This window comes from Medicago sativa, chromosome 3 (assembly GCF_051527215.1).
Source record: "Medicago sativa cultivar Bolivia chromosome 3, Bolivia_mono, whole genome shotgun sequence".
In the NCBI taxonomy this organism is placed as follows: Eukaryota; Viridiplantae; Streptophyta; class Magnoliopsida; order Fabales; family Fabaceae; genus Medicago; species Medicago sativa.
Window position 1 is genome coordinate 92,012,527 of NC_140751.1, and position 144,179 is coordinate 92,156,705.

Here is a 144,179-nt window from a genome sequence, read left to right on the forward strand (position 1 = left end):
GCCGTATTAAATTGTAAAATTTGCAGAATACATTCCACAATTTGTACCCAAACAACAAGAGTAGTTTACAAAATACATTCTACAATTCGTACCAAAAAATCAAGAGTAACGTATCAAACCGTATATATGATAAATTATTGATATTTTTGCTTACAGACCGTTTGCATTGCAACAGTCACTGATTACAAAATTTCAGAAAAAAGTCACCAGATATTTCTCTCTCAAATGTTAAAACTCTTTCATCTCCTGGATTGATTATTATTATAGAAACTGTAGCCCCATTACAAAAGCTTGATGCGGAAAGCAAAAGCAACTGGGTAGATGAATCCCGCTGCTGAATAGTATACTTAATTTATAATAGTCCTCAGAATCTATACTGGTCCTTTTACAGTAGAGTACATCACATTAGCGAGGATATATTTTTGTTGTAAGATAAGGCATTCAAGCCCGTCTGTACAAATATACTTCTGTTATGCTAACCAAAAAACAATAAAAATAGTAGTACCTCAAAGCTACAATTTTAGTGCACATGAATCCCCAAAATCCCATTGAAGAGTTAACATAATGTACATTTATAAACAAATCCCCCAGTCTGTAGCTCCCGGTAATCTAAAACACAAACCGATTTGGGGAATTAATGTCTCACGATGCTCAGGAAGTAGAAGATAAGCAACTTGGTTCCTATAATCCAGTATGAAAGATGTCAAACTATGTTTTCTATATTCAGAAAAAGCTGGTGCTCTCACGTCTCATTTCTGTATGCCACAGGCCGAGCACTTTGTGGGATAACATCCAGAACTCAATAAAATGGCAAGATCAATTAACCCAACATGTAGTCAGTGGGTGTACCTGTAATAGATAACGGAAGAATATTCATTAATATGCAATCATGAAACATCATACTCCGTACTTAATTAATTACAAATATCATATACTACTATACTAGATTATATACATAATACAAAGATTAGCAAATACAAATCACAGGACTTTATGGGGGAAAGAAATTTGGTACTACATTTTCAAATGGAGTGGGACCAGAAGATAAACAGTCTCAACTAATTTTATCTTATTTAATGTCATTAATAAAATATTCTTCAATTAATATGCTTTTATTTTTCAAAGCATATTAATTAGTATAGATAGAGATGCACAATCAACCACAAATCCTGATATTGGAGAAGAAAGAAGGAATCAAGTATTCATAAATGAATGATTACCTGGGACAGTTATCACGGAACAGCTCTAACTGTTAAGATTCCACATGCTTCTTCCGCATGCATTGTTATTCTATTCTATTAAGTTTTTGATTTCGTACTTTTGCTGTGGCTCGTTTTCCGTAGCTGAGGATTTTCTATCGAATACACAAGGAGGCTTCCATCTTTTGTGCCTGCTAAGAAGCATTCTTCTGGGGTTACTGTCAAAGATGTTAAAACCTTTCCAACCCCCTGATATTTCTTAACAACTTCTAGTGTGTTTATAGAGCGGACAACGATCTGGCCCTGGTCACCTGCAGCTACCAAAAACTCACCACATCTGCTCAATTGAATAGTATTGAGACGTCCATTGGATTCGGAGGTAGCAAGGTGTTTTCCATTTATTGAATACAGGTGCAAACTAAGATCATCATCAGCATAAATCACAATCTGACCATGCTGAGAGACAACAAGCTTTGATATAGGACTGCCTGATGGATGCCGTATGGATCTGACATATCTACCTTCTCGCAAGGTATGGAATACACATGTACCATCTTTTGATCCACTAATTATGATATCAAGCTCATGACTAACATGTAAGCAAGTTATTATATCATCGTGCCCACAGAGGATATGACATGGAGTTTCAATTATGACATAGTTCTTACGAGGTAACTCAGACTGACTGTTCCGAATTCTCTTTTCTGTTTTACCACGAAAAACTTCCCAAACCATTACCGTGGTATCATAACTTCCAGTTGCAAGGATACTCCCATCAGATGTAACTGCATCACAATTAACATTCTTTAGCCAGACACAAGAAACTAGAAGGTTGAAAATCACCAATTCAAATAAGATCAACAAAAATCTCACAACAAGCTGTTAAATGAAAGTTATGTCTGTGAAAAGTATTAGGAGCAATCTTCAGATATTAAAACATCCCAATTCAATTCATTCAACAAACAGGAATAAAACATATTGGGAAAAACTCATCATAATGACTGCAAACTTGTGACTTAAGGAGCTGGAACATTCATTTCTCTTTATTGAACAGGCAAGATCACATAAGAAACAAGAGTTAAGGGACACATGCCCCTATTCAACAATCAAGACAGTGCACTCAAGTACATCAAATGGTATGGTATATTCATGGTTATCATACCAGGAATCAATCTTAACCAGGAAAGTACCTGCAATACAGCTCACCACATCCTTATGCTGTCGAATACTTTGCACCATTCTGCCATCGCTTAATGATATGACCTGGAAACTATTTTCCCAATTGCCACATGATATTAAGAAATTCTCTGAGGGCGCCTGCATTGTTGCAAAGCATTGTTCTCCAAGTTCAACATGTTCAGGCACAGGAATACCAATTTTACGTGGTGAAAGCATTTCGGAACCAACTCCAAAGAAATGGTCCTGAAAAAGTTGGAGGTTGTTTCAACATTCATCATACAAAACAATTCTAATCAAAAAGTAAAACACGCTACACAGTAAATCCAAATGCATTAATGTCTGATCAAACCAAAGCCTGACCTGTGAACCAGAAAATGTAAAGTTTCCACCAGATTGCAGTTGAGTTGATACCCACGTCTTAACAGACAAGTTGAGACCCTCATTCACAAGGATAACATTTGAGTCCATTAGACCAACATACAGTATAGCTGATGAAGATTGACTTGTATTAGAAACAATGGAAGTCAAACTAATTGAATCAGGAGCAAAGTACAGAGGACGTGCAATTGGAATAGGTGGCCCTCTTCTTGGGTGTTTCTTGCGAAACATCTGAATTGGGGTCTGACCAAAGTTGGCTATTTGGTCTTCTATAGCAGCTCTTTGCAAATCATCTTCCGTTGTTTCCAGATCAACAGCTCCTTCGTAAGTTAAGTAGTAGAATATGTTCGCTGCCTACAATTAAAATTTTAACAACTTAACGAACCTTAACACTTACAGTATAGCCAATTCTGATTTGCATGAATTACTGAAAAACAAACAACTGCGGATCTTGATGTATACCTCTACAGCAGGTTTACCACGTTGCTTGTATCCAAATACCAAATCTATCCAGTGATGAAGATTTGAACTGACATATTCACTTTCAAGGGCCTCCCGGTTTCTCCTAATGAATTCTTCAGGGGAACCCTGTGCAAATCACGATTTGAAACTAAGTACTGTCTGTTCGCTAAATTAGAATGTTATTAAAAGAAATTTCTGTTTGACTTTCTCTACCTCATGTAAATATTTCAAAATTGAAATATATAATGAGATACACGCACTAACTGAGTTAATATTTGCCGTATCTTGTAGTGTATGTGAGAAGAGAATAAAATAAAAACATAAAAACCTCAAGAATCAATTAACTTTTATCAACTGATATACAATTTAGTCCACAAAAGATGTTATTTGTGTTTGCTTTGATCAAAGTTTCTATTACACGCATTGGTCCCCGAACTCGGACAAAATTGTGGAAAAATATCATATAATATAATTGCCAGCATTATTTATGTATGCTGCTCTATTTGCATGTTTGCATAGTTGATTTTAGGGTATTCACATACCTTCGACCATGGAGGGAGGAAAACATCCCCAATAGGTTCACCATCCTGTCTAACTCCTAGATGATAGGAGTTTGAATTCAAGAGAAACTCAGGCATGTAAAAGAACTCGGGTATTAACTCCTTCACATCACTGGTATTTGTAAGGCAATTTTTGAACGTGCCCTCGATGCTTTGAAACAGTCTGTCAGCGTGATCAAATTTACCACCCTGACAAAAAAAGCATTACAAAAATGAATCATGAATTGATGCAATGAGAGGAAGGAAGAAAACTAGCATAAAACAAGAGAAAACACACAGAAAACAAAGAGGTAATGTCTTTGGCTCGTCATTCCCTTGGATCCCAAAACAAGGTTTGATTTAAAGTGAAAAAAAAAAAAAGGTTTGATTTAACATGGATCAAACCATGATTTGTAAACTAAAACCGGAAAAAACTACTATTCACAAAGGCTCTATTATCATTTAAACAACCAATTCCCCTAAAAGCTTAAGCTGATGGATCACCCGAAGATGGTTTATTAATCCAGAAATAACAATTCCTTATAAAGTCACTGGTTGGTGGAGTACATACAAACAATGACCACACATCATTAAAAAAAGCACAATAAAACACCAATTGCCTGTTACCAGCCCAGTAATGGTGCAATAAAAATGGCCTATCAGATCTAAAATAGTCTCTGATAGACTGATGCCACCTTAGAATTTGGTTTGAGCCTAAATCAATCCACAAAACATGCCTGTAAAGTGAGAATTGTCCCCTCATTTTATATATCACTACTATCCAGGCCACCACTCTCCACTGTGGAACTCTCAAATCTCAATAGTAAACTTTAGCTTGAAAGAGACTGTTACAATATCTACAAAATTACTTAAGGAAATGAATGATGCATAATAACATGTTATGGTGTTTTTAAAAGGCAAAATAGATATATATTATTAAACAAATGATGAGGCAAGGCACAAGAAATACCAAAGCCAACATAATGATATAGTACGATAACAAGTTATGTTGTCTAGGGATAACCATGTTTCTTATTTTTATGGATACTAACTTTAAGAACCTTATCTTAAACTAAGTGATTTTATTTTATCTCTAGAAAGTCATTTACTCAACATTATCCCTAGTGTTTATTTGGCGAAACAATTAGAAATTACAGGTAGTTCAGAATTCTAGATGCTTCGATTGAATTCCCTTCGTTTGTAAATTTTTTGTTTCGATAGAGTAACTAATTAACAATTTTTATAAACTTGTGTGTGTGTGTGTGAGTGGGTTAAAAAATAAAAATTGGGGTAAAATTTATAAAAGTTGAGAAACCAATCTGCAAATTTCTATAAATATGTAGGCACCAACCTACGAGTTTAGGAAAAAAAGTAGATAGGGGCAAATCTGTAAAATTTGAATACACGCACACACAACATACAGGGACCAATAAGCATACAACAACAACAACCAAGCCTTATCCCACTAAGTGGGACAGGGACCAATAAGCATAATTAAAAAAATTATATGGACCAATTTGTGAGTCACAATTTATAGGGTAAGGAAAGAATTTCAAACTTAGTTTTTAGGTGATAATAATTTTTTTTTTATATATATCAATTATAAATTATAATTTTTTTAGGTGATATTTGAAATTCCCTTATTAAGTTTTTAGATTGGGTCTAACTCATCCTTACAAAACCAGCTTGTAAGGTGAGGGATGCATCTCTTGATAAACTCTTATCAGGCCTAAAATCTCTTTTCTATGTGGGACTTGAGTTTTTTCCAATACACCACCTCACACCCAGCACTATTGGACTCGGTGTGTGGATATATATGGTGGATGATAGGGTCTGATACCATGTTAGGTTTTTATATTGGTCATAACTCATCCTTACAAAACCGGCTTGTAAGGTGAGAGACGCATTTCTTTATAAACTCTTATCAAATCTTATATCTTCTCTATGTGGGTTATGGGTTTTTCCCAAAAGCCCAAACTTAGTTTTAAAGAAAATATGTCATAAAATCCCTTCATTTTGAAAATTCTCTGAATTTATTATCCAAACAAATTTACATTGAAGTCTTTGAATTACCCTCGAAAATTATATTACCTCATAAAATTCAATCATCCAAACACAAAGTGATATAACCAATTAATTTAATAATGGATTGTTCTGAATCTTTATTTTATCTCTCTCTCTCTCTCTCTCTCTCTCTCTCTCTCGTTATTCTCTCTCTCCTTATTCCTTCCTAACCTAAACTTAACAATTTCAACAATGATTAGTTTCATAAAAATTATTTACTAAAAACAGGGGGAAGGGATGATGATAGTTTCTATTCCTTGCTTCTAAATAATGAATTCTAACGTTTCATGCTAGTGCAATTTTGTCATGCAAATTGAAGTTGAACATGAGAAAAATTAGTTAATGCTTAAAATATGTCACGTGACAAGATACCTGCAGATTACGGTGAAGAGAGGTAAAGGGCTCCAATCTAAGAAGGTAATAAAGCACAATGCCCATACTTGAGTAATGAGATCCATAGTAGAAGCTGCATCAGTAAACAAGCATAGGCACATAAGAGAGAGTTCTGTGTGTAGAGTTAGAAGAAAAAGGAGTTTGACCATTTGTATGTTGCATTGCAGGTCCAGATTTGTTCCTCTCACAAGGACATGCTCTCACCCAATATGCCGTGTGTGTGTGTATTAGAGGATAACAAGTGAATGTGTGATAGGAGCTAATCATAACTATTCGAGCCTAAATGGACAGCAAGATTAAACTTAAACATAGCTGCAGTACCAGTAATGACTAATTATATGGTTGTATGATCAACATTAACTCCTCACTCTCACATAACGTGTATGTGTCGGAGAGAGAGAGCTAAATAAATAAAAAATAAAGGATTAAAGTAAATCATAAAACCAAGCCTGATAATTACCTGGGTATATCAGGGTCACAGAAGTTACGGTATCTATCTTCAAACACCTAAATGTAAGAAGCATACACTAAGAATAGATACTAGTAAAAAAATCGAGATCATTCCAATCAATATTTGAAGCAACTAAATCAGACTAACCTCAAATCTTTTGGTATCAAGCGCTCCAACAGGCTTTGACAGATCTCGAAATGTAGATGACCTATTATAATCAAGAACCTCTGACGTGTAATCAGCCAAGACCCAGGGAAATACAGGATATTGGGTCAAATCATTAAATGATCTTCCAGCAAGTGTGTTGAGAATCATCAAATATTCAAAGTTTGTTATATCCCTTCTCCTCCAGCTTTCTCTGGCCGTTTCTGCCATTTCCTGTGCCACTCGTCGATCAACAAAATTTATAGGTCCATTCTTGTCTCTTCCACTTCCTTTGGGAAATAAATATTCATTTCTGGTAGCAACTATCAAGTTTCCTATATCTTTTGCATCTTTCTGTGAGGCAAAGTTCAGAAATACTGGGGAAATTGAATCACTGAAGAAAATCTCTATTGCAGTATATCTGAGCAAATATCGGGTCCAATGAACAGCTTTTATCTAAAACATTAATCAGTCAAAGAATCAACTCCCCCAAAACAAAACAAAAAAGGTATCAATTAGTAAAACTACAAAATTTGAGAAGATAATGAAACCAAAAAACCAACCTTAGCCAAGCTCCACCTTCGATGGCGTTTAACACACCTCATAAGTTTAACAGGCCCATTTCCATTTATTACCTCTACATTACCAACTGTAATTCCCTTCTGAAGATCCATATCAGAAGCAGGCCACTTCATTGATCTTTGCTTCTGAACGGACTTGGTCAGATCAGAATTATTCAAGGCATCAAAGTTTCTAAAAACAGATGATCCACCGGTACCTTCTACTAAGAATTGGGCAAAGAAATGCAAAACATTTTTCATGACTGCCAAATGACCAGCTAATTTTCTCTTTGGAGTCACAAGAACACATGGAATTGACACAAGCACCTGCAATGGAAATTACACGTGACAATCACAATTGTAATACAGTTTCAGATTCCCTTTAAATACCAAAGGAGCATATTCCTTGATACCACATACCTTGCTGGCTTCTGTCTCAGGTGAAGAGGGAGTGTCTCTTCGTTCATGCACAACATCCTTTCTGTCACTGTTATCCTTTAGTAAGTCAGAAGAATGGGAGTCTGAATGGTCAGGGGGAATTGATGTATTAGGTCCACTTATTTCAGTATTGGTTTCATTGGAGTCAAAGGTTCCCTCATCAGTTATTTTTCTTATCCCTTTCAGCAAGAGCTGCTTCATTTGTTCTGGTATATTACCCACAAATCCGGGATTACTTTCATTAACAGGACTAGCAATTCCGCTAGCAGTGGCCGAAGGAGGATTACAGAGATTTTCATCAAAATGATAATTTTGCCTTAGTTTTGGCCTCCTACGCCATGTGTCTTCTGTCTTGTCAAGTTTCCAGTGTGTTGCAATACAATTTGGAAAAGGTTTAGTAGACCATGGACCTCTCTCATCAATTAATGATCGAAACATGTGTATCCATTTTTCCTGTAAAAGCAAACCTAATTGTTTATACGTATATTAAAATTAAATCAAACACCTTTTATGAAAAGAAAGCATGGCCAAAGGAAAAATATTAACAGTGAAACAAGGATGTTTTGCATACAGCAACGTTTTGCTGCTCCTCCTCATAGGTAAGCTGGAATTCAGCTCTTCTGCTATCATCTGAAGAAAGAATGGAGTTCAAGCTATTCTGGATCTCATCTTCAAGAGCTTGCTTACTAGAAGATTCTGCCAAGGTGTTTTCATCTATTCTAATATGAAGTTCCTGTACCTGCTGGGCGCGGTCAATTTTTGATATCTGTGTATAATTAGCTTCATCGCTGATCTGAAAAGTGATAGAAGTTAGTTAAAAACATGAAATAGCACTGGTAGACAGAGAAAAACCAGGATCGAAAAGGATGTATGGCAAAAACAATGCCATACACAGAAATGAATTAGTCAATTAGGTAATAAATAATAATTTCATATTTCCTATTGATACCTGATCACGTTATAACTCGAATTCTAGGTATGGTAAGCATAGACTGCTATTTACATGAACTCATCAGATAAATTTCTTGCAAAATCATAGTTGGAGATTTCATATTAACCCAAAATAAATTTTAATACGTTGTTTGAAGATGTCTTGAAATTTATCGTATATGATATTTTTCAAATTAAAAATATCAACAATTTGATCATCAACTTATTCTTTATTAAATTTTTTTAAAATAGCATTACATCCCTTCCCTGCCCCCACAAAAGCGTGTGTAACACATATCGACAACAATATATCTTGTTCAGGAAAGCATTTTAAGACATACTGCTGCCAGAACTCGATCCTTTTGAATTAAATTTTGAATGGATCCTGCATCTTTCAAATTGTAATTAGGATCCAAGGTGTCATCACGGCTCACAAGGCTAGTAGCAAGCATTGATTTTCCAATATTGACAGTCTCGCGGATCAAATGTGATAAAAGATGAAAACGAGCTCCATCATCCAACATTCCATACTGTGACCTAACAAAAAGCAGTACCCTACCAAGTGCAAACATAAAGTTAGCTTGTGATAGGTCAATCTTAGAAATTGAGAACTGACTCTCAAAAAAAGAAAATAATAATATAATCCATGATAAGTAAACTTGTAAAATCGTATACTTGCTTTATGTACTTGCTCGCAATATTACCAGATGATAAGTTGCAGCCTAATCTTGCTTTGCTCATCATCAGCAGTTAAAAGACAAGGTAAAAGTGAGGTGAACTGTTGGACACATCGCGATGCCTTTTCTAGAGAAGATTTACACAGATAAAGAATAACAAGGTGATAAATAATTCTAGGGCATCTCTCTCCTCGTAAAATCATTGCTTTATCAACATTTTTATTAGGTTTTGGGGTCAAAGCATTGCCTATCATCCCTCCTGATACAACAACTGCAGCCACCTCCGCAGCAGGAATGTTTAACGACTCAACTAAACCACGAGCCCTTTGACCAAGAGATGGTCCTGCAAATGATGATGATTTGGGTAACACGCTGCTGGGTCCCTTGCCATTCATCTTGCTAATAACGACCCACAAATTGTCATAGAGATTCCACCATTTCTCTTCAATTGTATCGTCACATGGTACTGGCTGCTTCAAAGTTTGTGATTTTCTGAAAGAATTCAGGACCAAATTGTAAACAATGATATCCCAAGCATCAAATAACTATGTTTTTCTAGTGCATGTAGTGCCATGAGGGGTAGAGCAGGGTTCAGTGTTTTAATACCTAGACGTTTGCTCGTCAACTTCTCCTATCAACACATCTTTTAAGGCAGAACTGTACTCTTTATGACATTCCATTTCCAAATCAAGGTGAAAATCAGATTCACTTCCAAGGAGCTGCAAGGGAAAAATATTAGCATATCTTTGATAAAATACTATCAATTTTGAATATTGTAATAGGTTCTAAACATAATTATACAAAGAAATCAAAACATGATATAAGACCTAAATATTTCATAAATGCTGTTATTGACATGACATTATCCTATTGCAGGCTTAGGGGGCTCGTATATAAGAATGAAGTTTGGAGAAAGTTTATTTGTACGCTGTTTCACAGTTTGGAACATTCAGAGTAAGACACGTTGGAAATCCACTTCAACTGTGATGGGTGTGAGTGGGTGTGTTTAGTCCCACATCACCTAGTGAAATTGTCTAATTAGTGTTTATAAAGCTTGGCCATTTCTCACCAAACAAACAAATTTTGAAGGTTTGGGTTAGGACCTAAGCCCAATTTATAAGCTTTGTTTTTGGTTTTGGAACAAAAGTGTTAAGAATATAATAGAGCAGTTCAATGCTGCAGAGGTGCACTTGTGGCTCTGTTGTTGTATGGTTTAGTAGAGTTCCAATACATCAAGCAGAAGTTGTCCTGGCCCACCTAACTATGTGATTCAGTTGCCATGGTGGCGACTATACAATGCTGAGACCACGACTGTTTCAATAAAATTTGAGTATTCTGTTGCAGTAATGTCCACCTTTGATCTTTTGGATGTTTTTTATGAAGTATATCTCATCCTCCACACATTTAATTTACTCTTATCGAGAGCGAAAACTGAATAATTCATGCACTAAAATTGTAGGTTAGCCAAGTACCGGAAGTTCTTTATCAATTTCGGAGATCAGCATCTCATCTACTAATTTCAAAAGGTACAGTGTATTGTCTCGACAGGGTTGTGAAATGAAAATATTATCCGAAGCTGACAAATCGACCAAATTCTGAATCACATCTTCATATATATCACGGAGAAAGAACCGATATGAATTGCCGCCCTACAAAGAGAGTTTCAAACAAAACCGTCACTTGAATAAATAAGTATATGAGCCAGACCATAATAACGAAACTAGAACAGCATTCTAAAAACATTATAGCATCATTAAAGGATAAAATGCCAACAAGTGGCTTGATTCCAATCATACCTCCTCAGAGTGCATGACCAGGAAATTGACTGTTTCTTCCAACTGCTGCCAGCCGCCTTTTACAGAATGCAGATAGTGACACAGAACTAGAGAAAACAAATTTCTCACCACAAGCAGCTCATCCATTGTACTGTTACCATGATTAGGCAACTTGACATTTTTGTCCGTTAACACACCAAGCTTTAGAGAAGATGTTAGCCAGGCATTCCACCCATATTCCTATTAACAATATCATGAATCAAAAAATAATTCACCAAGTCAACAACTGTTGGCGAAAAAAGAACTTACAATGGCCATACCATAAAAGCTTCGATGTTTGAAGCATTTGAATCAAGAAGGTCAAGTATATCTCTGATTATTTTTATTCTTGCATCTGTATCCTCACAACCCGACAAATATCTAAAAATCAGAGGCAACATCTGAGGAAGTAAAAAATGAGAGCTACTTCCCTTGCTTTTCACCCTCTCAAGGTGGCTGTGTCTTTGTAAAACCTGGAAACCACAATTTACTTAAGCGATTGTTACCAAGTGACCACCAAATAAAGTAGCACAGAGATAATAACTAATTCACTCAGTCTTGTCAAACACATCAATGTTGTTCGAGAACTCTCGTAAGAATGAATATTGAACTAATAGGAGGAAAACACGAGATTTCAGGGAGAGGGGTCCATATGACACATTACCTGTTTGGGGCTAGCACCTCCAAGAAGAACATCAAATAAAGTAGCACAGAGATTTTCTGTCTGCGGAAAGCTGAAAAGTCTATCAGATATAGCTAAGAAAATTGGTTGCATTCTAATTTTCCTATAGTTTTCTGAAATAGATTTGGATCTTCCCATTGGGAGATTGAAGAATCTTGACCCCTTCTTTTCAGACGGTAGGCCAACTAAAAGCCTTCCAAGGAACTGTAAACTCAGCAAGCGGATAGACTCGTACTCCCTTACAAGACAGAAGAATGCAAGAAGGCATAAGAACCAAATATATAATGTGCATGCTTTATCAGAAAAACAATGAAGATGGTGGACTAAAACAGCATATATTGTTGACGAGGAAAAAGAGAATTCAAAATAGATTGGCCCGTAAATAAGTGAACATCAAAAGGTTCAAAGTTGATTTATCAATAATCATTCATTATTCCTATCTGTTATTAAAATGCATAAAAAAGAATGTTAGGCGTGATATACCTCTGGAGAAGGTTGACAAAAACCTGACTACCATTGATGATATTAACTTGTTCGAGGAAAGAAGCAAGTAGAGATTTCTGAGAAACAGCGCGAATAATCATGTGCAAGACATCTTCAATACAGGTCATATCCTGACTTGTCTCAAAAAACGCTATGAGAGCTTTCATGTCTCCAGCAGCAATATTCTGCCTGTATATCCCAAAAATTTGGTTGAACAAAAAATGTGTAGGGTTGAAAAATTACAGTGGTGAATGTTCACTGAAGGAGAGACGAGAATGTAAACACAGTTCATATCGAGCAGAATAAACCTTACCTGAGACTCATTTCACCAAGACTCAACAAAAGAAGACGGATCTTGTGCATTTCTTCTTTACTAGGCCTTTCCCCGATAACTTTTTTGCTCACGGGATGTTGAAGAAGGTTATTTCCAATAAATAATCGAGACTTTACATTATCACAATAGAATTGGTGAATTATATCAAGAACACGTGGAAGCCGGCATAAACTTTTCAGTAATCTAGGATCATTGTCAAACTGCTGGATCAGAAACATGTATAATTCACGTTGCACCTTGTAAACAGTACAGACCCAGATAAGAGGATTAAGAAATATGCTCGATATAGCCTCCTCCACAAGCAACTCTGCCAGCCCTGAGGAGCATTCCAATAGAAATATAAAGACAAAATAGTGGCAAAAGAAAATATCATTAGATGAAAACTATCTGTGCAAGGAACGGGAACAAACTGTATACCAGAATTAGAGACGACATTAAAAAGATGCTTCAAAGCAGAAAGAGTTTCTAGATTCAGTTGTTGTGGAGGAACTGATTGTAACAAGAATCCCAGGACTGAAAATCCAGACACAATGTGCATCTGCTGTTGATTTGCTACATTTTCATCTAATAGAGAGGCAATAAGCTCAATAACTTCACCCATCACGCACTCCCTCGTTGACTGCATTAGCGGTGTCTTTTCAGATTCCCCAACTTCATTTTCAAAATTGCACCACTGGGTGATAAGAGGAAAAAGCACAGATACACCACCAACGCAATACATTATTTGCTGCAGCATGCGTCTAGAGCATAATTGAGTCCCACCAATTACAGTTGCTTCAAAAGAATTCTTATCTACTGCATGACTCATTATCGGTGAAACATTAAACAACATTCTGCCAACACTTGCCTGAAGAAAAAATAATAAAGAAACATGCTTGAGTATAGATATAGATGAAATATGTCTCAAAAGTAACTCTTCTATTGAAAAAGAAACAAATAATAAATGAATATGCATGCGTAGGCATGTATAAAGGGAAAAGAAATGGGTACAGGACCTGAGCATTGAGTCCAAAGATAATTCTTGATGCAAGACCATCTTTGGCATCAAGAATCCCACTAGGCATTTTATCACCAGAAACTGGTAAAGCTTCGTTATCAAGGAAAGAGTACATGTAACTTGGACCTAAAGAGTAGATACTCTGTACTTGTTCAGAAGAAATGGCATCATTGAATAAATAAACAGGACCAATTTGGCCAAAAAATGGGCATGAGTCACGGATGGATTCAAACGTGAGTGTACTGTCTTCATAGTTAGGCATCTTAAGTTTAGCACCAACCATGCAACTAGTTAACGGTTCACTGATTTTTGCATACCTGAATAAATAAAGCATGTAAATCTAGTCAGAATGCCGCAAGAAACAATTTCGCAACAGCCCACAAAAAAAAAACTCAATTGAAAATATATTGGGGTTTGAACCTGCATCTTTCTGATGAGACAAGACCACCATCCAAGTAACATCTTAACAGGCTACCCCCAGAAAATGCTCTTCCAATGCTATGAGTTATGCAAAGAAAATGCCATCTCCTCCTGACTAAATTAACGTGCAGGTCTGAACGCTGTCTCTTCAGGTTGATTGACTAACAAACATGAAAGGCAGAATCAAGTCAACAACAACAGGCACAGAAATTAGCAACAAAGGGTGACATAAATGAACGAATTGCACTTGTATAATCTGAATGTTGTGAAATTATTTTACAATGAAATTACCAACTGATTGTTTTTTCTTTGTAATTTTCATTCTTAAAAAAAATCACATTTAATCGATTGTTTTTGTTTTTGGGCACAAACCCATAATTGTTAAATGTGGTCAGATTATTCATACAGTAAGATAATAATTGTTAAATGGCTTAGTAAAAAAAACATGGAAGGGTTATTGGGGTTAGAGTAACAGCGAAAGTGAGAAGTAGAATTGGAATCAGAACGGACTCAAGGCCATTGAAGAGGAGAGGTTGGTTTATGGAAGAAAGGAATTTAGATGCGTTTATGAGAAGCAATAGGATAGGAAAAGTCACATATGTTCTTTAAATTGGACTTTTTAATCTCAACCATTTATTTTTTTATCCAAGTGTTGATAAATATTCCTGCCAATTTTCACATATAAAAGGCATTATATTCTCACTATATATATATATATATATATATATATATATATATATATATATATATATATATATAGACACACAAACAACAAACAAGCCTTATCCCATATATATAATGGAAACGTAATTGGAACCTCTCAAGATTAGAAGCAAAAAAAAAAAAAAAGACAAACTATCTAAAGAAAAAATATATCAAATAGTAAAGAATAAATGATTATTGAAATTACAGTCAACATGAACAAAATTTTCAGAAGATTTAATTCCAACCTCATATGTGAGCTTCTCCTTTGAGATCACAGCCAAGGACCCCCTTCCATTTTCTGTAAGAAAACCGAAAAGACCCATTGTTCCATTTCTAGGGAAGTTCTCAATCCTGAGCCAACAGGAAAACGAAAAGCCCTTATTGAGAGGCCACTGCAAAGGTGTTTTCAGAATAATACCCTACAAGGATTTGAAAGAAATGAGATGATAAATCACTTACAAGTAAGAATGAAGCAAACAGACAAGAAAAGGAAAAAAAAATGTAATTTTACAAACACAACATACATCATCTACCAACAATTAACAAAAACGATGTATCCTACATCCAAGAGTAATTGATATTTAACTTAAAGCAAATCACGAACCTTCCAATTATTTTTCAAAATGCATGACTAAATGCAGATCCATAGTCCACAATAAGTCAAAATATAAAGAGAAGTAGATTCTGTCGAGACATGCACATAATTTGCAGATAGTTGGAGTCTTAAGGGTAAAACGTAATGCCAGGTCAGTGTTTGGGGCATCAATATGACTAAATCTCCATTGAAAAATGGGAGAAGGGTAGATTAGATTTCCAATTTCCCCTATCATCTAAACAAAGGGATTGGACAGCTCTACTGAGGTAACCATTCAATTGTTTATCAAATTGAAGCTGTTATAGGGTATTACATCCTCTTTAAATCTTCTCTCTTTTAATATCATCATGAATAGAAAGGTGTTCATTATTCAAACACGGATTTTCTTTCAAAGATGTCAGCAAATGACACCATATAGAATTACTCCCTCCGTCCCTATATCTAACCACCCATTTGACTTTATTTTTGTCCCTAAATCTAAACCCCTTTTCAAATTACTAGATGCATTTATTATTTTTTTCCTAAACATACCCCTAATTAATACTACTAACTTGTTTTGAAATGTAAAAAGTCAAATTTAATACATATACAAACAAAGGACAATATGGTAATATTAACACACAAAACAGACATAATAATTACATTGTCAGCTTTTCTTAAGAATTGTGAAAAAAAGCAAAGGGAGGTTACATTAAGGGACGGAGGGAGTATAAGATACACCTTTTATTAGCATCTACCCAGGATGGAAGAAAAAGTACCGTAGATACAAAATACTTCGAAATAGTATATAGAAGAATCAGGACTTATAGACAAGTTTACAATGGCTTCAGGACTTACAGAATCAATCCCATTGAGATCAAAAAAGGCAGTTGGTCCTTTCTCGTGTAGCATCGACAAGAGACTTGTTAACAGAACAGAGCCGTAGTGCCTCCTCATCCCAACTTTCTCACTTCGGAGTAAAGCAAAAATTTTACGGATGTCCTTCCCTGATATACTATGCCCACCAATGGCTTGAATTAACTGGGCAATCTGAAATATCACACTATCATTATCTTCTTGGCAAAACCAATTCAAAAGAAAATCAAGCATCCCTGCTCTGACACAGGAAGCTCTATTGGAAATTGAATCTCTTAGTAGTTGCTGAAACACTTCCAGCCCATTATGCTTCAACGACTCACTGCTCTGCCCAATCACAAAATAACAAGCAATAAAACACATGTTACTATTTTCTCAAAGTTTGGCAACCACTATATCACCATGATGAAAAAATAATAATAAATGAAAAAGGAAATTAATTGCAAACCTTTTGCAACACAGTCAGATATAATATGATCACATCTTCATTCTGAAATCAAAAACAGAAAAATAAGATAACACTAAACTAAGATTTATAAAGGAAGATTTAACAGAACTAAATAAGATGCAAAAATGATGTTTTTGACACACAATTAAGGAAACCATATTCCTGACACAGTATACTGCTGTTCACTCTATGTTTGGTGATCAATGAAGTGCAAATACTTGAATAATTCAGTTTAGTACGTCCTATTAAAAAAAAAAAGAATAGTCTATCATGCGATTGATCGATTAACTATTTTTGCTTTCATAATTAATTTCTTTTTTCACAACAGAGTAAAACATACATGGTTAACGAATCTACAAATATTCGGTTAACTAAGTTCATTTTGAGGTTGATGGGTTATCAATTTGTTTTTGACATAATTAATTTAATTTTCCACAACAACTAAAACGCACATGGTTAATGACTATTCGACTAACTCAGTTAATTATGTGGTTAATGGGTTATCAATTTATTTTTGACATAATCAATTTCATTTTTCAGAACCACTAAAACGTACATGGTTACTGACGTACAAATATTTGGTCAAACCAATCCTTTATGTGGTTATTGTTAGCCACTAATAACCACTTTCAACATTGTATTTTTATAACTATATCAACCCAATAAACTAAGTGTGGTTCATGATCTTTTATAACTATTTCACAAGTGGTTAATGTAGAATCAAAGTAACCCATTAACTATAAAATGAACTGAACTAACCAAGTCTTTACAAATCATTAACCAGGCACTTTTTAGTAAGTTGTGGAAAATGTAGTATCAAAATAACTCATTAACCATGTAATCAACTAAATCAAACAAGAATTTGCAAGTCATTAACCATTACTCTTTAGTAGTCGTAAAAAATAGAAATTAATTATGATGAAAAATTGATTAACTCATTAACCACAATGAACTGAATTAGTCAAGTATTTGCATGTCATTAACCATGTAATTTTTAGTGGTTGTCAAAAAATAAAATATTTGTCAAAAAAATGATAACCCATAAACCACTTTAATAAACTGAATTGACCAAGTATTGGCACACATTAACCACATTTGATGATTTGAATAGCATACCGTGTCATCATATTATGTCATTGGATTTTTGTCAAGATATCATCACTGAAATAAGATATAGCATTTGGATGCAACAAATGCAACTTTTTTCAGTTTCTTGCTATAGAACATGAAACCATGCAAGTGGATTAAAAAATGTACTAGCATATCACCTTAATTATAGGACTGATCTTGATATCAAATTTACCATCAACAAGCATATCAAGCAAAGCATCTAAAAGACATTCACTTGAATGCCACTGGCAAAAATCCAACAGCAGGCTCTGCAGCGTCTGGTACCCCTTTCCAGCTAGAGCTCTAAACGCGGCCTGGCAGAGATAGTGATACAGTAAGGGGACAGTTGAAGGCCATTGATACAAAACCAAGTACAAGAACACAATAACTATATAATAAATATCAAACCATGTGAAGTAATGCAAAACAGACTACAGTCTTCAAATAAATTGAAGAAAAGAAAATGCTATCAGTAGGAAATTAGTCGAAACTCAGATCTGTATGCCAATAAGCAACTGTGACTTATAATGCTCAACTAGAATCTTTTACAGTATAGGATAAGGTTTACTTCATAATACAAACACCCCAAGCTACGAAACAAATATGACAATAAGGACTCTTGCTAGATTAAAGCAAGGATGTCCCGAATCCCGAGGCACCATTGTAAGGGGAGGTTCATTAACAATAACTAGGAAGATGTCATTCATGAAAAGCATACATTAAAGCACCAGTTCTTGGATCAAGGGCAATTGGATGGTCATTTAGACATGCTTCATTTAAGCCTACATATTTTTGTTGCTATAGAGGTCACATGCCTCTGAAGCATCCAGGCTCTAACCTAATTTTTCATGCATTGCCCATGAGAGAGAGAACGCTCAACTCTTTAAAATCTAGGATAGAAGATAACCAAAATAAGTTGAGAATGGACAACCATAGGTTCTATAGTACAGGTGTGTCTGGATTAGTTTATTTAGTGTTAAAAGAAGCTTTTAAAGAACTTCAGAGAGATTTAAAAAGAAACAGTTATTTCCCAAGAATTAATCGTATTACCAAACAAGCATTGGAACCATCACTTTCAGGTTAACAACACAGACAATCAAATCCATGAAAGAGCATCGACCAAGAGCATAATTTAACCTTTTTTTTAATTTCACAAAAAAATCAATTTATCAAAAGAGCAAAGAAGATTGAATCACAAAAGAGAACAGTGAATCATCTTATATTATTTGTTTGCCTAAGCCTTTCAGGGGAATTAATTCTTATGGTGGTATGATAGGTCCTTGACCAAGTAGTCAGAAGTTCTATTCTTCTAAATAAAAAAATAATTTCAGCTCATACGATTAAAACAGAGCTGCTGCATGGGGGGCATTATAGAGATGTAATGACATGTGTGTCTTTACCAGCACAACAGTAAAAAACAGCCCAAAGGATAACTTCAGAAAGAACTTTCCGACCAGACATAACAGTACAATCCATTAACATATGCACTTCATCAAAACAAAATGGAAAAAAAGAATAGTAATGTGGTGCCTACAACTATTAAACACAAGGGAAGAAAAAAAAGGAGAAACATAAGACAGCAATGATGAAAGTACCTTTGAGGTATCATTATTTGCAAGCAGATGAGTAAGTGTTTGGAGCACATTTAAAACTAATCTCTCCCCCTTTCCCTCGTCTAGATCACTGTTAAGTAATGATACAACATGCAAAAAGCATTCCCCATCACGAAATAGAGCCTGGTAGTACTGAAACATTAGAACATAAAAAAAAAAAAACACTCAGTAAAATTGTAAAATGCATATTCATTTAAGCTAATAAAATTGAGAGATAAATCAACATCAGATGCATACTGCTTGATTAGCCAGAAGCATTTCTCTCATTCCGGCCAACATGTCAACAGACAGATCAACAAAAAATTTCTCCCGTTCTTTTATTTGCGTAAACATTTCCAAATACTTAGAGCATAACTGTAACTTTGCTTTTTTATCTTCCTCCGAAATTGGTATAATCTGAAAATTAACAATAATAAATATAGCAACATATATATTATACTTGCAAGATAATTAAAACTTAGATTATGAATTCCAAAGTTACGTTATAGCTCAAGCCAAAATCAAGTAAAACTAATTTTTCACCTTCATGAGATCAAGTATGTGCCTAAGTACATCATCTCTCAAACCTTCTATCCAAAATAAATCAAACAAGCAATCAATGCTTGCAAAACTATGCAATATAAAACTCTTCGTATCTTCAGCTGATGCAAAAAACTTGGTAAAGAACTCCATGCACATTTTCATGCAACCAAACCAATTTTGCACGGTCTCAGGTGAATTGCATTTTGGTTGATCAGGCACTGATTCCAAAACTTCCAAGCCACTATTTACACTGGAGGGGTCCATACTTCCAGATCTTTTGCACTCTTGTGCTTGAACACAAGCAACTTGTAGAACCCGAGAGACTGCATTCAAGGTTTTACAGGAAGTAATAGTTTTCTCAGGGGAGAGCTGCAAAATACGAACCAAACTCCTCACAAGAAGACCAGCAATTTCAGGATTACAAGCAGAATGTTCAAGTGCATCCAGCAAAGCGGACAATTCAGTCTATAATCAAAATAACAAATAGATATTAGATACAAATGAGTAACACACGCATGCGAAATGATATGCACACGGTAAATATTACATTAGCAAAATAATAAGGCATAAAGCCAATTAACAAGACAGGTAGTACATAATTTAAAACAAATATCCAACACGTGCAGCTTAGGAAAAACTTTTGACAAGTCACAGCACTTCTGTTCTGTAAAATGATTTTGTAATCTATTATCTATTAAGAACAAAGTTCTACATACTTAAAAAATATTTTTTGCAGATCACTGCTCTCCGCTGCATAGCTTCACATACATTTTTCACCATATAGCTGTATTTTATCTCTCTTACAACAGATATGAAATCTGTGTTTAAGTCTCAATTTCACAAAATAAAAGAAATTTTAGAAAGATGCATCCTGGGGGGAGGGGGGACCCACCATGTTGTGTGTATTTCCATTAGAAGTTGCAGCAAATTCCACAAATGACATTATTTCCATCTGCAGACTTCTAACCCCATTGAGTTCTGGTGTGTCAACTGTGCTACTTGAGGCAGACAATAATTCAGACTTCTCATTGTATGCAAATACCTGTCGAGCAGTTTCTTCTAAACCTGATTCGAAGTAAAAGAAATTTTCTGAAAAGATAAGATCCCATATTCCCTCTTCACGAAAATTTTCAAGTGACGTGGGAGAAGTAGAAAGAAGATTTCTAAATGCATTGAGAACTGTGTTCTGTAAAATAGTGACAAAGACCCTGCAGAAAATGGGAAGAAAAGCAACAACAAAAATTAGTTCAGCATATGAAGTTTTTACTACATAACTATAGTAAGAAAGTAATTTGCAATAACTGTTTTTTTATAGTTAATTACAATTTTTAAGCAAACAGCACAAGTAAAGACAATGGAAACCATTTATAAAATTCACCTTAAATAGCTTGGCAAATCATTCTGATTTGAGCAAGCTTTGATGCAGGGAAACAATGTAAAAAGAACCCTTGTGACCCATTTGATTGACAATTCACAATATGATGAGGAAACAGGCAATGCAAGTCGACCAGAAGATAATTGGATATTAAGAGATTTTGAAGCTCCGGGAACTATAAGAAATGAACAGAGACTTCTGCTCAGCATAAGGACATAATCATTCCAAAAATGAGAAAAAGAAGTGTCGGGTGTAAGGCCAGCAGAAGCAATCACTGGATCAAATTTCATATTGTTTTTATTTTCATGAACATCAAGACCAGGCACACTGACAGCTTGCTGTCCAGCAAAATCCTCCCCCTGTCTCAAATCTTGAAGAACAAAAGCCGGCGAACAAAAACTATTTGCAAATTTATGTATCCTACCGTTTTCACAAAGAAATTGCAAGTTGTTCATGTTCCCAAAGCTGTATCAATGTCAAGGTCTCAAGCATCAATAATGTAATGTTAAATTTTAATGACATTCAAGAAGAAACAAGTTTCCAAAAAGTAAAAGGCCAAACAAATGCAAAATGGATGATGTTAGCATATATTCCATGGGAATGAAATTCAGAGAGGAATAATCAAGAATGACAAACATATATAACTTGTATGCTATGAAGCACCGATACGCCTAAAAGGCTACTGAATCCAATACGCACCAATATGCCGTCGATATGTATCAAAGGAGTATCGGAATTTTTTTAATTAAAAAAAAAAACGATACGTCGCCGACACGCTGCGATACGCCTCAGATACATCTCATGACTGTTCAGTTTTCAGCTTTCCCACCTTAATTACTATTCTCTAACTTTTAATTATCTCCTCTCTCAACTTTAATTGATGCATGTAAATTTTGATGCACCCATTTAATTTATTAGCATTTTTCAATATTTGTTTATTTTTCAAGATTGTGCTCTGACTTATGAGTTTGGTTTATGTAAGACAATGATTTGCAATTTCCATTTTATTTTAATTAGCCAAAGTTTTCTCTTGAGTTTGGTTTGAAATTCACCACTTCTCGAGTTTGTGTTCAGATTTTAGTTAAAATATTTTAACTAATGTTTACAACTTTATTTTAATTTTTATATATGTAACTTTAAACGTATCGTATCCAATATTTTTCAATGATAGACGTATCGCCGTGTCGGATAGGTATCGTATCCGATACCCCGTATTGTGTCCATGCTTCATAGCTTGTATGATACAGACTTTAAATGTTTCAGAACTTTAGTATGCAATGGTGCTGATGCAAGGTTTTAAATTCATCAAAATGATGGTAAATGAAAAGTGAAATTCATCCAAAATTAGCAAAGAACGAAGGATACACAGCTTCCCTTAAAACTTCCAGAGCAAGAATATGAAGCTGAAATATTTTTTGCAACGGTTGATCATCCCTGCGAAAAACCAAGCAAATCAATTTCTCAAAGACTATACAACAAGTTGTATGATATAATAATGTAAATATAATACCGACATATTGTGCTCAAAGAGTGACAGAAGTAGCAAAATACCAGATAAATTTACCTAAATACTTGATACAAGTCAATACAAGTAGCAGAGATAACATGTGAGTGTAATAGTATTTATAGAACAGACAAAAACTCAGAATGTGATGCATAATCTCAGACACTTCACCAGAATCAAGCTAGTCATTCACTTATCAAACTCAAACTTTAAAAGTTGCAGTAATCCCTTAAGAATAATGCATGTACAATTTGCTCAAGAGAACCACACCATCTCCTACCACTAAACCAACCAAAGAATAATTGGCTTGAAATACATGTAACAATACCTGAATCCATTAGTCAAAACATATTTACGGTAAGTTGTTGCATAATTTGATGGAAAGCCAAGACCATCCAACAGCACTTCCAACCCTCCAATACTTTTAAAATGATTCTGACCCCGGGGATTTGCAGATAAGGCCAACGAAAGGATTTTCAAGCTCAAGTACTGAAGTGAATCATCCATCAACAGTTCTTTCAAGCTGAATCTTCTACAAAGGCGCAATAGTTCTGTGGCAAATTTAAGTTTGGTGAATACAAAACAAGTCCAACATGTCCTTATCTCTAGCACGTCACCACACACAAATACATTATGGTGATAAAGGGTCTACAGAAACCTACACCCATGCCAAGAAACACTTTGGCCTAAAAGCATAAGTTATTTGAAAGAGCTTCGATAATGTGCTTTATCTTTTAATTCTAGTTGGTAAGAAAAAAGGTCTTTGTCCCTTCTTTATTTTTAAGTTAAAAAGAGTCAATATATATGTAGTTATCTTGTACACACACTTCAATGTGATAAGGAGAACTATGAGCAATACATGCCCTGGCCCCAATCTCAATGACACGGTTTAAGCATAAATGGATTTATCGCACAAACAGTGAATGCATTAAAATTTAAGGTTAAACTACTTTTGAAGTCCCTACAGTTTAAATAAATTTCAAAAGCTCCCCAATAGTTTAAAAGTTTTTAACAAGAAATTGATAAAAATATCAAAAGCTCCCCTTTAGTTTAAACGTATTTAACAAGAACCTTATAAAAAATTGATAAAAATTCCAAAAGCTCCCCTTTAGTTTAAAGGTATTTAACAAGAACCTTATAAAAAAATATCGAATAGACATCAATGATTTTACTGTTCTAAAATTTCAATTAGATCCTAACAAACTATGAACGTTTATAATTAAGTCCTCGAGACCTGTAACAGTAACCTAGAACCTACTGATAACTGTACATATATTATGGCTGTCGGCCAATCTACCTATTTTAATATATATATATATATATATATATATATATATATATATATATGGACCCCATCAGAAACAACAAAAGAATAGGGACCTGCTCAAAAGTTTAGCTGGAACTACAGCAACCTATAGGTTAGTTTAACCAACATTTAATAATGCATTAGTCGAATTAATTGAACCTTTCATGTATATATATTTACCTAGTGCAGAACTGAATATAATTTCCCAAGTTGGAAAGTCAACCAGTGAAACAACAAATGCCTAATAACCTCAAATATCTAAATATAACAGATGCCTACCTTACCTACTAACCAATTTAGACCACCAGCTTCCATCACAGAAACAATTGCTTTCTGACGCCAATGTAACCTTGCTTCAGTAGACAAAACCTTTGAACTATTTGAAGAGCTGATTGCAGCATCAACACGTGAAATAAAGCCTACAAGACTGCAGAACAGCTCATCCTTTTTGTCTATATTTGAACCCAAGTCAATGAAAACATAAAATATTGACACGACGTATATCAGAATTTGTTGGAGCAGCTTAATTTTCTCTAGAACAAAGTCAGACAAACTTTCATCAGCAGAAAGGGCACCACTTATGGTTTTAAGTTGGACCACAGCCCCTGCAACCAATTAACCCAGAGTAAGAATAGACTTCACTGTTTTTGCCTTATAAAAGAAAGATATTTGAATCAATAAATCATAGGACCATAGTCAATTTTGAAAGTATAGACTTAGTATAATGAATGGAAGAGTGGAAAGTAGTATTTGGGGATTAATACTTGTCAAATATCAGAAAATTATTTTATTTGTATGCAAAATTGAACAAAATGTATAAGAGCGCAACATCCATTAAGGAAAGAAAATGTTAAAGAGAATTAAATTGAGGAAAGTAAACTTCATATTGCATAAAATGGTTGAATGTTTGTTACAATGAATAGATTCAACTGAATCTAAGACTTCATACGAGGCCTAATCCTACACCCAAGGGCGGTTTATCCTACACTTAGCTGTAACTAACACGAAGTTAGTTAGGCTCATGTGGCAGTTTGGATTTAGCCATGGGTCAAATTATTATTAACATGTGCTCATTTGTTTGCATAAAGGATAAAAGAAAATTACTAGAACCCTCTTGAAACTTTTTACCTCAAACAGAAAACAAATAAAAAACCATGAAGCACCTGTTAAATTATAACAATGGAACACATAGATCTTAGCCTTAACATTAACAGCCTAAAAAATGCTAAAGGGTTATAGAAAAGAAATAGGCGAACATGAAACTTACACCAATTTTCAGGAGGAAAAAAATATCTACACTTGTACCTAAAAGATGCACACAAAGTAATCAAAATTAGGAACCCAAAAAAATTATTATACCTTTCATTAGTGCTGTAAGTTTTTGAATTCCACCATAGTATCCAAATACTCTACAATTGTATAATGAACGAGCAATAATTTTCAATGCATCCAAAATTAAAAACCCTTCAGATGTAATATATGACTTGGTTGCAGCCCCAGACAATTCTGTCGATTGCAAAATGCTGGTGCTCACTGAAAAAACAAGAGTAGACAAAAATTGCATCAAATTACATGTCAGCAGTAACAGTACCACAACGAGTAACAAAAATTACCCTCTCTAAACATTTAGGTCAAAAACACTTTGTCATGACCCTAGCATATTGGGTTGCCCTTTATAGATGGTATTAGGCCCAACCTCTAATTTGTATTGCATGTACAAAACCAGTTGGACTTACTTATAATGAATGTTAATTAAGAAAGAGGAAGGTGAAGATAATACGAGGATGGCAATATGCATCTTACACTCAGTGACTAGTGAGCTTAACTGTGTGACCTCATCAACTAATACCCGAATGACTTCAACAGGATGTCCAGCTGAGCAGCCAACGACGACATCATCAGCAGATGAAAATTTCTCAACAGAAGCAGACTCTAATAATATTCCTGAATTTATAGGTTCCCAATCCTTGTAGACAACTACAAATTGCTTGATGAAAACATGAAGCAACCTTTTTTTCTCCACCTAAAACATTAAAGACTTTTTGTGAGGAAAAATTACTAAATAAATGACTAGTGTCGTGAGGAGAAGAAAGCGTGAATTTAGCATCGTTCTCAACTGCAGCAATCCAAAAAATATTGAACAGAGATAATATATAGATAGATAGAAAATAGAGCCAACAGATTGCATATCTTACAAGACTTAAATTTAAATGAAGTTTGTCAAGCTTTGGAATTATATATTTGACAAATAAAAATGTAGGAAGCATAAATCCAATCATACCTTATCATCATTTTTCTGATATCGCTCCCAAAGAGTATTTACTATTGCCTCATCCCCAGCATCACTGGAAGAAGTCAATTCAAATGAAATCATGTACGATTAAATGTATTTTAGCAATATAATCACAAATTATTTTTTAAGTTATTTCTTTGGTGAATCTCTCTCAGTTTCTAACCAAATCCCCCCCCCCCCCCCCCCCCCCCCCCCCCACCCACCCACCCACACACACACACACACAAAGTCATTGTTCAAAATCTATTCATATCTAAAGCTCCATCCAAGCTGAGCGTTTTATATGGATAGCAGTTATTAACAGCATTAACAAAAATTGTTTTCAGCATGCAAGGCAACCACCTCTGGAACAATCGTTGTGTCCTTTTACAAAAGATCTGTTTTTTTCTGGTTCACTTAAAATGAATTGGCAAGAGTAAAATGCCAAAATTATGTATCGATATGCTATTTGGCTATTTGTGTGTCAAAAACCCATTGGCTTTCAACCCCAAGTAAATCAAATGTCATAACATTTAGGTGGTGTTTGGAATTGGAAGAGTTTAATTGGTTTTATTTGATGACATGAACATGTATGTAAGTGTTTGGGAGAGTTTATAAAAAAAGCTTATGATGTGCCCGTGAGTTATTTTCAACTTATTTTAATCAACCTTTTAAAAACTGGACCGAACTGGACAGGTCAACAGGTTGAATCGGGAACTGGCCAGTTCATCGGTTGGTTTGGTCCCAGTTGTACAGCAGCCTAGTTGAACCAAGATTGAATTGGTTTGAACTGTGGTTCAACCGGTTTTGTTTTTAGCGCTTATTTATTTTTATTTTGTCATTCAATAATCAATTCAACTGTGGTTCAACCAATTAAACCATGGCCTGGAGGTGTCACCCGTTTGATCTCCGGTCCGGTTTTTAAAATATTGATTTTGATAAACTTCGTAAGATAGGTAAGGAAACAGTTAATGTGAAGCCTATACCCCCATCCCGTCGTTGATTTCCATCCACCTCAAATTCTATTTTTATAGTGTAAACAAATGACAAATAGTTTTTTACGTGCATATCAAACACAAATAGCTCATTGAATTAAAGTGAAAAGCTCTTATATGATAAGAGCTCAATTAAGTACCCAAGCTTCCCCTTGATAATTGAGAATAGTATTAATCCAAGACAAATAATCATTCTAAAATTTAGGGTAAACCTAACTCAATTCCACAATACGTCAAGACCCACTTGTAATGTGGGTGTTGCCTCCCACTTGTGAACACTCTTTCACGCCATAACACTTCCAGCCAGGACTCTGAACAACTACTACGCGAGTTTCCTTCTTTAGTAAAAACTTAACTGGATTTTTCATTTATTCTCAAAATGCAGTAATGAAGAATCCCTGTTAAACAGCAATTCACTCCCGATCTCACGAGGGATAACACTTGCAAGCCCAACACTGCGGGTTACAATCCCTGTTAATGATATGATATTAACTATGAAGAATACGCAAGTGATCGTCCAACGCAATTTATTCCCATTTCATTGGAACACTCAATGAAAATTGTATAAACGATAAAATTCTCTTTCCTAAAACACTACTCAATCGTAAAAGAATCCAGCCTTGATAATCACCTAAACACTCCATACGTCAAAAGACATAAATATCTAACAGAATAACTTAATCTTCTATCACGTCCCAGTGAAACAGCAAGCATTACACATTAAATAATTTCAAGAAACTTGTAATTCAATTCTGTGGTATTAACGCGAGCATGGAGCTTTTTATTTAATACTTTACCTGAAACGAATCTTAGGCCCAGGAGGAGAGAACTTCTGAGCATGAAAACCTGATGATTCACCACTATGCCCAGAGGAAGTTCTTCGTATAAGGTCAGCAACACCCTTAACGATATTCATCCTTCCTCACCGCAATCTATTTGCGAGACGTCATTCCAAAAACAACAGTTCCAGCTATCACTTCACGCGTGAAACTAATTTCAAAATGTGATATAACACAATCTAGTTCAGTGTTGCACAGTGTTCCAAATTCACAACAAACACTGTTCAAACCTAATGACAAAAAATCAAAGCGAATTTAGTTGAAAAAAATATCAGAAAATCAGTATCAATTTCTCAGTTCTTACTCTAACTTCAACCGTTGAATTTTCTTAGCTCAATCAAGCTCGAACAAAGACATAATTGAATAATTTCGAAAATATCACAAAAATTAACGAATTCAATTGCACTCGATTGAACGGAAAAAGAAGGTTGAATGATCGAAAATGAGCATATACCTGATTAGAAGATGGAAGAATCGATGAATGTTAGGGTTTGAGGATTGAGAATATGAGATCGGAGACGGTGATTCTACAGTAATAACGATGCAAATTGATAAAGGAATAGAATTAGGAGAAATCTTTTATTACCGTAAGAATTGAACAATGCGTGCGTAAGAGAAAGAAAGGAAAGTGTTGTAAACCAAAACTGGTATAATTTCGGTTTTACCCTCGCTTCGGTTTTGTGTTAGTATTATTTTCCTTTTCGTTTCACTCTTACATGTTGCGGAAATGGTGAAACTGTATTCAGAGGCTGTAAGATGAACTTACTTTACCAAAAAAAAAAATATGTTAAATATCAAATACTATAATATATTTACTATTTTAAAATCAGAAATTATTCACTTTTTAATCTATCAAAAAGAGAAAATTTTCACTTTCTATAGATGAATATTTTTATTACTTTAACGATTATAGATGATTCTTTTTATTACTATCAGGGCCGACTCAACATGACAAGAGGCCTAAAGCAAATTTTATAATGAGGCCTCTTGAAATTAATAAAAATAACAAAATGTTTATTAAAAGCATAATAAATCAAGTTTTTATTGAATCCAAAATTTGAACTTAGAACCAAAAGGATATTTGAGGCCATAAAATTAACCAACTTAGTTAGACAAATATTGTTTATTAGTATGTTATAGTATATGCTTATAGCTAAATTAACTTATTTTGAGGCTTTTTTTTAACCTAAAATCTTGAGGCCTAAAGTCCTTGTTTGGGTGGCTTGGCCCTTGAGCCGACCCTGATTACTATGATAATTACATCTTATTATATTACTTTTTCTACTCAATGTTATATTCCTTAAAATATTATATTATATATGTTTTTCTATATTAATTATATTACTTGCTTTTTCTACTTAAATTATAGTACTTTCACTCATATCATATTACATTATCTTTACTTGCTCATAAGTGCTTTCGGCGGCAAAACACATTGACATAAGCTCAATATCACCTTTCCATCTCTTATAATTTTTGGATGTTGACGTGGATACTTCTGAAACTGAGTGTGTGTTTGGTTCAGCGGTGGAGAGAATTGATTTTGATAGAATTGAGTTTGACAAAATTGATTTTGGGAAAAGTGAGTTGAATGTGAATTGATTTATGTTTGGATACATTCACTTAGAATTGATTCTTAAAAATTCTTGTTGTTTGGATAGTTTGGCTCAAAATTGATTTTGAATGCATAATTACCAAAATGGGTATTAATATCTTTTTAAAATTAGATTTTGTTTCTATTTTATATAATTATTCAAATTTATGTTGCATTATCAATTTAATTATTTGTAGATTAGAAAAACTTCTAAAATAAAATGCAGATTAATTTGATAGTTTAATTTGAATTAGGTATATTATATAAATATTTTTACACATATTAATTAACAAATTTTGTCTCTTTGTAAAAAAATAACAAATGTTGTCAAACGGTTTTTTCTCAAAAAAAAAATCTGTAAAAAATTTAAGGCTTAATAGCAGTTTTGGCCCCTTATGTTTCAAGAAGCTGCGATTTGGCCCCCTAACTAAAATAATTTGATTTTGGCCCCCTATGTTTTGCCCCCTTTGCACTTTTGGCCCCCTAGGCCAATTTTGACAAAGTCAATGCTGACGTGGCGCCACATGTGTAATTTTTTTATTTTTTATTTATATTTTTTTAATTAAAATTTTTTTAATTAAAAAAAATTTATAAAGTTTTTTTAAAAAAATTAAAAATAAAAGAATTTGCACACGTCGCGCCACGTCAGCATTGACTTGGTCAAAATTGATCTAGGGGGCCAAAAGTGCAAAGGGGGCAAAACATAGGGGGCCAAAATCAAATTATTTTAGTTAGGGGGCCAAAATCGCAACTTCTTAAAACATAGGGGACCAAAACTGCTATTAAGCCAAAATTTAATGGGCTTGCATAAGAGGAGAAATTAACTAACGGGCCTTTAGAACCCAATTTCATTTTGTGAAAATTGAAAGAAATTGCTTTTCTGACAATGAAAACTTCATATTGACACAAGTAAAATACTAAAATGCCCCCAGCGGCAGTTAACAACCGTTGGGTAAAGCGCCGGCAGTTAACAACCGTTGGCCACCAGCGGCAGTTAACTGCCGCTACGTGCGTTCTTGGATGCACCGTCCTTTTCATCATTCAACCTCTTTTTTCATCATTCATTCAACCTATTTTTTCTACATTCAACCTCTTTTTCCATCATTCAGCCTCTTTTTCCATCATTCATTCAACCTATTTTTTCAACATTCAACCTATTTTTTCTACATTTTTCCCCTATAAAAACCCTCACATTTCCTCACATTCTCTCATTTCCTCACATTATTTTCTCCTTACTCTCATTTCCTATCATTCTCTCCTCTTTACTCTCATTCTTACTCTTTCTTTCTTCTACAAAATGTTGGTTTGTCATCATTCGCCTTTCATTGAAAATTTGAAAATTTCAAGAGGTTTCTTTGAATTGGTTTTACCCCAGGATTTAGGGTTTAGGGTTTATGGTTTGTGGTTTTTTGCCTTTGTTTTAACCCAAGCGGTAGTTAAATGTATTATTAAACAACAAGAGTGCAAAGGCGAGGAACAATTTTGGGTCATTTTGGTGTTGTCTTGTATGAGTATCTTGGAAAAGGGTAATAAAGATGACTCCACCTATTAAGGATTTAGGGTTTATGGTTTGTGTTATTTTGTCTTTAGAGTTAAATGTATTATTAAACAACAAGAGTGCAAAGATGAGGAACAATTTTGGGTCATCTTGGTGTTGTCTTGTATGAGTATCTTGAAGAAGAGTATCCAGAAGATGACTCCACCTATTAAGGAACTAATGTACGACGAAGATGACTCCACCTATTAAGGAATAAATGTACGATGAAGATGACTTAAGGAATAAATGTACGATGAAGATGACTCAACCTATTAAGGAATAAATGTACGACGAAGATGACTCCACCTATTAAGGAATAAAATTACGACGAAGATGACTCCACCTATTAAGGAATAAATGTACGACGAAGATGTTATTTTTAATGTTATTGGTACGACGAAGCAGATTTAGTTTTACCCCATTGTAAAAATATTATTATATTAATAAAATGTGATTTTATATCTATTACTTGTGTTCCTTTATTTTAGTTTTTATTTGCATTTATTTATATGAAATACAAAAATTCAAATAAAAAATGTGTATTAAAGAAATATAATGTGAATTTGAATAAAAACTAATCAAATCTAACGTGAATTCAAATAATTAAAATTCCATATTCTAATACAAACTATTGAAATCTAACGTGAATTCAAATAATTAAAATTCCGTAATGAATAAATAAATTCGAAAAAGGAATAAATAAGATAATTATCACATTACATTCCGGAATGTACCTTCCAACTGCAACAATTATCTTGCCCCTGAATGTGGCAAATTCAAACTGGCTAAGCAGTAGGACTCCAACATACGATCATCATCTTGAATGATTGTATTCAAGTGCCAACGAATTGAGGTCCATTCCTTGACACTTAATACCTTCATCTAAACCAGTCTAACAAAACTTTAATCTTTTCAAAGGAAAAACATGAATGCCGAGTGAAATGCTTGAGTCCTCGCCGTTTGGCGAGTTTGAATTACCCCATTTTAGAGGTAAGACAATTGTTGTAGTTGGAATGCACCTTACCCTAACTAATGACGATCTTCTGGCGGAATCAAGTAGTTGATGATATCTTCAGTTGATCTCAGCAACGTTACCCGCATATCGATCCACTATAACATGTTGTGCTCCCAAAGCATGCTTGTCACGTTTCCGTCGTTCTTTAACTCCACCTAAGTGAATGATTTTCTCCCCTCGTCGAGCTTTGGACGTTTATACCGAACTTTTTGCACCCTCCTTATGTCTCTGGGGTTGAGTGCTTGGTTGAATTCATTCAGTTGATCCTTGAGACCTCTTAATGTTACGTCAAGACACTGAATCTTTAACCTATGAGGTTCTCCGCCGTTGAATTCTGCATGAACGTCGATCCACCCGTCCATAGCTTCAAATATACACAATTAGAAATTAAAAATAATCAATGAAAAACTCATTCAAACACTTGTAGTGAAAATTTGACATAAACCCTAAAAATCTTAAACAAACCCTAAAAAATTTATAAAAATCGAAAAAAATTATAATTTCAAGCAGTATAACTTCATTATAACAAGTATTCATAATATATGTTAATAACATTTCAGATCTACAGCATAACTATATTAAAAACAAATATTCAAACTCTAAAAAATTTATAAAATTCAAAAAAAAATTATAAATTTAAGCAATATAACTTCATTATAACAGGTATTCATAATATATGTTAATAACATTTCAGATCTACAACTTAAATATATTAAAAACAAAAATTCAAAAATTAAAAATTAAACAACAACTAAAATTATAAACATATAAACACATATACTAACTAAAATGTATGACAATAGCATAAGTGATAACTTGTGATTTAGTGGAAGAAATTTTGGATGATTTGGTAGAGTTTTTTAGAGAGAGTGAAAATTTGAGAGAAAGATGGTGATGGTGATGATGGAGTGAGTGTCTGGATTATGACTACTGACTTGAACATATCACGAACACAACGGTTGTTAACTGCCGCTGGAATCCAGCGGTTGTTAACTGTCGGCGCTTAGACCAACGGTTGTTAACTGCCGTTGTGGGTAAAAACGTCATTTACTCGTGTCAATAGGAAGTATTCATCGTCAATAAAGCAATTTTCAAATTTAAATAAAATAAATAAATAAATAAATACTAATCCAATTCCATCTTCTTTCTCAAAGAAAGAGAGAGAATGTTGAAGTTTGCAGGGTAACATGAAGGCAGAAACAGGGTCGAGAAAGAATTTGAGCAACGCAAAATTCATCACTTTGACTGTGTTTTATACAACTTTGTCGAAAAATGAAAAAAGAATATCATGGGTAATTTGGGAAAGTACGATGTTGTTTGGGTTTCAACAATAAAATTGATTCTTATGCTCCAGACTCACGTTCATCGGAAGCAAGTAATAGTAGCTTTTCCAGCTGGTGAAATCTATTTTACAAACTCAATGTTACCAAATAATATAATATAAGTTCCGCAATTACTCCTTATATTATATTTAGATTATTATTATGATTTTGCTGAAAATATTGTCCGTCAGAAAGAAAACGTAAATTATAGTTATATTTATAATTTATGAATACGAAATAGAACATGCACATTTATTTTACATACTTTATTCCTCAAAAAAATTCTTTATATTTATAATATAACATGCACATTTTATTGAATAATTTTTTTTATTCAAAAGAAATATATAACATGCACATTTTATTGAATAATTTTTCTTTACTAATTTTTTTTTACAGTATTATCAAATTCAACAATGCAATACTATAAATTTTGTCAAAAAAAAAAACAATGCAATACTATAAATAAAATATATAATTGTCTCTGTGAGCTTAGCTCAGTTGTTAGGGACAATGCATAATTTACGAAGGGGCAGAGGTTCGATGTAACACCCTGTTTTCCCGACATAAAAATTCGTAATAAATCAGAGTTTTTCCTCACAAAACGGAATGTCACATTTCTTAAAAGTCATAAAGTGGATAATTAACATTTATCCTTCAAAATTCAACATCATAAAATCTGAACTCCGCAGTGGAAAATAGTTCAACATAATAAAAGTCTTTGGCACGCAGACCTCATCAGAAAAATCTCATAAGTTCTGATTCAATATTTATTCATAAAAAGTTCATAAATGACACGTAAGGAATAAAAGTAAAAGTAAGCCCCATCCTGTTACGTATCAGAGCACCTAGACACAATGTGAGGAGTCCACTCACGACCGCAACTAATCTTGGTTACCTGCAAGTTACCCATACGAAGAGCAACATTTTCAAGCAAAGGGGTGAGATGTCACAGTCGACAAATTAAACATATAATTCATCAAAATGCATTTAACAACATAAAACATCATTAACAATATCAAACATTTATCACTTAGCATCATATCAAATCATAATCAAATATCATATTTAATTCATAAGCAAATATCATCTTAAAATCATCAGACATTTTATTCAACTCAACATTTGACTCGACGATGCGACTCAACTTGACAATGCAACTCTTAACATCTTAAACCTTTGTAAAAACTTCTTGATATGCAAATGCATGTGGTACCATTCAGGGCATCAAGCCCCCAACATATATGAGTGTAAATAGGCTCTTCGACAAAATGAGCAAAAGCTGTCGGGCCTCAAGCCCCCAACGTAGTTTGAGCATTAAGCTGCCGGGCCTCAAGCCCCCAACGTAGTTTGAGCATTAAGCTGCCGGGCCTCAAGCCCCCATCTTTAATGAGTATGCAATGGACTCAATCTTCCTACAACTTAGACAACATCATGAACATCTCTTATAACTCCGTTAACATGGACCACTTCTTAGATATTTACAACTTGAACCGACTCATACAACTTTGTAACATTAAATGGTCAACAACAGCAAACAACGACAAATGCAGCATATAACAGTGCTTGAATAACATATCATCATTAAAGGAATGAATCATATCAACTTAACATCATAAAACATCATAATATCATGTATCATACAATACTCACATAATGTATTCCAACATATCAACAACAATAACCACATATACATTAATCAATTACATTCATATCAAAGTCCAAAACATTCTTCAAAAGCAAATCAAGTTTGATCAATGAGACATAAGCTAAATACTCATAAAACACCTCAACTAAATCCTTAATACTTAAGTTGAAGTTGGGAAACCAACCATAAGTTTTTGGACTAACTTAGGATTAATTATGCTAAGTTTTCTTAAAGTTTTCTGAAGACCCACTTGGACTATTTTCTTCATAACTCAAAATCTACACATAATTTTTCTAGTCACTCCAAATCCATTAGAAAGCTAACTCAATTATCTACAACTTTCATGTTTACACCAAAAGCTAATTCAACACGGAAACAGGTGAAAAAGACACAAGAACATAAAAATCAAAGTTCTGACAGCACGCAACGAAAACACAACAAGCAGTCACCCATGAGGGGCTGCCTTGCTGCGCTCAAGCGTGGAAAGCTGCGCCCAGGCGTGGGAAGGCAGTAGCCAGTGACCTGCGCAGCAGCTCTGTGCAGTCCTGGTTTTTCCCGGTTTTACCGTTTCGTCCGTAAAAACCTAACCGTTACCCCGATTCCAATTTCGTTTTCGCCTACGCGTTCTATTCGACAAATCCTATCATATTTTACTGAAAAATCATATTTTTAAATCACCAAAACAGCTTATCCTAGAATCACTTATTTCTCAAAAACACTTAAAATCACTTTTTCTCAGAATCTCAATTTTCATCAAATCTCATGGTTCTATCATCCAAACAGCATCTAATTATCCCCCTATGGAATATCTAAGGTCTGTACACAAGTTCCACATCAATCTAACAAGTTCTTATGGTTCAATCATCAAAATCGGTCATAAACCCTAATCCATAATTCTCACAAAACTCATCCTAATTCATGCTAAATCCATTTTTCAGAATCATACACTTAATAATGTTGAAAGTTAGTCTCACCTTTACCTTAGATTGTTTTTCTGAAATCAAAAGCAGCGTTCTTTGTTCCCAGGGTTCTCTCTCTGAGTTCTCCTCTTTCTCCTCTTTCTCCAAAAAGCGGTTTAACGTAAAAACTCTTTCTAACCTAAGCTTCCTTGTTTATATCACTCTTCCTAAATCTATTTAGGCCCAATAACTTATTCTTCTTTCTATTCTAACCTCCAATTCTACTTACACTAATAATTCTCATATTCTAATAAATAATAGAATAATGCCACATAATAAAATACTAACACTTCATATATATAAATAAATCACATAAATAGATTATAACTTAAAAATATATAAATAAAAGGAGGGCGTTACATTCGAACCCCTGACACCCCACTTATCCACGTTTAAAATGTGTGAGCTTCAACCAACAGACTACTTGACAATATATATATATATATATATATATATATATATATATATATATATATATATATATATATATATATATATATGGGGTTTGCTACAATAAACCCACCTTGTTTTATGAAGGTCTATTTTAGCAAGCAACACCTTTTCATTTGGACCAAAAAACCCAACTTTTTCTTTTTTGAAGTCATCAAAACTCAGGGGTACATCTGTAATTGGCATTGTATCATTAATGATTTTTATTTCCAATTTATTTCTTCTTCTCTGCCTTTCACGCTCTCTCTCCTGCGTTTCCCATTTTCCATTCTTTCTCCATCATTGTAGCTTTTTTAATCCAACTCTTTGGTTCAAACTAAACACCAAATCACAAGTGAAATACTTCAAGGAAACATCATTAAGGAAGAAATCAAAAGTTAATTTTTATGCTTATTTCAATCTGAGCTTTAGTTTTCGACCTGGGTTTAAGGTTGTCCGAGGAAGTATAATCCAGCTGATGGGTTCCAACGGTGGTGATTTTTGTTAAAGAATGAATGAAGAACAAAGGTCACCATTAACAAAGAAGCTCTGAAGCAACAGTGAGGGTAAAAACTACCTTTAATCATTATCTTGTTTTTGTGCTAATTGAAAAGTAAATTTACCATGGTGGTGTATAATAAATTTAAGGTTACAAAAGATTATGATTCAATTCCTCAACAAAAATTCCCATGGAAGTTCCTTTCATCTCTATTGGTACATTGAAATTGAAACAAAATGGGAATCGCAGGAGAAAGGGTGAAAGGCAGAGAAGAAGAAATAAATTGGAAATAAAAAACATTAATGATACAAGGTCAATTACAGTTGTACCCCTGAGTTTTGATGATTTCAAAAAAGAAAAGGTTGGGTTTTTTTGTCCAAATGAAAAGGTGTTGCTTGCTAAAATAGACCTTCATAAAACAAGGTGGGTCTATTGTAGCAAACCCCTATATATATATATATATATATATATATATATATATATATATATATATATATATATATATATATATATGGGGGCTGTTAACTTGCACCCACCTAAAAACACTAAGGTGCAAGTTAACAAGCTGCACCTACTTGTACTTTACTAAAACACCATTTTGTCTCTATTAAACTTTATTTTAATTAAAAGGACATTTTTGTAAATAGCATAAATAATATTTGTTTATAATAGAAAAACATGGGTGTTTTGGTAAATAACTAGTAGGTGCAGCTTGTTAACTTGCACATTAGTGTTTTTAGGTGGGTGCAAGTTAACAGTGGGGCTGTTAACTTGCACCCACCTAAAAACACTAAGGTGCAAGTTAACAAGCTGCACCTACTTGTACTTTACTAAAAACCCATTTTGGTAAAACCCAAATTATATATAATTCGAAACAACACATGTAAAACCCATTTTGTTAACAAGCTGCACCTAATTATATATAATTCGAAATACAACTAAAACCCATTTTGGTAACTACACATGTAAAAGCAACTTTCATCCCATTATCCAAACAACACAATCTTATTGGAATCACTTTCGCATGAAGGCATCCAAACATAAATTAACTTACACCCAACTAACTCATTTTTGATCGAAATAAATTCTATCAAACTCAATTTTTACCACCGCAGAACCATACATACACTATATTACTTTTTATAGATGATTTTTATTAATGATAATTTTATAACGAGTTAAATATGTTTTTAGTCCTACAAAATTATCAAATTTCATTGTTTTTTGGCCAAGTAAAAAGTGGCAATTTGTTGTACCTACAAAATCTTCTTGCATGCAGTCTCAATCCCTACTAAAACCAAAATTTGTTTGAATATCTTTAAATTATTAAATTTTTGAATGATTTTTTGCATGCATGTTTAGAACATTATAACTTTCTTTTACAAAAATTTAATTTTCTTATTTAACATGGAATAAATTACATATAAACATTTTAAATATGAAAAGTTTAAGATAAAAATTATAAAAATATGAATCGTTCCAAATATGTTTGCAAAAATATCATTAAAAAGTGCATGTTGATTTAACACTACGGGATAAAAATTTATGCAGGAAAATTTTATAAAAACGATAATGTGCCACTTTTTTGTATGATGATGAAAAACAAAAGTTATGTAATTTTGTAGAGACGAAAATAAATAATTATCCTTCATTTGATTGATTTTGATAAATAAATATTTTTTTAAGAAGTTTGTAACACCCCGTTCTTCCAACAGCGTAATATTAGTTAATTTAATCAGAGTAACCACACAACGGAGTGTCACACTGCTAATCAAAATTTCATAAATAGGAAATATCTATTTATTTAAATACCAACATTTAAATTATCTTACAAACTGCAGCAGAATAATTCTTTAAAATATAAATTTAACCAAATTCAACATCAATAAAAATCTTGGCACAAAGGCCACAACATAATTCAACTTTATTCTAATAGCAAGTCCTTTCCAAAATATGTGATACATAAAAGAAATGAGAAGACACTCGCGACGATCCCCATCCTAATATGTATCAGAGCCCTAGACACTTGAGCCAATCAACCTACAAGCCATCATTACCTGCACATTACCCACGGTCGAGGCAACATATACGCAGAAGGGGTGAGAAACTTATCCAATAATAATAATATATAATTCATCGAATTAATGAAAACAACAACATATCACAACATGCATCATTAATAAAGTATATAAATAAATACATAAGCAACAACATAATTAATTTCAGCAACAAGGTACAACAACAACAACAACAACATTATCCACAACGACACCGAAACTCGACAATGCTACAACGACAACAACGACTCAACAATGCTACGACAACAACAACGACTCAACAATGCTACGACAACAACAACTACTCAACAATGCTACGACAACAACAACTATGCATCATGCAGGTGATACCAATCTACGCGCGTTGAATGCTAAGCATTCCAGGGCATAAGCCCCCAACAATTTGGATGGTTAAAGCATCCCAGGGCATAAGCCCCCAACAGGTGAATGATAAACATTCCAGGGCATAAGCCCCCAACGGGTTGAATGATGAACATTCCAGGGCATAAGCCCCCAACAGATGTGAGTATGCAAATGGACTCAACTTGTGTATATCAACATACAACTTCAACAGCGACTACAACAACAACATATGTGCCTAAAACAATTATGACACACTCCCCAACTTTGACATTAGATGATACAACAACGTCAACAACGGAATCAACAACATAACATATATTTATAAATCAATTACATTCAGCTCAAGTCTAAAACATCCCCCAAAAGCAATTAAGTTTTGATCAATAGAACATAAGTCAAATATCCATAAAACACCTCAACTAAAGCCCTAACGCTTAAGTTTGAAGTTGGGAAACCAACCATAAGTTTTTGGACTAACTTGGGATTAGTTATGCTAAGTTTTCTTAAATTTTGCTAAAGACCCACTTGGACTATTTTTATCATAACTCAAAATCTACAAATCTTTTCCACTCCAAACCAAGGCCATTAGAAAGCTAACTCAATTATCTACAACTTTTATGTTTACACCGAAAGCTAATTCAAAACAGAAACGGGCGAAAAAGTGAGTGTTTTCCAGTTTTGACTGACAGGAAATCGGGGCCCGATTTCGGCAGTTCGGGGCCCGATTTTTGTCGAACCAAAGCTGAAAAATCAGCTCAGAATTCGGGGCCCGATTTTGGCAGTTCGGGGCCCAATTTTGGCCATTCACAGCTTACGGGAAAGACCAGTTTTCACTCCAAAAACCCAATTTTTGATCCCCCAATCACCCAAAATGAATTAGAACAATGTTTACAGGTTTAGTATACATCATAGGGGTAAAACAACCTATATTCATACAATTAAACAACATGTTTTATCATAAATTATCATCTAACATAACCTCTCAAACCCTAAACTCAAGAACAACAATTTCATCAATTTTCAAATTATATATCAAGATTATTGAAAGGAATCCCACCCTTACCTTAATTCAGCAACACCAAACGACAAGCTACCGCAATCGATTCCTTCCTAGCTCTCTCTTTGCCTCTTCTAGGTTTTCTCTCCAAAAGCAGGTTTTCTTCTAATGTTTTCACGTGAAAATGTTTCTCTCCCTTTTTCTTTCTTTTTACTTCAAAAATATCTCTCTTTTCTTTTCTCACCCAACTCCCTTAATTTCTATTAATTTCCACTTAATTCCCATTAACCAAAAATAAATACTATTTCTATAATATTTCTATTTCTCATATTATTTCTATCAAATAATAACAACATTCATTTAAATAATACACAACCCCAATATTCATATAATAAAATTGCATCATAACATATTTCATATAAAAATCATATAAAACATATATTTCACATAAAATCATTTATATAGCAATTAAAGTCATATATAAAATATTCACACATCTACTAAAATATTAGAATAAAAATGGGGCGTTACAAAGTTAAACTAACTCACTTAAATTGACACCGCAGAAAATCGAACATAAGACTTTGAGAATGAACATGTTTCAATGTCCTAGGGCAACACCATCAAGATAACCCAACCGAGTTAGAGTTATAGATAAATAAATAAATTTAAAAAAAAAACTATGTTATGATATAAAGTACATAAAAAAACTCACATCCAAAAATTGAGGCAAGAACATCCCTAGCCCCAAATTAATTAGAAGGGAGTGAAAAATATATGAAGAGCGGGAGCTATGAAACACCACATCAACAAAGAAGAATAGATCAGTTGAACGTAGAGGCATCGAGAATATTAAAGACAACTTTGGAAAGATTTGAAGAATCAAAATTATGTTAAAATTGTCGTATTTTTAATGAAGATAATGGCTCATGGGATCTTCTACCTTATAGGCATGAGAAAAGGACACCATGTATTTGCATGTAGATAAAGTGATTTTTTATTCACAGTAAGATGTTGTGATTTTTTGTACCACAATGATCCATCTTTGATTATACGTATATACATTTAATTTTTTTTACAACATCACATTTTTTGTCAGTGTAATGTTCTTTTATCTAGCAAACTAGTCGATATACCCGTGCTATAGCACGGGTAGCGCGGCTTCGCCACGCTGTATGGCCGCGGCTCCGCCGCGTGTCGTGGGTCGGTTGTGTTTGGTATAGTGTTTTTTTGTCCATAGTGAAAATATGTAAAGTATGTCAATTAATAATGTATCTATTGATCTTTAGTAATAAAAATTTATAAAATAATTAAATTTTAATATGAAAAAATATATATTAAATTTTAGTATTGACGATATTAAAAACCTAATAAATAAAAATAATCATAGTTTTTATTTACTAATATGTTTTAGTGTGAAAAATATTAATAAGCATCTAGTGAAAAATCATAATTAAAATATTATATAATATTGATATCGTAAAATACATTTCATAAATAAATATATAGTAACATATTCCCGTAAAAAAAATATAGTGAGATATATTTTTGTTAATATATAGTTCATATACTCATTTGTATTCTATCAATATATATTTCCCATAAAACAAACATATACTCATATATATTTTTATTAATATATAGTCAATACACCCACATATATTTTATTAATATATTAATAAAACTTAGGTAATCGTAGTGTTTAATTAGAGATATTTAAAAAGTACTAATAAAAATTGATCACTCGTTTTAGTTATTAAAATGGATATCGTGTTACAATTGTACACTCCAAATTATAATAATGTTCTTGTTTTAGTATTGACGCATGGGTACAGTGAAAATATTAATCATATAATTTTTTTGTAAATATATTAATTAGGATATATGGAATATGTGATATATATATATATATATATATATATATATATATATATATATATATATCATTCACAAATATTGGTTCAATAATTTTTTATATTTATCATTTACGGATATTGGTCTTGTAATTTTATATTCTCCATTCACAAATCTTAGATCCCGTGTTTTTTTAATTTATAAGTCAAAATTTTTGGTCTCATTTTTTGTAAATTTATCATTCGAAATTTTTGGTTCGGTTTTTTTTTTAGATTTATCATTCACATAATTCTCATTAGATAAGAGACCAAAAAGCTAATAAAAAATACTAATAAGCATCTCGTAAAAAAGCTAATAAAAAATGCTAATAAGACATGAATATTAAATTAAATAATATTATATAATGCATGGAAGTGGATGAAAATATAGTAGCAGAGGACAGCTCAAAAGAAATAAAATAGAGTAGTTGGATGTTTCGTGAAGTGTATATCTTGATATATAATGATATTTTGACATTTATTTGATAAAAAATTTGTTGAAAACCTTGCTTTTCTCAATTTTTATTGGTAAAAAAACAATAGAGAGAAGTTTAGGAGCCACAAACTTGTATTTGTGTGTACAGTGTGCCATGTTGTGTTTTGCTTTTGTGTACAGAGACATTGTAAAAGTGGTGGCATTTACTATGCACACTGCACAAATTTGTGCATGATTCACAAAGATTGTCATAAATCAATAGCAGCCATTGATATATATTAAATCTAATTGAATGGTCATGATGTTTGATTGGCAACCTGCTAGATTCCTTTCCTTTAAACACGGAAACCGAGACATTACCCCACCATAACATTAATTTATAATATTTTTGCCTGGGCTCTAATGTTAGAATGTGTGCCGATGTTTTGCCCAGAAACATTTTCATTAACTTAGTTTACTTCTTCATCTTCATGAACTTGTTACCCATTAACACAAACATTTTATTCAAAAAATTAAAACCCATAAATCATAAAAAGAAAAAACTTCAAACCGTTGTCCAAATTCAAAACATATATAAAATCAAAATAAAAAAAGAATATAGTTTGTTAAGTTCACACACAGAATCAATCGATTGAATATGATTGAAGCAAAATTAATTGATCTTTTGAAGCTTCTTGATGATGCGTTTAGGAACTTCAATTGGTTTTGAGTTTTGAGAATTAGATCTGCGCAATATTTATACGATGACGCAACCGGCAGAACGGCGAATTGAATTTGTTTAGAGCACAACATATTCATGACGAATTTGCGGTTATTGAGTATGATTGAAGTAGAAAATTTCGCAGAGCTTTGCCCTTTGAGTATTATTACTGAATATAAAGCTTGAAACTCCAGCAGAAAAATTTGAGTGAATTTCATAGAGTTTTGTTTCAAACCTAGCTTTGAGTGTATATCTGAAAATAGATCCAGATAAGAAAATTTCATAGAGCTTGAATCTTGCATTGTTGAGTGAAACAAATGAATTGAAAGGAGGTGTATTTCTCTTTCATCACAGACGAGAGTGAGTTAGCAGCTAACCATTATTTGCAATTAAAATATGTTTTAGGTTTTTTTTTGTTTTTTTAATTCAGCAGGTTTCTAACAGACAGCTGGCCTTAATACATAAATTTGTGCATGGCGCACAAATTTGTGCAGTGTGCATAGTAAACGCCACCTGTAAAAGTTACTTTAGGAGCCACAAACTTGTATTTGTGTGCAATAAATAAATTAATAAATGCCACACAGCCATCTTCTATACACCGATCACTAATATAAGTAAAAATCAATTTTTTATATACCTTCAATTAATTATGTATGTAGTCTTTATTATATATCACATACATCATTAATTAAACTGGATTAAAAAATAAATTTTTGCTTATATTAGTGATCAGATAGTGTAACTTATATAAATATAAATGCCGCACATGTAAACACAACACAGGCAAAGAACAAAAGCATTTTATTTATAAATAAATTATGTTAAACACAAAATGGTAAACACAGACACAGGCAAAGTAGATGATAAGAACGTTTAATAAATAAATGGTGCACAGCCTTTTGAGATTCCTTTTGTTTTCTTTCTCTTCTGCACACAGCCAAGCCACAAGTTCATTATCATCTATCCATTTTTTTTTCCATCTTTCCGCCCTTAACAGACCAAAGCAGAGAAGCTATCTTCTCTCCCACCGTCACAATTGTTTGTACCCCTGCACAACAAACCTATCAGCTAATAAACTCCCTCTACATTCTTATTCCGCCGTTGAAAACACTTATAATCAACCATCAGGATAACCCAACCGAGTTAGAGTTATAGATAAATAAATAAATTTAAAAAAAAAACTATGTTATGATATAAAGTACATAAAAAAACTCACATCCAAAAATTGAGGCAAGAACATCCCTAGCCCCAAATTAATTAGAAGGGAGTGAAAAATATATGAAGAGCGGGAGCTATGAAACACCACATCAACAAAGAAGAATAGATCAGTTGAACGTAGAGGCATCGAGAATATTAAAGACAACTTTGGAAAGATTTGAAGAATCAAAATTATGTTAAAATTGTCGTATTTTTAATGAAGATAATGGCTCATGGGATCTTCTACCTTAGACCAAGTCCAATGGGGGTATTGAATGGGTATTTAGAGTTGTTGAATGATTGGAGAAGAGGGTATTGAAGATGAGATGGAGGAGGGAAGTGATGAAGCCATTCAATAAGTTGAAGCCTGCACCGGATTGCCACGCGGCGTGTTTCTGTTCGTCCAGGCAAGCGCGTGTTCCACACGCACCGACAGGGCGCGTGGGACTCTGCAAACGCGGAGAGAGAAGAAGCTTTTGAATAAAGCTGTGACACGTGGTGTTATCTGGTTGGCTGCCTGGATTTTTATCTTCTTAATAATTTGGACTCAATTATTTCATTGCAAATAATTTTTTTATTTTTTTATTTTTTACCAAAATTCGTAATTTTTTTTTCTCTATAAATAGAGACTTGGATCATTTGATTTGGACACAGAAAAAAAATCAAGTTTTTCACTCTCTTAATCTTATTATTAGCCTTTCTTTTGAAATTTTAGTCTTTGATTAGTGAAATGGATCCCAACAACAATCAATTCAACACCCAAAATTCTTCTAATTACCCATTTAGCTACCAAAATCCCAACAATTATCAACACCCAAATCAATTTCCCAACCAACATCCTCAAAACCCAAATCAATTTCCCAACCAAAATCCTCAAAACATGCCTAATTTTGGTTATGCCTCAAATTTCAATCACCCATCCTCTGTTCCAAACAACTTTCATCCATATTCTAGATCTATGATGGGATATTCATCTCAAACACCCCCATTTAACGGTTATATGCCAATGATGAATGAAAGTTTTCAGAGTGTTGGTGAATATCCTGAATTTTCATCACAAATAAATCGTGATGGAATGACAATAGCTAATGAAGTCACTCCAGAGGATACAACTCCTAAGAGCAAGAAAAACCAACAACCAGCATGGAACACTGAACAAAATTTGGTGTTAATTAGTGGGTGGATAAAATATGGAACATGCAGTGTTGTCGGGAGAAACCAGACAAGTGAATCATATTGGGGTAAAATTGCTGAGTATTGTAATGACCATTGCTCATTCGATTCTCCACGCGATGTCATTGCATGCCGAAACCGTTTTAATTATATGAGCAAATTAATAAATAAATGGGTTGGTGCTTATGATACCGCTAAGCGTCAGCAAGCAAGCGGTTGGTCGGAAGATGATGTTTTGGCAAAAGCCCAAGAAATATATGCAGGTGGGAAGAATGTTCAATTTACTTTAAAGGAAGAATGGCGTGCTCTCCGTGATCAACCTCGTTATGGCAGTCAAGTGGGAGGAAGTGTTGGCTCAGGAAGTAGTGGATCTAAGAGATCTCACGATGACTCTGTAGGATCTAGTGCTCGTCCAATGGGTAGGGAGGCAGCTAAAAAAAAAGGAAAAGGAAAAAAGAAAAGCAAGGACGCTGGCTTCGAGGAGGTGGAACAGGAGTGGGTTCAATTCAAAGAAATGAAGGTGCAAGAGATGGAACACTTTAAAGAGTACACCGAAAAAATGGAAAAGTACACCGCAGTGCAACAAGAGAAAAACAAATTGAAGAAAATGGACATGTACATAAAGTTAACTTCCCAAGAGCATCTTGATGACAGGAAAAAAAAATGGTGGAAAACTTGGAGCGTGAGCTGTTTGGAAATTAATTCACTAATATTTGTTTGTATTCGGTCAAAATTGTCAGTGTTGTCTAGTCCCCAATGTTTACTTTAAATAATTGTCAGTGTTGTGTAGTCCTCAATGTTGCTTTAAATAATTGTCAGTGTTGTCTAGTCCCCAATGTTTACTTTAAATAATTGTCAGTGTTGTGTAGTCCTCAATGTTGCTTTAAATAATTGTCAGTGTTGTCTAGTCCTCAATGTTGCTTTAAATAATTATGCATAATATTTGTCCCGTGACTTTTTTCACAAACTTTAATTTCACAGCCCATGGTATTCCTCACTAGCCCATGGTATTGCTTTAATTTCACAAACTTTTTTCACTATTTTGTCAGTGTTACATCCATGGTATTGCTTTAATTATGCATACTTTACTATGCCACAGCCCATGGTATTGCTTTACTATGCCACAACACATGGTATTGCTTTACTATGCCATAGCCCATGGTATTGCTTTACTATGCCACAACACATGGTATTGCTTCACTCCCCGTGCTTCACCTATTTGCTTATATATATAGGGACTTGAATAACATTCATATCTACTTCCAACTTGAATATTGTTTAAACTATTTCCTTTCTCAAATTGCATTCCAATATCTACTTCCAATATCTACTTCCAATATCTACTTCCAAACACTATCAATTGATCCTTTTGGTTTTGATATGAAAGCCTACTTCGAAAAACGTGATGCTGAAGACACGTATATGGTCAACCGATTTATTCAGCGTCGAAAAAAACTAGAGGAAGGTAGTGGATCAGGTAGTGGATCTCGTAAAAAAAAATATTTAAATAGAGATCATGCAGCAGCTAACCAAAGACTCATTGACGACTACTTTGCCAATGAGCCTACATATGACGATGCAATGTTTCGTCGTCGGTTCCGGATGCAAAAACACGTTTTCCTGCGAATCGTTGGAGACCTTTCAAGTAGTGATAACTACTTCACCCAGCGAGTTGATGCCACCAACAAAGAAGGTATATCACCATTAGCAAAATGTACCACAGCAATGCGAATGTTAGCATATGGTGTGGCAGCAGATGCGGTCGATGAATACATCAAAATAGGAAGTAGTACAGCATTAGAGTGCTTACTTAGATTCTGCAAAGGAATCATACGCTGTATGAGCAAGTGTACTTGAGAGCACCAACCGAAGATGACCTGCAAAAAATACTACATGTTAGTGAAATGCGGGGGTTCCCAGGGATGATCGGGAGTATTGACTGTATGCACTGGGAGTGGAAAAATTGTCCTAAAGCATGGGAAGGTCAATTTACCAGGGGGGATAAGGGAACCACCACAGTTATTCTTGAAGCAGTTGCATCTCATGATCTATGGATCTGGCATGCCTTTTTTGGATGTCCGGGAACGTTGAACGATATAAACGTTCTAGACCGGTCACCAGTGTTTGATGATGTGGAACAGGGAAAGACTCCAAGGGTGAATTTCTTCGTGAATCAACGTCCCTATAATATGACATACTATCTAGCTGATGGTATCTACCCTTCTTATCCAACTTTCGTCAAATCAATTAGACTTCCTCAAAGTGAACCCGATAAGTTATTTGCAAAACAACAGGAGAGCTGTAGGAAGGACATCGAACGTGCTTTTGGAGTGCTTCAAGCTCGATTTAAAATCATCCGTGAACCAGCTCGCTTGTGGGACATAGCCGATTTGGGTATCATCATGAGGTCATGCATCATATTACACAATATGATTGTTGAGGATGAACGAGATACATATGCTCAACGTTGGAGCGATTTTGAGCAATCTGAGGGAAGTGGATCTAGTACACCGCAACCATACTCGACCGAGGTGTTACCCACTTTTGCAAATCATGTGCGTGCTAGATCCGAGTTGCGTGATCCAAATGTTCACCACGCATTGCAGGCAGATCTAGTGAAGCACATATGGACAAAGTTTGGAATGTTTTGAGTTTGAAGATCATTTGTATCGTACTAAATAAATTACGTGTGTGTTGTGTGCTTGTTTGTTGTCTTGCATTTTAAGCTAATCGTGTGTCGCGTGCTTAGTTTGTTGTATTGCATTTTAAGTTAAGAAAATAAAAATAAATTATTTAAAAAAATATTGTTTTTTTAAAAAAATTATTTGTATTATTTTAATTTAATTATAATCGATAATTATAATTTTATGCAATTATAAAAACAAAAATTAAATAAGAATAAGAAATAAAAAGTGGTGGGGTAGGGTGTTGAATGAAAACTATTGGAGTGGTAAAAATTGAATGGGTGTTGAATTAAGAGAGAGAAAATGATGTGGAGTGTTGGGAATTGAAAAAGTGGGTGTTGAAGGTTATTGAATATTTTTTGCCATTGGACATGGTCTTATAGGCATGAGAAAAGGACACCATTTATTTGCATGTAGATAAAGTGATTTTTTATTCACAGTAAGATGTTGTGATTTTTTGTACCACAATGATCCATCTTTGATTATACGTATATACATTTAATTTTTTTTACAACATCACATTTTTTGTCAGTGTAATGTTCTTTTATCTAGCAAAAGTGCATTTGCGGTTTTCTTTTTGTCAGTGTAATGTTCTTTTATCTAGCAAAAGTGCATTTGCGGTTTTCTAAATCAAGTGTTTGTATTAGATAGGTCGTCTAACTTTCATTTGTCTCACATAGTTGATTCAAGTTTCAAAATATTTGCATAGTTGATATTTATTTTTTTATTTTTTTTAATTTTGTTGAAAAAACTCGCGATTTATTATGAGAGTAGTTCACATGTATCGTCCTAAAGCTAATTATAAAACTTTGTGGTTAGACATTCTAGAAAACTTTCTTGTATAGACGAGTGATGCGTCTTGCTCTTAGTTTTTTTTTTTTAACTTTATTCAAACTAAGTATACAGTACAAATGTGAACAAGGACCGTACCACAAGGGTTGGGACATTCTCCACCAAGTAAGTGACCCCGTAGTTTTTCCAACCTAAGTAACCTCATGCACAAACTCGTTACCAAAAACGGCTAATGTAATAAAAGGAACACCGGTCATTTCGGAAAACAACTGTAGACAATCATTAATAATAGAAGGAGCAATGTCAGATAAAGATGAGAACCCTAATGAAAGCAATTAACCACCACAGTTGCGCCAAATTCGAATATGACATTGCTAAAATTTTGCCCCACTGTTGCTTGAAGTCCCCGTGTGAAACCTATAAGCCTCAACTACCACTGCTTCATGCACCAAGTATGTTCTCTTTGACGGTGCAAAAACCATCTCTACATCATGGTTTTTGATAACAAAGCCCCAACTCACCCTACATCAATGTTGGCCTTAAGAAAATTTTGGTTCATTCTTACTTCCTGTTATGAATTATAGGATTCCATGGTTCTAGATCAAATGCAATGGAAAGGTAGATTCTATAATTCTCTCTAGGAGTCATCACAAAGATGCAAATGAATAAAAGATGTGAAATAGTACATAGGTGTAGCTTATTTATAGTGATTTGGAGTAACTAACTCCCTAACTAACTTTCTACTAGATTACTTGCTCTCCAAGTTATCTAGATTGCTTGTACCCCAAGCTACCTTGTCACTATACTCTAATAGTCCCCCTCAAACTCAAAATGGGAAAATGCACCAATTTTGAGTTTGAAATACAAGGAAAGTACAATGATTATTCAAACTGAAGAAACTAAGTAAAATGGGGGTTAAAACTAGTAAATGACAAAAAATGAAATGAAAACAGAGAAGGCCCAGATTGAGGCCCAGTAAGGTTCTGATGAAGCACTTGATCAATTGAGAGAAGAGATTGCCAAAGCAAGCATGATGATTTTCTGAGTCCTCAAAAACGTGATTCTCTTCACAAAGCTACTTTCTTCTTCTTTCTTCCTAAAAGTTGCAACCAGCTTGCACAAAAAGTGATTATGCAGAAAACAACTCATTGAATCAAGTAGCTAAACCATGAACAACAAATCCCAAAAGCACTTTTATGTTGCTTCTGCTAAAAAAAATGATTCTGGAAATTGATTCTTGCCAAATGCTTGTGCAGATGTAGCGATCCAAACACGAATTCAACATCACTTTCTTTCCAAACTTGCATCTTAATTGAATCTGAAAAAGTAACTGAACCAAAATAGCTTTTCGCAAACCGTGTCTGGAATTGAAATGAAGAAGGATAACTGAGAAACATGCGTGCTTATTTCTTTGATATGTTGCATCGAAAAAGTGATTATGCCAACAGACTTAATCGAATAATGCTTCTGCAAACAGATGCCACTGAAACATTCTTCGCCAAACACAAAACACATCGCCAAACGCACGATTCTCTCAATTGAAGTGAAATTTGTTATCTTCGTCCAGAAAAGAAAAGCCTCAAACCTGAAATTTGTTATCTTCGTTGATGCTGGTGAAGTCAAGAACGCAAGGTGTTTTCTTCCTCTATCCCAAGGCATCCACCGTAACCGAAAAGAAGTGTTACGTAGGACCTTGTAAACGTAAAACAGCGAAATCGAAGAGCTTCCACCGGGATCAAAATCAACAATGAATTCGTCATGTAGATTGAAGAACTGAAACTGATTCTTGTTGTTATCTGCAGAAGCGATTTGTTCCTGTTTTCCGACGAAGCAGCAAACGCCGTAAACAGGTCCAGAGCATGAGAAAACCGTATTGATGATGAGATGCTTCGAGTTCTTGGCAACGGCTACAGAAACTGTGAACTCAGATCCGCGATTGTTCGAATTCTTGGATTCGGCAGAAACAGTTAACTCTGAATCACGATCTTGAATCTTCTGGTTTTCATCCGAAACATCAAACACAGATTCATGATCGATGCCACAAGAATCTTCCAGAAAACAAGGGATGTCACCGATCTTGATGGTGAATCCATCAACGACTGGTGCGATCCATGGTGAAGGAGGAGGAGGAGAAACCGATTCGCCGAAACTACCGAAAACGATGGAAACTTGTGAAGCTGAAGAACACAAGGTTGCTGATGCGGAAGCTTCAAGATCTTCTTCTTCATCACCATCGGAATCTTCTTCTTCATCGGAAACTGGATCAAATTCGCTATCACCATAGCGCTCTGATACCCTTCGAAAAAAATTAAATATCTCGAGTGGTTTATTAAAAAAGGCTTAATACATCATTTGGTCCTTTAACTTAATTCTTTATTTCAAAGTGGCCCCATAACTATAAAACGTTTCAATTTGGTCCCTTATATATTCTACTGTTATCTCTTTTGGTCCTTTACCTTAATTTTTAACAGCAAACGTCTAAGTGTCCACCATACACCCTATTAAATTTTTTAATTTTATCCATTTGATCTTCTTTCTAAAGGGAACACCATTAGATCATGCACGTCTATTGTATCTTACAAAAAACCACCAACAATTGATTTTTTCGCTTTTCTTGGTCTACTTCACTCATCTTCTTATCATCTTCATGTTTTCTTCATCAACCTTTATATAAAAACCCAGAAAGCAAAAAAAATATCATTCTTAATTAATCAACTTTATACATAAAGAAGCATCAATTCATCACCCACCTGGCCACCTCCACCCCCTTCATCTCTCTCTCTCTCTCTCTCTCTCTCTCACATGGAGCAAACTCCATCCCCAACCTCCAACAACACTAGCAAGTCAATCACGCGAATGGATCCTCGACAGCCAAATCAATTTATCACCTGTTGAAATGCTTCTCAATTTCATAGATCTAAATTAAATTCATAACAATATCATCACCTATCACACAATCTGAAACAACTCAAACATAATCTATAATATGAAATGACATAGATCTTCAGAGTCGACATAAATCTTGCTATCTGCAACAAAAAATAGAAATGGGTCAAAGATTCATTGTGTGTCTGTCTTTAAAAAGTAGAATACGACTCCTTCATCCATGGTGTATCTACCTCAATCAAAGGAAGGGAAAAAACCCCAAATTTAACAGTAACCCAACAAATTGATTTTCCAATTAAGCACAAATGAATAATTTTCGTAACATTACTAATTAATTTCGTGAAAATCAAAGTTAATTTGGAATTGTTAATATGAAAAATCGAAAGAGAGCCTATGAAGGAGAAGGAAGATGTTGGCAAGATCGAAAGAGAGGTGGCGCACCCGTGAAAACATAGAACTTGAAGCTATTTTATGATTTTTTTTTTAATTTTTGTATTTAATATCTAAGTCATAGGATTAATCACAAGGCTCAGGGACGGAGCCAGAAAAATTATTGGGGGTGGCGAAAAGCAAAAGAAACTTCACTTTGATGGAGAATGTGATAGCGCAACTGCACAAATGAACACAACGTCGCAATTTCAAGCGCGCGACTGCATGTTGCTTTAGTAATTGTTTTCTCAATAGTGTTGAATGTGTTGTAATTCTAAATTTGAGAAGATTATTCTTTTTCATTGATTAATTTTGTTCGACCATATCGTTATCTCTTCTATATTTTTTAGAAAATCAATCTTTTTGTAAAAGTTAAACCTTATCACTGCCAAAACAAATATGTACCAATAAAATTTGCAGGTTTTGATGAAAAGTTGGGAGTTAAATTATTTATATATTAAATGTTAATTAACTATTACTAATATTATGTGGGATTGAGTTTGTTATTGTAAAAAATCAATAAAATAGGATTGAGTTATTGGGGTGGCAGATGGCTTCTTCTATATAAAATACCATTACAATTTACTAAGTTGAGGGTGACGGCAGCCCCATTTGTAATATACCTGGCTCCGTCCCTAACAAGGCTGATTTGGCGATGATGTTGTGGTTGAAGAAAATGATTTGATTTTGATGAGTTTTTTTTTTTTGGTTGGATTTTTTGAAGATTGATGAAGAATGATGAAGATGGTATGAAGATGAGAGAAGAAGATGAAGAAAAGGGAAAAAATTATGTGTTAATGGTTTATCGTAAAATACAATAGACCTACATGATCATGTGGTTCTCTTTTAAAGAAAAAGATCAAAGGGTTAAAGTTAAAAAATTAATAAGGTCTACGGTGAATCACATTTAAATATGGTTCACTTTAGACATTTAAGGTTAAAAACTAACGGAGAGGACCACATTAGTAAACGGAGGAAGACTTATGGGACCAAATTGAAACACTTTATAGTTAGGGGAGCAAAGTGAAAACCAAAAATAAGTTAAGGGACCAAATGATATATTAAGCCATTAAATAAAGACCAAATTAAATCTGCCATTTCAAGATGACATCTTAGAAACTCCTTAAAAGTTATTAGTGCGGCATATTCAATATTTTTTGTATAGATGTTGAATTAAAATATTTGAGTGCTTGTAATTTTTTTAATAAATGGGTCACATGCATGATCCATTTAAGGATAACAACTCTATCATGTAGAACATAATTTACCAACGAACCCCAGGACAATGTATGTGGTTTCACTTCTTTTGTTTAAATCAAATTTTAAGTAAAATAAATTTGAAAATTTAAAACAGTGACTTGATGGTATACACGATAGTGTAGATTCGACGTCAATCATGTCATGCTATTTATTTTTGCTCGAACATTAAAACATATAGTCCTATCTGCCATGGCGACAACAACGAGGTACTATTAGGATTAAGGGAGAGGTCATCGACATTTGGCCAACAAATGTGGTGTTTTTAATCTAACTTAACAAAGGTCCTTAGTCCTACGTAGCTGTAAGTGGTTTAGGAAATCAGAGCTACGTAGTTCTCTCTCGTATTAGTGAAGTGGGAATGAAAGAATTGAATGAATTGTGGAGGTATGTGACCTCTTATTTGTAGAGTTAATCATAGGAGTAGTGGGGCGTTGAGGATTTAGTGGAGGGTGGAGGAGTTGGTGGAGAATGAATGAGTTGAAAGATTACGGGTCTCTCACCACTCTACCTCTCTAGACGAGTTAAAGGAACAAGTTGTTGCATATACGTGAGTTTTTTCTCCTCCTCGTAGTATATGACTCCAGGAGTTAATACAACGAAGCGCATATCTATACTTTCTTGTGAGCGGAGGTTCTATCCTTTACAATTAGTAAGCAAAGCATAATTATAGGAGAAAGGCGTGATTGTTACTAACGATGAAAAATAAGGTTTCCACTATGCACAATGAGTATTACGCGGGCAAAGACACTGAAATAAAGCATGTGACAACTTATGTTTGATCATATATAAACAATTAGGGCTGATTCCACATTTTAGAAATGAAGTTCACATAAAAAGAGCGAGACACCTATGAATTTTAGTTGATAAGAAAGTACTCTTGTGTTTTCTTTCCCACCACCACCATTGGCATTGACTATTTTGCAACTCTCCAATCCGTTACAAGTTAAATCAACAGTGCACAATGTCACAAGTTCACAACCAACCACATTACATCACCATCACATTCACGTTTTCTCTGTGTTTTTCAGTTACCAGTACCTCCATTATTATTAGCACTAGCATATCACATTTCCTCTTTATCGGAAAACCATATCCCGCTTTGAACATCGCAACTACGCGATTATATTTCTCAAGAGTAAAATGCAATTCAGCTTCCAACTATATTTTATGCATAATAATTAGTTGAAGTGCTGTTATTTGATTGTTGCAATAAGAGTGAGGAAAGAAGAAGAATAGCGAAGAGGACGGTGTCGGTAACGGCCAAGTTGACGGAAAACAGTTTCCGTTTGTTTCTTGGTTTGCTCCGTGGCGCAAGAGGCTCGTGAGTGAAAATGCCCCATAGAGCAACTTACTTTTTCCCGCGTCAATTTCCGGAGCGAGGATTGGATGAATCATCCAAAAAGCTATTAGATCAAGATAAGGACAAAATCGTCAACTCCATCAAATCTCCAATCGAAAACGACACTCCAACCACAAAGTCACTTTCGTCGTCTACTCCTCCAACACCAAAAAACGACGCCGTTTTCTCCTCCGGCAAACACTCCGCCGCCGGTGATAAACTCCGATTCAAACAAAAGCAAATATCTGCTTTCTGCGACTGGTTTATCGACAAAAAACGACACTCCGGTCATCATACTCACCACATCCACCGCCGCTTGTCAACCTCCTCCGACGATCACGATCACGACTTTTTTCATTCTCAGCCAGGGACAGCCGTCAATGACACCGCAATCGACCGGAATTTCGACCGTCAAGTTTCACTTCCGAGGCTATCGAGCGACAGTAGCTATGCAGGGAGTTTGTTTTCCAGTGACATTAAAGAGGAAACGCCGTCGTCTCAAGTTTCCACCATTACCGCAACCATTGCGAGGAGGCAGAAGGAAGAGGAAGAAAACAAAGACGGGTTGGTGAAGAAGTGTGAAGAAAGCTATATCCTGCAGCTTACGTTAGCGAAGAGGCTTGCTTCTTTGGCAAGTCTTGTGTCGGAACCTGTTCTCACTCCTGGCACTGAAAATTGGGATGCTGAGTCCGTTTCTTATCGTCTTTGGGTACAAAACTAAACAAGATTGCACAACCGTTTCATTTTTTAACTATGTCTCACCATCGCCATCACACCAATGGTTTTAAACCGCGGTTGTGGCTCTTACGCGGTTGAAACTATGCAGACAGAGACTTCAAAATCCGCAACGACATGGCGATTGTGATATTGACTGCATTATTTCGCTGCAGTTTAAAACTATTGAACTTTATGTTGCGGCAAAACATTGCTGACGCAATCAAAATTACAAATGCCATGTGGTTGTGAAAGATCTTAAAATCTTTTATATTGCAGTTGAAGCAGCTGCAGACAACAACTTAAACCATACTGCAACTAGAGTTCAATAATATTTGTTTGATTAAATATGCTGTTTTTGGTTATCAGGTGAGTGGGTGCTTGTCGTATACGGATAAGATAAGTGATGGATTTTACAACATACTGGGGATGAATCCGTATCTGTGGGTGATGTGCAATGACGAGGAAGAAGGTAAGAAGATACCTACTTTGATGGCACTTAAAGCCGTTGAACCAAGCGAGGCATCTATGGAGGTGGTGCTTGTCGATAGACAAGAAGATTCTCGCTTGAAGTTGCTTCATGATAAAGCTCAGGAGTTGTATCATTCTTCGGAGAACATCTTGGTGTTTGTTGAACAACTGGGAAAACTTGTTGCCATAAACATGGGGTAGATATAGTAGTATTCTTCAATATAATCTTCACATTTTTCCTTATTGTGTTGTTGCTATTCTGAGTGTATATATTATTGAAGGGGTATATTCCCAGCGGAGCAAGGAGATCACCACAAACGGTGGAAGTTAGTTAGTAAGAGGTTGAGGAATTTTCACAAGTGTGTTGTACTTCCCATTGGTGGTCTATCTTCTGGTCTTTGTAGGCATCGAGCGATTCTCTTCAAGGTTAAGCATTGTACTGTATTGATGTGTTAATTTACCGAGTTATTGCTTTGTGGTGTGTGTAGATAATTGATATGTTAGTAGCATATCAATTATGAAACCAAATTTTACTATTTTATTAGTCGCACAAGGACGTTATTAACTATGCGCAGGATTTGCCTGAGTTCATTTTGCACTGAGTTTTGATGATGCATTAATGTTTGTTGAAAAACTTGTTACAGATTTTTTATTCACTGCTTAATTAGTTGGTTTTTGAATGCAGAGATTGGCTGATTTTATAGGTTTGCCTTGTCGCATAGCTCGTGGTTGCAAGTATTGTGTTGCAGATCACAGATCCTCTTGCTTAGTCAAGATTAAAGATGACAAACAGATTTCAAGGTTAGTAAAATTTTGTTATAGATGCGACTGATAATTTCTTGTGCATAAGTTTTTTATTCACCTCATTCCATTGTTCGGGTTATGGTTTGTTATTTAACAGGGAATATGTAGTCGACCTTGTCGGGGAACCAGGAATTGTCCATGGCCCAGATTCCTCCATTAATGGAGCATATGTTTCTTTTATTCCTTCGCCGTTTCAAATTTCTCATTTTAAGGAATTACAATCACCTTATATAGATGATGAAGCAAGTTCTCAACCACCTATTTGTTTTGACCAAAGTTCTTTTGATCCTGAAACTCATCCTTATTCAGGTACTTACATTTATATCATGAATATTGATCTTCCAATTTTCACATGTATTTCAGTTTCAAGTGCAAAGAAAGAATCTGTGATGCCATAGTTATATTCTTGGGCACAACCTTTAGGATACATCATAGTATCATACTTAAACTTCACTACATCGATTACTTGCTCAAATGATGTTTATAGACACAACCACTGTATGTCCTTAGCCAGGTGTTTTGTCTTTTTTTTCGTCACTGCAGAAGTGAGCTTCCTTCCCTTCACCTAGCTCTAGTCTCAGTGAATAGATTTGAAGTTGCCTGTAGTTTTTTTATTCCTTATCAAATTTGTGGAGCATGTTTGAATTTAAATTTTGATTTTAACCCTTTGGGAACATGGTGACCTGTTCTCTGTTAGTTCTGTTCAGTAAATCTTATAGCTAGAAGAGCAGAATTCTAGTTTGAAGCTGATCTTGGCCATTATTCAAATATCTGCAGGTTGTGGACAGATTGATCAACAACTTAAAGAAACTGATTTGTTGAAAGGTCAGGGTTCCTTCAGTGCTTCAATTGATCAAACATGTGAAGGAACCAAACCACTTCTAACTCCTCTTGGTTTAAAAGAGAATGATGAGGAATGTGCAGTTCTAGGTTCAATTTTGCCTACCATTCATGAGGATGTTTCTAAAGTTTTTCCTGTATCCGAAGAATCATTACATGAATATCCAAGGCTTAGTGAAGATGCAGTTGTGTTACAAGAAACTTCCAGCAATGAGATCATCGTAACTGGAGGTTCTGTGGTAAAGAGTACTTTCAAGCAATGTATACTTAGTTCCTCCTGCCAATCAGAACTGATGCAAGTAGACAATAGAATTGAAAACCAGGACTATTTACCAACTGGGAATATTCCAAGATATGTGAATCTTGAACCATCACTTTCAATGGACTGGCTTGAGATATCATGGAATGATTTACGGATTAAAGAGCGTGTTGGTGCTGGTACTTTTTCTGCTTCTTGAATTCACGTAGATTTGGTATAACAAACCTGTTTCCTCATTTGGTGACTCTAAATGCTCCTGTCCTTTTAACTATGTAGGCTCATTCGGAACTGTGCACCATGCTGAGTGGCATGGATCAGTAAGTCATAATTTATTCGTACAGTAAGCACATTCGAGTATATAAACACAGTTTCTGATGTCTTCATACTGCTCGCTTTCTTTGTCTGTTCGATTGAAATTGGATGAATGACATTTAGCCTCCAATACAAGTTGACTATATTATATTTAACTATAGATATGTCTTGTGTTGTATCTGAAATACATTATTTGGCCAATATGGCCACAGTTTGTATGTATGGAGATCTACTCGCTCCAGGAGTAACTCGTCATAGATACTCCTCTCAACAGCTCTTTGTACATATTGAATTTTATTGGTTCAGTCATTGAATATTATTATGGAACAATTGAATCTTCCTCACCCTATATGTTTGCTTGTGTCTCCATGCGTGTGTGTATTTCTTTTGAATAGTTCATCTATTTTATAAATTGCAGGATGTTGCAGTCAAGGTCTTAACAGTTCAGGATTTCCATGATGATCAGTTGAAGGAATTTCTGAGAGAGGTATGTATCGATTCTATTCATGATATAAATGTATTGAGTTTCCTCATTACTGTATTTGTCTGTGATTTGGATTGTATTAACTAAGAGGCTCCAGCAAGAGGATACCAGCGGGTTCACCAAAAAATACTTTTATGCTAATTTGGCAACAGTCACAACATTGCATAGTTTATGAAGCACACTGAAATTATTGATTATGTGTTTTACTGTCATGCTTGAGACTTGTATGATCATTTTCTCCAATACTAGTTTGGACATAATGAGATAAAATTTTAAACTTGTTCTTAAAAAACCCATTTATTTTCCCCACTCTATTAAATTGTGAAAAAAGCTAGTTATATTCAAGTTGGTATTTGCATTGATTTAGGTTGCAATAATGAAACGTGTTCGCCATCCAAATGTGGTGCTCTTCATGGGTGCAGTTACAACATGCCCCAATCTATCAATAGTGACAGAGTATTTGCCTAGGTAAAACAATCAACTTCTTGTATCATTGATCACATTATTGTATATTCTTGCATGAAGATGTGATAGTCTTACCTTTCCTGGTACATTTTTTACAGAGGTAGTTTATACCGCCTAATACACAGGCCAGCATCTGGTGAAATTTTGGATAGTAGGAGAAGATTACGGATGGCTTTGGATGTGGTTTGTGTCAAATAAATATGTTAATTTATTACTGTAGATAGTTATCTTGTACATGATATATTGTTGATCTGATTGCAGGCTAAAGGAGTCAATTATCTCCATTGTCTGAAACCTCCAATCGTGCACTGGGATCTCAAATCCCCAAACTTGTTAGTGGACAAAAATTGGACTGTGAAGGTGGAATGAAACTGATTTAGCAGTTTATTATGAGAATTCACAAAATTTTGTACAAGTCAGTGATTTCCTTTTTCATTTCATCTACAGGTTTGTGATTTTGGACTGTCCAGATTTAAGGCAAACACTTTCATACCCTCAAAATCTGTTGCTGGAACAGTTAAGTCTCTGACTCTACTCATCAGCGTAATGATATAAGCTTCATGAAGTTATAGTTTTCCATCAATTTAACTCGTGAATTCTCCACTTATTTTCTTTCTTTCCTTCTGTGTTTGAGTAGCACTCTCAAGTTTGAATTCATGAAGAAAAAACAATTGTTACTTCTTATCCTTTTGCTACCAATATTGTCCTAAGACCAATGATACTTTTGTGTTTCTGATTTATGATTAATTATAGTATTATGGATGTTAATCATTTGATATTGGTAAGTCTTTTTGATGAGAATAATATGCATTTTTAAGCGTGCATGAAAGTAACATTGAACATAGTATCCTGTATTTGGAGTTGGTAGATTTTGCATGTTAGCATACATATAGAGGCAAATTCCTTTTAATAGTGAAATTGGTAATTTTTCTCAATATTTCACTCGTTGAGTTTTTACTTCAGGTACCTCACTTTCCATAAATTTGTAACCGTTTATTTTATTTTTAGCCTGAGTGGATGGCCCCGGAATTTCTCCGTGGAGAACCTTCGAATGAGAAAGCTGACGTATACAGTTTTGGAGTTATCCTGTGGGAACTTGTGACCATGCAACAGCCATGGAGTGGACTTAACCCTCCCCAGGTAAACTTAATGGGTGTTATGGTCTAAATTGTAAATATTTGTAGCCAAATATTTATTTAATGTGTTTTTTTTTTGTGGTGGCCGGGGTTCGAACCCCAGACCTTGCATATTATTATGCTTTGTCCCTACCAACTGAGCTAAGCTCACGAGGACATTTAATGTGTTTACTAACAGTAAAGTTCATTTGCAAAAAAAAAAAAAAAAAAAAAAGTAAGTGGGAGAGGTATACATGTGAAATTAAACTTCCAGTTTTACCAATGGATTTTGAAAAATAATAACCATCATGTGAACTCTCAGGTGGTTGGAGCTGTTGCTTTCCAGAATAGGAAGCTTGCTATCCCTTCAAACATCTCCCCAGTATTGGCCTCCCTCATGGAATCTTGTTGGGCTGAGTAAGTTATAGTAATGCCAATTTTTATTAAAAACATTGTCAACGTGTTTGACCTATTATTTGATTCAATTTTATACTAGTATATTGAAAAATACACCATTTATTTGTTTTTGTTCTAAGACAAACATATAATAATAATTGTGACCTTAGAGCAAGAAAGTTATAGAGAGGGAATTGAAAATTTTGGAATACTTATTGTTTAGTCCTGGCTCCTGACAATAATATGAGTGTTGACTTGACGGGATAAAATTGATTTTAGCAACTACTGTTTTTAATTGGAGAATAGAGATTCCCTACGCACATCAGAATAGTTCATGTTATTTTGTTTGGTCAACTGCTGTTTTTTTTTTTTTTTTTATGGTTCTATAAGCATTGTTTTGTTTACTTGGCAGTGACCCTGCTCAGCGCCCATCTTTTGGAGGCATAATTGAGTCACTAAGGAAGCTCCTGAAGTCTCCAACAGAGATGATAAAAATGGGTGATACTCACAACCCATGATTGGTTTTCTTGTTGCTGAAATTTGTTGAACTAATAAGGAAACATTGGTGGTCGTATATTATCTGAATGACAGAACCTTGGCTGTTTGCAACTGTATGTTGTAATTTAAAGGCTCAAATAGGTGCTTGCTGTCTTGGATCCTCTACAATTTACGACTGCGGTTGTAGAGACCATTAGATTTATAGAGAGAAATCCCGTTATTTCTCTCTAAATTTAACAGTTCATACGGCTATAACACCATATGGCTATAGAGGATTCATGTCCGTATCTTATGGGGTTCCCGAGCGTCTGAACATATATATTAATAAGCTCCTGACCTCAAGCTCCTCTGTGGATAACTCCAAGTCTGAAATATTGGAGGATCTATGTTTTGTAACATTGTTTTCTTAAAAAATGTTATGTAACATTGCAATGTGATCATTTGTGAAGTGCTACACAAGAAAATTGTTTTTGAAAATGATATTCAAAAAGTATAATAAATTAACATTTGGAATGAAGTATTATTAAATTTTTTTGTCATGGATTCCACCCTCAATAGTCAGAATTAATTTGTTCAATTAAAAATTAAAATGTTAATTTACCTTTTAATCAATTGTATTTGTTAGTTGTTACTGATTTTGAGAGTGGACACTTTCATGTCCATGTGAACGCTAGTGTTAGTATAAAATAAATAAGCCATATAGGCATCACATGGAGAAATCTTTTTTTTTTTTTTTCTATTTAAAAGAGTCACATATGTATACGTTACTTATTGATAATTTATAATAACAATATCTAATAAATACTCAATCTTATCAATTCAACATCTCACACAAATTTCTTAAATAAGATTCATTAATCATTTATCAATCAACTCTATATCATTGTTCCTTAAAAAAAAAAAACTATATCATTGTATCTAATTTTTTAATGTTAAAGGGGTGGGGGACCCACATCAAAAGAGAGTGTTTATATGAGACTCTTCCCGTTAGGCACTCAAATTGTTTCCCTTCCATTAGTGGTACCTATGTTTATGGACAGTGACGTATCCAGGACCCTGCATCAGGGGATGCAAATTTTTAAACCGCATTAATCATTAATATTATAAATTAATATATATTGATCTACCCATTTCTCTTAGTAACTAATTAATATGCATCGACATCACAATGTGAACTTATTTCACACATGCGTTAAATAATGTGTTATGGCGTCATTTAATGTGAGCGAAAACACATAAGTTATCATATTCATTAGTAATTGATATTAAAGCACATCATTGAATGCATGTGTAAAATAACTTTAAAGTATGTGCAAAGAAAGTAAGCTCTTTTCTTGTTAATTTAAACTACTAAATTTACATTTGTGTTACTTTTACCCAATAAAAAATTGAGTTTTTTTTATTCTTTTAAATAAATAATCACATTAAATTTTATGATTTTTGACAAAGTGTAAATTCAAGTATTTACCACTAGGAATTCAAAAGAGTAATATCATTTACATCACTTTATAGGAAAAAGAATAAAAATAGAACTAGAGAATAGAGAGTGAAATGATTCCTCTAAAAACAGAGTAGAAAGATTTTTGTTTTGAATAATATACATCACGTAACTTATTTGCAAATATATAACAAATGTGTTTGATTGGTCTAATTGGATGGTTAATTGCAGATGAAGCCCTATACTATAACATGAATTCGATACCAGGTTATTTGTTTTTGGCTTTTAAGTGATAAAAATCTTCCAAATAATAAAATAAGGGTCATGTTAACTTGTGCCCTAAGGGCACAAGTTAAGAAGCCTAAAGAGGAAATTAAAAATAAATTTTATATTAAAAGGATAACTTTTGCAACTTTTAAGATATTGAATGCACAAGTTCCAAGAAAAACTTTATACATTTGCCTTCTTAACTTATGCATCAAGGGCACAAGTTAACATTTTCCATAAAATAATAACACTTTAAAAATTAAAACATATGTAGTACTGGTGGTACATGTGCTCGTCAGTAAACTCAGTATGTACACACACCAACAATATAGAACCTTAGTCAAACCCACTCTAGTCTTAGGTGAGGTGCAAAGCAAGAATATCAGGGTGTGCAAATAGCATTGAATGTAGGAAAACTGGTGCAAATAGCAGAAATCCAGGGTGTGCAGGTGCACTGTAACGCCCCATTTTTATTTAATTATTTTTAGTAGATGTGTGAATATTTTTATATGACTTTATTTGATATATATATATATATATATATATATATATATGTATGTGTGTGTGTGTGATTTCATGTGAAATATATGTTTTCTGTGATTTTATGTGATATATGGTGTAATTTTATTTTATTATATGATTTAAGGAGTTGTGTTTTATTTGAATGAATATTGTTTTATTATTTGAGGAAATAATATGAGAAATAGAAATAATATAGAATTATTATTTATTTTAATTAAAGGGAATTAAATAGTAATTATGTGAGTTTAGTGGGAGTTAAATGAAAAGAGGGGAGGTTATAGTTTTTGGGAGAAAAAAAGAAAGAAAAGGAGGCAGAAACATTTTCACGTAAAAAACTTTAGAAACTGGTTTTGAGAGAAGGAAGAGGAAGCTAGGAGAAGAGCTAGGAAGAGAGAATCCAACCATTTTTGCTGTAGAATTTGCTGAGATAAGGTAAGGGTGGGATTCCTTTCACTAATAATATGTATAATTCTGAAATTTAATGAATTGTTGTGTTCTTGATTTTAGGGTTAGCAAGTTATGCTAGGTTGCTATAATGAAATGAATTATGTTGAGAATGCATGTTTTCTATGTTGTTTTGACTGCTATGTTTCCCATAGAACCTACAAACATTGTTGCAGATCATTTGGGGGTTTGGGTGATCAGAAATTGGGATTCATATTCTCTAATCTTAAGTATGTTTTCTGAAATTGGGTTTGGCAAAGGTTGCAGGTTGTGAGTTTTGGGGATTAGGGTAAATCTTATTTTGATGTTCATAGTTTTGGTTGTTGAGAAATTAGGTTTTGAAGATGGGTTTGGTTGTTAATAGAATAGAAAATTCATTGAAGTTATGTTAAATTGATGTTCAGGTCTTAGATTTATCATAGGCAATGTTCCTTATCAAATTTAGGGTTGGGTTGATGAAAATTGAGATTATGAGAAAAAGTGATTTTAAGTGTTTTTGAGAAATAAGTGATTCTGGGATAAGCTGTTTTTGAGATTTGAAAATATGATTTTTCAGTAAAATATAATAGGATTTGTCGAATAGAACGCGTAGGCGAAAACGGAATCGGATTCGGGGTAACAGTTAGGTTTTTATGGACGAAACGGTGAAACCAAAAAAAAATGGGACTGCACAGAGCTGCAGCGCAGGTGGCTACTGCCTTCCCACACCTGGGCGCAGTTTTCCACGCCTGGGCGCAGCAAGGCAGCCCCTCATGGGTGACTGCTTGTTGTGTTTTCGTTGCGTGCTGTCAGAACTTCGATTGTTGCGTTCTTGTGTCTTTTTCACCCCTTTCCGTGTTGAATTAGCTTTCGGTGTAAACATAAAAGTTGTAGATATTTGAGTTAGCTTTCTAATGGTTTTAGTTTTACATGAAAATGATTCATAGTTTTTGAGTTATGATAAAAATAGTCCAAGTGGATCTTCAGAAAACCTTAAGAAAACTTAGCATAACTAATCCCAAGTTAGTCCAAAAACTTATGGTTGGTTTCCCAACTTCAAACTTAAGTGTTAGGGATTTAGTTGAGGTGTTTTATGGATATTTGACTTATGTTCTATTGATCAAAACTTAATTTCTTTTGAAGGATGTTTTGGACTTTGAGATGAATGTAATTGATTTATATATATGCTATGTTGTTGATTTCCGTTGTTGATGTCGTTGTATCATCTGATGTCGAAGTTGGGGAGTGTGTCATAATTGTTTTAGGCACATATGTTGTTGTTGTAGTCGCTGTTGAAGTTGTATGTTGATATACACAAGTTGAGTCTATTTGCATACTCACATCTGTTGGGGGCTTATGCCCTGGAATGTTCATCATTCAACCCGTTGGGGGCTTATGCCCTGGAATGTTCATCATTCACCTGCTGGGGGCTTATGCTCTGGGATGCTTTAACCATCCAAACTGTTGGGGGCTTATGCCCTGGAATGCTTAGCATTCAACGCGCGTAGATTGGTACCACATGCATGATGCATTAGTTGTCGTGTTGTCATTGCATTGTCGAGTTGTCGTTGTTGTCGTTGTCGTCGTCGCATTGTCGAGTTGTCGGTGTCGTTATTGATAACGAATTTGTTGTTGTTGTTGTTCTTGATGATGTTGTTGTTGTTGTTCTTGAAGATGTTGTTGCTGTTCTTGATGACGTTGTTGTTGTTCTGACGTTAATGGATGATATTAATTGATGTTATATAATGATGAATATATATGTTGTTGATGACTAAGATGTGGTAGGATGCTCTATCCTTATTAAATGATGTTAAGTTGATGATGTTGCATAGTCGAGTTGGTGTTCTTTGTTGATAATGACGTTGGTGTTGTGGTAGATGTTGTTTAAATGTTGTTGAAAACGAATATGATGCTGAGTTATATGTATATATGAACTTGATAATGCTTGTTGTTGAACTGTTGTTATTTTCATTAATTTGCTGAATTATATATTATTATTATTGGATAAGTTTCTCACCCCTTCTGCGTATATGTTGCCTCAACCGTGGGTAATGTGCAGGTAATGATGGCTTGTAGGTTGATTGGCTCAAGTGTCTAGGGCTCTGATACATATTAGGATGGGGATCGTCGCGAATGTCTTCTTCATTTCTTTTATGTATCATATTTTGAAAAGACCTCGTTGTTGGATTTATTATTGTTGAGGATAATGTCTATTACGTTGAGGCCTTTGTGCCAATAATTTCGTTGACGTAGGATTTGGTTGAAACTATATTTTTAAAGAACTATTCCGCTGCAGTTTATTAAGATATTCTAAACGTTGATTTTAAATAATTAGATATTTCCTATTTATGAAATTTTGAAAAGTAGTGTGACACTCCGTTGTGTGATTACTCTGATTTTATTTATTAATATTACGTTGTTTGAGAACGGGGTGTTACATGCACACCCTCAAAGCTACCTAGATAAGAACAACATTATGGATGGTCTTGTCTCGCCATTCTTCAAACATATGAAAAGAACACAAAAATGTGGGTCCCATAATTTTTAACTCTCTTTGATTGTTCTTCAGATAATATCAAAGGACGGTGTTGTCTGTCGACAATTTTGAAGCTCAATCAAACATGACAATAGTATTGTCCCCCTCTCTCTTCCATTATATGTGCGCATATTTTCTAATAGCATCCACAATTGGAATAAATAAATAAAAAATCATTAAATTTTAAAAACTTTTGCCGGGCCTAGTTTTTTTAGTGAGAGAAACTCCAACTTTTCTCTAAGTTTTCCTTCTCTTTCACTCATCGAGGAGGGGTGGTTTTAGGTCAATTTTTGACCTAAAATCACCCATCTACATCTTTTTCTCCTTTCTTTCAATCACAATAAGTGATTTTCACAAATATCAAGTGTTTTTTTTGTGTTTTTTCGTGATTTCGTCGTCTGAGTGCGACCTTGTGTTGTTCGTCGTCTTGTGCGGCGTTGTTTGATTTGGCATCTTGTTGCGGTGTTCGTTGGTTCATATTGAAGGATCAGCTTCAGTCAATCACAGATTCAATCAATGATTTGGACGTCAACGTTGCAGATCCAGAAGCAAGAGTATTCTGGTGATTTAGATTTTATCATATTATTTGTAGGCATTTTGCCGTTGTATGCTATTAACTTGGGTGCTGTGAGTTTGTTTGCAGATTCATCCTTTACGTTTTTAGCGATCTTGATTCTGATGTATTCTATCGATTTGAATGAATGAATATCGTTCTGTTTTTGTCAAAAAAAAAAAATCATTAGATAAGTCTCACATGTATGTATCATCTATTTATAGTTTTTCAATAAAAGTATTTAATGACTCGATCACTCGGTAACAATAAACTAAAAAGAGTCCCCTAATATCTACTTTAATACATGCATTTAAAAAATGGGTTTATTTAACATGTGCAACATTGCACATGTTAAAACAACTAATAGTAATAACTTTTTTGTGGTAAAACAACAATTATTTGTTCAAAAGATTTATATTTAATATTAAATGTACAACTTTCAATATAAAATTTCTATTTCAATCTTCTTAACCTGTGCAAATTTGCACATGATAGAAAAACCCTTAAAAAATAAATAAAACGATATTAAGAAAAGCAAGAATCACATGAATTTGTGATGGTGAGACAAACTTTTATCTACTTTCTTTTCAATTTGAATCGTGTGACTCATTAGTTGTTAAAGTGGAAGAGAGTTCTTATATTGTTAGACTATTTGTTATTCTGTCTCTCCTCGTCAGCACAATAGAAAATCATCCTTCAAACACTTAGATCCTCATTGTCGCTGTACGTTGCCGCCTCTAGGAACAAACTACCTAAACCCAATGACAATTTCAACCATTTTGAAGCATATTTCATTGTCGAATGAAACCCTGTTCGGTTTCAATTATGGTGTCTTTGCTTGCTCAAAGAATCAAGATATATCATTTCTTTTCATTTCTCTTGCTTAGGAAATGATGATTTCCAATTTATAAGCAATACATTTGAATAAAAATGTTACCAGATTGTTCTTCCATCAAACAAATGAGTTATGATTGAGATCAGATTGTTTTTCATTTAGCAAATGATTTCAATCCTTTAAAATGGTGATTATATCATTGAAATTGTTGTCAGGTTTGAGTAGTAGGCTACGGAGAGTGAGGTCAAGGTTTACATCTATTCGTGCACTAGAGCTAGGAAAAGACATAGGTACATACTTTCACGTTAACCTCGCAGTCCCCCGATCCCTTAACTACCCTAAACTTGATGACAATTTCAACCATTTTCAAGGATTTTCAACCATTTTCAAGGATCGTATTTCATTGTTGAATGACAAACCATCTGATATTGATCATGTCTTTGTTGCTTGAAGGGAGAACCAGTATCTTTTATCTTCATTTGTCATGCTTATGAACTAACGATACACAATTCATAACTATGACAAATAAAATATAAACAATGTTGGTCGGCCATCCTAACAAACAACAAATGCATGATCATAATCAAATAGTTTTTCATTCACAATGAATATTGATCCTTTTAAATGGAGACCATATCATTGGATTTGTCTTCGGGTTTGGCCTAATTAGGGTATGGGGGAGTGTGAATGTGAGGGAAGTCTGATTCTGTTCCTAGCGGCAGCGGCGTGTGGAACAAACATAGGCACATACCTCTCCCCTTGTCGCCACACTCCCTTATTACGTTAACTACTCAAAAATAGACGACAATTTGAATCATTTTGAAGAATTGTACTTCCATAATGAAAAATTGTTTTGAGGTCCTCAAGGTTGGAGGCGGTTTTTATTACTCTTCTTGCAACGAGGAGGTCCTTCAATTTGCCTATGACACAAATAGAAACCGGATTGCTCCGAACACTAAAGCGGTGCAACAACTGCACCCCACAACTGAACCACCAAAACTTTCCCTTCTATTATATACAAATTTCAAAAAGTCGTGGATTGTGGGGATTCTTATTCTAGTGATTCTACTGAGTGTGTGTTTGTTGTAGCAGTGGAAGTGAAAAAACACACCTTTGGACTGATGCTACAATTTGCAGCTTTGTTATTTTCACAGGAAAATTGCGTAGGGACGCGAGAATCTTGCTTTTGTTGCATATCCAAACAATGCATAAGCTTCAAATATCGTGACCTTAAAATGTGTGGCCATCAAAAGTATATACCTCTCTCAAAATATACTCAAACAATTTTTGAATTGTGATGATTCTTTTGTTCGAATATATCACCAAAAAAATTGATATGTCTGCCCCTAGTTGAAAACTATTTATACAAATACCCCTGTTCTTCATTTTGGATGGCGAGCATAACCTGTTTTTCAACATTCTCTGCAAGCTTACAAGCTTTATTCTGAGCAATCTACATTTAGGTTGGCGAGCATCATTTTTTAAAAGTTTTTTTTCCTGTTCTTCAATGGAAATGGCGAGCAGCCATTTTTTTAGATTTTTTTTTAATGTTCTAAGTTTAGAATGGCGAGCATGCCATTTTTTTCCAATTTTTTTTTGTCTAACTTTTGTTTTTTTTGTTTACTATTTTTTTTATTAAAAAAACTACATTTCTTAAATTTAAAAACACAACCTAAAATGACTTTTTTGTTCGAAGTAGTCCAAGACAAGAGTTATTGGCCTCCGCATGAAGGTCCAAAACTTTGCCACAATCCAACCATGCGAAGATTAAAGAAAGGTCATCCAAACAATACTCGCATCTTGACTAAAATGGATGTTGCATAAAAAACCCCGAGAAAATATGGACTATTTTCCAAGAACGGTCATATTCGCAGGATCGTCCAACTGTTAATCATCATAGTTAATTTCCTTCGTAATGTATTTTATTTCGAATTATCTTAATATAATTATTATTATTATTATTATTATTATTATTATTATTATTATTATTATTATTATTATTATTATTATTATCATTTTGCTCATCTATTTATTAGTAATGTTTAATTTTTTAATTAAAAATATTTATATACAATGTAGGTAATTTCATTAAAAAATAATACACAACGTTTACATAATACATTAAATTAGATGTAACCTTCTTATAAAAACAAAATTAAATTAAAATGGCATGGTCGCCATTTTATATATAGAACAAGGGCATGGTCAATTAAATTAAAAATGAATGTGCTCGCCAATTGAAATAAGGAACAAGAAAAAAATTTAAAAAATTCCTGCTCGCCAACTTAAATGTAGAACGCAGCATAATTGTTCAGAGAAAGTCTGCAAAGCCTGCAAGTCTGCAGTGGGTTGTTGAAAAAATGGACATGTTCGCCAAGTTAAAAGAAGAACAAGGGCATTTATAACAATAATTTTCAACTAGGGGCAGACATATCAATTTTTTTTGATGATAGGGGCAGAAGAAAAAAAATTTCGTTCTTGTTCCTCACACGCTCAATAGTCAATACTCACACCTTGATGTCAACAAATCTAAAAGCTATAGCAACATTTAGACCTTTGTAATACTTGAATTACAAAAAGGAGGTAATGATACTCTTCCTAGTTGACACTTACACAGGGCCCTCAAGGTGTAGATTGCTCAATTTTTGAAAAGATAGCATATGCCACAATGGCTGAAGAAGCATGGGATGTATTACATTGTCATGCAAATGAGTGAAGAATAAATAAAAAAATCCAAGTATTGAATATAAAAAATATGAGATCTCCAATTTAGATAAGTAGAAGGAAAACTAGATAGCAGAATTTAAGCAAGTTATAATATACTTCGATATCAAGCTTTTGAGAAGAAAAAAAGAAAGAAGATGTACTACTGTACAATTGGATTACATAGTGCCACCACCTAGACAATTGTACTCCCACCGTTTGGTCTTATTTGCATCAATTGAGTTGAAATAAATATAAGTGTTGGTGTTTTCCTCTAAACCTAGACTAGACTAGCTTTGAAGAATTGTGGATAGTTTATCTACCATTAGAATTAGACACACAAATACACTCACATGTGGTACTTACTACAAATTAAGTTTCACTTCACTTATAAATTTATGTTTGTGGCTAATTTTAATTGGTTGTTGGGTTAAATATCCACAATTCATTAAAAATAACATAGAAAAAGCCTTAAAAAACAAACCTAATTACTCTCATTCCTTTACGAGACAGATTAGTAAATGCCACACCATAGGTAAGTCCAAGCATATGTATTTGAGTGTTATTGCTTTTTCAGGCCAAGAGAGAAAAAAAGTTTGACCCAAGAAAGTAGAGCTGTCAAAACGGGCGGCCCGGCCCGGTCGGGAAACGGGCTTTTTAGGGCCGGGCTAAAAAGCCCGTTTTGAATATGGGCTGGAATTATGGAACCCGAGCCCTATACGGGCTCCCGGGCTAACGGGCCGGCCCGGATGTACTTTTTTTTTTTTCATTTTTTAAACACATTTTTTTTAATATTGGAAGCTCTGCAGTGTTTCACACACAGTCTCATTTGAGTGGTTTTTATAGTCCTGTGAAACCATTCCCATAGGTTTTTTTTTGTCCTTTTCAACCTCTGGTAAAATTTTCATTCATTGTTCTTATTTTAATTTAGATCCTCATTCAGATTTTATTCTCACCTTCCTATATTATTATAGTTTAAATCAATCATTAGTATGTATAACTACTAACACTAAGTTTCCAATACTGGCTCCTTCAAAAAAAGTTTCAAATACTGGTGCCTCCTTAACCATATATTGCCAAACTTTGACAAAAAATTACGTTGTCTAATCAAAACTGGAAATGAAATTGCTACTTAAAAAAAGAAACAAATGAATAGTTCAGTTTTGAACTGAAATTGCATGTCCTGATAGGGATGATTGCAGTGAATCATTGGAGGAGGTAGAACAAGTGCTGTGGACTAGCAAACTAGCACTGTGTTTTGGACTAAAAAAAACTTATTTTTTTCGGGCTGGCAGGCCGCCCAAAGCCCAAACGGGCCGGCCCTAACGGGCTGCGGGCTTTTTCGGGCTGGGCTAAAAAGCCCTGAAAAAATTCGGACTGCAATTATTCGGCCCAGACCCTACATTTTATTCGGGCTTTCGGGCCGGCCCGTACGGCCCGGCCATTTTGACAGCTCTACAAGAAAGACACTCTTGTGGTGACAGATTTTTCCTAAAACAATCTTGTGATGATAGAGTTAAAAAAGAAAGAGTGGACCCCAAAAATAGCACATCATTCTTGACTTCTGTGATTAAGATAGCTGAACTCGTGTGCTAAGGTCCACTTATTTATTAGTATACATTTGCTATTCTTTTCTGTTATTCTATGCAGTATGCACATACCTAACAATAATATCTATTTTTATGGAATTCATCTGTTTTTTACTTCATCGAATTACTGCATTACATAACTCTTCCTATTATATTTGAGAAAACAAAGTTTTATAGATATGTGAGACGTTGTGTCATTGAAATTGGACACACAGCTTATTTACCTCCTTTTATCAATAATTTTGTTGATTAAATTGATCACAAAAAAACACATTCATAGTTAAGTTGACTATCTACAAATAGTTTAAAGACAAAAATTATTAATAAAAAATATATTTATAAATGTATTTGTAATTTTGATGCGTTGAATTTAAATCATAATTGTGACATATATTACAGTCCTATTCAATTTAAAGAATTAGTCTATGTAGTTGAAGGGGAAAAAATCCAGTTTACATTAAAATAAAAATTAAACTGGTAGTTTATCCTATCAATTTCTTCTAGAAAAAAGTATAATGATATTTATTTATTTATTTTTGCGATAGAAGATAAGCTTTTAAAAACAAAATGATAAGCGTGGCGGCTGCCGTCTAAGGTCAAGTTGAATTTAAACTATTGAATCTATAAACTTTTGAATTCCGATTCTCAAAACACACACACACTCACACTTATTCTTCTTCTCACACCCCCAGAAAAATCTAACACCCTCACCGGAGGAAATTTCTCATCGGAAAAAATGGAGATCACTGAGAAACAAGCGATGTACCGCGACATCGGTTTACAAGTCATCATGATCCTCGCAATGGCTTTAATCTTCCTCAGCATGCACGGAATTCCACAAAAATTCCTCGCTAAACTCCGATTCCAAAACCGAAAAGCAATCAAAGCAAAGCGTCACTTCGTACGTGGCGCTCAGCTTCTCACACAAGCTAGATCTTCCAAAAACAAATCCAGATCCGCCATCAACAACCTCGCAAACGAAGCCTTAGGCGAAGCCGAAAAAGCGATCGAACTCGATCCAAAAGACGCCGCTTCGTATCTTCTCAAAGCTATGATTCTCGATCTTCAAGGTTTTCGTACTTCCGCTCTTGAATCACTCGACGCCGCGTTGTCTCCTCTCGCCGCCGGTTCGCTTGAGCAAGGTGAACGTGGCGATGCGTTGTTTAAGAGAGCTGAGTTGAAACTCGCAACGAGTGAACGCGGACGAGTTGACTCGGCGTTAGCGGATTTGACTGAGTCGGTGATTTTGAGTCCGAAGAACGCGAAAGCTTGGTGTGCGTTGGGAGAGTGTTATGAAGGGAAGAAAATGGATGAGGAAGCAAAGAAAGCTTATAAGGAAGCTCATGAATTGGCGCCACAGTATTCTGTGCCTGTAGAAGCACTTAACAGGTTGGGTTCATAATCGATTTTTTGTATAAGCTTCTTTCAGATTATAATTATATCGTAGTACTTAACTTAAATCGTTGTTGTTAAATGCTAAATTAAAAGACTTATGGGTCAAGAGTAGGCGTTAATAAATGATTCTGGCGCGTGTCAGTTATAATCTGTTGAAGTGTAAAATATCATGAAGAGCAAAGTTTCGGCAAAAATCGCTTTTGCTATGAAATATTTATTCTTCCTTCTGGATTAAGAAAGAAACGATTCACTGCTTTATTAAACGAATCTTTGAATTTGACTTATCCGTTCGTTGTTTCAAAACCAACTGAAAATAAAACGAGAGGAACATCAGGACGTTGAAGTTAAGTTGTGTTAAAAGGAGGACATTTTTTGCTAAAATTGGAAATATCGATTAACTAATGCAGTTGTATCATAGTTAAAGTGTTTTTTTTTTATTTTTTGAAAATGAATTATTTGAACGTAATCACATGTATCGGTGTCAGGTCACTGCTGTTAGACAGCGGACACGCCTTTGATCAAACGTGTCTATGCTACCATGTTTGCTTTAATCGCTTTTTGCTCTCTTGATTCAAATTGAATTTTTAATCTCCTTTCGTTTGGTAAAATGTTATATAAATGTAATAAAAGGGAGCAACTCTTCGACCCACATTTATAAAATTAACACGTAGTTCTAACATTTTTTTTTTTTTTTTATGTGTATGCGTTTGAAGTGATTTTGAGAGTGGAGAATGCTCCTCTCCTCTCACGATAAAATATGCCAAAACAAGAAAATAGAGTTCATATACTTGCTATTTACAGATTTATTATAGGCATCCTTTTCAATTTTCCATGCCACAATCGTAATTAGGACTACGAATTATTCAAAAGGTGAGTTAGTGTGGACTACGTGAACCCCACAATCTGGTTTTGGTTTTGGTTTCATCATATAATTTCATGCACGTAATCTGATGTTGCTGTTTGATCATCATCTAAAAATGTTGGAACCAGTAACTTGGATGTCAATATTGAAAATTTGGTACCAAGTTTGAATTTGTCTATTTTAAGAAAAGTTTTCCACTACATGCCTAGATTTTCACACTTTTGTTTCTTGCTACTGTTTTTCCACGTCTGTCTAATTTAGCACTGAGTCGTTGCTACTTACCAGTAATATTCTCTTTCAAAAACACGAGAAGCCACATGGGATGTTGCTTCTCCTTCTATTATCAATGGCCAATTTTTGTATTTTATAATTTGCCAAATTTCAAGGTGTATCTCTTCCGTGCAACTTTTGCTGTCTTGAGAAAATTGCTTTTTTTGACCCTTTCACTTGCAATTTCATGACGTGGTTGTGAATTCATGGAAGCATGGCATTTAAGCTTCAAATGATTGAAAATTATTAATTTTATTAATTGTTAATTCCTTTACTTTGTTCCTTCACTTGTTTTCTCTTTTGGGTCATGTTAACCGGTGCCTCCGGGACATTGTTTAAAGAGGCTAAAAGTAGAAATTGGAAGTCAAAAAAGACACTTTTTAAGCTTTTAATGTATTGATTATACAGCTTTCAATTTTTCAATGCAAATATTACTATATTTGTTTCCTTAACCAGTGCCCCGGACATTGGTTAACATTTCTCTACTCTTTTTAGCTTTTGATTCACAAATGGTAGTTGTTAATTATTTTTTGATTGAAAACTTGTTTTAGTCATTGACAATAATTATGAGACTTAATTTAGTCCCTACCTAAACAGTTTAAGCATTGTATCTTCAAAGAATGTTGTGAATTAAGTTGTCTTAATTTTTTTTTAGAGATTAAAGGTTTTTTTTTTTCATGAACTTTGGGTTTCACATTTTTAGCCATAATAAAAACAAGTCTTCACTCGTGGGTTTGTATTAGTGGGACGTAATTGAACTTATTACTGATTTATAACCTCAACCTCATGTCTTTTCGCTTGTATAGAAGTATAAAATAATCTCTTAAAGAGTTTTGACTATAACTATTGACCAACAATTCATGGCATCACGGTATGGTTTCATTAGCAAGTATTTTGTTTATAGATCTAATGTAGTCATTTAATTTTTTTCATCAACAACAATAGGACTCATACCACCGATTGTCTCTGATACTAACTTTGTCTATTGAGTTTGATTCAGCAATGTAACAAAAGATACGGAGCAGTCTTGAACTTCTATTGAGGAAGAATGTATGTTGGAAAGGTGTTTCATTAGCTATGGCACCATGTCATTTCGGTGTTTCTTGGCTTTGGCAGGATGTAAGAAGCAAATGTGGCGGCGCTTTGTTAAGGCTAAGCAGTATATCAGCAACATCAAAGCTGTTCTGAAATGAAAAATAAATAAATTTGTGTACCCTAGTGTTGGTTTCTACTTGGTTCTCATTTTTAGCCATAATTTGTTATACATCACTATAAGACATGTGAAATTGAGTACTTTGTTGAATGAAAAATTTCCCTTTTAACATAAGACTTATCATTCGTAAAAAAAATGCATATTAAAGATCGCATTTTCTCAAGGATCATACAAATTGCACCTTCATTGCAAATTTGGTAAAGGAGTGAGATTTGAACAAAGGGATATCACTCATAAGATACATAATTTAGTGTTGATGGTGTTTAAAATAAGTTAACCAGAGCAATCATAGTATCAATATCCACACCTGTGATGTCAACAACGACCAAAAGTTAAACAGTTACAGAAATGTCCTTTATCTTAAACAATGAGTGAACCATCTTCATAAAGTATATCTTCTTTATACCATAAACAAACCAAGGTCACTATAACTCTTCATCATTTAAGCACTTCAGAGTAGGCAAAACTTTGACAATAAATGACGTGAAGTTCTCATCAGCGACTGCATTTCCTGATATGTTCAAATCAGTCAAGTTCAAGCTTTCAAATATCAAGAAAGCTTCCCAAAACTTAGTGGCACTATAACTGCCACAAAGGATTTCAAAACGGTCCCAGGCAAATACTTCAGTATGTGCTAAAGGCGAAGAGCATAGGTATCGTCTCGTGTCAATTGAGTGAGAGCCTAGCTCATTGCAAGAAATATTCAACACTTTAAGCGACTCTAGCGATCTGAGAGGCCCCAAAGCAGTAAAACTACCAAGTTTATTATGACTCAGATTTAAACAATATAGAAGTTGCATGGCCTCCAACCCTGTCAAAAAATTCAGTGTCAGACCCTCTTCCAACTTCTTAGAAGCAATGATAGCAGCTAAAATTGCCAAAAGTGATAGGAAAAGTGGATATTGCAAGAAACAAAATGAAAGTAAATTTATTAATTTTCATTCAACCATTAACATCAATATTCTCATTAAAGCTTGGGTTAGCAAAAAGTGGATAACTTGAGCGACAGCAGGATCAAGCACAATGGCATATTAGAGTTTATGTTGATGACCACACCCAGTAATAATAACGCTAAATTATAGTGGTGTTTGAGTGGAGGGAAAAGGTAAGATATAAAAAAATTATAAATTATAGCATTTCTACCTTCAATTGATCGAAGTTCATTGTGGCTAAGGTCGAGCATTTGCACCCACAGTAAATTCTCAAAAGACCCCATTCGTGACAATGATAGATTTTGTAACCGTAGACACACATAACTAGTATTTGTTTCTGATGCGTCTTTATAGTAGTGGCAATATGGTAGTAAAGACTCTCTAGATGAAGTTATCTGCATGATCCTCATAACATGAACAAATAAAATTATTTATGGTGGAAGGAATATAAAATTTGAAATATTACAATCGTTGCTTCAAAAAAAAGCTTCTAAATTGAAGTGCATTTTCATAGAAAAAAACAGTTGACAAAAAAAAAAAAAAAAAAAACAAGTAGAAAATTACATTCAATCTGAGAATTCAAGCTCGGAGTTCGTTCTAAAGTATTTTCTTTTCCACTTTTTTTTCTCATAACCAGAAGAAAACCACAGAAGGAGTAAATTATCAGTCGTGCATGTACGAGGCAGAGATGCTCCCATCAGAAATTCAGACAGCCAATTCTACAATTGTGCGCAGGGCATAAATTATAGGCCCTGTCACAGCCCATTAACTCAAAAATATTCTCCATCATCTAATTTTTTGGTAAAATTTCTTTGTACTTGTCTCTTTTCCTATTTCAGCATAAACTTTTCTTTTGACTGCTGAGCAATCTCATGAACATTCTACTGTTTGAATTGTTCCATTTCTTTCATTCCTTATCTTATTCTTTGACTTAGACTAACACTCCAACTTGTTAACACATTTTTTCAAGCACAGAGTTGGCTATAAAGTATTTTTGTTTCCACATTTTTTCTCATATCCAGATTAAAATCACAGAAAATCTTTAGTTTTTTTTTTTCTTCCAGAAAATTCATTAAAAATAAATACACTAAGAGATGTTCAATACTGAAAGAGAGTAAATTACCTGCCGAAGTAATACCAGACTGTGCTCATCCTTGTAGTATAGAGAATGTGTTGGATCCAACTTCATCAGCTCGGTGTAAAGCTTGAGAACTTCTTCGGTATGATTTTTTCTTTTATCATGTTGGGGTGATAACAAATCAAGAGCAGTGAAAAGTCTTGCAAGTGTAAGCTTTCTAATTTTACTACAAAAATCAAACAAAGCACAGCATCAAATTGAAATATAACTGGAAAATATGGGAAAAGAACTTACTAGGTGGCATCTCAAACCATAAAGCAATACATTTATCGGATCCACCATACCAGTCTGACAGCGAATCTTGAAAATTAGTTATTTCTTGATCAATTGCCTCCATGCACCAATTGGAAGTTGTTGGAATATGGTGATTAGTGGATACAGCGGAATTTGATTCTTCAAAATGATCAATTTTTCGGAAATCATTGTCCTTCCATGAAGTCAACTTTCCACGTTGCCCGTCAACAGGTTCTGTATGAGCAGTCTGTACACACACTTCAAAAGTAATTTGGGAAGGATCCCCATAATGATATCCATTTGAAGATAAAATACCCGTAGAATGTCCAACGGTGATCTCTATAGAATAGGTTTTCGATAGTTTGAGCTCCATATTTCCAATGTTTAGGTACACGACCCAAACTTGAGCAGTACTCGAGTTATTCGTAGAAAGTGGTTTCCAAACAAGATCTTCCTTCAAGAGTTCAGATTTAACAGCCACTGTAGATGAGTTCACACCTTCAACTGCTTGATTGAAATATAGAATTACTGGAAGTGTTTTAGTGTCTGATAATGTACTATTCAACAGAGACAAACCAGAACCATGTAGGTAGTTGTTTCCATTCAGGGTTATATTAGCTCCATGAGATGGCCAAGATGAAACGAGTAGAGGAGAATCATTTTTCACGGTTTGATCAATAAGCCAAAGATGATAAAACCAACCACTCTGATCATCTGAATCAGTAAAAATAGCATTTTCGACATACTCATACTCCTCTTGCAAAACCTTTTCTTTATGGGAAAATCCTTCAGCCTTTCTTTTAAATAAAGTAGATAAAAGCACGCTGAAAAATTATCAATGGAATGGAATATGTATTAATAGAATTGATTAATCAAGAGCCACATTAAACAAAATCTCAAAGAATGTAATTTGTTGGCTACAAAAAAATTATACTGAATGCAAAACGAAAAAAAAGATTCTGCTACTATAAAAGCATAGTACATATGGCCTGGATGTAGTACACACATGTCACAGACCATAAACTTCCTTGCACTGTTGAAACATCTCTCATATTCAAATGATAAAATGCATTGCATCATGATCATTCAAGATATTGGAAGCACCAGAAGGGTTAAACTTTTAAATGCAAGCAACGGTATACAATGAGATTGTTTATGGGAATCTTCTAGAATGCTCCAAAGGTAGCAGCCAATTGATTATTAACCATACCAAAAGAATATTTTTTTTCAAATACCTAGATGGGTGTAGGCATGCAATCAAACCACTGTTGTTGTCCACAACTTATCACGCATAAATACCAGTACATATCCAAAATATATGTCAATGTTTGTTTCCAGAACATAAATAAAAAAGCAAACAAAAGTGGACAAATCAATTTTGTGTATGCTAATATGTAAACAAGATATGTGATAAAACAATGTATCATACAACATCGTTCTTAACATTGAAATTTACTGCTTTTTCAGAGACAAGCAAAACAGTTTATGACAAATATTAAAATGAGCGAAATTGCATCGATGAAACACATGCAACAGTTTCAACCATCACTATAATGATCTGCTGAAAGAGTGAGTTTTTAGCATACCTCCTATTATGCCACGCAGAGTAATTACTAAAATTAACCCCTATCACTTTCTCTGTGTATTTCAACTCATCCTCATCGGATATTTTCATTAGTGCAGTAACAAATCTGAAAGTAATATCAAAAAAAAAGTGTCATCATCAGCCTCTCAAATTGCAAATTCCTTTTCTTTTTATCAAAAGGGATAAATATTTAACCTTCGGTAATTCCAAGCGTGAAAATTCCGTGCATCAGCCTTCTGAAAATCATCCAGAAGGCGCAATTCATTATCTGTGGATGAATGCCCCTTGCTAAGCACCCATTTTCTATGATGCCATGCACCATAGGACTTGAAATTCTTCTTCAACGCATTCTCCACCTAAACAATACAAAATAACCAATCACAATTCCACATTTTGCAATGACATAGAACATTGTTCGGATTTTACATTAAATCTACATATATACTATTCAATTCAATTCAATTACTTGAAAAAGTAAATAAAATAAAAATCTCACCAGTTTGAGCTCCTGATCAAAGAGAGATGTAACGGAATCGGAATCGGATTGAGAGAGATTGTGTTGAACGGCGAGTTTTCTGTAATTCCAAGCTGTGTAACATTCTGGATTAATTTCTAGAAGCTTTGCGCTCAAATCTAAAGCTTCTTTGGTATAACTGCAACCAGATTTATTCAAAAACCAAAAAATCAAAACGAAAATAAAAAAAATAAAACCAAGCGAAAGAGAAGAGAAGAATGAAAAAAAGAACGTACATGCGATTTTGGTGATTGGCGAGGAATTGAGATTGAAGTGAAAGAAGCTTTTCAGCTTTGACTGATAAAACTGATTCATCTTCTTCCTTCAACGGTTTGCGAGGTCGACCGTGCATTTTGTTCGAGTAAGGGTTTTTGTGTGGTTTAGTTAGAAGTTGAAGCGAAGTAGCTGAGGGAAGAGGCGGTGCAGAGAACCTAAGGCGCGGCGATGGCGGAGTAGAGAGAGGTGGTTCGCGGATCGGAAGGAGCAGAGGGAGGGTGGCTGACAACGGAAATCAGTGGGTTTGTTTGAGAGGAGAGTAAGAGATCTTATGTGGATGCTGTATTTATAGAGAAGTATAACTATATTACTTAAGAATTAAGAGTAGAAATATGTGTGACGACTTACAAGATAAGGAATATGGTGTCATTTAAGAGATAAGTACAAAAAAAATTTCTTTTTTATTTTGTAAATGAAGTGGTAAGTATCATTGAAACTCACACACACTCTTACGCTTTAGATTTGAATCCTCTTAAAAGTGTTATATGTTTTGCATACTTAATATTCTATCCAGAGTATTTAGATTAGATGGTAAATGTCATATTTCTGATCAATAAGAGGTTTCGAGTTCGAATTTAATCTACAAATGTAGCAATGTTAAATTTCTTGAGGGAAAGATTTTCAATCTTCGTGGTCCTATCAGATTCGAGAGATTAGTCTCTGCAATTGCATACAGAGGATACCTATTCGGTAAAAAAAAAATACTTATTTCAAACTTGATAAAAAAAACTGTTTTAGTCCCTGCTAAAATAAATTTTGTTTAATTATCCTTAAACTCTTAAATTTTTTAACGATTCTTTTTATACAAGTTTAGAACACTATGAAAGGTTCATTTACTAAAATCTATAATTTTTTAACATGAAATAAATTAAATATGAATTTTTTAAAACGACAAAAGTTTAAGATATAAGTAACAAAAATATGGACGTAGAAATCAACTTTTTGCGATATTTTTTTCGGAGGACCTTTTAATAACGTTCTTAACACGCCTGTAAAAAATTGTTGAAAAACTTAAGAGTTTAAGCATAAATTAAACAAATTTGGATTGAGTAAGGACTAATATTGAGTGCAGAAATTTTTTGTAGAGATTAAAAATGCTATTAAAATTAAGTAAGGACTAAACTTACAAGGTCGCAATTTTGTAGGGACCAAAAACATAATTAACCCTTTAATGAATGTCTATATAAAACTTTTTTTTTTCATTTAAAAAAATTAAGAGTTGTGTAGATCCTCTTTTTAATAACTTCATTTTTATCTTTATCTCTCTAACCAATCAATCTTTGTTATCTAAATAATTTTAGTTTAAAGGTTGAAAATTCATTTTCACATTGACTAGCATCTATTTGTATTGAGTTCTTAGAGCCAATCTAGAAATGGATTGAGGTTAAGTATAACTTTTATGCAGAAATATCACCAGTAGAGATCATGAATCAGTTGGAAACGCATGTGATCAATGAATGTTTTTTGTACGAGCAAAGCAACCAGCCTTAGCTATGGTAGTAACCGTAAATCACTCAACCAAGTGTAACTTAATTGGATTGGATTAGGATCATTTCTAGTTACTTGATGGTTTAAGTAGGTCCTCATCAAAGCATCCACACCTAACCTAATCAGGACTCCCACTAAGATGTTTTTACAAAAGGATTTTATTTTACGGATATACATACAAAAACTATATAATTACACTGTTTATTTCACTAAAAAGTTAGACTGTGTTATGCATACAATCCTCTAAACTTTTTGGACAACATTATTAGAATATTATAATGCACTCTTTAATCACGTAGAAGTTTATTTATGATTAGTTAATTTATCTCGTGAGACTCCACATGCAACTTTATAGATTAATATCAACACATCCACACATTTATTCTGTATTTTTTTAAGCAAAAAATAGATAATTAAACAAAAAACAAGTACAAAAGTTGGAGAACATGAACCTGACCCAGCAACCATGAAATCAACCCTAAAATGATATTAAAACAAATGATACAAAAGTGATAAAACAGACCGGACGAAAATCCAGTTTATGAAACCACGTGTATAGGGACAATACACACCAAACACAAACCAGCAAACCCAGCACGGGGAACGAAACCGGATCGGAAAAAAAAAATTGTGTAAAAATCCTCAAACATTATAGCAAATCATAGATGAGCACATACTCATCTCTTGAGGAACGGTATCTGAAATTGACTAAATCGACTGTTAACACGGTAAGAATTTCCCCAATCCACAACTTACAACAAGTATGGTCATTTCTAGCCAAATCATTCCAAATTCATTCACAGAGGATTGAATCGGATATAACCATATCAAACTCAGTGCAGAAGAAGCAAATCCAAAACTCTGAACCCGACAGATCTCAACAAATCTGGAATAGAATCAAGAAATTAAAGATAGGACATCAATCCACCGCAATTCAATGATATGATGTCGGATCTGAAACACAAATCCGGAACTGAACACTCCGGCGTTGATGGAGCCTATCCGAAAGGGTTTGAGAGAGCCGCAACGAACAAAATAAACATTGTTTGAGCCGTCGACCATAAATCAGCACGAAACCATCCGCCGCCGCCTTGGAACCACCCAAAAATGAACCAACGGAGACGACGGTGGTGAAAAGAAACCAAACCAGAACGAAGCTTCTAAACAACACTAGAAGCATCGTGATAGCGGCTGCAATACAATAACCACCAAAGACCTCCGGCACGGCCCTCAGGAAGAACTGGTAAGGGTGGTGCTGGTGGCTATCCCGTCTGTCGCACAACCACAAACCTATATCTACATGGTGGAATTCCGATTTGGATCAGAAGGGAAGAGAAGAGATTGGAAGTTGGAAGGCGGTGGATTGCTAGAGAGAAGGCAAAGGATGTTTTAGAGAGGTTTTTTTTTACATTCATTCTGTATTAAACACAAGATAGCTTCAATATAACAGTGCATTACCATAAGTAAATAAATGGTTTAAAACACCATAATCAATTATAAATTATCAACTTGCTTTGGTTCATATATCATAGCCTATACTCTATTTTCCTGAGTGACACACCAACAAAGAAAAAATGTTGAAAATCCTCAAGCTTTCTAATCCTCTAATGAATGTCTGCTCCTAGTTGGATCTTTCTTCCATTGTAATCATTCAATTAATAATAATTAATATTAATACTTGAAGCCTCAAAACCCACCTCTCAGTACAATCATTCGCCAGAGACCATATCTCCATTGCAATTCTGTTTGTTCATCTCCACGCTCATCGCCAATATGTATCCCTCGGGAGCAAATGACACTTCTGTGACAACATTCCCAATATTGATCTCTTTGGATTGCAATTCTGTTAACTTCCCACTTTCAAAATTCTCTTGATTATTCAAAACAAATGACTGGTACATCTCTTTCTCATGAAGATTAGTTGATATATCGCTCCCAGAATTCTTCATGACTTCTGAAAGGAATGCTGCTTCAGATTTGATTTCCTGGATGCCAGCTAATGTCTCTTTCTCATGATGATTAGTTGAGACTCTGTTCTCAGAATTCGTCATGGCTTCTGAACGGAATGCTGCTTCAGATTTGATTTCCTGGACTGCAGCTAATGTCTCTTTCTCATGATGATTAGTTGAGACTCCGTTTTCAGAATTTGTCATGGCTTCATCTGAAGGGAATGCTGCTTCAGATTTGATTTCCTGGATGGCAGCTAATGTCTCTTTCTCATGATGATTAGTTGACACCCCGTTCTCAGAATTCTGCATCGCTTCATCTGAAGGCAATGCTGCTTCAGATTTGATTTCCTGGATGGTAGCTAACGTCTCTTTCTCATGATGATTAGTTGACACCCCGTTCTCAGAATTCTGCATGGCTTCATCTGAAGGGAACGCTGCTTCAGATTTGACTTCCTGGATGGCAGCTAATGTTTCTTTCTCATGATAATTAGTTGATGCTCCGTTCTCAGAATTCTGCATGGCTTCATCTGAAGGGAATGCTGCTTCCGATTTGACTTCCTTTATTGCAGCTAATGTCTCTTTCTCATGATGATTAGTTGACACTCCGTTCTCAGAATTCTGCATGGCTTCATCTGGAGGGAATGCTGCTTCAGATTTAACTTCCTGGAGGCCAGCTAATGTCTCTTTCTCATGATAATTAGTTGATGCTCCGTTCTCAGAATTCTTCATGGCTTCTGAAGGAAATGCTGCTCCAGATTTGACTTCCTGGAGGCCAGCTAATGTCTCTTTCTCATGACGATTAGTTGATACTCCATTATCATAATACTGCATGGCTTCCGAAGGGAATGCTGCTTCAGATTTGATTTCCTGGAGGCCAGCTAATGTCTCTTTCTCATGATGATTAGATGATACTCCGTTCTCAGAATTTTTCATGACTTCTGAAGGGAATGCTGCTTCAGATTTGATTTCCTGGAGGCCAGATTCATCATTAGCACTTGCCAGTGATTCTTCCCCATTATTGATCTTTGCTCCATCACCAGCATTGTCAGTGTTAATACGGCGCTTCTTATTTCTATGTGGTTTCTTCTTGGAATATTTCCCTTTAAAGCGTGATTTCTTAGACTTCGGAGCTTTCGAAGCCTCATCAGCAATGGATTCCGTTGCCCTTTTTCGGGATGGAATGACAGTCAAATGGCCAAACTGGTTTTCAGAAGCCTGGGATGCATTTGTCTGGATAGCTAATAAAGCAGTTCTCGCGGCTTTTATCTCAGCTTCCCTCTTTGTTTTTGCTGTTCCTCCAATATAGAGCATCCCTCCAATGTCAACCGTACACGAATATAATGGTGCCCTACCTGGTGGTGTGTCATCCTTTTTGCTCTGATACAATGGCATTGCATAATTCATTTTCTGTGCATATTCCTGAAGTAAATTCTTGCACAATCCAGTTTCATGCTGGAAGAAAACACCATTAAAATAATCAGAACCAGAAAATATACAATAACTCGCAAAGTTGTAATATATATGAATACAGAACTTAGTAAGGCATTTATATCTAGTGAAAATTGAATAGGGAACCTCAAATATAATATGCAACAGTTATATTTCATCTCATTATAAACTATCAAGTTTTTTTTTTTTTCTTTCTTTCTGACAATATAAACAAGTAACAGAAATATTTATCAAATGAAAATTTAAGAGTATCTTTATTTTCAGAAGAATAATATTGGTGATGAGCTCACGGGTAAGAAGGCAGAGAGAAGATACAGCACACTCTCAAGTCTTAATGAAAAGAAAAAAGAAGCAAATACCAATCACATCAACAAAACAATGTACACCAAACTGTTGCATACTAAGAACACTAGAGAAGCAACCATTAGCTAATCAACGTAAAGATGGCGAGAAGATAACCACTCTTGAAAGTTGAAAGTAGAAAAGACAGGAATTTTTCCCACAAAATAAAAACTTCAAATATCCCAATGAGCTGAAGAAATGTGAAAAATAATCTGCAACGGTCACTACACTCGGAACTTTCAATTACTACCAACAAAAAAATTATAATTTGTAAAGACTACTTACAACAGGTTGAGTAATAGACTGATTAACTTCACCAGTTTTAGCCAACTCCATCAAAGCAACCTCTGCAGCTGACTGCTCTGCTGCTTTACGATTAAAAAATCCAGTCAAAGAATCATACCGAACATCATTCATAATCACTGTTGACCTGAAAGAAGGTTCATGGGAAGGCCCTTCCTTAGTAGTTTCATACACAGGTGTGCCGAGTCCTGCTTTCTGTGCATACTCTTGCAATTGGCTCTTGAACACATAACAATTTGAAACACCTACCACTTAAAAAAGAAAGCAAATATGAGTTGAGCAACAACAATTAAGTCAGATGTTGAATGAAGGAATCAAATTACTGCCTGCCCTATGAAAGTTTAATTTTTGTCGTTAAACAGTCATCTGACACCTTAGAGAAAACCTAAATCGGCCACTTGTTGCTTCTCAAATCTTACATCTTGGTCCTAGAATGCATCTATTTCAGGAAACAATGTCAAAAACCACTGAGCCTTTTTTCACAAAGTTGGGTCGGATACATGAATCAATAAAGCCACAAAACCCTGTCCAAGGATAAACTATTTACTTGTAAATTACTCTTACCGATTTAATATAATTCTCGTTGGTCTCTCTAAATGTCTAACTATTGGACTTCTTCCGTTAATCATCAACCCTCCTTACTAGAGTCAATTTTCAAATCAATTACTTTGTCTTTATAATACTTTCAAAAGAATAATAATATTAATCATAAAACTAATTTCATTCCACCCCTTCAAACCAAGTGATTGAACTTAAGTAGTTAACGAGCTCCAGTTAAGAAATAATCGTTCACAAGACCCGAGTATGAATCATAACTGAAACAATTACGGACCAAAAGGTTAAAGACCAAAAAGAAATTCTGACCCCTCCCACAAAAAGTGAGGGAATCCCTCATTTTTTTTTCCTCCCTCCAAAGCCCTCCACTCCCTTTATCTTCCATCACTCTATAAGATGAATCAAGTGTTTCTGTCCTAGGGTTCCTAGATCGTTGCAACAAGTTTATCTAATTTTCATTAATAAATTAGTACTTTTTGTATCTATCTCTAGAAGTTACAATCTTTTTCATCTACTCGCCCATTCAAAACAATCAAAGATCAAGTTTTTACAATCAAAGATCAAGTATTATGGGAATATAAAATAGAAGTATTGGTGGTGAAAATAAGCAGAAAAATATGCTTTTTTTTTCACAATTGCGTTGCAAAAACAAACCCTGGGAAAGTAAAAGAAAAAGGAAGAGAATAATAGTTAGTACCTTGGAAATCTTCGTTAGTGGTGGACATGGTGAGAGAGGTTTGAGAAGATGAAATTGAAGAGTGGTTGGGAGTGATAATTTGTATGCAGTTTTTGGTATAAATAAAAAGTGAGAACAAAGTTGTGTGTACGGTGAGGCCTGTGTCGGAATCTGCGCCGTTGTGATTCTATGAAAAGTGTCTCACACGCGTTTTTCTTTTCTTCTCTTTTGTGAGTGAGGGAACATATCGTATATTATTTATTTTGGATTTTTTTATAAATCATATCGATCTAAATCTAATCTAAATTAAGAATATTTCTGGTGTTGTCAAGAATATTTAGTGAGATTGTCAAGAATAAGTGAAGTGTGAGATTAGTGTCAGGAATAAGTCAAGATTTGTATGGTGAACTTAAAGAAAGTGTCAAAGACCTTTGTTAACAATATAAAAGTATAAATAATTGATGAGTTTATTGAAGTAAAAATCAATTTTTAAAGTTATAATGTAAGTTCATTTTTAAAAGTTTCAACGTAATGAATACACAATATTTCTGGTGTTGTCAAGAATATTTAGTGAGATTGTCAAGAATAAGTGAAGTGTGAGATTAGTGTCAGGAATAAGTCAAGATTTGTATGGTGAACTTAAAGAAAGTGTCAAAGACCTTTGTTAACAATATAAAAGTATAAATAATTGATGAGTTTATTGAAGTAAAAATCAATTTTTAAAGTTATAATGTAAGTTCATTTTTAAAAGTTTCAACGTAATGAATACACGATGGTCAAGATTTAATGTGAGCAACCTATCAATAATTAATTAAAATGCTAAGAAAAAAAATTTAGGAAAAAATGCTAAGAGACATGATCTGACCTAGTTAGGAGAACAATGTATAGTACTGTAAGCTTCGTGTTAGCTTGAGTTTTAGAATGGAGGAGGTGATGTACCGACAAGCGCTCTGACGCTCGAGTTAGTTATTTGAGCAAAAATGAGGGTTAAGACTTAGATAAATCGTACTTTGGAGGGTGTTCATGATCTTGTTATACTAGCTCTTGCAGCTCCTTGGCCTTCATGTCGGAAACTTTTGTAGCAACGACCCCAAGACTGCTTGCTCCAATATAGGGAACCCCTTCGAATCCTGCTCTTTACCCAAACAGTTTCGCTCATTCCCAAAATAAAAGTCGAAAATGCCCCTACGCAACTTAACTTGCGCTAGTGCATTTGTTACGTATGTTAAGTCACGTTACGTGACTCAACATGCGTAAGTGTTATATGAACGTGACTTAAGTCACGCCAAACTACAGCACTAGCGCAAGTTAACTTGCGCTAGTTGGCCGGTGAAGAACAAACGTTTTTCCAACTTTGGTCAGCTTTTCAACATTCAATGTACACGTTTTTTACCACTTCACACGTTTTTTTTTACCACATTTATGTTAGATATAACCTAGGTTCACATTTCTACCTATAAATACCCCTCCATACTTACCTAATTCCTCACACCATATCACTTTCTCCCCCTCCTCACTCTCTCCCTCTATTTCTCTTCCTTCTTTTCTTTTTTTCAATATTCTCTTTTGGGGTAAAAGGTGATCAAACTTCGTCGGGGTAAAATAGTGAGTAGCCGACTTGGGGAAGTGATCGACCCTTGGGATAATTTTAAACCTGTTTTTTTAACCGCAGAAACTTTTTACCGTGGGTAAAAAGAACTTCTTGTGGCAAAAAAAAAACAGATTTAAATTTAGCCCAAGGGTTGATGATGTATTTTCCCCAAGAAGGCTGCTCACTATTTTACCCCACGAAGATTGTTCACTTTTTAACCCAAAAAGGAGAAAATAAGTAGATTTAGTGAATATCTTCAACATTATTGTATGACAATTGTTGTAATGTGAGAATTATTAATAAAATAAGATATTGTTATATTTACTTTTATTTATATTTAGTCCATTTGCTTTTATTTTTATTAATTTAGTGCATTTACTTTTATTTATATTTAGTCCATTTGCTTTTATCAATAATTTAGAATAATGTTAACAAAATAATTTCGGAATAATGTTAATAAAATAATTTAGAATAAAGTTAAGAAAATAATTTAGAGTAATGTAAACAAAATAATTTAGAATAAAGTTAATAAATTAATTTAGATTAATGTGCGCAAACTAATTTACAATAATGTTAAGAAAATATTTCAGAATAATGTTAATAAAATAATTTAGTATAAAGTTAAGAAAATAATTTAGATTAATGTAAACAAAACAATTTAGAATAATAAATTAATTTAGAATATAGGCCTTAAATGTAACAAAAAAAAAAAAAACCAAGGCATAATTGAAAATTATTTAGTGCATAGGTTTTATATGCACTAAATTCAGTCAAAAACAGTAAAAAAACGTGTAAAACACAATAAAATCATGGTTGAATAACCGACCAAAGTCCAAAAAACGTGTTCTTGAGTTGTGACCACCGGCCTAACTAGCGTGAGTTAACTCACGCTAGTGTAAATCCTGGGCGTGAGTTAACTTGCGTAAGTTATAACATCCAACTTATAAAATTACGGCCAACTTATAACTAGCGTGACTTAAGTCACGTAGCGTGACTAAAGTCACGTTCACCTTATAACTGGCGTAAGTTAACTCACGCCACGTGAGTTAACATGCGTAGGGGCAGTATGGACTTTTACTTTGGGAGTGAGCAAAATCATTTGGGTAAAGAGCAGGACTCAACCCCTTCAATGTCATCCGTGCAAGAATATAATGGTGCTATACATGGTGGTGCGTCATCCTTTTGCTATGATACAATGGCATTGCATAATTCATCTTCTGTGCATATCCCTGAAGTAAACCTTGCATGATCCAATTTCATGCTAGAAGAAAACACCATTAAAATTATCAAAACCAGCAAATATACAATAACTCACAAAGCTGTAATATATAAGAATACAAGATATATAGTAGGCATGTGTGTCTAGTCTAGAGAAAATATGGAACCTCAGATAAAATATGGACCAATTATATTTCTTCTCATCATCAAAATGTACAACACTTCAAAAAAAAATCATAAATCAAAATGGACAACAGTAAAGTGGTAGTGTGTGCAATAAAGTATGGAGGGTAAACTTAGGTTAAGCAAATACAGGAACCAATTTATGCGGTTGTGTTTCAAAATGGTATTTTATTTTTTAAAATCTGCACATTATATGAAGTATTTTTTTCTGACAAAATAAACAAGTAAACAAAAAAATTTATCAAATGGAAATTCAAGAGTAATCTCTATGAACAGAAGAAATTATATCGGTGGCTTAAGATAAGGCACAATCTTAAGTCTTAAATAAAAGAAAAAAAATATATAAACAAATCACACCAGCAAAGTAATTTTCACCAATCCTGTTACATTATGCATGCTGATAAAATTAGAAAAATAACCATTAGCTAATCAACATAAAGATGAACAGAAGATGATGACCAAGTTCGAAAGTATGATATTAAGGACCTTGTCCCACCAAAATAAAAACGTCATTTATCCCACATAAGAAATGCTAATAAAAACGTTTTATATATCGAGTTGGTTCATAGACCAAACAATTCGAATTATACACACTTTAAGTCTAACTCATTTGTTTGACGAACTTAATTCATAATTCAAGTTCGTTTCATTTGGTTCATGAACAAGTTCAACGAATTAATTATCAAATCGAGTCTCGAACTATTTTCAAGTTGATTCGGCTCATTGTTAGCCCTACCAAAACCTCCTCCTTTCAAAACTCACAAATAAAGACACTCTGATTTCGGTCTCCTTCCGCCTTGTGCTACCTTGGTATTTGACGGATAAAATATTGTTTTAGGTGCTATGTCATCCTTGCGTTGGTGCATCTTGGAAAGACGATTTCTTTCCAGACGTGGAGAGGAAGGTGGAGACTTTTTAGTTTGATATTCTAACTGGGGCAAACTCATTTTGATCCAGCAACTTAAACCACTCCTCACTCTTAAATAAAACAAACTTTTTCATTTGATACATCCATAAATAATTCCAAACTGTTTACATTACAAGTTTTTTAACAAAAATTATACTTTGCTATTTAGAATTAATGTCGGTTTTCTCTTACACCTAAAAAAAAGGGTTCCACTTGTGTAACATTGGCCATTTTGATGTTATATAACATTGTCCAATCAGGGTGTGCCACGTGGCACACCCTTTTTTTAAAAAAAAAAATCAATTAAAGCTGAAGGGGAAAACACGTGAGAGTAGAAGACTGAGAAAAGGTAAAAAACGCATCCCTCTTCTCCTTTTCAAAAACGCAAAAACCTGCTGAAGCAAAAATCTGTGGAGTTATTCCAATTGCTTAAATCTGTGGAGTTATTCTCAGTTGCTGCTGAATTTTTAAAAGAGTTTGAGAGTGTGAGGATTGAAGCTGTTCTGAATGATTTATAGAAAGTAAAATAGTGACCAACACAAGAAACACAGAGGCCATAGTGTTAATACCAGCCAAGCATTATAACACAACACTATGAAATTCATTATTTCACAGGAAACCAACAAAATCTACATCACCGGTTAAAAGGCCAGTGATCAACTTTAGTCTACTCCCTCTTCTTTTTGTTTTTTATGGCTCTAATCTTTCTCTTACAATTTAACATTTTGAGTTCTCTTCTCATGTCATGCTGAGTTTGAGGTTCTACATCTCTGTCTTGTAATAGAATTGTGATTCCTGATCTATCAGTGTGAGGTTTGACACCTAGAACCAAATCAACTTTAATTGTTTTCCCTCATTGAATCTCAAAATCCATTCCAAATCAAATTCATCAAATTTTGAAAAAAAGATTGTCGCAGGGAGAAAAAGAAGAGGAATGGTGGTCGACGGCGGAGAGGAGGACGGCGGCAGAGGGAGGTGGCGGCGGCAGAGAAAGTTGATGGTGGGATGTCGTAGGGGAGGAAAAGGAGAAGAGTGATTCTCAGTTTTCTACTCACGTGTTTTCCCCTTCAGCTTTTAATTGATTTTTTTTTTAAAAAAAAGGTGTGCCACATGGCACACCTTGATTGGGCAATGTTATATAACATAAATTGGTCAATGGTACACAAGTGGAACCCCTAAAAAAAATTCCGTTTTTCTTGTGAACAACTTTAGCGATCAAAACTACAATTAGTCGTTAAAATGTCTCTTGGTGTAGATGGAGTGTTTTAATTTAATACTAGTTTAGAGACCCGACGTTGCTCGGGTTAGATATTAAATAAGTTTGTATGAACGAATACACATGTAAGTATATTAATTGAATTTATTTATATAATATCTTAAAAATAAATATATATGCTGAGATGAATAACTGGGTAATATACAACGGTTTAGGTTTTTTTTTTTTTAGAGAAACATGGTTTAGAGTTTGCTATATATAGCCGAGTTTGCATGGAAATTAGGGTAGCCGAGTTTGCATGGAAATTAAGGTATTCTGTTTGTAAACGAATTAAATAAGTGTACAACAACTTGTAAAAAAAAAAAAGTCTAAAGAAACAATAGATATATACAAACGATGACTCAACATGATAGGAATGAAAAGCTCATCAGTGGGGAGAAATATTAGGGATTACTACATTATAAACGAAATTTGTTAGGTTAAATTGGTGCGTTGCATTTTAGATGAAATTTGTTACGTTAAATAGCTGCTAACCTAATGCAGCATTTGAGAGGGAAATTATTAGGTTAAGTTGCTGCAGACCTAATAAAATTAATAAATAAGGATTGATGCGATACATTTTTTTAGTATTAAATAAGTGTACAAAATATTTCCTTCAAAAAAAAGTGTACAAAATATTGTAAGAAAAAAAGCATGAAATTAGTGCGATGCATTTTTTTTAGTATTAAATAAGTGTACAAAATATTTCCTTAAAAAAAAAAAGTGGAACAAATATTGTCAAAAAAAAGGCATGAAATTGGTGCGATGCATTTTTTTTAGTATTAAATAAGTGTACAAAATATTGTAAAAAAATAAAATAAAAAAGGCAAGAGGATAAGAATGAAATTGGTGTGATGCATGTTTTTAGATGGAATTTGTTAGGTTAAATTACTACTAACCTAATACAAAATATTAGGTTAAATTGCTGCAGACTTAACAAAACTAGACCATCGATACGAAAGAACAAATATTACGTAAATATGAAAGTAAACATTTTACTTGAATCGAAAAAATAGTATAATTCAATTCATAAAATAAATTGCCAGAAACCTTTGTAATGTACCATATTAAACAATTTCCACGACATCGACCCTGTTACGGTAACATAACATATAAATTTAATGACATAGGGCTAAAATAATCACCCAGGTTAACTTTTATATATAAGAAGATATATAAGAAGAGAAGTTTTTAAGATCAAGGAGAAAGAGTAAGAAGCAGATAAGGTTATATTTGAAAATAAACATTGGGGTTAAAACAGTAAATCCAAGATTAGGGTTTAGGCTAAAATTAGGGGTAAAATAATCACCCGTGTTAACTTTTATATATAAGAAGATAAGAAGAGAAGTTGTTTAAGATCAATGACAAAGTGTAAGAAGCAAATAAGGTTATATTTGAAAATAAGCATTAGGGTTAAAACAGTAAATCCAAGCATTAGGGTTTAGGGCTAAAATAATCACCCAGGTTAACTTTTATATATAAGAAGATAAGAAGATATATAAGAAGAGAAGTTGTTTAAGATCAAGGAGAAAGAGTAAGAAGCAGATAAAGTTATATTTGAAAATAAGCATTAGGTTAAAACAGTAAATCCAAGCATTAGGGTTTAGGTTAAAATTAGGGCTAAAATAATCACCCGTGTTAACTTTTATATATAAGAAGATTAATAAATAAGGATTTTTTTTTAAAGTTTTTTGAATTTTTCATTAAATAAATGTTGAGCATGATGTGGCTCAGCACAGCTCTTTCGGTTTCATATAGTAGTTAGCTGTTACTATTATAATAATAACAATCAGTTAACAGTTTCGTTGACAACCGTAATAATAATAATAATAATAATATATAAGGACGGGCAAATCTAACACGATAAGAAACTGGTATCGGATGAGGTTCGCGGATGTTCTGGGAGAAGGGAAGCTGGGACAAATTGTGGTTATGAATTATGATGCATTTATCGTGTGATGAATTTTGTTCATATAGATAAAGATAATTTGTGAATTGATTGGATTTTGATCAATGATTAAAGTATGCATTAATTTCCAAATATTGTACTATATTTGTAAACAGCTACATATAGATATAAATTATTGTCGATATTAATGCACTTGATTTTAAATGGGATGCAGTGTGTGTGGATTGAGAAAAATTCAACTATTAAAAAAAACTATTAAAAAATGACCGGGGTTGGGATGCTCTCAATGGAATTCTTTCGATTTTTCTCAACTGGTACATTTACACCATTAAAATTGAGATACCCCCGCATGACATTCTGGATTTTTTAATGACAAAAAAGAAGGAAACGCATAGCTCTTGTGTTTATTTTTACCAATGTTGGCCCTGTTTTTATTGAATTGGATTGAGTCTCATACAAATCAATTAGGGTCATTATTTTATTGAATTAAATCTCATATAATTATGGAATTTTTTTAATGAATTGAATACTGCTCATGTTAGCCACAATCCATGAGATCCAAAACATTTATAGTTTGTTTATTTTTTAATGAATTGAATATTGTCCATGTTACCACAATCCATGAGATCGAAAACATTTCTTGTTTGTTTAATTTCCAAAAAAGACATATGTTTTTAGAGCATACTACACATCGGAAATCATCTCCAATTGTTTCTGATGTGTACTCATGCATAATACCAGATTCATTTTTTGCCTCGTGCCAGAGTCGTTCTAATCGTTTCCGGAATTGTGCCATAATAATCTCCATAAACTACGAGTTTTTCGACAACAAATCTGAATCGCGAACCACATCGAAAAACTCATAAGTTTTCAAAATGTTTCCAGAAAACGCATAAGTTTCAGGAATCATTTCTAGAAAACGCATCATGCAAATAAATCTGAATCGACAACAGATCTGGCACCACTTGATGATTTCCGACATAGAAAGAATACAGAAAAACAGATAAGTTGGATTTCGATTCTGTTTCCGCAAGACTTACTCTTATTTTCTCCTGCAATGCCGATTGACTTGATTTTTTTTTTTTAATTGAGGACAATTTTTTTAGGTTTTTTAGTTTATATATGAGAATAAAATAGTAGTTCATGTGAAATATAGGGGTGACGGTATAAATGTAGGGGTATTTGATAAAATTTCTATTTTTTTTTTTTGAAGGAATAAAATTTCTATTTGTTACTTATTAAATGGACAATTATTTTAGCTTGACGGTTCAGTCTTTTAAATTTGTGATGATCATCGTCACCATAAAAGACTATATAAGTTGTAAAATTTTAATTGGTAAGGAAAACTAAAATTATAAAAGAAATTTTGAATGGAGAGTAAATAAAACTAGAAGAACAAATGTTATGCCAATATATTTATTATTTTTTATATAAAATATAAATAAAATATTTAAAAATTTGACTTTTTAATTAAATTATTAATACAGTTAGTTTAAATGAAGTGCAAAATTAAAAATAAATTACTGCATCAAAAATATTATTCCCTTTATAAAGTTTATGTATATGTATATATTACTTTTAAAATGTTTTTTTAGACACGTAATTTTGCTTCAAATATTTTTAGATTTCTTAAAATAATTCTAATCCCATAAATTATAAATATAATGTTAAAATCACTCGGTATTTTTTAATTGAATATATGATACTAACATCAAGAGTCAAGACGAGCACTAACATATTTGTGTTTCCGTTTTTATTGAAAATTAACAATAAGATAATACAATAAAAAATAATGAACGATGTTACAACAAGACACAATTTTATTTTTTATTTTTTATATAAGGTCAAAATAATGATTTTCCATTGTGTACAGTACAATATTGATTCGCCGTGGATATATTGTTTCATTATCTTCCACTAGATTTGATCTCATTGGTTATGATGATAGTTTATATAAAATTAAACTCATAGTCATTTATTGCAATTTTGTTTAAATTTTTTAGCAATTTTGTTTAAAATTAATACCTGTTGATTTGACCAATATATAGCTAATTAATTAATTTGAAAAATGGTAGTTATTGGTCGAATCGTAATGAGTTAACTACTTAATTTGAATATTTTTTTACCCTTTTTCTTTGACATTTATTTTGGAATATCGGTATGGTCCATTTTTTAGCTTACAATAGATAGTTTATAGCTTCTCTCAAAAAAAAAAATATATATATAGTTTATAGCTCTAAAGTTTTAAAATAGATTTATTTGGACAAAAAAATTTCTTACAAACTTATAGTTTTTTTTTCTGTGTTAATCAATCGATTTTTAGGAGAAAAGAAACCCTAGTCGTTTAGAGTTCGACTGAAAGACATGTAAACCACTTAAGATTATTCCATACGAGATTTGAACTCAGGTTATCTCGAACAACTCGTTTTTTGTGGAGCTCGTTAACCACTGACGTTCAATGATTATTATTACTAAACAAAGTTTAAAGTAGTTAAATCTATTTGTATTGAGACAAACACATGCAAATATATTTGTGTTTAAAACTGTGTTATCTATATATAAAGAAAATAACATATTTAGACTCTTTTGAGCTGATTTTCTCTTTTTTCAAAATTACCCTAAACTTTCAATAGAAATAACAAATAAATAAGAGTAAATTCAAATATTACTCCCTCCGTTCTTTTTTAAGTGTCGTTTTAGAAAATTAAAACAAAAATAGCGAAGTGTATTTTTTCATTTTCTTCCTATTATACCCTCAATTTAATCCACCAATATATTCTTATTTTTTGGTACACACTTTATCTTTCCAATAAATTTAATATGTTATATTTCTCTCGTAATAAACATTTTTTATTTATTTTAAATATCGTAACAAACTTTTGTTAGTTACTATCTTTTTCTCCAACAAATTCTTTTTTTTTTTGCACACTCTCTCTCATAACAAACAATTGTCAAATCTGTTCTTCCTTTTGAACATTCATGGAGTTTTTTTTTTCAACGAGTCTTCCACTCTTTCTTCCTTTTGAACATTCATGGAGTTTTTATTTTTTTTTCTCTCAAATCTGTTCTTTTACTTTGCACTTGAAATTTTTAACAGTTATTCATCTTATTTATAGAATTTTAACTCTTCATAAAACCATTATTGAAGGTAAAACAAAATTGTTTAAATTTGAAGATAACAAGAAACAAATTTTGTTTTAAAAACAAACAAACAAACTTTGTTTAAAAGAACAAACTATAGTTTTCCAAATATATAACATTAATTAGTTTTATTGAAAAAGATAACAAAGAAAAAGATACGAGAAATTGACAATGGGTATAATTGACAAATCGTGCCCTTAAAATACCAAAACGACAGTTAAATAGGAATGAAAAATTCACCCTTAAATGACACTTAAAAAGGAACGGAGAGAGTAAAATAAAAGTGTAACAAACATATATATATATATATATATATATATATATATATATATATATATATATATGTTCAGTTTTTTTCCTTTATCCTTTCAAAAGTGTAATAAACTAGATGAGTATATATATACTTACTTTTTTATTATTCCAATTATACCCTTAAACAACTTTTTCTATAATAAAGATTGTTGTTTGTGTCATTAAAAATAAAAAACTTAGATTATAATTTTTTTTTTGTTATATTGTTAGTGTCATTGAAATTGATAATCATGGTTTGTTATAATTTGAAAGCAACAAATATTTATATTTCTTGTTTTAATCAAAATCAAAATTTCATAAAAAAACTTCATTCATAATTTTCAAATGTTAGTGCAATAAAATAAGCGCAAAGACGGACACGTGAGTGATCGTCTTTTCCCAAAATTGGGATAAGTGAATAGTGAACACCATATAACATTGAGAGGCGCTCACAAATTGAAATCAATAAAAAAAAAAAATTTAAGAAACAGCAATTAAGTTGTCACTTGTACAAACTGATTGTTGCAAATCATTCAAATTCAAATGGAGTATGTGAAAACCACAAAATAAATTTCTTTAAAAAAGAAGGGATGGTCTAATTCTGGAACCCTCTATTTATTCACCAAATAAATAAATAATGTAACCCTTCTTTATTAAATCTGCTAGGTAGCCGCAACCCCTCGTGAAGGGATGGTCTAATGAAGGGATGTGGTACAGTACAGTACCATCAATTCATTGAATGCAATATTTCCCTACAAATATTGAAATCAAGGAGGAACATATCCCACGTCAAAAACCAAACTACCATACTTTCAAATTGCAAAAACAACCTTCTCTCGTCTCTTTCTCTTTATTTGGAAATGGGTTCACTACCTAATTTGGAAACTCCTCCCCAAACTTCAAGAATTTCAACCGTAGTTCCAGCAACCCCTCGTGGTGAAGAAAATAGTGCATATAACCTAAACTACATGGATTTGCTAATGAAACTCCACTATATCCGATCCATATACTTATTCAATTCTAAAGCGGTTCAAAACCTCTCAATATCCGACTTAAAAGCACCAATGTTTCCACTACTTGATTCATACTCACATGTTTCAGGTAGGGTTAGAATATCAGAATCAGGAAGACCGTTTATCAAGTGCAACGACGCGGGGGTGCGAATAGCAGAGTCACACTGCGAGAAAACGCTGCGTGAATGGTTGGATGAAAAAGAGTACTCTGTTGATGAACTTGTATATGATCATGTGCTTGGTCCTGATCTTGCTTTTTCTCCTTTGGTTTTTGTCAAGGTACGTACAATACTATATCATGATCATGATATTAAGGAACATGTCATATACTATGCCTACCTATTTCATGTTTATATATTGGACATAATCATGTTATTGAGAAATTGTGATGTTAATCAATGAACCTTGTGCATACTATTAACCTTGTGACATTATTTAAGCCATCTGTTAGTTTGGTTTGGGGTCAAAGACATTAGTATTTGAAAAAGAAATTGTTAGTTCCCTGCAGTAATTTTTTTTCACTTTTTTTTTTGACAAAAACGTTTAATTTATGTTAGATAAATTAAGTCATTAAAATAATTCATCTATTTCAAAATAAATATTACTAATTTTGTTGGAAGTTCCCTAAAAAAAAACTAATTTTGTTGTGAGTTAAATAAATATTTTAAAATAAATGTCGTTATATATTTTTAATGTGTTTTTTTTTCTCATTCTACTCCTAAGTTAACTTTGACAACACCATTTTTAAATTATAATCGAGAACATCTTACATCATTCGAAGGTTTTGTTCTAATTTAAAAAACGGGATCCCTAATAAAAAGAAACATAAAAAAAACTTATAAATAACATTAGAGAAAAGAATTATATGCTTTCCTCAAAAAGAAAAGAATTATCCTTGCAATTAACAGCTTTAAGCTAATACCAATCTCTTAGTTACCTTGTAAAAAAAAAAAATCGATCGCTTTACTCAATTGGTAGAGGGTTGGGATTTAAACCAAGAAACACATCACTTATTCACCTTAAACGAGTGAATATCTAGCCACTAAACTACTTAACAAAAAAAAAAATCAATCTTTTAATTAAAAAACTCATCCTTGTAACACTAGCTATTTTAAGCTATGTAATAAAAAAATTATTTGAAGCATATTTATCATGGATTTTTGGCAGTTTTTTTTTAATGGAGAGACAGAGTTAACCGGATTTAAAGAAAATGAAAATTCCCTGTTAATTGTGATGCCCTTTGCAATTTGCGCAGCCTCATCGGTGGCCATGATAGTAAGATTTTACTATGAATCTATACATTGATTGATAACCAATATCGAATAAGAATGACATTATAAAATAAATTTTCTTTATTTGTGTGGAAAAACAAAGCATATTTTGAAATGAATGGAGTAATAAATATAAGAGTTTGTTTGATCACGAAAATATGGCCGTTCCAATAAAAAAAATATAACCATTCATTGATTCAAAGCAACTAAATTATGTAAGCTTTTTTTATAGTTCACATTCTTCAAATGTGGAGGACTATCCGTGGGACTGAGCTGGGCTCACATTCTTGGAGATGCATTTTCAGCTTTTAACTTCATCACCAAGTGGAGTCACACACTAGCTGGTCAAGCTCCACCAAAATCTCTTCACATGCCAAATCTCACTAAACCTCAGTTCTTATCAAATTCTATTTCTGATAATCCCATTTCCATTAAAAGGGCAACAACTGTTGAAGAATATTGGCTCGCTGCCACTGATAGTTATGTAGCTACTCACGCTTTTCACATCACTTCCAAACAACTTCATCATTTGGTAACAACATCCATATCAACCAATACCAATATCAATACCAAGACAAAGTATTTTGAAATTATTTCAGCTATGATTTGGAAATGTATAGGACAAATAAGAGGAGATTTTGGACCTAGGGTTGTGACGATATGTACTACAAATATCTCTGATCGCGCTGAAAATGAATTCCCGACAAATGGCTCGGTGTTGAGCAAAATCGAAACAAGTTTACCTCCTGGAGAATCTAATATATCAGAATTAGTGAAGCTAATTTCTGAGAAAAAAATGAATGAGAATCATGCATTGGAAAAAATGATGGAGGAAGGTGAAGGAAAAGATGATTTTATTGTTTATGGAGCAAAGTTAACATTTGTAGATTTGGAAGAAGCTAATTTTTATGGGATTAAGATTAATGGGCAGAAACCGATTTTGGCAAATTGTGATTTTCGAGGTGTGGGTGATCAAGGAGTTGTTTTGGTTCTTCCAGGACCAGAAGATGACAATGGTAATAATGGAAGGATGGTAACAATTTCTTTACCTGGGAAAGAACTTGACCAACTGAAATGTAAACTAGCACAAGAATGGGATATACAATATTGTTCCAGTCTTGGACTTTGTTAAGGGGTCTAATTAACTATGTTCGGTATATCTCCACATGGTGCTATTATATAAGGATTTAGTTATTAATATTGATTGTGTTATAAGGAATGTAAAATGGAATTAGAGTCGTTTAATTAGAAAATTATTGTATGGTATGTATGTTTTTCTTTTTTCAAATAGTTTAGGAAAAACTCTACAAGTGCTCATAAGCTTGGAATTGCATGTTTGAATTGGTGTTCCAACAAGTTAAATACCATTCCACTCTTTACAATTACAATAATGATATATTCTTGTGTACGAGATTGTAAGTGTTATTTTTTGAAGGAAGTGTTATTTTTTCTAAGCTAGTATATTGAGCGTTGTAAGTAACATACTAAATTTAAATGACTAGAATATATGTAATTTTAAATACTTTTGAATATCATTGAAAATCGATATTAAGTATTTGAATAATGCTAAAATGCACGACTCAACTTGTCGTGTAAATCCCACGAATGATAATTGGCATAGTGAAAATTGTGGTCTCTCAAATTTTGATCTAATGTATCACATCTTCATTATATCAATTATCATTCGTGAAGTTTACATGACAAGTTGAGTCGTACATTTTATCATTATTATTCAAATACTTAATGTCGACAAGTTCAGGTGTTGCCACTACCATTGCTGCTGTTGCTGCCGTCAAGAAAGTTCAGTTTTCCGGCAACAAGAAGTGTCGGTTCTAAAATCCCCTACCAAGTCTCTGCGCACTCCTTTGCAGGAAAAAAAAAAAAAAAAAGTCTTTGCACACTGCATAGCGTGGTGCTGCTACTACTAACATCTCAAAACTAGCTACTTTCAACTCTCACTCAATGTATTTAGTGGTGGAGCCAAAAACAAAAATTCGGGTGGACCACTAAAATAAACTATAATATATAAACACAAAATTAAAGTTGTAACGAGCTTTAAGCACGAAGTTGAAGTGGCAGAGTATGACTAAAAAGCTCAAGTGGATAATTTAAAAAATGAATTACATATTTTACTACTAGTATAAATTAAGAAACTTTTTTTATAGTACAATTGTTAATTGATGGAATTTTCAGTTAACGGGACGATGAAAGGGATGTTTGAAACCTCCGCAAATTAAAAGGTTTGTAAACCTCCGCTAACCAGCCATGTATAAGCATGAGAAAAATAACGTATGCCACTTTTGGAACCGACAAAAACTAAAACCGTTGAAAAGTTATTAAAATCTTGCAAAATGGAACAATGACTTTTAATTTTTTCGGGTAGACCATTACTCTACTTTGCGGGGATTTGGATATTTTGAAACCTAAAGTAGCCGCAAAATTGTTTAAAATTTGGCAAAATGGACCCATATGATTGTTAACTTTTAAATTTTTACCGGTGGACAGTGGCCCGTCCCAGCCCATGAAGGGCCCCACCACCGAGTGTATTTATCATGCCATTGACGATGTCGTTGCTTTAATTGTCTTCATGGTTGTCTGTCGTTGTTGTTGCAACACAACTAGCATTGGTAGCTCCTGATATAGTTGTTGTCAGTGTCTTCTTCGTCGACGAGACTGTTGTTGTTGTCATTGTCACTAATTTGTCGTCGTTGTTTCAATTGCAGTCGCCGTTGTTGCGTCACTAATATGCTCACTCTCACGAAGGAAGTTCCATGGTTGCAAGAGAACACCTATAGTTTTATGAATATGCGATATATTAGATCAAAATAATTTGAGAGACCACAAATTTCACTGTGCCAATCATCATTTGTGGGGTTTGCACGACAAGTTGAGTCGTGCTCTTTATGCTCGTGGCTTATGCACCCCTGCAATGTTGGGATACCGGAATTGCGATTCTCCCATTTGTTTAATCTTTTTTATCAGATACACAAATGGTTTTAATATATTTTTTTTAGCGAAAATGGTTATAAATAGTTTTGCTTTTCTTAGAAAAAAATGGTTATGAATAGTTGTTAGGTTAATATTTTTCTTCTTCATCAGAGTTGAATCTAGACAGCGTGTCTCCTAAGAAGTCATTTGGTTAAGAGTTTTCTCTTCAACCTCCATGTACTCAATCCGAGACTTGGGCACAGAGTATTCAATCTGAACCCTTCAGCTCTTTCAATGCTTGATCAAATCAACTGATAATATGCCATAGAAATTAAAATGTTACAGTCCCGTTGAAATATTGCGATTTTTTGTCCACGTCAAAGACCTTTCTACATCTTAATACCTCTATTTAGGTTACAAACTTGCATTAAAAAGCTCAACTGATGAAATATTGTGATTCTCCCTTTTATATTGATGCTTTTTGTGTCACCACTTGCTTTTTTTTTCTGGTAAAATTTCCCATAGCCAAGTTTCTCAACCCTCAATAAAATTGTGTGTAGCCTTTGGATTGGTAGGTTGGATCAGTTTGATAAAAACTTGTAGTGCATACCTAAAGCTAGTTTGTTTGCTTGAATGAGTTTGATAATAGCTATAACTAGTTTGTTTGTATCAGTTTGATAAATGGGTCCTCACAATCTAGTGCCTATTAGAATATGAAGGATGATTAAGTCAAATTGATAATGCTGGTGAGGGGACTACTAAAGTTAATGACCTTCTTTGTTTTTGACACAACAATGACAACCCTTGATGAATTGAACCATAAATAGTTCTAACAAAGGGGAAATGATGCTCAAAGTTGGAAGCTGAAGTGCATGGCTAGTTGTATGTCAATATCAACATAAAGAAATAAGGTGGATGATCTTGACCTTTGAAAGATAATAAAAGAAGAAATGAAATGAATGGACTGATCAATGCTTAGTCACCGCACTTGTGTTCATTTGGTTGGAAGAAATGAGAAACAGTTGAATAAAATAGATAGTGAAATGTCATTTATTTCATAGTTTTATTTTAGGGTTAATTATGTTTCTAGTCCCTATAAAATAGCGACCTTGTAAGTTTAGTCCCTACTTAATTTTAATAGCATTTTTAGTCCCTAATTTTGTTTTTCTGCACTGAGTATTAGTCCCTACTCAATTCAAATTTGTTTAATTTATGCTTAAACTCTTAAATTTTTGAACAATTTTTTGCAGACATGTTTAGAACATTACTAAAAGTTCGTCCGCAAAAAATTATCGCAAAATTTGATTTCTACATCCAGATTTTATTACTTTTTATCTTTAACTTTTGTCGTTTTAAAAAATTCATATTTAATTCATTTCATGTCAGAAAATTCTAAATTTTAGTAAACGAACCTTTCATAGTGTTCTAATCTTGTCTCAAAAAAATCGTTCAAAAATTTAAGAGTTTAAGGATAATTAATCAAACTTTGTTTTAGCAGGGACTAAAATTATAAGTAAATTTTTTTTTATAGGGACTAAAAATGCTATTAAAATTAAGTAGGGACTAAACTTACAAGGTCGCTATTTTATAGGGACTAGAAACATAATTAACCCTTTATTTTATAGCTCTTTTGAAATAAAAAATTATAGGTATACTATAAGATTTTTTTTAAATATATATAAATTTTTATGAAATGGTTCACATCTCAAATTAAAGGCTGAAATATCTAACTTTTACGTATACTATAATAAAACCCCCTTTTTTTTTAAATGAAGACTAGTTTATTTTTTGACACCTTGTTAAAAAAGAAATAGAAATTGTATATATGATATGTTGGTGATGCAATTGAAAGAAAGAAAGAAACAGATAAAAAAACAGGATACATAATGAATGTGTAAAAAATAAAATGTGTTCGAATATCATTGTTGATTCTAAAACTACTTTGATTTCAATTTTCATAGTGATTCGTTTGAATATCATCCTTAATGTTGAGGGATTAAGCAAATTGAGATGCTACATACAAAACCATAGCTTCAGTAGTGGTCGTTGAATTGATCCAAAACTCGATTAATAGCAACAAACCTAACATTTGAAATTCTTCTGGATGAATTCGCTATGTTTGTCCATCGGGACATATAGCACTACTGAAAGTTATCGGAAAATGCTTCCTATCGCGATAGGATTTAAAGCGAATTTATCTCGAACAGTACAATTCCCACATGCATGTTATTGTAGCAGAATCCTCTTTTAAATCCAACCATCCGTTTATTCCGCCAAAGAACAATCTAACGGTTGACATTCTTCTGGATGAATTCGCTATGTTGTCAATCGGGACATATAGCACTACTGAAAATTATCGGAAAATGCTTCCTATCGCGACAGGATTTAAAGCGAATTTATCCCGAACAGTACAATTCCCACATGCATGTTACTGTAGCAGAATCCTCTTTTAAATCCAACCATCCGTTTATTCCGCCAAAGAACAATCTAACGTTTGAAATTATTCTGGATGAATTCGCTATGTTGTCCATCGGGACATATAGCACCACTGAAAGTTATCACTCTCATCAAACACCACATTGCTTAAACCCCACTTACCATAATTTGGAAAGTGAACTTCCTAAATGTGAGTGAAAGTCTATTTTGATTCCAAAGAAATTGAAGATACCCATTTTTTTTGGAAAGAAAGAGACACAATCTAATCACTCAAGAAATAAAAATCATTTTTAGCTCCACAAAAAAAATTTGGATTCTCAAATAAACGAATTGGCAAGTACATAGCCTGACTCCACTTCAAGAATAAAGCTCAGTTTTTTTTTGTTTTGACAAAACCAAAATCAACACATTTCATTAATAATAATTGTCTCAATATAAGATGACGTATGACCATGAATTTGAGAACTAACATAAGATAATGATGCTCTAGCTAACAAATGAGCAACATTATTTAACTGTCGTCAAATGAAACTTATAGTTTTGATAAATTCTCGGTGAAGCTTTGCAAATCTCTAGAATAACGCCGAACATGGAGTTGGTGTTGAGTCTCCTAGCGATGCCGTCAACCACTCACTTGGAATCAAGTTCGATAGACACGTTAGACAAACCCAAACTACCAAGCCACTTTATCGTGTCCTTTAATCCTATTGCTTCCGCCTCGTGAGGTTGTGGTAATCCTTGAAACCAAGTTGTCCTAGCTTTTATATATTCTCACACTCGTTTCTCTCTAACGTGGAGTACCTTGAGTTTGAAGAACTTTTGATAAGTGATTTGTGACCTATTTCTTTCTATGAAAATTTACTATGTACACACAAGAAAAAATAACTAACAACCAACGACTAGAAACTAAATCCTTTTGACAGCTTTGGCTAGCTTTCCACATGTCCTGAACCTTTGGTCTTGCCTTTTCAGAGAACTTCCTTTTGGTCGAAATCCAGGCTATTGTTGAACTCAATGTGTTGAAATCTTTATGCCTCATCTTGTACTTAGAAAATTCTATGGCTTTGACAACCATACTGCCCCCTCGAAATGCATGTTAGAAAAATACAGACTAACAATATGATAACGTGTGAATGTTGTAAACTCTAAGATATTCAATTTTAAATGTTGACCCAAAAAAAAAATTCAATGTTACTCCCTCCGTTTCAAAATGAGTGTCGCTTTAGCCAATTGCACACAGATTAAGGAATGAAATAAAGTAGTCAAATGTCATAGCAATTTTACTAAATTATCCTAATCAACTATTGATTTGTTTTTCATTAAAGAAAAAAAATAATATTTTGAAAGTAGTGTAACATAGTATTAATTAAATGGTACAATTGAAAAGAAAAAATTATTATTGCATTGAAAACCGAAAGTGACATTCATTTTGAAACAATTTTTTTTGGCTAAAGCGACACTCATTTTAAAACGGAGGGAGTAAATATTATTAGTATGAAAAAAAAATGTTAAATGATCAATTTTTATGAACACTCCATTTTTAATTGAGTTTTTCTATTTGAAACCACAAAACTTTTTTTGTTGCTTTTTTTTTTTTAGGTTTATAAACGAAACAACAGACACCATAGAAAACTCATACTCACAAGTCACAACTATGAAATCGTAATTTTTGTTTTTTTGAAAGAATGAAATCGTAAATTTTAAATTCAAGTAAAATTGTTCAATTAACTACATAAACAACGTGGGTTGAATTAAGTCTCACTATGGACATGGTTATTCATATTTAAAATCAAAGGTAGTCCTAAGATGAAGTCTTTAATATCAACCATCGAAGGATTATTTCAGGAAAAAAACCATCAAAGGATTATTGGTAAATTTCTTTTATTTTTTATTTTTGAGAGAAGTAAAAAAATAATTAATTAACAAAATTCTCTACTTTTCGTAAAAGAAAAAAAGAGTTATTTTTTTACTGAAAGGTGAGATAAAGATAACGCAAAGCATTGAAATTTTTGTCCTAAAAAAAGCAGAGAACTTTTATTTTGTTTGACTGTAACATTGAAAAGTTACAAGAAAACTCCCATTTTTATATTAGTAAAAAAAAAGAAAAATAAAACTCGCTTTTTGTGGTAGATGTCAACGCCGCGAGAGTTCGTCTGGTTCGATTTGTCGAAATTTGCATACACGACATTCATTTGACACCATTCACAAATCTCTCTCTCCACCTTTATTCTTCTTCTTCTTCTTCCAGGTTCAGAGAGAGAGAGAGAGAACAAATCTTGAACTGATTTTGACTCAATTGTTGACTCCATCCATGATTTCTTCCAATTCCGATTTAGTCCGTACAATCGAATCCGTACTCGGAGTTTCCCTCGGCGACTCCGTTTCCGATTCGATTGTTCTCATCATCACTACCTCCGCCGCCGTCATAATTGGACTTCTCGTCTTTCTCTGGAAGAAATCTTCGGATCGGAGCAAAGAGTTGAAACCGGTTATAGTTCCTAAGTCCTTGGTGAAAGAAGAAGACGATGATGCTGATATTGCTGATGGAAAAACCAAAGTTACCGTTTTCTTTGGTACTCAAACTGGTACTGCTGAAGGATTCGCTAAGGTATAAGATTCAATCCAATGCGTTAGATCCTTTTTTTTCTTTGTTGTTGTTGAATTGAATCTATTATTCTAGAATGAATAAAGGATATTATTATTATTATTATTATTATTCCTGTTGTCGTCTATGTAGAAGCTCACATAGCTCAATTTATTGGTCTTTATTTTGTTTCTTGCGGAAAAAATTATACTATTCATTTACGTGTGTTTGTTTACCAAATGATTACTTTTCCTGCTATGAAATTAATTGAACTAGCTTATGGAATAAGAGGTGTAAAATTGGTTATGAAAGTTTGGTTGCTCTCGAGTAGAATTGATTTTGTTCTGACCTAGAAATTGTAGCTTTTGATTCTAGAATTGATTCTTTCACTCAAATTTATTTTTCAACTCATTTATCGAAACATAAATCACTTTAGCATCAACTCACTTTTAGCCAGAATCATTTCACTCAAAATCAATTTTTCGTCACTGCTGAACTAAACACAGTTGTACACTTAACACGCCTTTCGCTGCCTTTAGCTTCAATTAGTGCATGTTTGGAATCATGGTGAATTTGGTGGAATCACAGGGTGCCACTGTGGTTTTGGCTAAAACTACACTTCAGAGTTTCAACAAAGTTAATATCATGATAGCACTGTGGTTTTGTCACACTCACCGTGATTCTGAACATGTACTAAATTATTTTCAAATTGCCACCGACAACACCAACTCAAAAGCAGAGAATACGTCATAAAAACAAAATTGATTTCGTAAATATCATATAAATGTTAAGTAATATTGTGAACGTCGTTATTTTTTTTTTCCTTCAAAATCAAAATTGCCATATCCAAACTTTCTTTTGAAATCCTCCGCTGTTTTCTTCGAAGATCATTTCATACTTGAGGAATGTCTTTCTTATTGCTAAATGTTATACTAGATGGTAAAATAGTCAAAATCTTGAAGAGTGTCTGTCATTCGGTTACTTAGCAGTTAGTAGTTTAGGGTTTGGTAATTGAAAGTTCTGGTTTTCTATTTTTACAGTGAATGTAATGTTTAGTAGTTAGTTAATCAATACAGGAAACTAGTTAAAAATAGTCATATACTAGTAATCTATTTTTTTCTTTCTGATTTGATTGCTTTTTGAATGAAAAAAAAACCCATGTTTTGTGCCTATTGCTTGGCCATAAAATACGATTTCGTACTTGGCTAATTCTAAACATCATATTTTAGCTAGAAATGATTTTAGCTTATGGAAATGTACCTACAAAGATGAAATTAGTTTCCCTTTTTCCAGTGTGGTTGAAATGTTCAACCCAGGGTACCAACCACATTCTCCCCACAGGGCAATACAATTCATCTTCAAATCTATGGGCCGTATAATTACTTTTTTATTTTTAATACAGGCATTGGCAGAGGAGATCAAGGCAAGATATGAAAAAGCATTTGTCAAAGTTGTTGATATGGTACGTTATATTAAAGTAATGAAATTTCCACAATCCTTCCCTTGTGGCTGTAAATTAGTGAGCCATATTTTTTTCAATGTTCGATTTCTCTCTAGGGGAGTTCTGGAAGGCATGTGATATTATTTTTCAGGATCTTCAATTTTTAAATTATTTCTTTGGCTGAAGTACTGATATATGTATTTTGAATCTGAACTAGGATGACTATGCAGTGGATGATGATCAATATGAAGAGAAGCTGAAGAAAGAAACTCTTGCATTTTTCATGCTGGCAACGTAAGATTTCTGTACATAAAAAAGATTAAAATGCATTTATTAATTATTTGAAATGTATGATAATATGGTGCATTTGAACTTGACACGGCAGTTATGGAGATGGAGAGCCAACTGACAATGCCGCAAGATTCTATAAATGGTTTACTGAGGTTTGTTGTTACATTACACCACTTTTAAGTAAATTGTATGTTTTAGGATTGTATATGGCTTAAAGTGATTCTAAGTTTTGGAGGGCCTTAATTGTAGGGTAAAGACGAGAGGGGAACCTGGCTTCAACAGCTCACATACGGTGTTTTTGGCCTAGGTAACAGGCAATATGAACATTTTAATAAGGTAAAATACAGTGTTTTCATATTATAAAAGGAACAGAGTTTCATCATCTGATTCTGATGTTGTTGTTTTGAAACAGATAGGTAAAGTTGTTGATGACGATCTCAGTGAACAAGGTATTTTATTTCATAATCTGTATTTTCAAAAGTATTAAATTGGATTGGTAAAAAAAAGTGTTAAATTGGATTTCTGCCCCATTTTTATTGATTAAAACTGGAGCATGATACATCTTGTCATTTTTTCCATTTGTACTTTAGATTCCTGTTTAAGTTCACATGCCTCTTCGCAAAAATGTTCACATACATGTGTTAATATTGTTGTAAGTGGGGAAGGAGGCATTGTTGACATTTGTAGTAGAACTGTTTTACAAGAAGGGAACACTACCCTTGGCAGTGCTATATACCCTGATTATTTGATTCTTCCTCCGCAATTCTTTCTTTTTCTTTCTCTCAACTCCGGAGAGCACAACAAAACACCATAGTGCTTTGAAGTTAGATGCATAGCTAGTAAAAGCAGCACATATCTAATCTAAATAGCAAAACATATATAAAAAACTTAAGAATGGTGTTAAAGTAGTCACTGGCTTTGCATAGGTATCTTCTTACATGTATTGTTGTGTTTCCTGCAGGGGCAAAGCGTCTTGTTCCACTTGGACTGGGTGATGATGATCAATCCATTGAGGATGATTTTAATGCCTGGTAAGTATGCAATTTCTTTGAAGTGTAGTATGCAATTGCTGTACATAACAATTACACGAAATGTATTGCTGCATTTATGCATTTTAAATGTTATGAATTGGCTTTTGCTATGCAGGAAAGAATCTCTGTGGCCTGAGTTGGATCAGTTGCTCCGAGATGAGGATGATGTAAATACTGTGTCTACTCCTTATACAGCTGCTATTTCTGAATATCGAGTTGTGTTTCACGACCCCACTGTCACGCCGTCCTACGAGAATCACTTTAACGTGGCAAATGGGGGTGCTGTATTTGATATTCATCATCCTTGCAGGTGTTTGGAGTTATGCATGCCGATTTTATAACCATTCTCTTACTAAACAAGGCTAAAACAAACCTGTTGTTTCTTTTCTTGAAGGGCGAATGTCGCTGTTAGAAGGGAGCTTCATAAACCTCAGTCTGACCGTTCTTGTATACATTTGGAGTTTGATGTATCAGGGACTGGCGTAACGTAAGTTGGATTGTGTTTGTTGACAAATAGCCATATCATCTTTTTGTGGTAAACTGTGAAAATAATAACAATTCCAATGGTCAATTATTATTATTTTCTTTTACTTCAAATACATTTGTTAATTTTTTTACTGGATATCGTACAATTATTGAATCGATAAATAAGTCCTGGTAGGATACATTGTAGAATGAAATTTTTCTGTAAGGATTTTTTTCCGTCATTCTTGAAGAATAATTATTGTTAGCTTTTAAGATAAAAAAGAAACGAAAATGTTCATCAGTTTTCCAATTTCCCCTCTTCCCCATTTTACAATTTTCAAGAACTGACTGGAAAAGCTGTTGATGGCTTTTGTCTTATCTTTCCCAGATACGAAACTGGAGACCATGTGGGTGTTTATGCTGATAACTGTGATGAAACTGTTAAAGAAGCTGGGAAGTTGTTGGGTCAAGATTTAGATTTGCTGTTTTCTCTTCACACTGATAATGAGGATGGCACTTCCATAGGTGGTTCTCTTCTACCTCCTTTCCCTGGTCCTTGCACAGTTCGCACTGCATTAGCACGTTATGCAGATCTCTTGAACCCCCCACGAAAGGTTTTACATGATCTTTATTTCACGTGTTTGCCATTTGTTTTCCTTTCTTATTAAATACATAAAAATACATAATTGGTTTTACTGATTATATTCGTATATCCCAATAGAATTTGTCCTTGTTTTATATTTAAAATATGAAGAATTAGTTTAGATATTCTTGTTTTTCAGGCTGCTTTAATTGCATTAGCTGCTCATGCTTCTGAGCCCAGTGAAGCTGAAAGATTGAAGTTTCTCTCATCTCCTCAGGGAAAGGTAAAAGAAATTGCTATAGCACTGTCCCTATCTTGTTTTCAAGTTTGGAATTTTCTTTTCCCCCTACTTTTAATGACATTTTCAAATTTTGTCTTCCAGGATGATTACTCCAAATGGGTTGTTGGAAGCCATAGAAGTCTTCTTGAGGTGATGGCTGATTTTCCATCAGCAAAACCACCCCTCGGTGTGTTTTTTGCTGCCATAGCCCCTCGTTTACAGCCTCGTTATTATTCTATTTCATCATCTCCTAGGTGGTTATCTTATCTTATCCTATCAAATTATGTTACTGAAGCTTTATAAGATAACTGAATGAGAAATAATGCATTTTTTAATTGTCCAGGTTTGCCCCACAAAGGGTACACGTAACTTGTGCCCTGGTAGAAGGTCCAACTCCAACTGGCAGAATTCACAAAGGAGTATGTTCAACCTGGATGAAGGTAACCCCATTTGCAATTGGTACACTTTCATGCAATCATATGCTCCCTGTTTCTGCATGCTCGACCCTTTGTTGTCATGTTTAAGATCCCTTCCTTCCCCTTGGGTGCAGTACCCAAACATGCTATGCTGTATCTGACTTAAATCGCTCTCATGACTGATCAGAATGCTATTCCCTCAGAGGAAAGCCGTGACTGTAGCTGGGCTCCCATTTTTATCAGGCCATCAAATTTCAAGCTACCTGCCGATCCTTCAATTCCTATTATTATGGTTGGACCTGGTACTGGTTTAGCACCTTTTAGGGGATTTTTACAGGTATGTCAGTATTTTAGGGATATATGTAATTTTATGATTTTGATAAAACCAGACTCTTGGATGGTGACAATATGCAGCAGGGATGCGGGTTGAATTGAAAATGAATGATGGGAAACCATATTAGAATCAAAACTGCGAACCAAAATGAAGAGTACCTAATTTTGATTTTACATGATTAGGAAACTCTATATCACTATACTTTATAGTGTGTTTGCACTTTGCTGTATTGTTAAATGAACAGAAGCTACATATAATTGTAATAAAAGAACTTATTTTAATTTTTGAATATACATGGATAAAAGTCGCTTAAGCCGAAAATCTGTTGTTAATGAGTAGCAATAAATCGGTGCTTTCTCCTATGAAGCAAAATTGGATGCAGACCTTTTTTCATCCATACTGTCCTGTTTTAACTGTTCTTTTAGGCTTTGTTTGGATGACAATTGGCTTTGTAGTTTACAATTTTAATTGCAAGTATTTTAAAATATAATATAGTTATAATTATTATCATACAAGAAATAAAAACATAATTTTTATCAATTCATTCTCTGAATAACAATTCCGGTGAAACCAAATTGTTACCAAAATCTACTTGTTCTTAATTCTTGTTTGATATTTGATTTACCCAGGAGAGATTTGCTCTCAAAGAGGACGGTGTTCAACTTGGTCCTGCATTACTATTCTTCGGGTGCAGGAACCGTCAAATGGTAAATTAATTATGCAATGCACTTCCAGTCCAAATGGATTTCCTGAGCAATGTGTGATTTTTCAATTTTGCTATTTGTATAGGATTTTATATATGAGGATGAGCTGAATAATTTTGTGGAACAAGGTTCTCTGTCAGAGTTGATAGTTGCATTCTCTAGAGAGGGGCCTGAAAAGGAGTATGTTCAACACAAAATGATGGATAAAGTAAGTGAGGGTAGTGGGCTATTGAGGAACAAATTTCACTGAATTAATTATTTACTGCCTCAAATTTCTTATGTGCAGGCAGCATACTTCTGGAGTCTCATTTCTCAGGGAGGTTATCTTTATGTATGTGGTGATGCCAAGGGCATGGCCAGAGATGTTCATCGAACTCTTCACACCATTGTCCAGCAGCAGGTGCTGATTGTCTTTCATCATCCCTCCCTATTGGAGGCTCAACTTCTATTGTTCCTTAACATACACATAAAAGAATTTTTTATATATTCTGCTTAAGCCTCTTCACCTAGATTAAATGCTTAATAATATTGCAAGTGATGAGTATAATATTAAGTGATGACTAAAATATTACATTTATATGGTTATGGAAGTTGTCAATGGTTTATAAGTTAGTTATTGGAACACAAATACAGAAGTTGCTCTTTATGTGGTGAAAAATTCAGTACTAAATTGTTTATTTGGATCAACTCAACTTGAATTTTTGATTGTAATGGGATATGCACTCCGTACCTAACTAGATGAAACTACATCTGTTTGAATTTCAGGAAAATGCGGACTCTTCAAAGGCGGAGGCTACGGTGAAAAAACTCCAGATGGATGGACGCTACCTTAGGGATGTCTGGTGATTTTCCCGGTCGTTCATCTTTCTGGATTATGGCATCCTTGCTATTAGATATGTTATTTACAAGATGGCTTAAAGATGTTTTTTTGTGAGATTAAGTACTGCTTCTAGGGAATTTTGGGACACACAAGGGGGAGGCAGAACAGGTTTCCTCGAGAAGAAACTATTTTACAGGCATTTGCCTTTTTCTTTTCTATTATCTTATTATTATGATAGGTTAGTTCCTTTTGGACTAGGATTATTTTTAGGGGATTGTATGATGGACAGTCTCAAGGTCAATCAACAGTACATGCAGATTACAGTGGTTTGTAATTTATAATAATAGTGTAGGAATTGGTTACCAACTTACCAATAATCTTTTCATCAATGAAACTCGGGTATTTTTTTAAATAATATGGGTCATGTCATGGATGTTCAACACTAATCTTCCTGTGTTCGACACTCCCGGGTTTCAGTAAAATAGTCCGAGCGTGGTGCATCAGTGTTGATATTACGGTTATGCATGATGTCGAAATTGAGTATTATGTCGAAATTGAATATAGAACTCACATTGCTGTCTTGATCTTGAGCTATTAAGTAAGGCATCTTAATTTTTAATGAGCTATTAAGAAAGACGTCTTAATTTTTAAAGGAATTGAGTGAGAATTTAAAACTAAAGATTTTTTCAATTGCTTTGAACAATGCTTGATTTACAACTACAATACAAATGCAATAAAAATTGGATCGGCCCTACAAATTTCATTAGCTCTATAAAATAAAAAATAAAGAGAACTATTGAAAAATAACACTTTTTACACCTTTAAAAGTTTGACTAGATAATTTGTGCGATATATTTTTACTATGTGTTTCCTTAATTAGTGCCAGCACAAAAGACAAGGTTTACGGGTAGCACTTTGGTGCCATTAATGGCACCGTGTCATTAAATCTGGGCCATTAATGGCACTAAGATAGATGTGTTGTGTGGTCCAGATACAATGACAATGTGTTTGTGTGACCCAGATTTAATGGTTCGGTGCCTTTAATGGCACCAAAGTGCTACCCCATTTTTCTAATCTAAAATAAATACTCCCTCCGGTCACTATTATAAGCAAAAATTGACTTTTTAGGTTCATTCAATAAATGATGTATGTGGTCTATATATAGACCACATACATCATTTATTGAATGAATTTAAAAAGTGAATTTTTGCTTATAATAGTGACCGGAGGGAGTATAGAGTACTACAAGTAGTCAGAAGAGTGGTTAGGTCAAATTGATGATGTCACTGAGGGGACAATTAAAGTTGATGACAATATATTTCTTTTTTGGCATAACAAAGGTAATCCTTTGAATAAAAAGATTTTGGTTCTATATGGAATGGAACCCATTGTACTTTTTGTGTGGAATCCTATACATTTTCTTTTTATGTACGTTGTTTGCACAAGAAAATATTGTTGTTATTCTTTTGAGTAATGATATATGTACATCCATTTGAAGACAACTTTGTTGACAACCTTGTTTTTCTCTCTTTTTATTGGTCAAAAACAATGGAGAGAGAAAAAGAACATAATGTGAATATGAGAGAGAAAGTTGTACAAAAGTTGTCATAAAATGGTTGTACAAATATAATTTCTCTTCTTTTATTTGAATGTATTTGGCTCTGGTGGCACCTTGAGGATCGTTTTTCATCTTTATTTGTATGTATTTTCCGTGTGATGCATGACCTCTAATTTTTTATGATCACGCGGAAAAATGGATTTACATCTTTCCTTTTTGAAATGATTAATGTTAGTATAAAATACTAGTTTATTTACCCGGCATTGCCCGAGTTAGACATATAATTAAGGATTAGTGAAATTCGTTATGTATGGTATCCGAATTTTTTGTTACAAAATTACTTTCATCTTTTGATACTTATTGCCCCCCCCCCCCCCCCCCCCCCCTCACATAAAAAACATAATCTTAATATCTTTTAATTTGAAATTGTTTTTAGATTTTTTTTTTTATAGATCTTGGTTTTAAAAAAACAATAACAAAGAGAAATAATACTCTTAAAAATGATCTTTTTTAAAAGATATAACGAACAACCCCATAGACCATGTTTGTAACAAATTTAAATAAAAATGATTTTGACATTCAATAATTTAGAGATTTATTTTTACTATTAATTAACATTAAAAAATAATCAGAGCATGTTTGACATTCAAAAACAAAGAAGGAAGAGATAAGGGTGCGTTTGATGGTCAGGATAGGGAGATAGGATATGATACATTAATCATATCCTGCTTAAATCTCATATCCTTACTTTCCTTTGTAATTTCTATCCTGGGTATAGGCTGGGTTAGAAGATCTTTCCTTATTTATTATCTTGATATTCTGCCATTTTTAAAATATTGTCATTTTTAAAATAATGATAGCATGTATTTTCTATTATAATTAATAACATGCCATTTTTACAATATTTAATTAATTATGAGAGCAATTTTTTAATTTAATTATAATGATATCCTGTTTGTTAGCTAAAATTTTAGGGTTGAGGATTAGTATTTAATGATGCAAATTTAGAGCCAAAAATTTAGGATTGAGTTGTTGCAAACCTAATAAGGGATTATTGGAGGGAAAACAATTAGGTTAAGTTGCTGCAGACTTAACAAAATTAATAAATAAGGATATAACGAACAACCCCATAGACCATGTTTGTAACAAATTTAAATAAAAATGATTTTGACATTCAATAATTTAGAGATTTATTTTTACTATTAATTAACATTAAAAAATAATCAGAGCATGTTTGACATTCAAAAACAAAGAAGGAAGAGATAAGGGTGCGTTTGATGGTCAGGATAGGGAGATAGGATATGATACATTAATCATATCCTGCTTAAATCTCATATCCTTACTTTCCTTTGTAATTTCTATCCTGGGTATAGGCTGGGTTAGAAGATCTTTCCTTATTTATTATCTTGATATTCTGCCGTTTTTAAAATATTGTCATTTTTAAAATAATGATAGCATGTATTTTCTATTATAATTAATAACATGCCATTTTTACAATATTTAATTAATTATGAGAGCAATTTTTTAATTTAATTATAATGATATCCTGTTTGTTAGCTAAAATTTTAGGGTTGAGGATTAGTATTTAATGATGCAAATTTAGAGCCAAAAATTTAGGATTGAGTTGTTGCAAACCTAATAAGGGATTATTGGAGGGAAAACAATTAGGTTAAGTTGCTGCAGACTTAACAAAATTAATAAATAAGGATATAACGAACAACCCCATAGACCATGTTTGTAACAAATTTAAATAAAAATGATTTTGACATTCAATAATTTAGAGATTTATTTTTACTATTAATTAACATTAAAAAATAATCAGAGCATGTTTGACATTCAAAAACAAAGAAGGAAGAGATAAGGGTGCGTTTGATGGTCAGGATAGGGAGATAGGATATGATACATTAATCATATCCTGCTTAAATCTCATATCCTTACTTTCCTTTGTAATTTCTATCCTGGGTATAGGCTGGGTTAGAAGATCTTTCCTTATTTATTATCTTGATATTCTGCCGTTTTTAAAATATTGTCATTTTTAAAATAATGATAGCATGTATTTTCTATTATAATTAATAACATGCCATTTTTACAATATTTAATTAATTATGAGAGCAATTTTTTAATTTAATTATAATGATATCCTGTTTGTTAGCTAAAATTTTAGGGTTGAGGATTAGTATTTAATGATGCAAATTTAGAGCCAAAAATTTAGGATTGAGTTGTTGCAAACCTAATAAGGGATTATTGGAGGGAAAACAATTAGGTTAAGTTGCTGCAGACTTAACAAAATTAATAAATAAGGATTAATAAGAATTTTCAATCTTTTTATAGAAAGGAGGAATTTTCAATCCTTGGTATTTAGGGATGGCAATTGGACCCAGGTCCAATGGGCACCCGCAAAAAATACCCGCAATGGGTAGGGTAAAACCCCGCTTTTATGGGTATGGGCTTGGGTCCGGGTAATTACCCGCAAATTTAGATGGGTATGGATGCGGGTAAAGGCACCATACTACCCAGCCCCGCAACCCGCATATACATATTTATATAATATAATAAATATTTTATTTATTTTTGGTGTACAATTATTTAATTTATTTAGCTATTTAAGGATAAACCTAAACCTAAAAACTAATATGGTAATCGTTTCATCCTTACCTTCATAAGCTCACGAGCTACAAATTTATGATTTAAAGCAATTTGATGTTTATTTTAAGGAAAATGTTAACCAATGCCCCAGGGGCACTAGTTAAGGAATTATAAAAGGAAATATTGTATTGGAAATTGTGCATTCTACTTTTTGAAAGTTAAAAAGGTGTTCTTTTCAATGCAAAACTTGACTTTTCTTTCTACTTTTAGCTTGTTAACTGGTGCCCCGGGGGCACGAGTTAACTTATTTTAATATGCACTTTTTTTATATGTATTTTGAATGTTTTTATTTTAATTTTTTAGGACGATTTTGGATGTTTTTTATTTGGTTAAATACTACGATTTCTAATTATAAAAATAAAAAAATAATACGATTTCTACTATTTTATAAGTTGCTTTTAAAAAAATTGAATCATAGTTTTATTTCAATTGTGATGTTTTTTATTGTCTTTTTATAATTAAAGTGCGGGTAATGGGTACGGGTATGGACACTTAGGTGCCCACAGGGTATGAGGAAGGGCACTAAAGTTGTTACCCACGAGGGTACGGGCTCGGGTACGGGCATTTTTTGCAAACTCGGGTATGGGGAAGGGTACTATAGTACCCTACCCATTGGGTACCCATTGCCATCCCTATTGGTATTATTCTTTTGGAATATTTTGGAATGTTATTGTTGAAAGAGTAATTTAAAAATTTGTTTTTTTTTTTGAAATAATAATTTAGGAATGTTAATAATTATTAAATGGGCATTCCGTTCATAAAAAAACTAAACGTGCATATGTCACAAAAAATATAAAATTAAATATGCATAGAATATTTAATTTTATTGTGAAAAAGGAATATTTAATTTTTATTTATATGCTAGTCAAACAAATTAATGGTTGATACTTTTAAAAATAATTTCTACTTATTAGTGTGTAAAGAATTAAATTATTATTTTTTGTTAGAAAATGAATTAAATTATCAAGTAATAACTATTCAAGGCTAAGAATAATGCTGAACTCATTTTTTTTTTTTAGGAAAATAATGCTAACTTATTTTGACACACTCTTTCTAACATTTGCCTACAAGTCTCACTTCAATTTATTTATAAAAATATTGAAATTGTTAGGAAAAACGTTAAGACAAAGTTTGAACATCAACCAATTCATTTATGTGTGTAAGTTTTAAGAATTACCTGTCTTTTTATTTATTTCTCCAAAAAACTCACTATTTCTTACATTAACACGAGAGTCGTCCAAACTTTAAAATAGGGTAATTTTTATTTCTTTTATCGATTAGAGAGTGAAAGTCAGAAAGAGTTAATTAAAAACAAGTTAAGATTTCATTCATCATCTTCCCGAACGGTAAAAAAAAATAATCACATCGAAAGGGTGATCTTCTTCAACAGTCTCACTGTCACCATCACCAACTTTGGTCTGATCTCATTCAATCATAACAGTAATTACCTCACACGATACATACAATTAAACCTCTCTGTTTCTTTTCATTATTTATTATTACAATTATCTTTTCTCCTTCCACTTTTTTTTTCACTCTTCATTTTCATCACAGGGTTTAGGGTTTTGCAGCATATTTCAATTTCAATCAATTTGGGATCAATGCCAGAAAAGAAGTCTAAGAAAGTTACCTTCTCTGAAAACGCCATCGCCACAATCACACAACGGTATCCTCTCTCTCTCTCTCTCTCTCTCTCTCTCTCTCTCGATTTGTTTGTTTGATTTATTGATTTGATTATGCTGAATCAATTTTTGTGTTTTGCAGGTATGACGTAGCGACTGTGTTGACGGTGTTTCAGGAATTATCACATTACGCTGCTGACGAGAATTTTAATTGGAATGAATTAGTGAAGAAAACAACCACTGGTATTTCTACTGCCAGAGAATATCAGATGCTATGGCGTCACTTGGCGTATGGTTATTCCTTCCCCGAAGATCTCGATCAAGAAGCTCAACCTATGGTGGGTATCATACTACTTTGTTTTTTTTTATTTTTTATTAATGTTTATTAGAGATATTTCATGATCTAATATCCTTGTTTAGTTCGGTTAGCTATCGATGTTTGTGTCTCTTATTGTTGGAATGTTGCGATTGTTAATTGATATTTCTGAATATTTTCAATCACTTAAGGCCCTGTTTGGATAAATAGCTGATTTGCAGCTTACAGCTTAGCATTTATCATGATAAACACTTATGTATAAGCTATTTCGATAGAAAAAGATAAAATAAAGTTAAAATTGTTTTCCGTATAACCTATAAGCTGTTTCAATAAACTATCTTGGAGAACTTATTAAAATAAGCTGAAAACAGCTTATGAATAATGTCATAAGCTGTTTTCGTAAGTTCTTTGAAACAGTCTCATAAAACTTATGACAATAGATAAACTCAAATAAGCCAATACAAACAGGCCTTTAGTTACAAGTGACGGTGCTTATGTGGCACTTAACAAGCTGTTAGGAACAGCTATATGCCTAAGCTAAAACTACTATTGCTATCTGACATCGGTAATCAGTGATCATTCAGTTGAACATGCTTTTGAATTACTTGAATGTGTTGGAAGGCGCCTTATTTGTTGTCTACCCCTATTGCTATCTGACATCTGTGATCAGAGATCATTCAGTTCAACATGCTTTTGAATTACTTGAATGTGTTAGAAAGCGCCTTATTTGTTGTCTTCCCCTAGCGCTTTAGTTGTCGTAACTTAGCTGCCTTTATTTGAGCATTCAACTTCGTCAGTGTGCTGTGCCGGATGTGTTTAGTCCCACATCGCTTAGAGATATGGCGTAAGTAGTACCTAGGCCGCAGTCCTCACCTTACAAGCTGGTTTTGTTGTGAAGAATTAGATTTAAGTCCATATTCTATTACTAATCAGTTATAGTTACTTTCACAATACATTAATTTAAGTCCATACTGGATGTATTTTTATGCATAATTTACTTTCGGTTTATTCTCTGTCAAAATTTATGTGATTAATAGTTGAATTTTTGTTAGCAATATAAAGTTTCTCCGCATTCAGAAGATAAGAACATTGTCATTATTCTGTATATTGTTTTAGTCACAACCATCGTTTTACATGTATTGCCTTTGTTACTCTTCCAATTGCCATTACCATTTTCAACTGTCCTCTTATTTTTTATTGAATTTTTGTTTCGTAGATTCTTGAATAGGGATTGTACTTTCTTGTATTATTCATTCTTTTTTGGATTCGTATTTTCAGGATGATGATAGTGACCTAGATTGCGAGCTGGAATCATTACCTTCTGGATGTGCGGAATCTACATCAGAGACTTCAGCATGTGTGAAGGTGAACATACTAATATACTAACGATGACATTCCATTTCAATATTTTAAACCTGTGTTCACTACTTAGCTAGTTACTCTTTACTTATTAGATTATTATATTATTAGACTTCTATTAAATGAAACAGTATTTGTGGCACATTTCTCAAATTGTCTTGTTGGAATCACATATTTAAATTTTATAAATCTCTTTCTGATTGTGGGAAGCTTATAATTATATTCTTGGAAAAAAGCGGATTCTATCAGATTAATATCTGACAGTGATAGGACTAGTAATGTTTTATGCTTATGAAGAATCAGCAAAAAAAAAAAAGTGTAGCAGAAATGAGAATGTAGAAAAGGATGAGCAAGTATACTAGAAAATAATGACATTATGGATGAATATATGATACAAAGTTGATGTAGAACCTATAGTGGTTTTGGTCACATTAGAAGAGTAGTAGAGGTTTCATTGGAGAAATTGGATCAAGATATAGATTCTCTGATTAAAATAGGTAGAAGTCCTAAAAAAGTATAGAAGACTCCAACGAAAAAGAATTTTCTAATGGTTTTTCTGAAAATATGGTTTTTGATAGAGCCTATTTTTGTTGGTTGATCCAAGTAGATAGTTCCATTTAATATGGAATAAATAAGTTCTTATGGTTTCAATGTTTAAACACCGTGATTGTGCTATTTGTTGTTCTTTAAATCTGACTAGCCTGATTCTCTGGGTTGTTTAATCATCAGGTGATAATTGCTTCCCGCACACTAAGTGAATCTACCCCCAGTAGCGCAACAATTGAGGCTCCAATGACTGTAAATTTTCCCGTTTGCCATTCATCACGAACTTCAAAGATTTCGCAGCCCTCTATCTTGATGGATCAGTCAAGCATTATGTTTCCAGTTACTGTCCCGAGACAGACACTGCCAACTGTATCATCAACCGATGCTTTAGAAACCAAGGTAACAATTGGTGGTACCGCAGCTTCCAAAAGGAAAAGAAAAGCATGGTCAGAGGAAGAGGACAATTTGCTACGGGATGCTGTTCAGAAATGGGGTGAAGGGAATTGGGCTACCATGGCAAAAGGAGACAGCTTTCCTATTAAGAGAAGTGCAACACAATTGTCTCAGGTGTTTTTTCAATCCTAAAAGTTGTCGTATTATGTGATTTTTCTCTTCTAACATGGCAGCCTTGGCAGATCTATCTATACCAGCTAGATCTATAATTGGGAGAATTTACTTTAGCTTGAGTGCAGCTATTGTAGTTGTGCCTGTTGAGGCTGACCATATTTAGTGTACATCTGTACACTGTTATGTTATCTCTTCCTTGATTCTAAAAGGATGAAAGAAAAATCATCAGTTGGAAAACAAGTATGTGTTAATGCGTGCACAGTACTTGTCATTCTGTAAATATTATATTTTACTGGAATCTGATGACTGATGGTACTAAATTTATTTTAAACCGTTGTCATCTAGTCAGGTCAGGATGCCTGGGTATCACCCAGTTCTCCCGGGTTCAAATCCCGGCAACGGAGTTTTACATGTACAAAATGTGTAATCTGTGATGGTTTAGGTCATAGTAAAATGAGTATTTGTTTTGCGTTTAGTTTCGCAGGTACAGTTTTTTTGTACCTGTTGTTTTTGTTTCCATTTTACCTTTACTGTTAATTGACTATTAATACTACACGTTGTCATGGTCTATCCAAATACTCAGAGGTGGAGCGCTTTAAGAAAGAAAGACGGCAGTGCCAATCCTGGACCCACCACGACCACTGTGACCACCAACGCACAGTATACTGCCGAACAGTTGGCAACTCGTCACTCCTTAAATTTAGCCCTTGACATGCCATTCAAAAAGTTAACTGCTCCTGGAGGGACTGATCCTGGTAATTGTCATTTGACTCTTCTTATTTTAATTTATTTTCATATTAATCCAATTCCAGAATTTGCTAGCTGTATTTGTTTATTGTTTCTTTCTTTTCTTTTTCACTTGAAGTCTCTATCTAACTACCGACCGAGTCTCAGGTTAACTTTATGTTATGTTGGCTCTATTTGATGATTGTCTTCTCTAGACTTGGGAATAGGCTGTTAGTAGTTAGTAGTTAAAGGTACAATCAGTACAAAGAAATTATATCCCAAACCATTGAAAGAGATTTGGGGGAAAAGGCTAAGTTGTTGTTGCCATTGATTGTATCTAAGGATTTTGTTATCGGTAATATGAAAGCACAATTATAAGAAAACATCGAATGAGCACATTGCCGTCACCATCCTGCAGGTCATTTCTTGCAGTTCATTGCAGGAGTTTTAATGCCTTGGTGACTTTCCCATTCTCTGAATTCCATCAAATAGTAATACTTTTTAACCGTAGTTTGTGTTCTTTGCTACAGATTATTATTGTTTTGATGGCTTTGAAGTTTTTCTCTAAACTTAAGTATTCAATTTAATTTTTTTTTTTTTTGAGGGAGTATTCAATTTAGTTAACAGCTACTAAAGGAATTTTATACCTAATTAGGCGAGTAAAGTAAACTGTTAAATGTTGGCTCATAAATCTTCTGGAAATGTGTTGTTTTCAGTTTCAATTTTTCAATGTAAGGCTCGTGAATCTAACAAAAAAACTGTTATTTATAAGTCATTTATCTATTACTTTAGTGGAAATCTGAATAACTTATATGGTTGCAGGTAGGACATCCACATCAATAAAAAATCAAGTGCAGCCTCGTAATACGGCGCAAGTCTCCACAATTCATAGTTCTGTACCACCTCAACGTCCGGCTCAACAAGCTTGTGGTTCCCCTACGAAACCCAAACTGGCCTCTGAAAATTCAGTCTCAAAGTGTAATGCAATGTCAGCTCGTGAGTCAAAACCTGCCATTGTTCATTCTGGAGCACAAACACAAACTGTTTCGCGAACAAATGCTGCGCCACAATTGATGGTTTCGCAAGCAAAAAATGTGGCACATACTGTTCCTGCTGGCAGTACTTTGACAAAGACACCCATTTCTTCTGGTTTGCACCAAAAGATTCGTTCAAATGTGCCTGCTGGTAGTTCTTTGACAAAGACACCCATTTCTACTGGTTTGGCTCCTGTTCAGCCAAATGTAAATGTGCCTGACGGTAGGTCTTTATCAAGGACACCCATTTCTGCTGGTTTGCCTTCTAACCAAAAGGTTCATTCAAATGTGCATGTTGGTAGTTCTTTGACGAAGACACCCATTTCTGCTGGTATGCCTTCTAACCAAAAGGTTTATTCAAATGTGCCTGCCGCTAGTTCTTTGACGAAGACACCCAATTCTGCCGGTTTGCCTTCTGACCCAAAGGTTCGTTCAAATGTAGCTGCCGGTAGTTCTTTGACAAAGACACCCATTTCTGCTGGTTTGCCTTCTAACCAAAAGGTTCATTCAAATGTACTTGCTGGTAGTTCTTTGACAAAGCCACCCATTTCTGTTGGTTTGCCTTCTGACCCGAAGGTTCATTCAAATGTGTCTACCGGTAGTTCTTTGACAAAGACACCCATTTCTGCTGGTTTGCCTTCTAACCAAAAGGTTCATTCAAATGTGCCTACTGGTAATTCTTTGACAAAGACACCCATTTCTTCTGGTTTGCCTTCCAACCAAAAGGTTCATTTAAATGTGTCTGCCGGTAATTCTTTGACGAAGACACCCATTACTGCTGGTTTGCCTTCTAATCAAAAGGCTCATTCAAACGTGCATGCCGGCAGTTCTTTGACGAAGACGCCCATTTCTGTTGGTTTGCCTTCTAACCAAAAGGCTCATTCAAACGTGCCTGCCGGCAGTTCTTTGACGAAGACGCCCATTTCTGTTGGTTTGCCTTCTGACAAAAAGGTTTTAAATGTGCATGCTGCTAGTTCTCTGACAAAGACACCCATTTCTGCTAGTTTGCCTTCTAACCAAAAGGTCCATTCAAATGTACCTGTCGGTAGTTCTTTGACGAAGACACCCATTTCTTCTGGTTTGTCTTCTAACAAGAAGGTTCATTCAAATGTACCTGTTGCTAGTTCTCTGACAAAGACACCCATTTATGCTGGTTTGCCTTCGGACCCAAAGGTTCATCCAAATGTGCCTGCTGGTAATTCTTTGACAAAGACACCCATTTCGGCTGCTTTGCCTTCTGACCCAAAGGTTCATTCAAATGTGCCTGCTGGTAATTCTGTGACAAAGACACCCATTTCGGCTGCTTTGCCTTCTGACCCAAAGGTTCATTCAAATGTGCCTGCTGGTAATACTTTGACAAAGACACCCATTTCCGCTGGTTTGCCTTCCGACCCAAAGGTTCATTCAAATGTGCCTGCTGGTAATTCTTTGACAAAGACACCCATTTCCGCTGGTTTTCCTTCAGACCCAAAAGTTCATTCTAATGTGCCTGCTGGTAATTCTTTGACTAAGACACCCATTTCTGGTTGTCTGCCTTCTGACCCAAAGGTTCATTCAAACATGCCTGCTGGCAATTCTTTGACAAAGACACCCATTTCCACGGGTTTGCCTTCTGACCAAAAGGTTTATTCCAATGTGCCCTATTAATTTCTTACAACATGCAATTAGTATATCAAATATTTATCTCCCTAAAAAATGGAGAATTTTTTGCTTATTTTTGTGTCTATTGTCTCAACAGGATAAACATGTTACCTCTGTGAAAGAAGTGGAAAAAAGACTCGCTGAGCCTGGCTCCACACCAAAAGAGAATGCGAAAGAGGAAGCTTCTACATCTACTACTGAGGGCCAGGTAAATAGCAAACTGGATAAGGCGAGGCTAGATTTAGATAAAGCTAAAAGCATGCCCAGTGAGAAAGTTTTGGAACACAAAGCAGTGCCTCAAAATCCTGTAGGGTGTGAAGAGCGAGGAAGTGTTAAGAGTTCAAATTTTACTCCCAACAAGGCCACTGAGAATGGAAATGACAATTTGAATAAGGAAAGTCAAAATCTAAACCAAGACAAGACAAGTTCTGTTAATGAAAACTCTCAGCATCAGAACGCGAAAGAGAAACTCGTAAATTTGCCAAAACAAGATGAATGCCGTCAAGGTTTGGAAGTGCCGTGATAGTAGAAATTAAACACAGGTAGTGGGTATGGTATCTAGTGGATTTTAGGCAAATGTATACTGCCGACATTATTACTTTGCAATTGCTTTCCTTCTTTCTAAATTATGTATGGTTTCTAGCAAATTTTTACAGCATGAGTGGTAAAAAGATTTTTGTAGAAAACGTCTTCTTCAAAGTTATCTAAACCCCCAATATTCAATTTTGTTGATGTTGAAAAATACAACTAAACAAAGGTAAACGGTAAATGATACTCCAATACTCGCTACTCCCTCCGCCTCTTTTTAAAAGATTATTTTACAAAAATCACGGGTATTAAGAAAAATTGTTGGAGTAATAAAATCTGAAAAATGTGTTACTATTACTAAATTGCCCTTTTTGAATAAATGCATTCAATGTTGATTTTTCATATTCATATAGTAATTGGTAGTATTGTCCCGTAAGTGTAGCTCAGTTGGTAGCTACCACCACCAGGATAATTTATGCAAAGGTCAGGGTTTGAACCCCGGATTCCCCACTTCTCCACACATAATGTGTGTGAATCTAGCCACTAGGCTACTTGACAAATAAAAAGATAGTACTCCCTCCGTTTCAAAATGAGTGTCGTTTTAGCAAAAAAAATTGTTTCAAAATGAATGTCACTTTCAGTTTCCAATGCAATAATAACTTTTTCTTTTCAATTATACCCTTCAATTAATACTATGTTACACTACTTCCAAAGTATTATTTTTTCTTTAATGAAAAATTAACCAATAGTTGATTAGGATAATTTGGTAAAATTGCTATGACATTTGACTACTTTATTCCATTCCTTAATCTGTGTGCAATTGGCTAAACCGACACTCATTTTGAAACGGAGGGAGTAATTGGTAGTATTAATAAGGGTATAGTTGAAAAAAGAGTGATAAATGCATCTAAAAATTTGTAGAAGTCTTATATTTAGGGACTTTTTTTTTTTTTTTGAAAATGGTATTATGATTAGGGATGGACGTAGTATATTTCTTTAGTTTTTTCTCTCTTCTGAAACAGGTTTCTTTTGAAAGTCAAATATCACTAATCATCACTAATAAGTGATATAATATAGTGTTTATTTGGCTAGTAGTAAATTTATTTTTTATCTTATTACTTGTCTAATAGACACCATATTATATCACTCATTATCAGAGACGGACGTAGTATATTTCTTTAGTTTTTTTTTTCTCTCTTCTGAAACAGGTTTCTTTTGAAAGTCAAATATCACTGATCATCACTAATAAGTGATATAATATGGTGTCTATTAGGCTAGTAATAAGACAAAAAAATAAATGACTTATTGTACTTTTTGAATAATTAACAACAATATTGTTGGATAATGTATGCTATTTATGACTTCATATAAATAAATTTATATATCCAATTGAAAATGTATTTGATCATATCAAGTCGAATATTATTTGAGGAAGCAATTCAAACATTGCAGATTGTTTTAATATTTCGTTTTGATGACTTTTTGTCGTTAAATTGATTTAAACCATATTGCAAATATCCCAAGGTAAAATGTTTTTAATTTAATTGTATTCTGTCACCATGGTTCCACAAATACGAGATTATGTTCTTTTTGTTGGTATACAAGTACATGTAGTTTTTTTTTTTTTTTTTTGGTAGCCTGAGTTTGAACCCCGGACATTGCATATATTATGCATTGTCATTTCCAACTGAGATAAGTTCATGAGGATAAATATATATAATTTTAATTTCACCAATAAACTCTTCAAATTGTCGAAAACGTATATCTTTGCGCCCAAAAATACACTATCAGAAGCATACTTCTGGTAAAAAGTTGCGTTAACATAAAACTGTGGTGATGTAATTCTTTGCTACCAATGTAGAAAATGAGATTAAAACACAATTTTTTAAATGACATAAAGTCGAACTATTTTTAGAAAAGGTAAATATCACCTCACAAACTGTGGAATCAATGTAATGTGACCTTTGAAGTATATGTATGCAAATGTTTGCATGAATATTTAATATCTCCATTAAAATCAAGATACAATCATCTATACTCTCTAAACAAGTACATAGACACATGCAAGTGCTGGCTGACATGCTAAAAGTTTGTATATAAAAACATTCTCACTATTTAAAGCATAACTAATCTCAAAAGAAGAATTGAAAAAAATAAAATTCAGAATCTATCATTAATTAAAGCGAAATTAATGACTATTTTACTACCGTTCCCTAGAAGGTTTGAATATCTCTTGAGGATAAAAGATCAAATTCTTACCACTAAACTGACACCTCATTGATAGACTACATATATGGAAACATCTATATTGGGGCATCATTAGCTTCTGCTAGATCACTGTATTGTCTCTGTAGTGCTGGATTTACACATGCAAACATTGATTGCCTTTGTTTCTTCAACTTGATTCCGAATAAGAAAGACCTCAATGGCATTCTAGCGCGGCTTGTGGAGTTTTTATCATGATTGTTATCACCCATTGCTTGACTCAATTCTTCAAGTATTTTTTCAACTTCATTTTTAAGTCCTTTTACATAACTCAAACCTTCTTGTAGTTCACTAGAAACCTTGTTGATTTCTTGTTTCATGTTGAGAACTTCGCCTTGAAACTTTGCAGCTTGATGCTCACTAAGTTCTACTTTTTTTGACGATGAATCTGGATTCGCAGCACTTGCTATTTCATCTTGTAAGCTACACATTGATGGATGTCTAGCTTGTAAATCATCCTGCAATACTTCATTGTGTTCTAACCATAATGATAATTCAGTTCTTATTTCTCTCAAATGTCTAAATATTGGCTTTATTTCTGATTGTACAGCTTTTGACAAGTTCTTGTTATCTGACAAATTGTTATTCTGCTTTATTCTTCTTAGTTCTACTTTTAAGTCCTGTAAAGATTGTTGGAACTTCTGAATTTGATGAACTGAAGTGCTAAACCTCAACCAGAATTCTAAATTCTCCTCAAGCAAACCATCAATTTCGAAGCGGAATTTCTTTTCTAACAGTGAAAGGGAATGGTGTTTGTCAATTTGTCTCTCTCTCACCACAAAAAATCTTGTCTTTCCAATTGATGACATATCGATATTTCCTGTGTTTTCAACATGTTGGTGTTGATCTTCAAAAGAAGTACTAGCTATATCTGAAGATGGAATTTCAGTACCCTCCCTGTTATCTCCTTGAACCGCGTTTTCAAGAGGCGCTTCTTCGACTAGAGTGGTGCGAGGACTTTCATCCGGATTTGTTTCTGAACTGGTAAGCTTATTTTGTAAAATGTTTATCTCTTCATCCTTAGTGGCAACTACATTCTTCAGTTCCCTTACCTGCAGATATGCATAATGCATATCTAATTAGTTTTATGGTGACTCGAAACCTACTTAGTTGACTTTAACAAGATTATCATACGGACTTTTACTAGATTTGTTATGAAGTTGCATTGTTAATAACATGATACGTATTTAAGTAATTATAAGTAATAATTCTAAAAATTATACCTATATGTTAAATTTGTTAACTTATGGATCTTTTAATTTGACTTTACATGTTAAGAATGAATTTACTTATAAAGCAAGATATTTACCTTAAGTGCCAATTCAAAAATGCTGTTTCGATTTTTATTCTCCACATTGTTGAGCTTGCCCGTTACATCGTTATAATTCTTCAAAACTGATGTGTACTCCTCCAACATAATCTTTTCTCTTTCATCTGATCCATTTACAAACATCTGATTCAATTTAGTTTGATCTTTTTCCTCCTTAGTTTCCAGATCAAGTGATTCAACTTTAACATCACGTATTGTCTCAGAGAAATCATCGTTATCCTGTTGTGTTAGATCTTGCACACCTTCAGTCCTAAAATCAATATTATCCTTCAATCTAGACTTATCATCTTCATTTACAACTTCACCGATATTTTCAGCACGATCTTCCTTAGCATCATTCACGATTGCTAAATTATTATTAGACAGTTCATCTACATGTTTTTCAAAATCCTCACTTGGTTTTCCATTAGAAAAGCTTTTATTCTTGTAAAGTACCAAATTCTCCCCTTCCTCATCTAGTTTCACATTTTTCAATTTTCCTGAAAGATGTTCAAGATTAAAATTAGCTTCATGAAAGTGTGTTTTGAGGCTGTTATCTTGCCTTTCGACATTTTTGTTGAGAGTTTTAATTCTCTTCAACTCCTCTTCCAATTCTTTCATCCTTTTGTTACTATTTTCTGAATTTTCAATCAACATTTCCTTATCCTCTTCTAAGCTTTGTATATTTGTTTGAAGTTCATCTGCTTCTGATCTTAGTCTCTTCACCAATCCATTCTGAGAAGTAACTGCCGTTTCCAAACTAACAACCTTACCTACAAGCTCATCGATCATCTCTGCAATTTCTGTCATAGTAAGCGAGTTTCCAGAATCTTCCTCAAGCTTTTCCTTAATCCTCTCTTGCAACATACCTATATCATGTTCAAGCATATCTTTTTCAAAGCTAGCTATCTCTTCTTCATCTTTACTTTTTGTTTCTGTTTTTTCATCTCCCTGATTTGTTTGCTTGGAAATGAAGTTACCTCTAAGGTTTTCAAATTTGTAATGAACCTCCTTAACCTTTTGGTATGCTTCTCTAGCTTCCTCAGATGATCGTGATTGTACCTCTTTCAACTTATTTAGGGTTTCTTTACATGAATTTAACGCCGTGGCTGCCATTAAAGCCCGTGCGTCGTTATCTTCAATTACTGTACTAATACTAAACTCATCTTGCAAACTGCAAACTCTTTTTTGCATTCCTGTAACTTTGTCTTCAATTTCCCAATATTTTTCATAGGAATGCTCATACAAACTCCTTACAAACTCTTTCTCAGTTTGCAATGCCAAAATTTCTTTCTGAAGCTTGTCTATTTCAGCTAATGCTTCAACCTTACTCAAACCTGAACATTGAATTGTTGGATTTGAAACAGATTTTTCCGAGCTGACACTTCTTCTATGTGTTCCTTTTCTTGATAGCAACATAGACGGACTTCGAAAAACCTTCTTTGGGATACTTGGAGGTTTAGGGATGTTGCATTGTTTTTCTGTTTGGTTATTAGGGTTAGGAGGTAATGGATTAGTTTCAGGGACACTTTCTTCATCTTCATCTTCGTCTATTCTGTAATGGACTTGTTCAGGAAAAACGGTGGCAATTGTGCGGTTCGCGCTTTGTAGCTCCTTTGATAGATGATCATATTTCTCTGCTAATGCTCTATATGCTCTAAAGGCTTCTTCCACAAAATTTATCAGTTCTGGTCTTTTCCTGTAGTACATTTCCGCTCTTTGAGCAAATGAGTCCCCATTATCATCAATGATTTTAAGAGCCTCAGCCACTATCTCCTCCATATCTGTTAAATATTTGTTTGACATTAAATATTTGTTATTCTTCATGCTATTACTATATAACATGATTTTCAGATTATTTTGACACATTTATCTGTTTCCGTACATTATGAATCATTTTGTTTGATTTCTTTAGAATCCAATTATATATCTAAACAATGTATTCTGTTATATAGATGTATATCATGTACTACTAAGAAAATGGTAAACAACTAATAAAAGAATGAAAGTATTATCCCGTAAAATACAACTCAAATGGTAAAAGCCGGAACATTTGATATGATGAGAGACACAGGTTCAAACCCGCAATAAAATTAAAACGAATGACGAAAAAAATACTGCATTTGTTTAATTGATTCCATGGAATTAATGATAATGGATTACAACGTTAGCAGACATAAAAATGATATTCAAACCATGATGAAATTTTATGTAGCAAAAAACATACCTTGGAGACTTTGTTCCAGCCATTTTGATTGTTTTGTCCTGATGTGGCTAACCCACCACCATGAATATGCATTGGTTGCTGCTCTTCGCAACATATTTATCCTATGTTTTTACAATATAATCATACACATTGAGGTAAAATCTTGATTAGGAAGATAAATAAAACCAACAAGGTAACACAGAGATAATAAACACAGGTAATTTTAATGATATGGTGGTTAAAAAATCTTGTTCAAAAGAAAAACAAATGTTGATGACAATGCCTTCTTGTGGGGTAGATATGAATAGGAGGATACTTCACCACAATCATAGGTGTCTGTTGCATTAGATTTTTTGAGAACCAAAAAATTTGGAGGGCTTTTTGTTATAAATTTGTCTCCATTAGGGGTATTATATATACAACCATTCGAAATTTATAATTTGCTTATTTGGATTTAATTAATATTTTGTTTACGCAAATCTTTTAATTTAATTATAAAAAAATGTAAACATGAATATTGGATCCTTATATAATGTACAATAACAAGTCACAATGTGGAAATTTTGTTTGTTTGTGATTTGGAAAGATGGTTAAACATTCCGCTCAACATTTTAATCTAAAATTGTACAATTGTTAAATTTTTATATGTAAATTCTATTGTATTCCAAAAAATAATAATCCATTGTAAATCTCATCAAAGTTGGTAATTCTCCCTAAACCTACAACGGTGTCCTACCTTAACTATCTTTTTTCTAAATGGAATAATTTAATTTTACATAAAAGAGAATCACTGTTTAAAAATTTATTTGTATAGATGTTTTGTTTTTTTAAGTGACATTGCAAAAGTTTAATGCAGGAAGTTCCTATCCTTGAAACTAACACAACCACTAATTACTATAATTGCATATAACAAAAATAACATCGCGTTATATCAAGTCAAATGTATTCTCATTTAAGGCCTATATTTTTTTTTTGATTGAAAAGAGGGCCAACCGCCCAAAGGAAACAAATTACAAATTGATCATACGAGGCTGTGGAACCTTCATTTGATCAGCTACTAACAAATGTCTTAATTGAGTCGGACAAGACTCATAAATCATCAAAGTAGATCCCATATTACAATCAATATTAGCCAATGCATCTGCACAAGTGTTTGCTTCGCGGTAAGAGTGTTGAACTTTCACCTCCCACGCCATTTGAAGTAATCTCCTTATCTTTTGAACAAGACTATGATCATAGGACTGACATCTTCTTCATTTAAGGCCTATATTTGAATCCACAGTGGATTTATTATCATCCTGACTTATAGAAATTGTAGTTTCTCACCCAACTCAAAGTCACACATGATTTTCGAAAAATCCAAGCACACACTTATCTCAACAAGAAAAAAAAGCCTTGATTTTTTAGTGAGAGAACCTTTAACTTCTCTATAAATTTTCTTTCTCTTTCATTCGTTAAAAATGGGTGGTTTTAGAGTATTTTTTGACCTAGAATCACCCTTCAACATCTTTTTTCCCGTTTATTTCGATCTAAATAAGTGATTTCCACATATATCAAGTGTTTTCTTTTGTATTTTTTCGTGATTTCGACGTCTGAGTGCAACGTTGTGTTGTTCGTCGTCTTGTGCGGCGCTGCACGTCTTGTTGCAGTGTTGACGATCTTGTGCGGCGTTGTTTGATTTCGCATCTTGTTGCAGTGTTCGTTTGATTCATCTTGAAAGATCAGCTTCAGTCAATCACAGATTCAATCAATGATTTGGACGTCAACGTTGCAGATCCGGAAGCATGGACATTCTGGTGATTTAGATTTTATCATACTATTTGTAGGAATTTTGCCAATGTATGCTATTAACTTGGGTGCTGTGAGTTTGTTCGCAGATTCACCTATTACATTTTTAACGATCTTGATTCTCATATATTTTTTCAATTTGAATGAATAAATATCGTTGTGTTTTTTAAAAAAAAAAACTCATCACTTTAGTCTTTCGCATATGAGCCGAGGGAGTCAAATTACTTAAATAATATCAATCTATAAAAATATGTCTATTTTAGCAATGTATATTTATATAATTTTTTTGAGAATAATTTCGATAAAAAATTGAGAAAAAATATTAAAAATGACATTCTCGTGGAACAATGCACTACAAGATCAAATCACGTCCAAATGAATGTATCCTAATTCAACATAAAAGTGAATTAATGTTTGATTTTTAAAAATAAAAACCAAAAATATTTTCTACGGTAAAATTACATCTTAACAAAAAAAAACTATTATTTAACAAGGAAGATTTCTTTTTTCTTTTTTTGTTTTTGACATAGGAAGATTTCATTTTATAAGTTATAATGGTCTAGCAAAACAAAGTTGCAATCTCGATTAATTGAAACCACTGAATCCAAATCTCTGGCAAGTGGTTTAGCAGAATCCTCAAACCAGCTTCGTAGTTTGATTGCTTAAGGATCAATGCAAATGGTCTACACATATAATAATAATAATAGAGAAGAGAAGTATGCATCTCTCTACATTTTTTATTTAATTTGTTTAATTATATACAAAATCCAAGTGCATGATTGACATACACATGATATGACAAATTTCATATGTACAAATATGTTTACAATAAAGATTAAAGAATAGCAAGCTCACTCCATTGAACATGTATTCATCTTAATCCATATCTTTTCCTTCTCTTTTTCCAATGTTGAGATCAGAACAGAAGTGGTGCATCATTCTCAGACAGAACTATAGCAACAACACTGACCACATAAGCTCCTTATAGGATTTGGATTAGGCTAAACCCAAAGTTAAGCATATTAGCGTATGGTTTCTTAAAACGCAAGCAATCACAATTTTTAGGGTTTGATGGAGGAAGAAGAAGATGAAGTTGGTTAGAGGTTGTTGAATGAGAGAGGAATAGAATAATGGAAAGTTTGTTATTTCTTTGATTATGAACGTAGAGGTTACAAGAGTATTTATATACATGACTTAGAGTGCAAGTCACTTGTAACTAACTAACAAACTTATCCAAATGATAAAGCTAAACAAAATTAACTCTTCCAATTGTATATATTTACATCAGGTCATATTGCAGTACATGAGTTTTTTTCCTCCAAGTTTACAGTGTACAATTGTATATATTTACATCAGGTATTATTAAGTGAAGATATCCAACTTTCCACATATTTCTTGCTCTCTGCAGACAAACAAAGGAACCATACACATTAACATTTTAGCCACTCAAGAAAAAAAAAGAAAAGAAAACAGAAAGCACCAAATTTATTTCTAACAAAAACATTAACACTTTATCTAGCAATCCAATTTATTTCTAAATCTATCTTAGTGGTTTAGTTTAGCCTATAGTTTTATTTGGTCTTCCTCTACCTTCCGGGCTCTAAATATAAGACTATCCTTCATTTGGTTTACTCGTCTTACATGTGCTTCTATATGTCCCCTTCGCACATGTCCAAATATATCTATGCTATGAAAAATAAAAACAAGTTCTACGAAATTAGTATCGCATGTGCAAATTCCACCATCAATTAAAAGCATGCAACATTTGAATACTAATGCATATTTAACCTAATGTTAACTCTGAACTAGTGTATACCATAATTTTCAATGGCCTTTTAAATAGAAAATAATGTCTAAATATCCGGTTGTTAACAGAGCAAAGCAAACTTGGCGACAAAAGTGCTCTTACCATATGAGAAGTTCCCAACATTGCTTAGTAAGTTGCTTTTAGGACCCTCCTCCAAGATGGCACCGTAATTGTATCCATAACAAGGAACAAGCACAGCAAAACTGTTATCTGTTTCATGACTTTCGTCATTAACGTTAGAGAATCCGGTTCCATGTGGTTCCAACCAGCCAATAGACCAATCAGAATCAACAGATTCAGCGTCAGAATCAACGAATTCATAATCAGACGGAACAATAACAAAATCACATTCCTTATCAATTTTCGCCTCTTCCCTACTATGTCGTTCGTCCTTCACCTTTCTTGAAGTGGAAGGCACAATTTCCTCATTAACAAAAGGAAATCTCAAAACATTTGATTCCCTCGTAACAGAATCAGCTGAAGAATTTATTGAACACCCATTTGAGGTTTTTGGCTTTTGATGTTTTCTACCGGACAACCACCACGGAAGATAGGAAAAAGCCGCATCCATTTACTTGTGTGGTATCGATTTTTCATAAAGCGAAAATATTTGCATAGACTCTTCTCAAACCAGCAGTAATCTCTCGGAAGTTGAACCTATCAAAGCAAATTACTCATCAACTATAAATCAACAAAGGAATAAAAATGTGCAAGCCAACTAAAATCTCAATAAATTTAAAAGTGATGATGTTGCTGACAACTAAAATTAGCAATCAAATTCAGAAAAAAGTAACATTAGTGTTGGATTTCAAGCATAAGAGCAAATACAGTTCATTGTTACAACGCATAAACTTGTTCTTTCAGGGTATTTTCTATTTTCTACCACCAAAATAGATAGATATAACAGGTCATAGTCAACAAAAAAATCTTAAAATAAACATTTCTCCTAAAAATTATATACAAACCGAATAAAGACAGTGATTTTCATAGAAACCTGAATCAAAAGGAATCAAATGCAACATGATAGAATATCCAAGTAATGACAAATTCAAAGACAGAAATAAAAATAAAATGCAAACCTTGAAATAGCTAATAATATCTTTCTTTTTTTAATACGGCTAATAATAATATCTAATACTTTTTTTGTTACAATAATATAAAATACGCATACAATAATATGAATTTTATGACAATATTAGTAATAAAACAATCATTGATTGAATATGGTTAGTTTGATTATCCAATTTAACAAACAAAAATGAATATAACTATGTTTTGTTAGCAGAAACAACCAACGCTTTGAAGCAAAAGAAATTGAAAGTTGAAAGAACAATTAGAATTTAAGAAGAAAATTCAGAGCTGATATTTAAGAAAAAATGTAGATAATTATTAGTTAAATAGCTTATAAAAATGGAATAAGTTAGTGTGTCTTTGAAGGTTTGTATTAGAAGAATGAAAAGGAAAGCCTAGCTAGCTAACTTGTATCACACGGAACGATGTAATATTGTTTTATGGGCAAAGGTATGAAAGGGAGAGAGTGCGAATTTGCAATCACCTTTCAGATACCGTTGGATTATTCCCAATCACACGTGCCACTTGGGGAACCTTTTGATTGGTCGAGCCATTCTAATTGATGTGTTTAGACAAAGCAATTACTCCCTCCGTTTCAAAATACATGTTCAAGTCAACCACTTCACATATGCCAATGCACAATTTTGACCGTTAATATCTTTAATTACTAAAGTAAAAAATTATAAAAATTTAATATTTTGAAAATATTTGTCGAGACAAATCAAACAACATCTTACATGCTAATATTTGTACTTATACATTAGTAAAAAAGTATGGTCAAAGTAAGTCAAGTGAATAGTGCACATTGCAAAAATTGGACATGTATTTTGATACGGAGGGAGTATTAATTAACGAGAATCGCTTTAGGCAGGTTGGATGGTAACTTCTAGTTGACTTTTTTCCCAATGAGATTGTAACTATCAACAAGTTTATTTGAGAGGTTAGAACAATCCAATGAGTGCATAGAGAAAAATAGATCAAAGATAGTTGATGTATTTACGATCTTTTGAATCAAATATATCAACTTTCTTTGACACATTTTTACTTATAGGGTTAATTAAGTTTTTAGTCCCTAAATATACCGAATTTCGTTTTTAGTCCTCATAAAATTTTTTGACAGGTTTTAGTCCCTATAAAATTTTTCAGCACGTAGTTTTAGTCCCTATTAAATTAAAATTTGTTTAATTATGCTTTAAATTTTAAATTTTTTTTATAATTTTTAAATACTTGTTTAAAACATTCCACCGCAATAAGTTAGCTCAAAATTTTATTTTTAGGTCCAAATTTTCATTAGTTTTATCTTGAATTTTTTACGTTTAAAAAAAATTATATTTAATTCATTACATGTTAAAAAATTCTAATTTTTTATAAAAAGAGATTATTATAATGTTCTTAACATGTTTGTTAAAAATCATTTAAAAATAAAAAAGTTTAAGTATAATTAAACAAATTTTAATTTAACAGGGACCAACACATACTTTTAGTCCGTGTAAAATTAAAATTTTCTTAATTGTGCTTAAACTTTTAAATTTTTAACATATTTTTTACATACTTATTTAGAACATATACAAAGTTCCTCCGCAAAAAAGTAGCTCAAAATTTTATTATTATGTCAAAATTTTCATTAATATAATCTTGAAAATTTAGCTTTTAGAAAAATTCATATTTAATTCATTACATGTTAAAAAACAAAAATACTTTATAATAGAGTGTCTTACGATGTTATGAACATGTCTGTAAAAAATCTTTAAAAAATTTAGAATTTTAAGCATAATTAAACAAATTTTAATTTAACAGGGACTAAAAACACTAACGAAAATTTTTGTAAGCACTAAAAAGTGTGATTTGTTTTTATAGGGACTAAAAACAAAACTACAGATATTTATAGGGACCAAAAACTTAATTAACCCTTACTTATAAATAGGAATGGAGGGAGGATGTGGCTTCTCCCACATAGACACCACGCAATTGCAACGACATAATTTTTTTATAACTAAAAATTTTTATAAACTATTTGACTGATTTTAAATTTTTCAATTTTTTTACATCTTTAAGAATGGAACGTGGGAATATTTAGATTATCCCATTTGAAACGTCCGTGAAATAGAAACGGGATTTGGAGACTCAAGGTTCCACCAAAAATTAAGAGGATGATATCCATATGTCACTTGAATGCCCAATGATGGAACATGTTTGGAGAGCGGTTATGGACTGAGATTGTTAGCACACTGCATCAGATATAACATGACATATGTTATTTTTCAGCCACTTCAACGTTTGAATATGTCAAAATGTGAAAGATTTACTACCATACTATGGAGTGTTTTGAAGAGTAGGAACATGAGACTTTGGCAACGTGTGGAAGAAAATAAAAATCATATTGTAGAGAGGGCTATTCGCCTTCTTGAAGATTGGAAGATGGTGAATATTGTGCGCTCCAACGGTAATAGCAACAATTCAGCCACCACCACCAAGGGAGAGATGTAGCAGTGGACAAAATCGACGCTTGGAAGATTCAAGTGTAATATAAATGGGGTTGCACTTATGTACCATAGTGGATTTCAATGGTATATAACATTAGCTAATAAGGGTGTGTCACGGGCACACCCTTTAAAAAAAAAGGTTAATTAAGTAAATGGTCCCTGTAAATATTCAGAATTTTGTTTTTAGTCCCTATAAAATAAAATCACACTTTTTAGTCCTTATAAAATTTTCCATCAGCATTTTTAGTCCCTATAAAGTTTTTCCATTAGCATTTTTAGTCCCTATAAAAAATTTCCATCAACATTTTTGGTCCCTAAAATGGTTAAGGAAAATGTCACAGGGACTAAAAAGTGTGATTTTTTTTTATAAGGACTAAAAACAAAACTGTGAATATTTATAGGGACTAAAAATTTAATTAACCCAAAAAAAAATGAAACTACCAACACGTGAGAAGGAAAAAAACTCACACCATTTTCTTCTTCTTCCTTAATCCCCTTCATAACAAAACTCACCCACCGCCGGTCACCGCTTCCTCCGCCGCCGTCGAGGATATAAAACTTAATTCGGTGAGTTTGATATTCTAAAATCAAAGGTCACAAGAAAATGAACTTGCGAACAAGATAGATATATGGAAGGGATGGATAAGTACATACCAACACCAAAGTCCCAGGAATCGTCTTCACCTTCAACATTCAAACCTCCTGTATGTATGTTTGTTGAATTAGAGAGAGAGAGAGAGAGAGAGAGAGTTTTTGAATTTGTTGAAGGATTTGTTGTTGCGTTTGCAGATAAACGAAAAAATTTGCGCAACACAGAGCAAATAAACGTGACCTGGGTACTTCTTCACTAAGAATACACAAATATTCATATTCTATATGCAGTTGAACAGTATAGAATATCTGTGTAAGTTGAACAGTACTGAAGGAATGAAATTTATGTGTTTGCGGTATAATTTACTTTTGATTTGAAGAGGAAGGAAGAAGAAGAATAGGGTGTGGCGGTCGACGGCGGCGACGACCAGCGGTGGGTGGGTTTTGTTATGAAGGGGATTAAGGAAGAAGAAGAAAAAGGGGTGAGTTTTTTTTTTCCTTCTCACGTGCAATTTTCATTTTGTTTTTTTTTTTTTTTTTTAAAAGAGTGTGCCACGTAGCACGCTCTTATTGGCTAATGTTATATACCATTGAAACCCACTATGGTACACAAGTGCAACCCATATAAATGCCTCATTTTCCGCCTCTAGCAACAAAGTTGACATATATATGTGTATAAGGGACTACACGAAAAGCTTTGTTCTTGCGAAGACCTTTTGATTATCTCCTTTGTGTTCAGTTGACATTTAGGAAGCATTGGAGTTGTGTCATGCATTGATATGGGTGTCCGATCTTTAGATGGATAATATCAACTTTTTTTTTTTGAGGGAGGATAATATCAACTTTGTGTTTGACTCAAAGAAAATGATAGATTTATTGCACTTGCAAAGTAGAGACATCACAAAATTTGGTGTTATTATGAATAAGTGAAAAAATATTGTAGGATGTATTTTCAAAACTCTCATATCTGATATTTTATCACTTTATTTTATTATGTACGAGTTCGAGTTCCTAAACAATATTTTTTACAAATATTATGTGTCAATATGCAATTAAATTAACGTATATGTAAAACCTTTTTTGACTGGATATATCAGTTGAACTCTAAAAATTTTAGATAAATCACAAATTACATTTATAAACTATTTCAAAGACTTATTTAAGTATTTATTTATGTTATAAATAAACATAGATGAGTTATCTTTAAATGATATTTTTCTGGTATTTTTTAAATGATATTTTTTTTAGAGGAATTTTTAAATGATATTTTAATCTGTAGGAAATCATCAACATATTTTTTAAAACATTAATTAATATAAACTCAATTTAAACACGTAAAAGGAATCTAATCAACAAGTTGATCACAAAAATCTACGAAATGATTGAACTTTTAATATAATATTATTATGAGTGAGATTTAACTATTTTGTTGAAGGATAGTGAGATTTAACTATTAACTATGATTGCTTGAGCAGTATAATGGATTATCATTACAGACAAATGACTTTAAATAATTCTACACCATCAGTATCTCATGGGTTTTATATTTGTCGTTTTTTTTTTGGTTTTTTTTTTTTGGTGAAGCGTTTATTTTTTGGTTTGAATACACTTTTAGTTTCTCTATTTTGTCTGAAACAAAATTTTAATTTTTTTATTTCAAAATTTGGGTTTTTAATCCCCAATTTCACATATTGTTGCGATTTTGTTTTTAATATGGATTTTTTACTGCAGAAATTTGTGATTTTTCATCTCAAAAGTGATAATTTTTTGTATGTTCGCTATAGATATAAATCGAAGCCAAAAATCATGTTTTGGATCGAAGTTGTGACAATGTATGAAACCAGAGGACAAAAGCTCTAATTATAAATGGACGACTACAATCCTCTTTCAATTAAAATAGAGATTCAAAAGTGAAGACAACTACAATCCTGTTTCAATTATCAAAAGTGAAGTCTTAATTTTTTTTTCCTCCATTGAAGGAAGGTGGCAAAGCAAGTATCATAGTTTTTGTTGAGATATCTTAAGTAAGACCAATATCATTGAAATAGAAAGAAAAAACAATAAATTTATCAACCACATACAACACATCATATGACATATATGAAACTAAACCTTAAAAAGATGAAGAAAAAAACGCTCATAACAAAAAGTCATCTCATCATAAATACTTTAATAGGCAAATAATAAAAGTTGGTCTAGTCGATAAAGAATTGATTTATCATGTTGTAGATTCAGCTTTTCCCGCCGCCCTAAAATCTTACCGATTGATAATATGTAATAATTTTTTTAAGTACTCTTGAAGTCTATCGTGACTATACTAAATCCTCAAATCGAACACATCTAAACTTTTTTTTATAAAAAATACACTAACGTGAAAAACACAAAGCAAGACGTGAATTAATTCTATGAAGTAATTAAATAAATGAATTAATATTTAGAGTGAGAGAGTATTTCATAGCTTCTACTAACAAATGAGCTTATGTTTTCTGACAAAAATAAACTTATATCATTTCATTCATCGCAATACGGGAATATAAAATGTAATCAAATCAAAAATTTGGTGACTATCATATAATCGTGACACCTGTAACACCCCGTTTTCCCAACATAAAAATTTCATTTAAAATCAGAGTATTTTGATCACAACGGAATGTCACATACTTCATTTAAATCATAAAATGGATAATAATGATTATCTTTCAAATTCAACATCATGAAATATCTTAAACTATTGCAGCGGAAAATAGTTCAACATTTTAAAGTCTTGGCACGCAGGCCTTATTGGAAAATCTCATAAATTAGTTCATAAAAGAGACACGTAAGGAATAGAAGTAAAAGCAAGCCCCCATCCCGTTACGTATCAGAGCACCTAGACACCGACTGAGGAGTCCACTCACGAACGCCTCTAATCTTTATTACCTGCACATTACCCACGGTCGAGGCAACATATACGCAGAAGGGGTGAGATTTCATAATCAATACATTAAGCATATAATCCAATAAAATGCATTTAGCAACTTAAACATTAATAACATATCAACAATTAACAATCAGTATATTTTTCATTTCATAACAATACGATCATCAAATATCATTACTAATTTTCATCACAAATCATAATCAACTTA

The 144,179-nt window shown here is 33.5% G+C and overlaps 11 protein-coding genes and 2 long non-coding RNA genes across 21 annotated transcripts; 7 read left to right on the forward strand and 6 right to left on the reverse strand.

The window, feature by feature from the left end:
- Positions 1–295: 295 nt before the first annotated feature.
- On the reverse strand, positions 296–28,872 carry LOC146941958 (binding protein). 3 transcript variants are annotated; one of them, XM_085755880.1, is made up of 41 exons: positions 28,738–28,872; positions 28,242–28,513; positions 26,459–26,522; positions 25,981–26,200; positions 25,537–25,710; positions 24,462–24,782; positions 23,200–23,422; positions 22,733–22,801; positions 21,371–21,832; positions 20,885–21,200; positions 19,993–20,457; positions 19,708–19,866; positions 19,453–19,602; positions 18,016–18,171; positions 16,748–16,789; positions 16,282–16,626; positions 15,095–15,268; positions 14,145–14,305; positions 13,723–14,041; positions 13,145–13,574; positions 12,707–13,043; positions 12,394–12,582; positions 11,893–12,148; positions 11,510–11,701; positions 11,211–11,429; positions 10,887–11,063; positions 10,021–10,133; positions 9,442–9,906; positions 9,079–9,292; positions 8,379–8,600; positions 7,790–8,260; positions 7,373–7,696; positions 6,813–7,265; positions 6,675–6,721; positions 6,194–6,287; positions 3,761–3,967; positions 3,219–3,344; positions 2,739–3,110; positions 2,390–2,621; positions 1,221–1,984; positions 296–849 (listed from the first exon to the last, which is right to left on the reverse strand). In XM_085755880.1, the coding sequence occupies exons 2-40, from the start codon at positions 28,358–28,360 to the stop codon at positions 1,299–1,301; spliced, it is 9,765 nt and encodes a 3,254-aa protein (XP_085612006.1). In that variant the 5' UTR covers positions 28,361–28,513; positions 28,738–28,872; the 3' UTR covers positions 296–849; positions 1,221–1,298. The 3 variants fall into 3 exon arrangements, with proteins under 3 accessions (XP_085612006.1, XP_085612007.1, XP_085612009.1); XM_085755881.1 differs by having other exon boundaries at positions 25,445–25,710; XM_085755883.1 differs by lacking the exons at positions 25,537–25,710; positions 25,981–26,200; positions 26,459–26,522; positions 28,242–28,513; positions 28,738–28,872 and having other exon boundaries at positions 24,457–24,597.
- A 10,223-nt stretch (positions 28,873–39,095) lies between these two features.
- Positions 39,096–41,585, reverse strand: LOC146941959 (uncharacterized). Its single transcript, XR_015033537.1, has 3 exons — positions 41,419–41,585; positions 41,253–41,312; positions 39,096–39,343 (listed from the first exon to the last, which is right to left on the reverse strand). It is a non-coding gene; the product is annotated as an uncharacterized LOC146941959 (long non-coding RNA).
- A 4,304-nt stretch (positions 41,586–45,889) lies between these two features.
- On the forward strand, positions 45,890–47,958 carry LOC146941960 (uncharacterized). Its single transcript, XM_085749999.1, has 3 exons — positions 45,890–46,716; positions 47,201–47,262; positions 47,489–47,958. Exons 1-3 carry the CDS (start codon positions 45,890–45,892, stop codon positions 47,956–47,958), a joined length of 1,359 nt encoding a protein of 452 aa, XP_085606125.1.
- A 7,272-nt stretch (positions 47,959–55,230) lies between these two features.
- LOC146941961 (serine/threonine-protein kinase CTR1-like) lies at positions 55,231–62,377 on the forward strand. 2 transcript variants are annotated; one of them, XM_085755884.1, is made up of 15 exons: positions 55,231–56,200; positions 56,575–56,873; positions 56,958–57,102; positions 57,362–57,477; positions 57,578–57,789; positions 58,258–58,758; positions 58,856–58,896; positions 59,310–59,378; positions 59,743–59,843; positions 59,939–60,023; positions 60,102–60,200; positions 60,288–60,356; positions 60,849–60,980; positions 61,278–61,372; positions 61,764–62,377. In XM_085755884.1, the coding sequence occupies exons 1-15, from the start codon at positions 55,484–55,486 to the stop codon at positions 61,867–61,869; spliced, it is 2,787 nt and encodes a 928-aa protein (XP_085612010.1). In that variant the 5' UTR covers positions 55,231–55,483; the 3' UTR covers positions 61,870–62,377. The 2 variants fall into 2 exon arrangements, with proteins under 2 accessions (XP_085612010.1, XP_085612011.1); XM_085755885.1 differs by lacking the exons at positions 61,278–61,372; positions 61,764–62,377 and adding an exon at positions 61,080–61,201.
- A 2,014-nt stretch (positions 62,378–64,391) lies between these two features.
- On the forward strand, positions 64,392–66,807 carry LOC146941962 (uncharacterized). Its single transcript, XR_015033538.1, has 2 exons — positions 64,392–64,508; positions 66,559–66,807. It is a non-coding gene; the product is annotated as an uncharacterized LOC146941962 (long non-coding RNA).
- A 6,558-nt stretch (positions 66,808–73,365) lies between these two features.
- On the forward strand, positions 73,366–76,569 carry LOC146941963 (uncharacterized). Its single transcript, XM_085755887.1, has 2 exons — positions 73,366–74,104; positions 76,243–76,569. Exons 1-2 carry the CDS (start codon positions 73,452–73,454, stop codon positions 76,271–76,273), a joined length of 684 nt encoding a protein of 227 aa, XP_085612013.1. The 5' UTR covers positions 73,366–73,451; the 3' UTR covers positions 76,274–76,569.
- Positions 76,570–76,609: 40 nt separating this feature from the next.
- Positions 76,610–81,395, reverse strand: RGTA1 (RAB geranylgeranyl transferase alpha subunit 1). The gene is made up of 8 exons (XM_085755886.1): positions 81,095–81,395; positions 80,841–80,997; positions 80,540–80,700; positions 80,346–80,450; positions 78,810–79,583; positions 78,511–78,691; positions 77,599–77,782; positions 76,610–77,266 (listed from the first exon to the last, which is right to left on the reverse strand). Exons 1-8 carry the CDS (start codon positions 81,208–81,210, stop codon positions 76,881–76,883), a joined length of 2,064 nt encoding a protein of 687 aa, XP_085612012.1. The 5' UTR covers positions 81,211–81,395; the 3' UTR covers positions 76,610–76,880.
- Positions 81,396–83,480: 2,085 nt separating this feature from the next.
- Positions 83,481–88,128, reverse strand: LOC146941965 (uncharacterized). Of its 3 annotated transcripts, XM_085755890.1 has the most exons (4): positions 87,918–87,990; positions 86,648–86,910; positions 84,340–86,023; positions 83,481–83,912 (listed from the first exon to the last, which is right to left on the reverse strand). In XM_085755890.1, the coding sequence occupies exons 1-4, from the start codon at positions 87,943–87,945 to the stop codon at positions 83,557–83,559; spliced, it is 2,331 nt and encodes a 776-aa protein (XP_085612016.1). In that variant the 5' UTR covers positions 87,946–87,990; the 3' UTR covers positions 83,481–83,556. The 3 variants fall into 3 exon arrangements, with proteins under 3 accessions (XP_085612016.1, XP_085612015.1, XP_085612014.1); XM_085755889.1 differs by lacking the exon at positions 83,481–83,912 and having other exon boundaries at positions 84,087–86,023; positions 87,918–88,128; XM_085755888.1 differs by lacking the exon at positions 83,481–83,912 and having other exon boundaries at positions 84,087–86,023; positions 86,648–86,916; positions 87,918–88,128.
- An 11,049-nt stretch (positions 88,129–99,177) lies between these two features.
- On the forward strand, positions 99,178–102,086 carry LOC146941966 (protein ECERIFERUM 2-like). The gene is made up of 2 exons (XM_085755892.1): positions 99,178–99,683; positions 100,908–102,086. The coding sequence occupies exons 1-2, from the start codon at positions 99,252–99,254 to the stop codon at positions 101,805–101,807; spliced, it is 1,332 nt and encodes a 443-aa protein (XP_085612018.1). The 5' UTR covers positions 99,178–99,251; the 3' UTR covers positions 101,808–102,086.
- A 6,088-nt stretch (positions 102,087–108,174) lies between these two features.
- On the forward strand, positions 108,175–115,397 carry ATR1 (P450 reductase 1). Its single transcript, XM_085755891.1, has 18 exons — positions 108,175–108,647; positions 110,026–110,085; positions 110,282–110,358; positions 110,450–110,507; positions 110,605–110,691; positions 110,768–110,804; positions 111,317–111,386; positions 111,502–111,696; positions 111,781–111,873; positions 112,240–112,465; positions 112,634–112,717; positions 112,817–112,968; positions 113,058–113,154; positions 113,318–113,467; positions 114,094–114,171; positions 114,254–114,376; positions 114,455–114,568; positions 114,934–115,397. Exons 1-18 carry the CDS (start codon positions 108,351–108,353, stop codon positions 115,012–115,014), a joined length of 2,079 nt encoding a protein of 692 aa, XP_085612017.1. The 5' UTR covers positions 108,175–108,350; the 3' UTR covers positions 115,015–115,397.
- Positions 115,398–120,525: 5,128 nt separating this feature from the next.
- LOC146941968 (uncharacterized) lies at positions 120,526–127,689 on the forward strand. Its single transcript, XM_085755894.1, has 8 exons — positions 120,526–120,632; positions 120,747–120,858; positions 120,957–121,152; positions 122,409–122,495; positions 123,219–123,602; positions 124,186–124,357; positions 125,151–126,985; positions 127,101–127,689. The coding sequence occupies exons 2-8, from the start codon at positions 120,794–120,796 to the stop codon at positions 127,524–127,526; spliced, it is 3,165 nt and encodes a 1,054-aa protein (XP_085612020.1). The 5' UTR covers positions 120,526–120,632; positions 120,747–120,793; the 3' UTR covers positions 127,527–127,689.
- Positions 127,690–129,507: 1,818 nt separating this feature from the next.
- On the reverse strand, positions 129,508–133,708 carry LOC146941969 (protein NETWORKED 2A-like). Its single transcript, XM_085755895.1, has 3 exons — positions 133,333–133,708; positions 131,106–132,889; positions 129,508–130,848 (listed from the first exon to the last, which is right to left on the reverse strand). The coding sequence occupies exons 1-3, from the start codon at positions 133,424–133,426 to the stop codon at positions 129,835–129,837; spliced, it is 2,892 nt and encodes a 963-aa protein (XP_085612021.1). The 5' UTR covers positions 133,427–133,708; the 3' UTR covers positions 129,508–129,834.
- Positions 133,709–136,222: 2,514 nt separating this feature from the next.
- On the reverse strand, positions 136,223–141,771 carry LOC146941970 (uncharacterized). 4 transcript variants are annotated; one of them, XM_085755897.1, is made up of 4 exons: positions 141,115–141,771; positions 140,931–141,041; positions 137,009–137,563; positions 136,223–136,501 (listed from the first exon to the last, which is right to left on the reverse strand). In XM_085755897.1, the coding sequence occupies exons 3-4, from the start codon at positions 137,475–137,477 to the stop codon at positions 136,452–136,454; spliced, it is 519 nt and encodes a 172-aa protein (XP_085612023.1). In that variant the 5' UTR covers positions 137,478–137,563; positions 140,931–141,041; positions 141,115–141,771; the 3' UTR covers positions 136,223–136,451. The 4 variants fall into 4 exon arrangements, with proteins under 4 accessions (XP_085612023.1, XP_085612022.1, XP_085612024.1 ...); XM_085755896.1 differs by having other exon boundaries at positions 140,931–141,771; XM_085755898.1 differs by lacking the exons at positions 140,931–141,041; positions 141,115–141,771 and adding an exon at positions 138,462–138,714.
- Between the last annotated feature and the right edge of the window lie 2,408 nt (positions 141,772–144,179).

Bases quoted from the DNA above. Each gene is read 5' to 3' on its own strand.
- LOC146941958 (XM_085755880.1), bottom strand. From the start codon at position 28,360: ATGAATATCGTTAAGGGTGTTGCTGACCTTATACGAAGAACTTCCTCT. The intron at 11,430-11,509 runs GTATGGCCATTG...TATTGTTAATAG, and splicing joins CAAACATCGAAGCTTTTATG to GAATATGGGTGGAATGCCTG. The intron at 7,697-7,789 runs GTATGTGGTATC...TTTCCATTGCAG, and splicing joins CTGAGACAGAAGCCAGCAAG to GTGCTTGTGTCAATTCCATG.
- LOC146941960 (XM_085749999.1), top strand. From the start codon at position 45,890: ATGGGATATTCATCTCAAACACCCCCATTTAACGGTTATATGCCAATG. The intron at 46,717-47,200 runs GTACATAAAGTT...ACTATGCCACAG, and splicing joins AAATTGAAGAAAATGGACAT to CCCATGGTATTGCTTTACTA. The intron at 47,263-47,488 runs GTATTGCTTTAC...TTGATATGAAAG, and splicing joins TTACTATGCCATAGCCCATG to CCTACTTCGAAAAACGTGAT.
- LOC146941961 (XM_085755884.1), top strand. From the start codon at position 55,484: ATGCCCCATAGAGCAACTTACTTTTTCCCGCGTCAATTTCCGGAGCGA. The intron at 59,844-59,938 runs GTAAAACAATCA...CATTTTTTACAG, and splicing joins GTGACAGAGTATTTGCCTAG to AGGTAGTTTATACCGCCTAA. The intron at 60,024-60,101 runs GTTTGTGTCAAA...ATCTGATTGCAG, and splicing joins TACGGATGGCTTTGGATGTG to GCTAAAGGAGTCAATTATCT.
- LOC146941963 (XM_085755887.1), top strand. From the start codon at position 73,452: ATGGAGATCACTGAGAAACAAGCGATGTACCGCGACATCGGTTTACAA. The intron at 74,105-76,242 runs GTTGGGTTCATA...AGTTTGATTCAG, and splicing joins CCTGTAGAAGCACTTAACAG to CAATGTAACAAAAGATACGG.
- RGTA1 (XM_085755886.1), bottom strand. From the start codon at position 81,210: ATGCACGGTCGACCTCGCAAACCGTTGAAGGAAGAAGATGAATCAGTT. The intron at 80,998-81,094 runs GTACGTTCTTTT...ATCTGGTTGCAG, and splicing joins GCCAATCACCAAAATCGCAT to TTATACCAAAGAAGCTTTAG. The intron at 80,701-80,840 runs GTGAGATTTTTA...TGTATTGTTTAG, and splicing joins TTGATCAGGAGCTCAAACTG to GTGGAGAATGCGTTGAAGAA.
- LOC146941965 (XM_085755890.1), bottom strand. From the start codon at position 87,945: ATGTCCACCACTAACGAAGATTTCCAAG. The intron at 86,024-86,647 runs GTAAGTAGTCTT...GTTTTCTTCCAG, and splicing joins AGTCTATTACTCAACCTGTT to CATGAAACTGGATTGTGCAA. The intron at 83,913-84,339 runs GCGAATGATTGT...ATGTAGATATAG, and splicing joins CAATGGAGATATGGTCTCTG to GTTTGTGGTTGTGCGACAGA.
- LOC146941966 (XM_085755892.1), top strand. From the start codon at position 99,252: ATGGGTTCACTACCTAATTTGGAAACTCCTCCCCAAACTTCAAGAATT. The intron at 99,684-100,907 runs GTACGTACAATA...CTTTTTTTATAG, and splicing joins CTCCTTTGGTTTTTGTCAAG to TTCACATTCTTCAAATGTGG.
- ATR1 (XM_085755891.1), top strand. From the start codon at position 108,351: ATGATTTCTTCCAATTCCGATTTAGTCCGTACAATCGAATCCGTACTC. The intron at 110,359-110,449 runs GTAAGATTTCTG...TTGACACGGCAG, and splicing joins GCATTTTTCATGCTGGCAAC to TTATGGAGATGGAGAGCCAA. The intron at 114,377-114,454 runs GTAAGTGAGGGT...TCTTATGTGCAG, and splicing joins AACACAAAATGATGGATAAA to GCAGCATACTTCTGGAGTCT.
- LOC146941968 (XM_085755894.1), top strand. From the start codon at position 120,794: ATGCCAGAAAAGAAGTCTAAGAAAGTTACCTTCTCTGAAAACGCCATC. The intron at 121,153-122,408 runs GTGGGTATCATA...TCGTATTTTCAG, and splicing joins ATCAAGAAGCTCAACCTATG to GATGATGATAGTGACCTAGA. The intron at 122,496-123,218 runs GTGAACATACTA...TTTAATCATCAG, and splicing joins AGACTTCAGCATGTGTGAAG to GTGATAATTGCTTCCCGCAC.
- LOC146941969 (XM_085755895.1), bottom strand. From the start codon at position 133,426: ATGTTGCGAAGAGCAGCAACCAATGCATATTCATGGTGGTGGGTTAGC. The intron at 132,890-133,332 runs GTATGTTTTTTG...AATATTTAACAG, and splicing joins GCTGGAACAAAGTCTCCAAG to ATATGGAGGAGATAGTGGCT. The intron at 130,849-131,105 runs GTAAATATCTTG...GCATATCTGCAG, and splicing joins TTTTTGAATTGGCACTTAAG to GTAAGGGAACTGAAGAATGT.
- LOC146941970 (XM_085755897.1), bottom strand. From the start codon at position 137,477: ATGGATGCGGCTTTTTCCTATCTTCCGTGGTGGTTGTCCGGTAGAAAA. The intron at 136,502-137,008 runs GTAAGAGCACTT...GTTTGTCTGCAG, and splicing joins TGTTGGGAACTTCTCATATG to AGAGCAAGAAATATGTGGAA.